This window comes from Macrotis lagotis, chromosome 8, assembly GCF_037893015.1.
Source record: "Macrotis lagotis isolate mMagLag1 chromosome 8, bilby.v1.9.chrom.fasta, whole genome shotgun sequence".
Lineage (NCBI taxonomy): Eukaryota > Metazoa > Chordata > Mammalia > Peramelemorphia > Peramelidae > Macrotis > Macrotis lagotis.
The window spans coordinates 190,946,360-191,090,538 of record NC_133665.1 but is presented as its reverse complement, the minus strand read 5'-3'; the positions used below and the strand labels follow the sequence as shown (position 1 = coordinate 191,090,538).

General features: G+C 40.4%; 2 long non-coding RNA genes across 2 annotated transcripts; one reads left to right on the top strand and one right to left on the bottom strand.

Moving 5' to 3' along the window:
- Nucleotides 1–36,600: 36,600 nt before the first annotated feature.
- On the bottom strand, nucleotides 36,601–109,841 carry LOC141495103 (uncharacterized). Its single transcript, XR_012470659.1, has 3 exons — nucleotides 108,379–109,841; nucleotides 43,809–44,028; nucleotides 36,601–36,728 (listed from the first exon to the last, which is right to left on the bottom strand). It is a non-coding gene; the product is annotated as an uncharacterized LOC141495103 (long non-coding RNA).
- Nucleotides 109,842–119,473: 9,632 nt separating this feature from the next.
- Nucleotides 119,474–125,432, top strand: LOC141495102 (uncharacterized). The gene is made up of 3 exons (XR_012470658.1): nucleotides 119,474–119,695; nucleotides 124,220–124,432; nucleotides 125,049–125,432. It is a non-coding gene; the product is annotated as an uncharacterized LOC141495102 (long non-coding RNA).
- Nucleotides 125,433–144,179: the final 18,747 nt, after the last annotated feature.

The following is a 144,179-nucleotide window of genomic DNA, read 5'->3' as shown; positions in this document are numbered from 1 at the left end:
CCTCTAACTCCAACTTTCTGATGTGGCAGTAGCCCAGTTTACTTTGGGAGTGTTCTTATCCAGAAGCTTGTTGAGTTATTGGATCTCCCTGACCCTAACATTGAGTTTAAATCTGCACGCTTGGTTGGGACCATGGGTACTTGTTCCTTCTTCCTCATGTTGGCTCTTCAAATAGCTGGGATCACTCATAATAACCTCCTTGAGTCTTTTCTTCCCCATGTTAATAATTTCTCTTTCCTTCAACAAGTTGTCATAGGACATGAACTAAAGACCTTTCACCATCCTCGTTACTTTGAACTCTTGCCATATCTCTAAGTTATCAGTATTTGTCTTAAACCATGGTACCTACAATGGAATACAATGCCCCAGATATGGTCCAATGAATGCAAAAAATGAAGGACTTGCTACTTTCTCATTTCTTGAGGCCCTTCCCTCCTATAGTAGAGTAGAATGACCAGATGACATTTACTTTATAGCTGCCATATGGCACAGCTCACTTGCATACCACAAACCCTTCATATATGTGATTCCTAGAAACAAGACACTGTCTTTGATGATCCTCTGCTCATTAATATTCCATGAATATCATATGAAGCATAAAAAAGATGTCTGCTTGGTCACTGTCATCCTAAAGTTCCAGCACAGAGTCTTTCTATAGATGGTGAGACATTTATTTTCCCTTTTGACATTGGCCGCTGAACTGTGGTCAGCTCTGGACTGGGAGGCTCTGGGACTCGGGGTAGGCAGAAAGAAGACCAAAATAGATATCTGAAGGTTTAACTCTGGTCTACAATGGAACTTCACCCCTTGCTTTCCAAGGTCAAGTACCAGGTAATGGGAATAGAGTCCGATTGGTTTAAAAGAAAAATTTGTAGAATTAAAAATATACAAATCGATAATTTAAAAAATAAATTTAGTTGCTTTCATTTCTTTACTTTTTAATGAGCAAAATATGACCTTCATGACTATTAAATAACTGTCATTTTAAAAAAATTCCTGAGTGAACATTATTTTATGTCTACTAGGGCTGATTCCATCAAACCTAGGTACAGGGTGGTACCTCCTGGGAAAAGACTGGATTGGAACCCAGGTCATTTTTTTTTCATTTGTTTTTGCAAGGTAATATCCTTAAGTGACTTGCCCTAAATCACACAGCTAATTAAGTGTTAAGTGCCTGAGACTGATTTGGATTCAGATCCTCCTAACTGCATGGAAGGCTCTCTAATCACTGCACCACCTAGTTGCCCCAGAACCCAGGACTTCTTGACTACAGCTCCCAGCAGGCTATGGTCTATTCACTAGACCACATTGGCTCTCCCTCCTATTGTAGATACATTCCATCATTTTTTGGCCATTCCTGAGTCTTCGGGAACTTTGCAGATTTTTGCAATTACACAAAGTTCTACCATGAATATTTATTTGTAGATATTTGTATTTTGTTTTGTTTTAGGGTTAAAGAAGCAGTGTTAGTTTAAATTGTCAGTGGCAAAAAGAGAGCTTTAATCAGTCAACACCCACCTGTCTCCAGTTGGGCTTTCCCCAGGCAAGTATTCTTTTCTGAGGCTTCTTTTATTCAATGCAACTCCAAGGATCGGTCTTGCTTTTTTCAGTTTGGGGATAAGAGCAAGTCTCCTTAGACTTACATCTGTATTAAGTCCAAACCATCTGCTGGATGGAAAAGATAGCAGGAGTGCTTATTCATCTAATTAGAGTCATATGTCTCAATGGCCAGAAGGCATCTCTTGACACTGGAGTTAATGTCTGACCTTCTCAGACTTCACCAGTACATTTTCATGTCAAAAATCTTTCATGAAGTGTGGGAGATAATGTATGGAAAGACATTTGCCCATCTTCATGAAAAACGTAAGAATTATTTTTTAATATTGTTATCATCATCATAATGATTAACCTTGTTCTCTATAGCTTTTTCAACAAGGTTCAGATAAGATTGGCCCTGAATTAAGTCATTCTTCTGCCATTGTCCTGCTACATTTAGTATTTGGTGGACTTTATATCATACAGGAGGAGAAAATTACACTTTCTATAACTAAGTAAAACCTGTTGAAGGTAACATTGTCTTTCAAAGAATCACTTGCTGAATTTTTGGACATCTCCAGTATTAGGTTAGACAATGGAGATGTGGTATTCTCTTTTCTTTCATGGGGCTTGCCCATCCTAGAATCAATTGTATAAAATTATATGTTGAAATCCAATGTTCCTATAGGCTACAGGCCTATCAGAAATTAGTACAAGGGGCAGTAAAATATGCAATGTAAATAGTATTTAAGGTTTGTAAAATACTTTCCTCACAGTGACCCCTGGAGGTACATAGTTTGTTAGTTTAGGGTCTGAGATTTCATCTGTCTAATCTACAATTTTAGGATGTATGTCCAGGAACTGAGAGCTTTTGACTTACCCAAGGTCACACAGACAATGTGTCAGAAACAAGAGTTTTCCCTAGGTTTTCTTTCCAAATTCCAATTCCAACTTCTGTGTGAAGCCTTTCTTCATCTTGGATACTGGTGTCTGTCCTTCCTATCGCTACCTCCCAATTACTTAATATGTATTATGTTTATACATTACTTAAGATAATTTTTCATGTGAATGTGTTGTCTCTGCTGATAGAAGTCAAACTCCTTGAGGAAAGAAATTATTCTCTTTTCATTTTTGTCTCTTCAACACCTAGCATACAACCTGTAACCCAGAATTGACATTAAATTCTGACTATTTCACTTACTGCTCCCTCTAAGGTGAGCTCTTTAATTACTAGGGCATACATCCTCTTGCTCTGCACATGGTAGGCACTTGACGGTTTAGGTTAATTTTCTGGCTCATACTGTCAATGTAATGGTCCAGGAACCAAACATTTCAGAATAGAAAAAGGAATAAAAATGGGAATCCCTCTGAAAAAAGGGAAAGGGAATGGACTGCCTCATCAAGACCTACTCATAGGTTGATAAAATGAAGGTCTGTTCTGCAAACATAGGTGAAGATTGAAAACTTAGGGTTGCCACTGCTCCACATTCCCTTCAACACTAGCCCCAGTAATGCCGCTCTCCCCCCACCCTTTTGAATAGCAGCAAGCAAAGAGGGTCCCTTTGCCCTTTTGACAAAGAGGTTCCACCTGTGGGACCCAGACATTCATCTTTCTCCTGCAAACATTTTTATTTAGAGGAAAGCTAGTTAGTTGTACAAATCCCCTTCCCCCCACCCCCAGAGAAATATTGTCAAAAAGCAAAGAATAGGAAAAACAGGAGTTGGGAGGAGAAAGATTACCTAGTCAAAAGTCATGTAGTCTTGGGTTCTCTGAATTACCTTCCTGTACTGTTCTCCTTAACCAGGAGCAGATGTTGAATGAAGACCACTGGTCCATTCAATCTTGGCTAAAGTGGGTGGGAAAGAGGGTGATGGAAAGGAGGCCGTAAAAAGGTCAAAGACTAAGAAGTTGGGACAAGACACATTTTTAAAAATCCCATTTCATACTTTTTTTCAGCTGAAGTCTTTCCCTCCCACTTCTTCTTTCCCCCTTTCCTCCCTTTGAGACAACAAGAAAAACAAACTCCATCACAAATTTGTGCAGTCAAGAAAATCAAACTCCCACATTGGCCATGTCCAAATACCCAAATTCCCAACTCTTTCATAGTTGTTTACATTTAAATACTGTTGCTGTTAATATATAATTTATTTTCTTGGGGCTATTCACTTCCCTTCTCCTCAATTTGTATTTTCCCAGAAAGCTCCAAAACCATGTTCTTATAGCACATGGTATCACCTGCTTCATTTATATACTATAACATGTTAAGCCATTTTTCAGTTGATGGGCATAACATTAATTTCCAATTCCTTGCCACCCCAAAGAGAAGCTATAAATATCTTTGTAGAAATAAGAGCTTTGCTTCTTTCTTTGATCTTCGAGTAATATCCCTAATAATGATATTGCTGGGTCAAGGGATATGCCCAGTTTAAGAAGTTTCTAAGCACATTTTCGAATTTGCCAAAAGGTTGGTCAGATGACAGAACCAACAGTTCATTAATGTTGCAAATTTCCACATTCCCTCCAGCAAATATCATTTTCATTTTTCACCAATTTTATCATCCAGTGGCCTCAAGGCAGCATCTCAGAGTTGTTTTTAATTTGCATCCCTCTAATTATTAATGACTAATAGCATTATATATGACAATTGATATTTAAATGTCTTTCTCTGAATGCTTTCTTTTCTTATTCCTTTGATAATCAATTGAAGAATGACTCAGCTTATACATTTGAATCAATGTTCTCTATAGATCTTTGAAATGATATCTTTATCTAAGAGTTGCTGCAAAGACTTTCCCACAGTTCCCTACTTCTAATTCTATTTGAATTGGTCTTACTTATACAAAAAAGTTAAAATTTCATGTAATCAAAATTATCTATTTTATCTCTGACCAGTATAGATTGTGGGAAAACTTGGAAATTATAAAAATCAGAAGGTCCACTTAAAGCCAGGAGAACAAAAGAAGAGCTCATCAGATACAAGAATCCAGTGAAAATCCAATTCCCCACAAAGAAGTTTTACATTAAAGGGTAAATGAATAGATTTCTCTCTGTCCCCACTACCAGGGCTGAAAAGGGGAAAGGAGGAGAAAGGAATCATCTACACAAAGAAGCTACAATGCCTAAGCTTCCTACTCCTAAGCTATCAGACTAAGGCTTAATGGTGTGGGGCATCAGGCAGATAGGTGCAGCTGGCTGAGGTTATCATCCTTTTGCAGTATCGAGGTTAGGCTTGTCTTCAAGTCATTTACCTTCAGATTCATTCAGGATCCCTAAGGTATCTCTTTCCTATCTGAAAAGGCTCCATTGACCATGAGGGGAGAGTGAGCTTTGAGATCATCTATTCTAGGATTTTTGGGTCACAACACATACAAGATTAAGAAACACTACTATACTGTGACCATTCCTTTGTAGGATCATAAACTGGTCCCAGAAAAGGAAAATGACTTACAGACAATGGATGGGAAAGGCAGCTTGGGAATCCAGGCAGACTGAATTTAAACCCCAGGCCCATGGTTCCTTGCTATACTTTTGTATATTTTGATGCTACTTGAGCTTAGGTCTCCCTGGCAAGGAAAGACTGATCTCTCCTTTATAGAAATTCCAAATATCAGAGACCAATAGAATCGCAAGTCATGGATCTTCAGACCCAGAATGGACCTTGCAGCTTTCTAAATTGGACTCCCTCATTTACTGAGGCTCAAGGAAGCAAAGCAGTTTTTGAAGGCCAGACATCTGGTTCATAGTAGGTGCAAGGAGTTTAGCTCTCCATCCTGGAATCTGATTAGGAAGGTATTTTGTGACCCAGGGCCCTTACTCTTACTGAGTATCTTATCACCAATGAGACCATGATACTAGGGCAGACAAAATTCCTGAACATACTTTGGGAGTAGAAGAGGTTATTCCTCAATTGGCTTTTGAAGTAGTAAAAATAAAGTATTGTCTTGATTTCCTACTGTTAAGATTTTGAGCAATAAAGTCCTTGTTTTCTATTAAGAAAAATGTCAGGCTGGCCTCAATGATGAATCCAGCCAGGGGAACGTAACTAAGATCATCATGGCCTGAGTACAAAAACTCATCAATGCTCTGGGATCTGTATTTAAGCAACTAATGACATTTGATCATTTATTTAAAAAATTATAATGTAGATCTACTTTGAACTATACCACGATATAATTGCATCTTTAATTTAAAGAATCAAGTATCTAACACACCCCCTTATAATTGATGGGTATTTAGATTTGCCACCATTGACTCTCCCCATCTTCCTTGTCTTTCTGCTGCCTCTGTGCTGGAATGCCCAGATCTTATCCATCTACAGGGCTAGAATACTTGCTACTGCAGGAGTATTTTTCTCATCTCATGCTCTAGTGGACATGGGCAAAGCAGTTAGGAAGAACCGCATGATGTCATACCAGTTGGATGAAATAGGAGTCCACAATTCTTATCTTTCCAATAAGATGGAAGGTCCCAGGCAGGTCTTATCAAGTTTCTTCCTAGAACTTTCTGGCTTTTCCATCCACCCTGAAGTTGAAGTTTCTTTAAAGTGCTGTCTCTTTCGATTAGAAGAATAACACCAACAATTCTCATCATCATCTACTATTTTAAGAACCAGACTACAGCCTAAGTTCCTTACAATTACTATTTCATGATCTCCACAACAACTGTGGGAGGTAAATGATATAAGGATAATATCCTATTTTAAAGATGAGGAAACTAAGGCAAACTTGGGCAGAACTCACACAATTCATAAGTGTCTGAGGTCAGATTTGAACTCAGGTCTTCCTGACTCCAGGGCCAATGTTCTATCCACTACACCATACAGTTTGTCCCCTACAATTGCTTACTTAATTCAAAATTAAGTGTGGGTTAGGCTTTTTGAGAGTTGTGCTTATGAGCCATGTTAAAGACAAAGTTCTTAATATTTAGAATGCTTTGAAATCAGAATGGAGAACTTGGTGGAGGGTGGGTTACTTTTACTGAGACTTCATTCACCAACTCTCAACAATATCATAAAGGCATAGCAATGGGTTTTTCTAGATGAATCCAAGACGGTTTCTCACTCTGAAACAATCCAGACAAAATATCCTATAACAGCTCATGGCCATTAGCTTGGAAGGACTTCAACCCTGCCACAGTCTGCAAGAAGTCATCACTGGGGCGGCTGGGTGGCACAGTGGATAGAGCACCGGCCCTGGAGTCAGGAGGACCTGAGTTCAAATGCAACCTCAGACACCTAGCTGTGTGATCTTGGGCAAGTCACTTAACCCCCATTGCCTTGCAAAAATCCAAAAAAAAAACCCCCAACAAAACAAGAAGTCATCATTTACTAAACCTTAATTTAATAAATCATAATCTAATGGCTTAAAAGAATGGACAGTGATTCAGAAGAGTCTTTCTTGGTGAAGAGTCCATGGACACATATTTGTGGTAGAAGTCATACAGATACATTTCAAAGATTGAAAACAAAGTAAGGGTCCATTGATTGAACAGTGACTGAGCAGATGGGAGAAGAGGAGAGTGATGGGAAAGGAAAGGAAGTATAAGAAATGAGGAATAAGAAGTATAAGGGAAAACTTGGGGAGACTTTAACAGTGATGTTTGTCCTTCATTCATGGCTTTGATAACATGACAAGCACACAAATTGGATTTGAGTAAGGGCTGTGCTATGTCACCAGTTTCTCTTTCTCCTCCAGAACCATCTGGATCCAAGTGCCCTGAAATGGAGTGTGAAGATGGTCCTGGATGTGAGATAATCAGGGTTAAATGATTTGCCCTTAGTCATACAGCTAGTAAGTGTCAAATGTCTGAGGCAGAATTTGAACTCCTATCCACTGGATTCCAAGGTCTGTGCTCTATTCATGGAGCCCAGGAAAGACTTATAAGAAGGCATGTGTAATGAAAGAAGAATTTACATAATGACCACAAAAACAAAAAGGGAAGAAACCTTGTAGGAGTTTGGAACTGATTGATGTTATGATCAATTTTGAATGCAGGGGACTGATAGCGAAATAGGTCTTCTTCCACTTGGCAAAAGTTGTAGACTTTAGGGGTGGCAGGCAGTATACAATATCATTTGGGGATTTTCACACACACACACATATTTATGATATACATGTATATTTACACACATCTAATATAGATCTATTTACTGAGCTATTTTTTGCTGGGGAGTGAAATTTTTGTTGTAGTGTATTCCAGAAATAATTGTTCAGTTTAAAAAAAAAAAAGGAAGAATCAATAAATATTTCAAAAATAAAAAAGTTCTCCTTAGAGAATCAAACTTCATCAAAATATAACTTTCTCTAATGAAGATGTGCTTTGTATAAAATTGATGTTGAAAAACTTGGTGGTTGGCTATTTCTAGTGTAAATGAATGCATATTACCATATTTGAGAATTTCTGAAAAATACACGCCAACATGCAAACCCTCCCAGGGCAATGGCTCGTGTTCCTTGTTGAAATCTATAGCCTACTCCATAGCATAAAGAGCAGGAATGCTAACCACAGGCTAGGGTCATTGCCAAGCCCAATTCCTGCCAGGCCATCTTGAAATTTCCAATGTGAAACTGAGTACTTGAGAAGAGCCCAAAGCAAAGCAGCTGCTTGTGGCATGGTACTTGCTTATATAAAGTCATCCAATATCAGAGATGGAAAAAGGGGGCCTTGAATTTCTCTAAGCCCATCTACCTAGCTAGGCCTAGCTAGCCAGTCCTAGAATCCCTTCTGAATTTTAGTCCCTTATCTCCAGTGGCCAACTGGATGGCAATCAAACAAGAGACATTTTATCATATCCCTACTAAGGGCTCAGAACTGCGCTAAATACTGAAGATACAAAGCAAAAGTCCCAAGCATCCTTTCATGGAGCTAACATTCTAACAAGGGAGAGAACCTATGGGCATGTCGGTCCACATACACATCACAGTGAGTGTCCCATGAGCATCTCAAATGCTCCATGTCCAAAACAGAACTCCTTCTCTTTCTCCTCCAACTCACTAGTGATAGAAACTTCTCTATTTCTATTGAGGACTCAGTATTAGCTCCCCCCTACCAAGCACCCAGTTTTATACCATTGGAATATTCCTAATATTAACCCTCTGCCTCACCCCACCATCAGGTGCCACATTTTTTCTTTTCTGTCATTACTATATCTCAAGGCACTATCCCTTTTTTCCTCCATGTACAGGGCCACCCCCTTAGCTGTGATCACCATCATCTTGGGCCTGGACTATAGTAAAAGCTATATCTCCTGCCTCAAATTGCTCCTTTCTCCAATTCATTCCTCAAAGATGGACTGAAGAGTTAACTCTAAGAACTGATCTAATCATGACACAACCCAGATTGATAAAATTCAAGTGACTCTGTCTTGACTCTTGGATGAAATGGAATCTCGTCTATTTGTCTTTTACAACTTGGCTGTATCTTATTTTGGTTCTATTGGACATTGCTCCCCTTCATTGTCATCAGGTTCAGTCCCATTGACACAAGGAATTCCATCTCTCCCCTCCAGGTGGATTGGACCTGAAGCACACCTTCTCTTCCCTTCTGCACTTTAGAATCCCCAATTTTCATCAGCATGATGCTCCAGTCATTAAAAGACTTTTACTGACTGCTCTCCTTCCCATCCCCAAACCTTAATTATTTCTTTTTTCCTCCATATTGGGGAGGGGGGAAGAAAAAAAAACTTTGTAATTAGTTTCACATTGTTTTGAGAGTTGTAGAAAGTGTTCTGGAAAGAAGTCAGAGGACCTGGGCTCGAATCTTAGCTCCTCCACTTATTACCAGGTCATCCATCATTCATTCAATAAGGATTATTCACTTCTCAAGACCCATCGAGTCTACAGTTGATCCTGTAGTAAGTGTACTATTACCTCTCTGGAAGGAATGAAAGAAAAAAATATTTATAAAGCACTTACTTTGTGTCAATATATAACGAAAAGCTGGGCAATGCAAAATACAAAAATGATTCCTGCCACAAGAGCTGACATTTTAATGGGGAAGACAAGATGAAATGCCAAGAGTCGTGGGCCCTAGGAAGGGGCTTTTGGGTCAAGAAAGATCCTGAGTGGGACCCTGGGGAAGTAGATTAGTAGTAGGCTGACCCACTCCATGCAGGAACAAAGAGAATTTGGAATTCAATTCCTTGGACCACAACAGGTGGGGAGGAAGGAGGAGAGAGGAGAAAGGATGGGGGTGAGTCAAGGCAATTTATGAGAATTTGGAGAAAACCTGGAGTGTTTGCATTGAAGTAAAGTTCAACTGGGACTTTTTCTGCAATTAGTCTGGGAGAAGCAGTCACTGCCAGTGTGGTGAAGGAGACTCATGGCTTCATCTTTTCTTTGTATTCCCATTGCAGTACTTGGCCCCTAGAAAGTGATTGATAAATGTGTGTTGATTGACTGAATAGGAAACATGCCTGATGAAGGCATTGGATCATAACTCTACAAGTTGGAAAGCATCTCAGAGACCGCCTGCTCCAATCTCCCCATTTAGTGGACAAGGACACGGAGGGTCATGGCAGTTTCCCGATCTGCCACACTTTACACTAGGTTGGTCTGCCTCTTGGTGTCATCCAGCTCAAGGTATCCAGTCCTAAGGACTTCATTGTCTTCTAAGGTGGTCCCTTCCCACTCTTGAACTCCTTTAATTATAAACAAAAATTATATAGCTTTCCCTTAGATCCAACTAAAGTCTCTCCCATCTCTGCCCTCTGGGGTCATATGCCCCTTGCACCATTTTCTACCTGATTGTTTTTTTAAATTCTTTCTTATCCATTTCATTCATTTTATGGGACATAGGAAATTCCCTCAACTCTATGGGTAAAAAATTAAAATAATCCTTTTTAATTTAGATAAAAATATAAAAAAAATTAGTTTTTATTAACAAATAGTTAATTGATTTTTCCTTCCAGAAATAGGCTACCAGATAATCCCTTCCTCCCCCCACATTCCAGAACTGCTAGATACTTTAAATAACACCTTTGGAGACTTTCTTTTCTCTCTTTCATATTAAATTTTCTGTAGTCAAGAGGAACCATTCCCCTGAGGGAGAGGTTGACAATAGCTTTCCTGCTCAAAGAGCAATTAGTCCAGGAATGAGTCATCAATAGCCTCTTCCCCTTCCTCAAACAATCAGTATTCATGAGTGACTGTGAAGCAAAGAATCCAAGCACTTGGAAATCTTTGGACTGGGATATTTGTCCCTAGAGTATGTCTTTGTGTGTGTGTGTGTGTGTGTGTGTGTGTGTGTGTGTGTGTGTGTGTGTGTGTGTGTGTGTGTGTGTGTAAGTAATTTCCATTTGACTGAGTTGCCTTTGACTTTTGTTGAAAGATGCCAGAGTGAATTCCACCTTCCCTTTCTCACATTTCTAGCTAGAGGAAAAAAACAGAAATACCACACTCATTTTGTTGGTTTTATTTTTCTGGTTAAAGAGTTTTTCCTTGACTTCTGGTTCTCCTAGACTAAAGGACACAAGCTGACTCCTGTTACTAGAAGACCAGAGAGGAGGACGGAATGGAGAGTGTTCCTATGGGAGCTTCTGGTGATGGGTAGCTTGCGGGTTGGGTCAACTGAGGGACATTTCTGTTAAGGAGGATCAGTTAACAAGAATTTCTTATTAACATACTAGTTGGGGGGAGGGGAGATAACCAAACCAAACCAAAAAGATCCAATTGCTATTTCAAAGAACTTGCATTTCTTCCAGAAGACAAAGAAGGTGCTGGTGGCGATGAGGATGAGGATGATGATGATGGTACTTGTTTTTCATTCTTTGAGAAATCCATGACTTAGGGAGGTGATGCCATGATAGTCCATGAATTGGATTTGAGTAAGAGGGGCCGTGCTAAATCAGGAACTTTACTTTTTCCTCCAGAGTCATCTGGGTCCATTGGTCAGGAATGAGGATGTTTGGAGATGGCCCTGGATCAGGGTTGAGTCACTTGCCCAAGGTCACACAGCTACTTAAGTATCTGAAGCTGTTTATAAATTCAGGTCTTTTTGACTCTAGGGGTAGTGGTCTCCCCACTGTGCCAGATAATTGTCCTAATAGGAGGCAATAGGTCCATATAAAGAAAACACCTCATCCATTCACCCATTTGGCGGTGGGACCAATGTAGGAGTAGACAGTCCATCAAGCCATTCTAGTTGAAAAGATCAACACCTAGGGAAGATAGGAACTGTCTTCTGGCCTGCATTGGAGATTTAGGAAAGAGACATCTAGGTGGCTCAGTGGATAGACCCCAGAGCTTTGGAGTCAGGAGGACCTCAGTTCAAATCCTGCCTCAGATTGCTTCCTAGATACATGATCCTGGGCAAATCTTGGCAAACCAATCCATTATCTTTGCCAAGAAACCCCCAAATAGGCTCACAGAGAGCTGGACACACTGGGTACCAACAATCAGCTGGTTGACCACACCCTAAAATATCCTTCCAAAAACAGAACATCGGATTTAGAAACTTTGTGCAGGGGCTACCCCTCATTGTCTGCTACAGCTCCTGACCTGCAGTAAAAATGATCATTTAGAGATCATTCACTTCTAAGGGCTGGGAGGAAGGGACAGAGAGCTGGGTCTCCCATCTCACTGCACTAGAGAGCTGGGCCACCCATTTCACACTGCACCTTCCCTTCCTCCAATCTTAATTCAGGCTTCAGAGAATGAAAAGGACTCTTTCCAATTTTCCCTTTATATGAGAGCCAACTAGTCCTCAACTCATCCCTGCTGCAGGGTAAGAGGTCAGAGTCCCTTGACCTATCAGTGTTCAGAACTCCCTTTTATGGCAACTCTCCAAATGATCAATACCCTTCTGCAAACATGATGCCATTCTGATAGAGTCTACCTTGGACAGAGGAAAAAACAACCTGAACCTCCACTGTTCAGTATACCCCAGAGCAGCCCAAGTTTGCAGTAGTTTCACTGGCTCCCATGTCATGATGATGGTGATTCATATTGAGCTGAGAAGACACTGGTTCTCCTATCTTTTTCCACAGAAACTGTTGTCCGGGTATTATCAGACAGCCCTGTTTGGTGGACAGACTTTTGGATCAGAAAGTTGGCTCTGTTCCATCCTTCAGACAAGAAGAACAGAGAAGGTGATTAGACTATCCTGTTCCAAAAGAGAAAGACGTTTTGTCTGAAGGACCTGGTATGCCATGTCCCTAGGCTCATGAACAACCATAACAGCAAATGACAATAAAAATGGGAGAGACATGAGAGGTTATTTAGCACAACCTGTACTTCCATATGCTAGTATTATGACACTATTGCCAAAAAATTTATTTTGTTATATCATTATACTATTGATACATATTTAAGCCTGTGGTTCCCTGTACTGCCTTCTTTTTTTTTCCTTTAAGAATTGTCGTCTAGGGGGCAGTTGGGTGGTTCAGTGGATAGAGCACCAGCCCTGAAGCCAGGAAGACCTGAGTTCAAATCCAGCCTCAGTCATGTAAATAATTACCTAGGTGTGTGACCTTGGGCAAGTCACTTAACCCCATTGCCTTTCCAAAAAAAAAAAAGAATTGTTATCTAGTCAGGGACTCTATCAAATAATAGCCTGCTATATTTTAAAAAAAGCTGTCTGTGTCTTTCTCTAATTATATAAGAAGCTTTATGAGGGCAAGGACTGCTATTTTATTGTCTTATTATTTTGGTGGGGGCTGCAAGGCAATGGGATTAAGTGACTTGCCCAAGGTCACACAACTAAGTAAATCTTAAGTGTCTGAGGCTGGATTTGAACTCAGGGCCTCCTGACTCCAGAGCTGGTGCTCTATATACTGTGCCACCTAGCTGCCCCCAAGGGCTGTTATTTTTTATCAAAAGTTTCTGATCTGTCTCAGTACCTAGCATAAAGTGCCATCCATAGTACATTTAGGAAATGTTCATCTGATTGGGTTGAAATCTACAGTATGGCAGCTATCACAGACCAGAAAATGACAATTTCCATTCCATTAGGTGAAAAAAGAATTCCTTTTTCATCATAATTTTTTTTTTAGGGTTTTCCAAGGCAATGGGGTTAAGTGGCTTGCCCAAGGCCACACAGGTAATTATGAAGTGTCCAATGCTGGATTTGAACTCAGGCACTCCTGACTCCAGGGCTGGTGCTCTATCCACTGAGCCACCTAGCCACCCCCATCATAATTTCTTAAGCATCTTTCTTTTTAAAAATTGATTTGGAGCCGGAAGGGACTTCTCATCCATACAGTCCAACACTTTTATTTTTTAAATGAGAAAACTGGGGCCAGGGGTCTTGTGTAAGACTTGGCCAAGAGTTGGCTAAGGTAACACACAGGCCACCATAGCTCTACATCTGGAAAAGCTAGAGAACATCCAGTCCAACCCCTTCATTTTTATAGATGAAGAAATTGAGGTCAAGGAGGTTGAGTGACCTGTGTAAAGTTAATCACAAGAGATGGATCAGAAGCAGCATCTGAACTAGGGTCTTCAAGCCCCAGTTAGCACTATTTCTGTCCCACCTCTAAGTACCATAGCCTGAGCTTAGACCCAAAATATAGAGATTGAAAATGAAAACATATACAGTTTCAGGTTTCAGAATGGTGGGATGGTTTGACTAGAACTTCCGAGTCTTAGGGCCTAAGAGGAAAGCATGGACACCATCTTCTATCCCATATCTGGAGTTGGGCACTACCTTCCTTCAGGCCAGACTGGTCTAATGCAGAGCTCAAAAGAAGGATTTGGGTTGATATATTACAAAAAGCCTGGAGCAGAAGAAAACCGATCTCTCCACAAACAACTGCAACTAACCAGACCCCTTTTCCCCAGATCTATGTGGGAAAAATGAGAGGCTGTTTGGAGGGAGAATAAAGAGAGTGAGCCTGGTTCCAAGATCCTGTGAATTTGTCCAGCCTCCGTCTCAGCCCACCCCAATCACACTCTGCATGGCAATGGAACCTCAACTATGTCTTTTGATTGGGAAGGAAAAGCTCATGAGCTTCTGGTTATCCTAGGCTCCCCACGAAGGCTTCAGCTCTTCACAAGGCCTGCTACTCTGAACAGGAGCACCTCTCCAATACATATCTCACCCATGAAGAAAGTATCCAGCAAGAATGTCCTAGTCCCCACCCATTCATCCCCAGCCTCTTATGTTCAAAATGCAAGAATGACCACATCTGTAGATGTCATCCAAGGACCAAGGAATTTGATTTGAGAAAAGGGGAGGGAATGCTTTATGAAAATGCCATAGCTTGGCCAAGTCAAATGCTTTCATTCAAGGAGAGATTCTCTAAGTTGGATCCAGGGAAATTATGTTGTGCTACTAGAAATAGCAGAAAAAGGGACACAAATAAAATGGGACCCCTAAAAATGCATAAGAATGTGTGTGTGGGGGCAGCTAGGTGGCCCAGTGGATAGAGCACCAGTCTTGGAGTCAGGAGGACCTGAATTCAAATCTGACCTCAGACACTTAATAATGACCTAGCTGTGTGACCTTGAACAAATTACAATCTCATTGCCTTGGAAAAAGTTAAAAAAAAGAATATATGTGGGGTGGGGGCAGAAACTAAACTGTTGTGATTAATTGCTTTTGGAATCTTGCTGCAATGTAGATGGAGCTTCTCAAGGGGATAAAATGATATTTAATTCAGTTTTGGTCTCGACTTAATAAGCTCCCCGGTTATGGCATTAGAATGGCCAAACATCTGCACTTCTTGGGACCCGATAATTGTCTCTTAACTAGTCTTCCTGACTTGAGGCTGTGTTCACGTGAATGAAGTCTGCACACTCTTGTCAGGTAATTATGGCTTAAATACCACTTCTTACCATGTCATTACTCCTGCCCAGAAACCTTGAATGGCTGCCTATTTCTAATCACATCAATCTAGACTCATCTGCTTTCAGAATTCTCCTCTTTCACATTCCAATCATACTTCCTCTTCCTCCTCACCCCACACCTTGCACTAGGGTCAGGCTGGTTGTCTCATTTTCCATAATCTTGCCCTGCCCACTTCTGCCTTCATAACTTTGCTGATATTTTCTTTCAGAGCTCAGCTCAAATACCACCCACCAGTGCTGGTGGATATCCTGTAGTAATTCTCTTTTCTTATGGTGAATATGGATCATCTATTTTAATATGCAGGTGTGTTATGTTCCCTGGTAGACCAGAAGCCCCTCAAGGTCAAAGATCATTTCATTTTTCTCTCTCTCTCTTCCTGATGCCCTTTATAATGCTTGGTTCTAGCATTTAATAAATGCTTATGAAGTTATTTGTCACTCTTTTTTTTTTTTTGGCTAGGCAATGGGGTTAAGTGATTTGCCCAAGGCCACACAGCTAGGTCATTATTAAGTGTCTGAGGCTGGATTTGAACTCAGGTCCTCCTCACTCCAGGGCTGGTGCTCTATCCACTGTGCCACCTAGCTTCCCCAATTGGTCACTCTTTTTACAACATCTAAAATTCATTCCCATTTATGGCTGTATGGGGTTGTTTGTATTCACCTTTCCAGAACCCTGATTATGGCTTGGTTTGTTCCAAGAGCACACTCTCATTCCCAACTTTTCTCCCTAATAATAATAATAATATTAACAATGGCATGGACTGTGTATACACTTGGAGGTTTGCAAAGCTCTTCAAAAATATCATCCTATTCAATCCTTACAACGACCCTGGGAGGTAGGTGATTTTATTATCTTCATTTTACTATTGAGGAAACTGAGGTAGATAGAGATTGTCACTTGCCTAAGATTACACATCTAATAAGCGTTTGAAGCAAGATTTGAAATCTTTCTGATTTGAGGTTCAGAGCCCTATCCATTCCTCCTTTCCTGTTGCAAACTCCTCTCTCAGTCAAAAAAGATTCACAGCCCTTGAAGTCATTGTTATACAAGAGTACCTACTTTTTTGCATGCATCTGGAAGGGTTTCTCCTGTCATTAGTCACTGCTGTTACTTCCAGTCACCGATAAAAATTCTGATGGATTTTCTAAAGTCACATAGTCACCTGCAAAGTATCCTCTTGAAATAATAATTCACTTGAGATCAGGAAAGAAAAAAAAAGAAAGAGATGCCAGATGTCCATGGACACAGGGGAGATGAGGCAGGGACCCATCCTTCTCCCAAATGGATTGTCTCCAGTAGCTTAGGCCTCCCTGACTAGTAGAAAAATAAACCCAGAGAATTGGAAGGTAAACTGTCCTTCTGGCTCCATGGCCAATTAGAAAAGTTCCATTCTCATCTGGTTCCAGCCCCTCTGTCACACATGATTGAAAATAGTCTTTTAAAGACTCACTTGCTAGACTGACCTGGGTTTGCTTTTTTTTTAACCCACTAAGAAGGGAGGGCAAATCATAGCTGCTCTAAGGATGGAGCCCTCCTTGGCCAGTCCCCTTCCCACCATTATATATAGATGAGGAAATGTGATTTTCTTTTCTTTTTTTTTTAAGTTTTTTACAAGGCAGTGGGGTTAAGTGGCTTGCCTAAGGCCACACAGCTAGGTCATTATGAAGTGTCTGAGGCTGGATTTGAACTCAGGTCCTCCTGCTTCCAGGGCCAGTGCTCTATCCACCGCGCCACCTAGCCACCCTGAAATGTGATTTTCTGAAGGTCACACTGAAAGTGAATAGTAGAGCAGGGATTTGAACCTAAATCTCTCCAACTAAGCCCAATAAATTTGCATTAAGTCACAGTGCCAAGTAACAATATGAATATTACGACTAGATATTATTTTGGAAACTTCCAAGCCCTTCAAAGTTTTTTGTTGTACAGTAGTGCGTGTGGTGATCTCTCTGTGACTCAGTACATGGCCAGAGTACCCATGGCCAAACATTTCCAGGAACTCTGGTCAATTTGGTTGAGTGTATCCACAGTTCTTTAGTTAGTTCTTGACCACCATCAAGACTTCTTCTGTCATCGGAGCCCTCCCAACTTGACCAGATCTGTTAGATCTAGCCCTCTCCATTGAATGACTGACACACTGACTATATTGGCACAGGCAATGGGAACCCTGGGTCACCTCCAGGTTGAGGCCAAGATGAGATTTCATAGGATGATGCTGGGTGGGAGTCTCATTTCATTCACTTCCTACATACCTTCATAGAGCGTTGCTTAGAAACTGTCTTGATCGGTTTTTCCCAATTCGAGAGAAAGCCTGGTATCAGAGAACGTTTTAGAATGAGCAAGGCCTGAGTCCAAGTAGTGCCCCCACCCCCACCCCATCCCAACTCCTCCTGGCTACATGACCATGGGCAAATCACTCAACTCCTCAGTTTCTGGGCAAGGTTTCAGATTCCAGAATTCAGAAAAAGGGCCAGCCTGCACTCTCAGGAGCATCCTCACCTTCCTCGATACCAATAGCATTTATAGGCTCATTTCCTCACCCGATCCTCTTTCAATTTCATTATCTTTCATTTATAGCTTAATTCATCATCATCATATACTCTCACATTTCACTATTTCTTTGTAGTTTACAAGGTGTTCCAACCAAAAGCTCAGAAAGGCCGGACCTAACCGTTATTTCCAGTGTCCATTTTTAAAATACACAGTGAAACTATCTTATCCAACATTACTTAGACAATAAGATGAGGAATCAGAGAAGGTAAGAATGTCAGAATTCCAATCTCAGTAGATGGTGAGTCCAACTTCTCTCCTGGCAAAGTGGTGTTTGAAGATATCCTAGGATGAGGAGCTCACCACCCCTCAAATGAGCCCTTTCCACATGGGGAAAGCTCTAACTCTTAAGATGATTTACTTTTCTTCCCTCCCCTGAAGTCCCAAGTTGCCTTTCTGTGTGTTCTCTGCATTGTTCTTAGTTCTATTCTTTGGGGTCAAATCTAATGCTGCTTCCAGGTGGAAGTCTCAACCACACTTGTGGTTAGCTCTCATTCCACTTCTCTTACTAGTCTTCCTCATTTCATACTAACAAGGTGGCACAAAGCATTAACCTTGGATTCAGGAGGACAGGAGTTTGAATCTGGCCTCAGACCCTTGACTCTTACCAGCTGTGTGACCTTGGGCAAGTCATTTCACCCCAATTGTCTTGCATGCAGGGCCATCTCCAGTCATCCTGATTCCTATCTGGCCACTGGACCCAGGTGGCTCTGGAGGAGAAAGTGAGGCTGGGGACTTAGCATAGCCCCCCAATCCAATCCAATTCATCTGCTTGTCGTGGCCTCACCTACCTGATGTTGTCCCTGGTCAGCAAGGCCAACAATCACTCAAGAAGCCTTTAATTAAGTGTCCAAAGAAGATAATGATCCTGCCTTGGATGGGGATACACTCTACTGGGCAGGTCAAGGAGGACATAGTGGCAGAATAAATACAAAGCGAAAAGGATGGGGTAGTGGGAGTCTCTGATCATTGCCAAGGCCAAATCCATTCCACAGGCACAGGGTCACAGCCCCTCTGCCCTTCTCTGACAAATAGCATCCCCACTTACTTCTAGGGATCCTTAGGTGACATGGCACCCAGGCCTGTCAGAAGTCCCGTGTATGTGTGCATGTGTGTGTGTGTATATATAAATAGAGTTTCTTAATGCATACGATTTGCACTCCTAATTGGTTGAGTGGGTGTGCCCCTTCTATGACAGTTCCTGAGAATGGTGGAGAGGAGTCTTATAGTCTCACTCTGCCATCAAAGTTAAGTTGTGTTTTCCATCTGTTTTTAGTCTTTGAAAAGAAAGCCTACAAACTTTCCAGGACCCAAAAGGCTATGATTTGGTTCCTGGCTAACTCTTTTTTTCTCAGATGTTGCTGCACAGCAACATTTTTCCGGGCTGACCACTACCCTTCTGCTCATCTGACTCGACCACCTCCTTGCAATCCTATCTCGCCTTCCCCCATCATGGTATGAAGGGAATCCTAGTCTCTCAAAGATCATATCTGAGTCAATCCTGTGATGCTGAACTGAACTGGTCAGTGATGGGCTCCAGGTTTTCTGGTCTAGGACCAGCCTGGCTAGGTTTGGAGAGATCCTTCTTATGTTGGCGGTAGAGGAATGAACTTTGCAACTGCGAGAACCAACTACTTATTTAGTGCTTTTACTATTTATTTCATCCTAGAAGATAAGTTTAATATCGAGATTTAAGTACCTAATACTGGAAAAAGAGACCTTTTCATATTCAACATAAAATTTGATCAAAAGCAACTACTATGACGTGGAGGGGTCATGATGTGTCTTGGTGAAGGGAATGGCCATATGGTGCAAGCTGCCAATTCTGGAAGTACTGAGGAGAACATAGGCATAATTGCTTGATCACTATAATGACATCCCTTAGTCATGGGCCCTCAGTTTTTCCAAAGGCAGCAAGTCATAATCATAAAAATATAGTCTCAATGCCCATTTGTTGCCTGCTTCTCCTCCTCTCTGCCATCCCTCATGCAGGCCTGGGAAAGGCTCTGGAAGCATTTGCCTCGGCAAGGATGGCGCCAGCAAAGGGTGGCATGGTCTGGTTAATTTCAGAATGTTGAACTGTCAGAATTACAATGTGAAGACAAGAGTCATCAGAAGGATTTAGCTCCTTGGGCCTAGGGCCTAATGAGTCGGAAAATATTTGGCCATATCATCTGCTCTGGCTCTAAATTACAGTGACATGTTTTATTAAAAAAGCGTCATTTTTACATATTAATGTGTGAGTTATGGTATAGCCCATATGACAATCCAGTCATCTGGCCGAAACATTCTAGAGCTCGTTCCAGGAGAATGTTAATTTGACTGCAAATGGAGACCACGCGATAGAGGCAAATCGATGGAAAGTTTTATGAAGTTCATGTGCTTTAAACATGTATCCGTTCAGTGCACATGGATTTTTATGTGATGACATGTTTGCTGATGCAAACATGTATCCACATGTATGTGTATTTATATTTATATTTGTGCAGCTACAGAGACCCCAGGGTTAGCCACACAATCAAAGGATCAGGTGGTGTTCTTTAGAGGGGAGGGGCCAAAGACACATTCTAGTTCTCTAGGTCGGAGCAATGACAAAGTCAGAACTCCATGACTGCCCATTTCATGAGCCTGCCTAGGATGACTGTGAGTCAGAGGATTGACCTGGGAGTGAGTTAATATCTCCAGTGGAAAAAAGAGGGACATCAGGATGCCTTGGATGCCCCATTCCCTGGGACCCTGGGGAACAACAGCCCAGGTCAGATGTAGCCCACAGTGTCACAGTGACTTTGATGCAGCCCGTGCCTACTCACAATGGGAATTACCAGATAGTGTCAATAGTATGAGTCACCCTCCTTCAACTCACAGAGAGAGAAATGGGGGAGCAAAAACTGAATTGCAAGTTACCTTGTGAGTGCCCATGGTTTGGTAGGAAATAAGCAAAAAAGAAAATGGTAGAAAGCAAAATCTCCTTAGGGTTTGGCAAAAGCATCGATTGGGTGAAGTGCATCCAGTGAACTCTCCTGCCTGTGGCAGAGACAGTGTGGTGGGCTGGATCCAAAAGACCTTCTTCAGAGTCATGAAGACTCAGACTTAACTCCTGTCTCTGACCCACTCTGGCTGCAGATTCTTTAACCCTTCTGTGTCTAAGCCTGTGGGGCACAATTGAGTTAAATATTTTCCCCTCACCTGGACTATGGCTCTGGAAAATAACAATAAAAGATGCACTTCAGTTCTATATTGTCTGAGGACTGGCTGATAGTAGAGATGCTGTTGGACAGCTGATGAGAGAATCATCCGGAAGCCTGGTCCCCAGAGCACTTATTAGCAGCAACAACCACAACCACAACAACCTTCTGGCTTCTTCCCTATCCATTGATCATATTTAATACACTGGATGATAGTATCTGGATCCAAAAGCATCTCAACTGGCTAAGATGTCTGGAAGCTGCAAAGATGAAATTTAATTGGAATTCATGTAAAACTATGTTTGGAAGGCACAGAAACATAAAACACCAAAATGCTCAGGAACAGGCTGGGGAAAGGACGGAGTAAGACACCAGTTCATTTCATGGGGAAAACAGGAAGGTAGAAGGGTTTGAGTGGACATCAAGATCAATAGTAGTAGCTTAGCAACCCTGAATTAAAACTGCCAAAGTCTACATGGGCTCCATCTAGATTGGAAGAAGGACGGCTGGCCCTGGTCCAACTTCCCATGTAGTATTTTGCTCAGTTCTGGGTAGCAGAGTTTAAGGAGGAAGTTAAATGAGTTGGAGAATGGCCAAGGTAGGGCAGCCAGGATGACCAAGACTAGAGACCATGCATAATGAGGATCATACAAAGGGACTGGGGAGTGTCTACCCTGGAGAAGAGAAGATAGCGGGCAAGTGGCATGCCAGTTTTCTTCAAATACTTCAAGGACTAGCAAGGTAAAGAACTCTTACATCTCTTCTTTTTTAGTTTTCAGAAGGCAAAACTCTGTAGAAATAAGGAGTGAAGGGGCAGCTAGGTGGCACAGTGAATAGAGCACTGGCCCCTGAGTCAGGAGGACCTGAGTTCAAATCTGACCTCAGACACTTAATAATTGCCTAGCTGTGTGGCCTTGGGCAAGTCACTTAACCTCACTGTCTTACAAGAAAAACAAACCAAAAAAGAGAAATAAGGAGTGGAATCTAAAAATAGTGAATTCAGCCTGATCCAAAATCCAAGGAGTAAGCTGCATGTCTCTATGCAAATATATCAATATGAGGAATGAGCAAGGTCAGTTAGAGGATCCTGACAAGAGGAAGCAATGTCATCTTATAGAGCTACACCAACCCCAGAATGGAATTGTCCTTGCTGATTCCTTCACTTTGGAAGGATATCATTATCTTTAATGATATCATGACATTATTAGACATTTGGAACCAAAACTTCCAGCTGATGTCTAGATAATAATTCCCTTCCTCATCATGTCTCAATTCCAGATTTGTGAATTCATATATTTTCCCCTCCCCTCATTCCCACCCCGTGAAAGGATTCCTATTCAGAATTAGGTTGAACTGGTAGGCCTCCAGGGTCCCTATGTCAGAGTCTATGCCAGAGCTAGGCATGAGGTCTTGCCCTCTTTTGTATGTAATCCAATATGTGCTGGTCATGAACTAGATGGAAGGTTCTGAAGGTTGTGAAAACAGTATTAGAATGAGTATTCCACCAAGATTGCATCCTCTAAGTCTACCTCCTCCACAGCCTCCACTTCAAATCATGCTCTGGAGGAACCTCCATCAGTGGGGAGTGGAGGGCATGCTCCTAATTAGTGATTATTTTTCTCTTAATACAAGAAAGGTGTGTGTGTATGTGTGTGTGTGTGTGTGTGTGTGTGTGTATGTGTGTGTGTGTGCAAACATGTGTGCAGGTGAGTATGAGTGTATTTGTGGGGGGTGACTGGGTGCAACTGTGTGTTTGAAGAGTTTAGGGAGGGGACCTGTAGTTCTGCCACCGATGATCAGATGTGTCAAGTCACCACCCAGTAGGACATTTTGTTTAACACCAGTGAATCCATTTGTTTTGATCTCCAAATGGGCCACTTCCAATTCCTTCATTACTAATGAAATGTGATATTCCCTAGACTTTGAAGAGATAAGAACTCATAATCTAATGCTGTGTGTATGTTCCACCTGGGACCCTACTACCCAGAGCACCAAGAGCCTCATCCAGTAAAGCTCCCCTGTAGAGGGGGTTTATCCCTAGAGAAACAAGCCTTGGAGGAGTCAAAGTCTCTTCCTGGGAGATCAAGGACCAGAATTGACTGATTGGATCAGAGGCCATGCTAGGCACCGGAACCCAGAGCCAGGGAATTCCAATTCAGAATCCATTATCTAATGCTTCTGCATTAGAACCAGGTAGAAGTTTCTTAAACCCATGAACAGAGAGTGACTCCTGATCATTTCTTTTTCATCATCTCATGCCCAAGGTTTTTGGAGGCAAAGCACCCAAATACAGTGCTCTGTACCTTGGGGAAGGATGGAGACTTTCAAAGAGAAATGCCACGGGGAGGAGCTTCTTTTGGGTACAAAGTGAAAGTATTATTGCAAGAGAATTTCATCTCATTTTCACAACAACCTTAGGAGTTGGGCGTTGTTATTATTCCCAATTTACACATGAGCAAACTGAGACTGTGTGAGGCTAAGTACCCTGCTGTGGATCCTCCAGAATCAGATCTTCCTGAAACCCCATACCACAATCTAGCTATTATGCCACTCACATGCATTAAAGAGATGGTCCTGTCTTAACCACCAAGAGGATGATATCGTCTCTTTAACTTGCAGTACTTCTGTACTTGCTGTCTTGGTCCATTTTCCCTGCCCACATATCTTGCCTTTCTTTCCTATTGATTCTGCCATTGGGGTGATCTGACTCCTTAGTAGGACAAGCCTTTCCTCTTTGGTCACTCCTTGATTTATGAAAGCTTCACTCTGCTCCCCTACAGGATCCCTCCTTCTCATCTTTAACCCCAGGGGTTTGGATAGTTCCTTCCCCTAGGAGTTTGTGAAGCATCCGGGCATTGATGTAGTTTGAATATTCAAACTGGGTTCCCATCCTAACACTGGCACTTATGAACTATATGACTATGGCTCATGACATGGGGGGAAATTGTTGCTTGTTCCCTTTGTATCTCAGTTTACTCATCTACAAACTGGGAATCACAATTTTTATGAGTCAATATAATATAATGGATAAACAATTGGCATCAGTTTCAGAAAAATCTGAGTTCAAATTTTGTCCTTAACAGACTCTTACTGTGCAACCTTGGGCAAGTCCCTTCACTTTCTGCATTCCTGATATTTTTCAATTTCAGGGAAGATGCAAATCTCTGTTTGCAGGGAAAGTTTCTTGTGGGTCATATCTTCCAACCTGAAGCATATCAGAGAAGTAGGAAAAAACCCAGCAGGTATTGGAATAACCTCACAGGGTTATTGAGAGGGGCAGATGGGATGGTATATCTCAACTATGTAGCACATCATAAAACATATGCTAAGGAATTGGGTGGGGTATTACAAATTCATATAATAATATTGATGAGGGCAAAGGAAATCCAATGTTGTAGGTATTATCGGTACTTAGTAATGAGCTTTCGTCTACTTGTATTGGAGTGTTCATCTTGGGGGTAATAAGAAATTGGGGGTCTACTTGAGATTCAGACTCAGGAGAGGGCACTTCTTGGTCCTTTCTCTCTGTAACCTAGATTCTGAAGCCAAACTCCTTGCTTTATCATGTCATCTCTTCCTACTCTACCCTGCCTGGTATAGCCACCCAAGTCCTTGATCCTACTTCCTTGATGGTAGTTAATGCCCAACCCTTCGTGACATCCTGATTTCATCCAAACCATTTACTTCCATTAAACAGGAAGTTTAATGAATTTATATCAACTAAATCTCTGAAAATATTCTCCCATGCAGTAAGCTAGGCTAATGAGTAAAAATGAAAGAGGGTTAAATAAAAAGTAACAGTCTTGAAGAACTGACCAATGCCCAAACTGAGTTTAAGAGAACATCCCATGTTCCATATCCATTGTACCCAATCTCTGCAAAGAAGGAAATACATTTTCTCTTTTCTTTGTGGTCAAGGGTGGTCATTACAGTCACACAGCACTGAGTCTTGTTTTATTGTTCTTTTCCATTCCCTTGGGGGTTCTCATTGTAGATCTCATTTCTGCAGCTCTGCTTCTTCATCTGCCTCAGTTCACATACCCTTTGGTTTTTCTTAGCAGTTTTCATATTCATGGCTATAGCACAACTCTTCTAGAACCATTCTGAATCACCTACTCTGACATGCATGTACCAGAATAGGTTTGATCCATTCCCAATTGCTGGCCTTCTACTTGGTTTCCAGTCATTACAACAAAAAGCAACATTAGGAATATTTCGGTGGATGGTTCCATTTCATTTGGGAAAGATTAATTCCCTGGGGCCTCCTTGATTCATCCAATGAACTTATTACTCAAGTGTATTTATTCTCCTTGGCATAAATCTATGAGACAATGGAAAGAAAATGGGTTTGAATTTAAAAGAAATGGCTATTTTCTCAGATTTTGTGTTTATGTTTTTGGATAATTGTTCTTCATTGAGCCAATATCGAATCTTTTCTTAGATTTGACTCTATTTCCTAAATCCTGCTCTGGGCATAAAAAAAAACCCCATATTGTTTAAGGGACTCAGAAACTGCTACTAAAATGTTGAGATGATGATTTTGAGGAAGGCCAGGTGTTTAGAGCCTGGCTTTTGGGAATTTAGAGAGCACTGATTCAAGTTTCATATATTGATTCAGATGGCAGAAACAATTTAGACTAAGGCTAGTCAGTATTCAGTAAGTGCTTCCTGTGTGCATTGAATTAATCACTAGTTCATGGTTGATTGTTGTCCTTTGTTCTCAAAAACGATGACAACAAGAAAAATGACAAAACTCTCAAAGTCAAGTTACAGTTTGTCAGATACAAGCAGGGGAAGGAAACACTTTAAATAGGAAGATATCATCTTATACCTTTTTTAAAACTAATTTTTCTTGCCCCACCTCTGTCACTCACTAGGTGGGTGACCTTGGTGAAGAGATGTAGTTCAATGTGCCTAAGCCCCAAGATCATACAGATAAACAATGTCCAAGCCAAGGTTCATATACAGGCATCTTGATGCCAAATACAGTGCTCCTTCTTGCTCTGAAATTCATTTCACATCCCCCATTTTGCCAGAAGTCTCCCCTAAAGTCACAGTCTCCTTGGAATGATGGCTTTCTCTCCTGTTCTTTTAGCTTGGTCCAAACAACCTAATCCAAGAATTTTCTATACTTTCTTATGTGGCCCTCCTTTCTAAGCCTTGGTTCTCCGGTGGGATAACTCAGCCCTAGTCCTCTAGGGATCAATCATGCTTTAACCATTTTTGGAATCTTCCTTGTTAGTCAACAGCAGACCAAGTTCATTATGGATGTTTGGAAAATAGTGGATGCTTGAAAACCAGCGACATCAAAAATCCTGGTGTTCTTATAGAAGGTATAATTTATGGAGAAGATAGCTCTGTTTTGGGACTAGAAAGCTTCAACGGCAACAGTTTAGTGTGTAGGGAAGGGGAATGAACTAAGGAAATAAGGAAGGAATCGAGAGACCTACATCCTAGGATCCTCTCTGCCATAATCCATCTTTAGTGCCATGGACCCGTCATAGAAGTTTTCTGACCTTAGGCATTTCACTTGCAAATTGAAGGATTTTTCTCTGTAAGGCCACTTTGAATTCCAAAGTTTCTAAATGGGGACCGGTTGGCAATAGGCCCTTAAATCCAGTTTCTTAGAAGAGAAAATACTGGCATGGAGAGGCAGCTATCGAAACTTTGCAAGAGAGTCTCTGGGTTAGAGGAAGAAATGAGGAGTAACTCTTAAAGGGGCAGTGACTCTTCACCAAAGGATTTTTGCTTTGCATATCTTAATTCTACCACCACTTCAAACTCTTGTCTTGTATATTTCTCTACCTCCACCCATCTTTTATAGCCAAATTTCTTGAAAAACATGACTAGTCTTTGTCTCCATTTTTCACTCCTACTCATTTCTCAGCCCTTCTTCCTCTGGCTTCTGTCCCCACCACTTTGCTGAAATTGCTCTCTCCAAAGTTACCAGTGATCTCTGACTTGCTGAATCCAATGACTTTACTCCAACTTCAACTGCCTTGACTTCTCCCCGCAGTGTTTGATTACCTTCCTTTATCCCTAAAGTTTGATGACATTCCCTTAGCAAGTCTTCATTAAACACCTACTATGTGTTCAGTCCCAACCTAAGTGGTAGGAATATAGATAAAGCCAAAAGACAGTCTCTGGATTTCAGGTAGTCACATTTTAATGGGAGACACAACATGCAAATAACTATGTAAATGCAAGTAGCATACAAGGTCACTCCAAAGTAGAAGTAACATTAATTAGGAAGAGAGGTATGGTGAAAAGAAAATTTTTACTATGATCAGAGAACTCAGGTTTACATATTTGCCCTGACAGTATGTATATGACTGTATGAAAGTAATTTAGCTTCCCTGTGTCAGGGAAGGCTCTTTATTTGGAAAATGGAGAAGTTGAAGTAGATGGCCTTTTTGCTCTCTTTCAGTTGTAGGTCCAAGATGCAATGGCTTTGCCCAAACCCTCTCCCCAAACACTATAATCCACTATATGCCTTCGTGGTGTCTCCTTTTCCATGTCTATATGATGGTCTTTTACAGTCCTGTCCCTTCTCTCTTTACTTCCTATGTTCAGGGCCAGGGTATCCTCCTTCAATAAGCTTTTCCTGATTTTACCATTCATGAATATGCCTGCTTCACATCCCAGCTCTGTTATTTACCACTTAAATTACAAGTCACTTCTCCACACTAGGGCTCAGTACCCAAAGAATCTGGAATAACAAATACCTCAGGTCCCTTTCCACTCTCTTTTCCTCTAAATGAAAGGTGTCGTGTAACCCAGGCACTGCTTGGACAAAGACCAACAGGTCAGGAACTTTTGACTAACCTCAGGTCACATCTATAGATTGACAGACAAGAGATCACTTTAAAAGCTGGGGTTTGGACTCCTCTTTCCAGGTGCAGGTTAGCACCAAAAACAGATTATATTTGTATATCTCAGAATATAGCAACCCCTTCCCCCCAAGCAAAAGTTCAATAACATATCCTGGTATAAACATCCAATGATTTATTTTAGAGTTTAGATTATAAACCCATACCTTTCTCTCTAAATATAAATGCAATACCAATCTTCCAATATGCCCATTACCCTGTGATCTCATCAAAATTTTCTCCATGATCCAAATCATAAAGCATTCCAAAATGCCCCTCTTCAGCTGCCCTAATTTATGTCCTCCCCAGCCTTCCATTGATGTACAACCTGTTGAATTCTCTTGAAATCTTTTGGATTCCACTGTGGCCCTTTAGGTACCATTAAGCTACTGCTCATGGGCACTCTTTTGTGGAGAGTTGTTTATTTGTATCCCTACATCCATTTTTTGTAATTATTTTTGCATGATATATGGGGTCTATTGTGACTCCCCATATACCTCTTCACTGCAGAGATATGGTCCATATTGTTTCAAGAATATAAGCAGAATCTGCAGTCAAATTGTCTTCAAAAGAAAGAAAAAAAAAAATTGAAAAACAGGTGAGGGCACTTTTGTTGAAAGAACTCTGGGGGCAGCTAGGTGGCACAGTGGAGAGAGCACTGGCCCTGGAGTCAGGAGGATCTGAGTTCAAATATGGCCTCAGACACTTAATAATGACCTAGCTATGTGGTCTTGGGCAAGTCACTTAACCCCATTGCCTTGCAAAAACCTAAAAAAAAACACCTCCATAGTCTTCTGATAGTAGTAAAGACCATAAAGCAAGTCAATGTCCATTGGCTAAGGAATGTCTAAACTATCGGTAGCCTGCAAATATGGTTTAAATTTATAACATTGTAAGACAAAATGAATATGGAGAATTCTGAGAAACATGGGAAAACTGGTACTGAAGAACATGAACAGAAAACAGCCCAGATAATAATTACAAGTAATTAAACAATGGAACATTTATTAAATACCTACTGTGTACCAGTCCATTTGCTAAGCATTGGATCTAAGCTGGTACCAGTGACAAACTGAAGAGAAGAGAGCTGGAAGGGACCTTAGAAACCAGCTTATCCAGAGTCCTCCCTTTATAATTAAAGAACCTGAGGCACCCAAGTGACTTCTCAAAGGCATATAACAAGTAAGCAGCATAGCCAAGGGGCCATGGATGAGAAGAGAGAGCAAACAAATTCTCTGACATCAAATGCATGGAGACTAGATAAGTCCTTGCACCCTTATTAAAAAGAATTTCCTTGGGGTGGAGGAAGGAGATATAGTTTACAAAACCAAGTCAGCAAACATTTCTGAAGCATCTCCAGTTTCTGGGAATAGAGGGAGCCTCAGTGTTTAAATAAGATACAGTCTCTTGCATTCTTAGAACTTAGGGCTTAATGGATAACAACTAAGGGGTTATGAATTCCATGCTAGGAGGCTGCTGCTAGTAATCAAGGTATAGGGTCAAGGGACCAGTGTCTGGGATCCATTCCTAGTTCTTAAGCTCTTGAACCCGAGTCCATCTTATCTGCTTTGTCCCTGCATTTAGAAACAACAGAATAAACACATTTTCATGATTTTGAGAAAAAAATAAAATAGTTAAAATGCACCAAATAAAATCAGACAATAGCATGAATAACTTGTTAATAAGAATTATTATCCCTTACTTTAGCCCATCTTCCCTCCCTCTTCCCCCAAACACACACACATGTATAATGCTCTGGGATTTGAAGAACAAATAACAATGATGGCCCACTATGTATTGTTTCAAATGAGGTATTTGTAATGGGTTTAGCATTGTGACTAGGATATAGGTACTTAATAAGCGCTTGATTGCTTCCTTCTTTCCTGTGTTTTCAACTGCAGTGGGATATTCCTCTTCTCAGAGTTAGACAATGAAAAAATAATTCCCAACATAGGACCCACTTGGAGTTTATGAGCTGAGTTTCCAACAGCACTCCAAGCCTTTGAAGTTAGCCTTTGTTTGTTCCTAGCCAATTTCTTGTTCCAAGAGAAGGGAAGAAAATACCAAAGGATTAATAAAAAAAAGGAAAGCATAAAAAACAGAATAGGCTTCTTGGACATCAAATCTATCTTGCAAAAGAGTATTTGGATAAATTTGTAAATGAATCAGAAGCATAAGGATCACAGCTCTATTGAACTGCACATGACTCTAAGAATCAAGGGGAAATTCAGCTGGCTTTGCTGAACCAAGTTTGGTGAATGAGTTGGAGAGACCTAGATACTTCCTGGAGAGTTTCTGGGACCATCTATATCTTGTGGCATCCTGGGCATGGGGTGGGGTGGCACCTAAGCCAGGTCTAAAGACTGTAGCTTGTTTATGAGGAGCATACCAGGACACCCCTGCCCATCTTCTCAAGGACTGTGCCAACAGATGAGTCAGCTTTCCAATTTCTGGGCAAATTATCTGCACTGTCTCAATCTAACCCCCAACAACAAGTCGTCCTCTTGGTAGCTGTTTAAAGTGGAACTGAAAAAGCAATAGAAAATGTTTTTCTTCTACCAGAGCCAAATCTTCAATAAATCATATCTTCCCCAAAGTTAAATAAACATGCAGAAGGCAGATGACATTTGGTATCATTTTCACTTCCAAGGCAGGGGGGTGTGATCCTTGTTAAAATGTTGGCCGCTCTAGCAGATGCTACCAGGGAGTAGCACTGCACTCATTACTTGGGCTTCTCATTATTCCACCAACCCTTCAGTCTTCTTGGTCATGAGTACCCTTCTGACTAGTAACCAAGCAGCTTACCTTAGAGTCTTGAGCCTTTGTTTTATGTCCTAGGAATGATATAGCGATGAGTGAACTCTGAAGGGTGTAGAAGTTGTAATAGAGCACCACATGGGCTGGTAATGGAGAGAAGATTTAAATTTCTGTTTGGAATATGAACACAATAGAATGGCATTTTAGGTTACAAGGCCATGTTGGTACAATCATTAATTTTTTAAATTTTTTTTAGGTTTTTGTAAGGCAAATGGGTTTGAGTGGCTTGCCCAAGGCCACACAGCTAGGTCATTATTAAGTGTCTGAGACCAGTTTTGAACCCAGGGACTCCTGACTCCAGGGCCGGTGCTTTATCCACTGCACCACCTGGCTGCCCCCAATTATTTTTTTTAAAAAGTGGAAATGAAAGAGAAGACGATGACAGAAACCCTTCAAATAGAACTACCCCTTTCTTGTCACAAGGCGACCTTCTCCATTACTCACTCAGTATCGCTTTGGTGTTTAGCACCTCATTTATTGTTGTTCGGTCATCCCAGTCCTATCTGACTCTCTGTGACCCCATTTGGGGTTTTCTTGGCAAAGCCATTTGAATGGTTTGGCATTTCCTTCTCCAGCTCATGTTACAGATGAGGAACTGAAACAAACAAGGTAAGCAACTTCCCAGGATTATACACTTAATGTCTGAGGCCAAATCTGAACTCATGTCCTGACTCCAGAACTGGCACTATATGGACTGTTCCATCTAGTTGATCTTGGAACATCATGGGTGCTCATGAGTGATTGTCCCAGTGAATTGAGAAAGGATGCCAAAGGTCTACTTAGGGGAATAATCTTGACTTTGACTCTAGGTTCTCTTATTTCCCTTCTCTCACAAATCATTCATGAAGCATCTAAAGTCACTTTTTTGTTTGCTCTTTCTGTTTCTTTCTATTTCAACCCCAGTTTCCTTCCTTATCCACTTCATTTCCCAGACTTTTTGAGAGATTTTCCATCAGTTTTATTTTTTTTTCTTTTCACAGTTCAGACACAGAGAACTGCAATCACATTGCTCCAGTCATAGGAACTTTTGAGAAGAAAAGTTTAGTGTGAACATTACCCAACTAACTCAACAAATTAAGTGCCAGAAGCATTTATTAAGCACTGTCCTTGGTGCTAGATACTGAAAGACCAAAAAAAGAAAAAAAAGAAAAAAGAAAAGAAAAAGCACTTGCCCTCAAGGAGCTTCCAGTGAGGTGTAAGTATTAGGAGGAATATATTAAGTATTCATCTGTCAGGGACTGTGCTATAAGCATGTGAGCTCCACTTGTGTCTACAGGTTTGAGTTCACATATATGATTTAACATGATTACAGGCAATGAAATCACTAAAACCTGGTATATGAAAAACTGCTGCACTTGGAAAAGAAATGAATTTCAAGCATTTGGTAGCTGAGACTAGCTAACTTTCAAGCATTTTCTAACTGAGACTTTGAGAGATTAAGTGATTTCTCTGTGTGATTATAGAGAAAGCCTTAATCTTTCAACGTCTCAGTTTGCTCTCTGGAAAATAGGGAAAATTGCACTTCATGCTGTTCTGTATGCAATTGTTAGGAAAGAAATGTATTAATTTTTTTAAAGAGATTTAGTTTGCCTGGATGCACTGCATAGTATGGAAAACCAAATCCACTGTGACCTAAGGATAGGGGCATACAAGATAAACACATTCACCTGAATTAGAAGGTCAGTTGAGTTAAACATCCAAGAAATCTCATCCCACAAATGACTTGGATACCTGATATTTTCCTTGAATTGATCTGACGTTGAACTCAATTGGTGGAATGGGTTCAGTTCTTTCCAGTTCCTCTCAGATAGAGACAGATTTTCCACAGAGTATTGTACGTCATGGTTTCTTTTCTGCACTTGACTACATTATCCTTATCATTATCAGGGGCAGTGGACATCTACAGTAGCTTTGCGATGTTGGTGTAAAGAAGGAAATATGAAGAAGGAATCTTTAAGTGAGAGTGCTTCAGGTCAGGTGGCAAGTGCAAAATGAGGGGATCCACAGAATTCTAGATCTGGAGTGGAAATGAATCTCAGCTAGAAGTTTGTTTACGATTCTTGGTTTATCATCACCCAGACACTGATGCCAGTGGAAGTGAAATTATTTGTTAGTCATCTTACAAAGGCAGCTAGGTGGCACAGTGGATAGAGCATTGGCCTTGGAGTCAGGAGGACGGGAGTTCGAATCCAGTTTCAGACACTTGCTTCTTGCTAGCTATGTAACTTTGGGCAAATCACTTAACTCTGATTGTCTCACATCCAGGGCCATCACCAGTCATTCTGATCACATCTGGCCACTGGATCCAGATGGCTCTGGAGGAGAAAGTGAGGCTGGGGACTTAGCACAACCTCCCTGACTCAAATCTAGTTTATACGCTTGACTTGGCATCACCTCCTGATGTTGTGATCTTCTGCAAAAATGAAGGATGAAACATGATTATTATTATTATCATCTTGCAGACTGAAATTAGCAGAGTTCAAATTTGAACTCAGACATTTTGATAAAATCAAGAGTTCTTTCCACAGGATTCTCCAAAATCACTCATTTTCCATTTGCCAGCTGACCTGAAGCACTGTCACTTAAAGATTCCTTCTTCATATTTCCTTCTTTGCACCAACACCCCAAAGCTACTGTAGATCTCCACTGCCCCTGATAATGATAAGGATAATGCAAGTGCTGAAAAGAAAAATCTGACGTACAATATTCCATCTCTTGACTTCAGGTGCTTTCCCTCATACCTGAATCACTCTCTTCTCTCTTCCATCTTTCAGAATTTCTAGCTTCCATCTAATTCAGGTGATAGATAAATAGAGAGGTAGATAGGGTTGAGTAATCCAGGCTACCTCAATCTCCCCTCTTCTGTATGTACTTTATATTTTCCTTCACTCTCTATCTGTGTTTCCTCCTAGTATGAACTTCTTGAAGACCAGAAATGATTCTTCCTGGTTTGTTCCTGTAGGCAGTCCTTAATAAAAATTTCTTTAAATTAAATTCCCCTTCTTCCTTCCTTCCTTCCTTCTTCCTTCCTTCCTTTTTTGGCAAGGCAATGGAGTTAGGTGACTTGCACAAGGTCACACAGCTAAGCAATTATTAAGTGGCTGAGGCCAGACATCAACTCAGGTCCTCCTGACTCCAGGGCTATCCAACCAGCTGCCCTTATTCCTTTCTTCATGTGGTGGCTCCTCCTGCCCTACCATACCCTTTCTTTCCCTTGGGTCACACAAGATAGAAGTTTGGTGAAGAGCATACAGTAAAATTCAGAATTGTGAGCTAGAGATCATGAAACACTGTCTTTCTTTTGCCCACCTAAATTAGCAGTATCCTTTTCTGAAATAGCCAACCCTGTCTCTAAATTAGCCAGCATCACACAGAAAGTTGCCCAACTTCTTCAGGAAAAGGCAGGATGCACATTTCTCTTGGACCAGCTCCCAAATTCAATAATTTGAAATATATTTAGATGTTGTCTGCTTAAGTCTTATCTCCATTCAATACTAAGAATTTGATTGCAACATTTCAATGTAACATACTGGGACTGTTATTTGCTTCCCATTTAAAATATGTTGGGGGGGGAGTTTAATAGGTATAGCCAGGTGATAGAGAGAATAGAATATTGACCTTGGGATTTGGAAGACCTGAGTTTGAGTTTTGCCTTAGACTCTTGATAGCTCATGTAGTCTCAAGCAAATCTCTCACCTCAATTTCCTCATATGAAAAATGGGAATAATCATGAATCCTATCTCTTTGGATTGTTGTGAAGATTACATCAAATGAGATGCTATATACATACATACATACATACATACATACATATATATATACATGCATATATAAAAATATGCATGTGAAATGTCTGTTGTTGTTACTGATGCTACCGAGCCTGAGGCATCAAAAAGGACACCCTTTTGAAAGGCTTTGAGAACTGAAGCAATTTCATTGTCCAGATGAAAACTCAAATATCCCAAAGCAGCAGCTGCTGTATCATCACTTATCTACAGTGTCAAAGGTATGATCAGATACTTTTGGTCCAAGCAAAGTTTGAGGTATTTGGTTAGGATGGGATGGGGGACGGCAAGGAAGAGAGCATCTGTGTCTAGAGAGCTTCAGTGGAGAGAAGGAAGGGACTCTAGGAAGCTGGCTGATCTTGTTGACCTGACCTAGGCTGGCAGATTGATAGCATATTACTTAATGCTATGTGTCAATAAATTAATTATACAGGGACTTGAAACCCCCAAACCTACATCCTAAATGGATCTATGTGTTTTGGTTTTTTTGTTTTTGCAAGGCAATGGGGTTTAATGACTTGCCCAGCCACCCAGCAGGGTAATTATTAAGGGTCTGAGACAGCACAGGTCCTCCAGACTCCAGGGCTGCTACCATTGCACCACTTAGCTGTCCTATAAGTGGACCTATGTGACAAGGAAACAGCTGTATGAATATGCATGTACCTGTATACATGGACGTGTATATTGGCAGCTAGGTAGTACAATGAATAGAGCATTTGGTCTGGAGGCAGTACTATCTGAGTTCAAATCCAGCTGTACGCACTTACTAGTTGGCCCTGTGGAGAGAATCTGAGGAATAATGTGAGGATAGTGACTTCATGTGCCTTTGGAAGTCCATGGTGCACATGAAGAGGGTTGCTATCTCTGTCTGATCCAGGCCTTGAGTACTGGATGTGTATGTGTGGGGTGTGGAGGGGCAGCTTTACCTAGGCATGAATAGAAAGGGGACATTTAGGCAGAGGAATATCAAGCATAGTTCCTGGGCAAAGACTGGAAGAATCTAGTCCCAACTATTCAGACAGAGAAGAAAGACCCAATGGGTAAACTCTCCAGGTCTCCCAAAGAAGAGAGAGAGATAGCTCTTTTCTTCTGGAGTCCTATGACTAAACAGGATCTTACCTCTGCTACTTACTGCATATGGGACCTCAGATTAGTCACATTGTATCTCAATGGCCTCAGTTTACTTTTCTGTAAAATGAGAACTTGGGAGGAAAGTCAGACATGCCTGATGGGTCTTGTCATTTGGATAGCTGTAAAGAATGAAGTAGTTGGTATGAAAAAGTTGGCTTTAAATCAAGGACCCATGTCAAAAAGAGAATGTCCTGTGGCTTGGATGGATGCAAATAGTGTGGGCTTCAGGCAGACTGAGAAAAAGACTGGTATAAAGGATGGCATGTGAGGATGCCGCTCTGACCTGCCACCCACTTTTTGGATGACTTGGGCTAAGTGATGAAATATCTTTAGATCTCAATTTCCTCCTTTAAAAGGAGAGGGCTAGATTAGACAGGACTCAGTTCCTTCCATTTCTAGAATTTATAATTCCATGATCTAATTGGGAAATGAATGAACACAAATGTAACTCTTAAGCATTTTCTAGGCACTGCCTCCTGTTTTAAGTATTAGGGAGGAGATAATACAGTTGCTGTTCTCAAGGATTTTAAGGGTTCAGCCTCAGGATGAATGCAATAGGCTGGCTCTCCCAAGTAGACTGTGTAGCTCAGATGGCTGTAATGTCAGGTCAGATGGTAAGGGTTGGGGGGAGCAGGGTTCTAATGTTATATAGACAAGGGTATTCCATTCTACAGCAAAGAGCCATCATAGAGAATGCAATGCTTTCAGAAATTATTTGGATGGGAGTTGTCATGAGAGACTGAAAGAGGAAAGAGACTGGTGAGAAGATCTGGAGGATACTAAGATGAAAGAAAGAACATCTGGCTCTCAGGTCAAGTCCATTCTTCGAGATGTGTTGGAAGTCGTCCCCTGCCAGACCTACTTGTCTTGGACTCAGAGACCAAGAATTGCAGAGGTGTCAATCTAATTAATTAGGGGAAGTTGCTTACCTCCAGTTCCCCAAGTTGAAGAAATAGCAATCCATCCCCCACCGCTACCAATTCTACTGACATGGTGTCAAAGATTTAAAGGTGGGAGAATCTTCTGAGGTCAATGGGTCCAATTCTTTTACTTTATAGATGCAGCAACTGAGCTGTAAATGTAGAAGGAATCAGAAATGGGGTCCCCTGAGCTCATAGTAAGAGCTCTTTCCATGATATGGAAGTATGAATGGCTACATGTGTACTTGGATATTCATAAGGTGTATGTTATACACATGCTTAGAAGGGAGTTTTGTCTATATTAATACATATGCCTTATCTATCTAATCTCTATTCAGCTATCATTTATCTATCACCTCTCTCCCATCTCCCACCTATTTTATCATCCATTCAACTTTCTTTCTCCCTCTGCCTCTTTCCCTGTTTCTCTATCTATCCCTGCTGAAAAGGGCACAGAATTGCTCTTAGGGAAATTCTCACTCTTGCCACATATTGATGCTCCAAAGGCATCATGACAAAGACTGTGTAATTCACTTATATCTGGAGGAGGGAAACTTCATAGTGAAGTAATAGCAAAGCCTCTCCTAGCTCTACTCAAGATTGTCTTTTCTGGGTTTTTTCCCCTCCCTCAGTTGTGGGAGGAAATGCTGCTAGAGTAAGGGAGCTGATTTCAAAAACCAGAACAGTTAAATGCTACTTCCTTCCTCCATCCTTTCTACCTGCATTCTTTTGTCCTCTGGCAACCGATGCCTTGAACCTCCAGCATGTGAAGGCTTGGAAGAGCTCCTGCGGAATCTGATTCCATATGTTTCTAATGCTCACATGGCAAGTGAACCAAGAGATCTCTCTCTAGGTCTTCCAGGAGCTATGCAATTTTCAGTGTCCCTACTTTCTTTCCTGGCAATGCAAATGACTTAGTTTAAAACCATCCTGGTTCCTATAGAGGAAACAGAGCATGACAACCATTGGTCTTACATAATGGAGACCATTGCCTGGAGATTTCAATAAAGTTCATCTTAGTAAGAATGGAATTAATTGACCCAACTTTGACTCTAAATGCAAAGTGGCTTCAGGAATTCCTTCAATTCCCTGCCTAGGTCTTCTGGATAGAGTCACCACCACCCAGCTCCTCCGCGAGGCTGATAATAGCTAACTGAGCAGAACATGATGACTACTGGTAACTGAATCATACAAAAGACTATTTTAAAAAGGGATTATAATAATAAGCTAAGTATTGCAAACTTCCTTCCAAATCTAAAATAAAAATGTGTCCTTGAATTCGGTGCTTCAACTTGCCCCACCTCCCCCCATTACTGGCCTTTTCTCAACTCCATTTGGGTTTAGAGATATAATATCATTTATGACTCAGCCTCCAAGAGTTCCCAACTAGCTGCATGATGATTATTTTTTAAAAGGAAAAAAGAAGAGGAAAAATATATCAGAGGCTTCTGAACTACTTGTGCACTCTTAGGACAAGATACCCTGGAAGTCAGTCCATTAGGGGGTTAGTCACCAGGAGATGAACTACTGATTAGTCGTCAGTGAATCAGAGAGGATTTTTAAAAGACTCAATACCAATATTAGTCAAAATGGGAACTCAAAAACCAATGGCAAAATTGTTCCCTATGGGTTTTTGTTTTTCAAATGATAGTTAGACTTTGTTCTCTAGAAAGTCCTGTCCAGTTTTTACATTATAGGATTCCATGATTCTAAATCTTGATTCAACTTAATTTTTTTTAGGAACCTCATGAAAATCAGTTAATTTGAAAGAATAATATAAGCATAGTTCAAGACTCATAGAATCTCAGAATATTACAATTGGTAAGGATTTCCAAAGAGGTTCATTTGAACCCATGACTAAAACGCAAATCACTAGTACTATATTCCAAAGAGTTGGCCATCCAGGTTTCCTTGAAGTAGCCCTTTGACTCACCAAGTCAGTCCATTGCTGACTGTGATAATCTGTTTGCTGGGAATAGAGAACTATGGAAAGGCTGAAAAATTCCCACTTCACATCTATTTATAGTTGTCTTTCTATTTTGATCTAAGATCCACTCCCTCATCACCTCCACCTTTTAGAATCTCTACCTTCCCATAAAGACTCAGCACTACAGAGGCCTTTCCTGATCTGCTCCTTCCTCCTCTTGCCCTCTTCTTCAGCACCACCTTGTACTGAACTTGGCTCTTTTAGAGATGGAATTTTCTCCTTTATAATGTAACCTCCTTTGAGGGTTGGAGGATTTCTCACTTTTTGTCTCTGTACCTAGAAAAGGATCTGGTGTGAAGCAAGAAATGTCTGGGAAACTGAATTTAAAAGAGGGAGGTAGCATCCTAACAGTGGACTCAATTGGGCATCTCTATTTGTACAACATTTATAAATTTTAGGTGCATCATTTCCCCTTCACTTGTCTGTGTCTGGATTTTTCTATCAGGATCCTTCAGTCTGGAGAATCAATTCAATCCTGAAACTCCCATGACATCAGTGCCCTCTTCTCATCCTTCTGTTTGGGCTGTTGAGGATTCCTCCCAAACCTTCATGCAAGAAGAGTGCCCAGACACTCCTCTAGTCTTCTCTACACTGGATAAATATTCTTTTCATCACCACTGCCATTTTATGGGCTGTCTTCCCCCCCCCCCCATTAGAATGGAAATTTCTGCCTTCCTCTCTCCTTGAATTTCGAGTGCCTAGAAAATAGAAATGCTCCATGACTAATTGACAAGTAGTAACTGATTTTGCAGTTTAATTTCAATCAATTTTTAGCTATATCTGACTCTTTGTGACCCATTTGGGGGTTTTCCTGGCAAAGATACTAAAGTGGTTTGCCCCAGCTCATTTTACAGGTGAGGAAACTGAGGCAAACAGGGTTAAATGACTTTCCCAGAATGCCACAGCTGATAAGTGTCTAAGGCTAAATATGAATTTTGAAAGATGAGCCTTGTTGACTCTAGGCCTGGCCCTCTGGCCACTGTGCTACCTAGCTAAGTCATTTTAGATGGTAGCAAATTATGTTGTACTTATAGTCCTATTCCAGATCCTAATTTTATAGCTGAGAAAAATGGTACTCAGTGTTGGTCAAAGACAAACATTTAGTGTCAGACCTAAAACTAGAACCAACAATCCTCAGTCATTGTATGTTGTTCTTTGGACTCTACCAGGTTGCCTCACTCAACTCGCCCAAGATTTATAGCTATAATTAATTATATGCATCATCTCATCAATGACCCCTCCAGGTCAAAATTCATAAAATCCGATTTTGTGGGGGGTTTTTGTGCCTAGGCTTTTCCATCTTTTCCTCTCTTTTTCCTTTCCTTCTTCTAAAAAGTTCATTCTATTGTTCAAAGCCTTATCTCCCCATCCATCTAGCTTCATGTCATCTGCAGATTGTATAAGCATTTATGCTATTGACTTTTAAAAAATAAATAATCAAAGTTGAACATTGTAGGATTAATATGAATCCCAGAAATTTTTTGATGGAGATCTCTTCCTTCCAACCTGACATGGGTCCATAAGAGCATGACCACTCTGGTCTTGTGGTGACTTGTGAAACCCTGGAGGTCCACCCCCAAGACATTTTTGAGGAATTTTTGAGGGTTAAACCATTTTCATAGCAATAATAAGACATTTTAATTCATAATATAGTAAACATAGATAGGTGTCCAAGTAAATAAAACTTGATAATTTCTTAAAAATATAAAGTGATCCTGAGAGCAAAGAGTTTGAGAACTTCTCTTCTAGCCAATATCTCTCAAATGTATCCAAACTTTAGCTCAAAAGACTCTGTGAAATACTTTACTAAAACTGAGATATACTATACTTTACAAGTCCAACCCTGATCTTTCAGTCTCTTATTTTTATTCTGAAATTTGCAAATGTATCATTTTAATAATATGCTCTATCTATGCCCAATGGCCAATTGCTCTGTTTTCTGTTATCCTAGAGGGTCTTCTAGAGTTGTTATCAATAAAATCTAGAATGTGCTCCAACAGTATGATATGAAAGTTCTGCTTTCAGAGCTATAGTGGAATGCCCCATCATGTGACCTGCTCCCCAAACTTTCCCAGTTTGGTATTTCTTTTATAGCTTGAAGATTACTAGGTTTACTTTGGAGACTCTGACAATACCTCCTGAATTCTGGTGCCTTAACTCTGTTGATTGCTTCCTATTTATCTGGTATAGTTCAATTGTAGAAAATTGTTGATATGTCCCCCTCCATTAATTCATGAGCTCCTTGAAAATAGAGACTCTAGCCTTTCTTTGTGGTCATAGTACTTAATATAGTGCCCAGCCCTTCACAGGTGATTAATAAATGATTTTTGACATTAATAAATGAGGAAGATTGGGGGTGGATTGTAGTCATCCTATTAGGAAAGGATTATGAATGAGGAAACTAAGGGGAAAAAAAGTAGGTTCTATCAAATCAAATCCAATTTAATGAAATCCAATGCAAAGAGGAATTCAGATTCTAGCTAGTGGGAAGCTATAGACAAAGGAACCCAATCCTTGTTTTCTATTTGGGTAGAGGGATACTATATGACTTTCCTAGATTCCTGTCATCTCTCGCCTTGATTCATAAACAGCTGAGTAAATAAATAATTAATTAATCAGATACATTGATTCATAAATAGATAGAACACAGGTGTTCTGGTTGAGAGGAGAAAGGGAAAGAGATTTAAGGTTGGATACTGCCAACAATCCCCTCCCCTCCCCCGACTCCCTTATTTTCTGTTTGAGGAAACTGAGGCACAGACAAGAGAAGGGACTTGACAAAAAAATCACACTACTAGTAAGACTCTCAAGAAACATTTGAATCCAGGTCTTCATGATTTCAAGTTTACTGCTTCAGATGATTTCTTTCTGAAATTCTTCCTCTGTAGGCATCATCAATTTCTAGTCAAAGAGAAAGCCTAAACCTTTGGCCTTCCTACACCTTCCCCTTTTCCAATATTCATCTCGTGCAGAGAAAAATGAAATTCTAATGCTAATTATAGTTAATTGTTTTTGGCTGGAAGGGAGAACACAGAGAGATTCATAATCCCTAAGCTGCTACTAGAATGACCCAGAAGACTATGTATATCCCAGCAGGTCAGTTACCAGGAATGGTTTTATCTGTTCCTTCCCATCCCTTTGACCCTAACCTCTCCAAGTGAAGTAAAACTCTGTCTGGCACAAAGCATCCCTTTACCCTTTCATTCTTTCTAGGTTCTTGTTTGTTCTCTTATAATTTTAGGTATTGAAGCCAAGCTGGCTCACCACTTGGGCAGGAAATAATAGATCTCATCAGAAAATGGACCAGACCACAGAGCCTTATCAGTCTTTTCTGACTCTAAACTTGCATTATTTCAGAATTCGCTTAAATCAAGATGTGGAGATCGACCTCCTTGACTTCTTGACCTGCCAATTCCCCACTGGATTCCCAAGGGTTCAAATGAGGCTCTCTTTCTCAGTCCCTTCAATGAGTCAGGGCCCTGGGAGCTAGGCTATCATTAGCTATCTCTCATGCCAGGGAGAAAATGTCTGAAGATGAAAGGTTTTAAATGCATCAAATTAAATAAGTGGAATTATATGGAAATATAGTATTTATATATGCATACTATATATATGTATTATAAACAAATGTACAGATACATTTACATACATATATTTATATCTTTATATATATTTATATACACACACATATTTGCTCATCAGCCATCTTAGTTGTGTCTGACTCTTTGTGAACCCATCTGGGGTTTTCTGAGTAAAGATTCTAGAGTGGTTGCCAAGGTTTTCCAGTTCATCTCACAGATGAGCTAACTGGGCAAACAGGGTGAAGTGACTTGCCCAGGGTCACATTGCTAGTAAATAATAGACATATATACATTTAGGTAAACATATATGTGCACACAATATCCACAATAATACACCCATGAACACAGACACACACACACACACACACACACACACACACACACACAAATTAAAGACTATTGATTTCACCTTTGCAACATTTCTTGAATCAGCTCCCTTCTCTCTTATGACAAGGACACCCTCCTGGCACAGACCCTCATCACCTCTTGCCTCACCTATTGCAATCACCTGCTGGTGTGTATGCCTGCCTCAAGTTTCTTCCCACTTCAACACATCCTCCATTCAGACACCAAAGTAATTTTCCTCAAGTGCAGAGCCAACCCTGTCACCTTCCTTCTTAATCAACTCCAGTGGCTCCCTATTGCCTCTAGGAGCAATGTTTGGCATTCAAAGCCCTTTAGAACCTAACCCCTTTCACCTTTCCACTCTTCTTACACCTTACTCCCTGCCACATTCTTTCTGATCCAGTGACACTGCCTCCTAGCTCTTCCATGACTCTCCATATCTCTTTCTCTGCTTCTAGGCTTTCTTGGCTTCCTTTCATTCTTAACTCAGTCCCCCTCTTCTGAAGGAAGCCTTCCCTACTCCTCTAAATTCTAATGCTTTCCTTCTGTGAATGATTTTCTATTGATCCTTATAGAGTTGGTATAAATTGGTTTGTTATCTCGGCCATTACAGTGAGACCCTTGAGGGCAGAGACTTTCTTTGGTCTCTTTTTGTATCTTCAGTATTCTGCTCATCAACTGGCATATAGTAGGGACTTAATAAAGATTTATTTATAGATAATGATATGTAAAGTACAAAACTTGAAGACCCCCTGTCCTATATTATGCATTAAAATATATAAAGATATGTCAAGTCAGCATGATAGGGTAGATAGGATACTGGACTGGAAGTCAGAAAGATATGAATTTGAATCTAAACAATTCTTAGCTCTATAAAACTGGGCACATCAGGTCATCATATCTGTAAAATGAGGTTTTATGGGCTCTCTGGTTTTCAAAGTGGCTTCCCTCACAGCTCTAAATCAATGATTAAATATGAATATGCCTATGTACGTGACTGGTCCTAGAACAAGTAAACATTGGAACTACTCTCCAAATCCCTCTGCATTAGAACTCTGTAGAGGTTATATAAAATTTCTCCTCAGAATCTCAGAGTAATCTTGAGAGATTTCCAGTTATTATTTCTAGTGTAATATAGCTCATGAGCCCCCACTGGTGTGCATCCCAATATAATTATCAGTTAATATAAATTAGTTAGACAATTTTTAGAAAGAGTTATTTTTAACAGTCTGTGACATGCTCTCCTATCAAAGCAATAAATGTCCAGAGAAAATTACACTTGAACTTAGGAAGAAGAATGGGGAGAAAAGGTAACTCACAGCTATGGGAAGTTCTTTGAAGTCATCAAGATGTTTCCTTTAAGTAGTTTTTCTTCATGGACTCTTGATGGAACCTTAAATCAATTTTCCCCCATCTTGACCAGGCTAGTCATGGTTCCTAATAGAGACCTGATTATTTGACGTTCTGGAACCACTGCTGAGATGGCAATGGGAAAGGTGGGAAGTCCAAAATCTTCCATGACGTTCTTGAGGTCTTCTTCTAGTCAAAGGGTATAAGGTTAGGGAAGACACAGGTCAAAGCAGAGTCTCTTCCTCCCAAGGAATTCCTTCTCAAAAGTGAGACTCTTCAATTGACTTGAAGGTTTTATATTGACCCATATGGCTTGACCATGTCATTAAGAAATTCCAACAGGCTTCCTGTCTTATCTCAGAAGGTTTCTTGGATCAAGTGAAAAACTGAGATATGCTCTCACCTGATAAATATAGCAGCCTACAGTAAATACCTTGTTACTGACTTATGGGGGGTGTAGGAATTATCTAGAATGCCCCTCTTGAATGTGTATTTATTAACATACACATATATGAATTATATACACATATCTCAATTTACAAGACTAATTTTGCGGGTCTATCAGCTTGGAGTATTCTTACCCTCATCTATACAAGAGACAAAAACTTTCCTTTCGCATCCGACTTTCTTACAAAATGTTCAGTTGAGATCTGAGGCAATTCTAAGTAGGAGAAAAATAGCTCAGACAGGGAATGGGACTCCCCACCCCCCCACCCCTCACTTCCAAGCACCTCCCCCTCCCTCCCGGGAGGAGGCTTTCCCCTCAGTTCCCTTCCTGAAGCCTGCATGGCTAAGGAGGGAAGTGGGGGGGGGCACTATACTTAGACAAGGCCTCACATTTACTCAAAACCAATAGTTTCCAGTAACGAACTTGCAGGATAAGTGCAGGCTTAACTGGTAAATATTGGTTTAATCTCCAGAGCAAATTAAAAGCTTGTGGTTTAGGGTTGCCAGTAGAAGACAGATGCAGGAAGAAAAGGGACAGAGAGGCTGGTAAAGTCCTCAAATAATGCCCTCTTTTCTAGCTTCAGGCAAAAGCGCAGGACTTACCCCCTAATTTTCTCTTAAAGGAAAGAATTGTCCCAAACCTAGAAGCCTGGAATAAAATTCAATTAACTACTCCTCCCCACCTCCCACTCCCCCCTGCCCCCCACTTGCCTCAAACAGACTCTCAGTCCTATATATTAAGCTATCTCCATAACTTATCTACCCAAGGGCCTGGTAGAAATAGAACTGCTGGTCATTTGGACTACTCTTAGTGGAGACTGCCTCTTATAAACACAGTATAATAACATGTTGTGTGACCCCTTTTATTGCAGAATTACAGCTCACTGGGGCATGGTTAGTTGAGCCGTGTTAACTTGCTTTCATCCTCAGAGAGATTTGCAGAAACCTTGAAAAGCACCAGGGCTCCCCTCTTAGAAGGCATTGGCTCCAATTCCCTTCATCCTTTCCCTCCCAAGAAAAAGATGCCCCAGTTCCCAGAAGCCTCTGGTGTCTTCCATTCGACCTTTTCACTTCTTTATCTGCCTCTTTCCAGAACTTTGACACCATCCCAGAATTCCACTGAGATCCCCCCCCCCCACCTGAGGAGTCCAGTGGGAAGGAGGAGTGATTGGAAACTACAGGGGTTGGGATTTAGATCTGTGGACCATTCTTCACTACCCCTGTGACCTTGGGCAGATTGCTCAACTTCTCTGAGCCTTGGTTTCACTCTATACAAAATAAGGGCCTTTGCAAAGCTGACCTGTAAGGTCTCTCCAAGCTCTAAAACTAGAATATCATAATTCTAAAAATACCCTTTTGCAACATTCCCAAGAACTGGTCACCTAGAATACGTCTATCAAGGGACCTCTCATTACTTCCCAAACCTGTCTATTTGAAAATCATTCAGTTTGGGGGTTTTTAACTCTATGAGGGAGGCAAACCCAGTTGACCCGCAAAAGAAACACCACAAAACCTCTTCTTTATCCTGCCCTTCCCCCCAACATACACCATCCTGTGTTTTTACTCATATAAGTTCCCCAGATAGGGAACTCCCACCACCCAGCCAGGAGTAATGGGTGACTGACTATTGTTCTCAGACTGTCTCATCCTGCCTCTATCTCTTTAATGCTATAGAGTTGGAAGGGGGTACACCTCCCTGAAGTTGAGAAGTCCTAGGCAGCAACTCTGAGAAGTGGGCATTGTTCCATTAACCACACTCCCAAGGGATGCTATTCTCTCATATTTGGCAAAGTGTTCTGTGGTCAGTAAAATGTGTGAGACAACAAAATTTCACAGGGAAGGATCTCATTATCCTGGTTGGTGGCTCCATCTCAATTCAATTCTCATTCTGTGGAAAACTTGGCAAATAAAAGGAATTATCACTCACGCCCAGAAATAGGTAACAAAGTACCAAACCCTGGTACATCATGGCCAGGGGTATATTAGTCCAGGCAAACAGCCACATTAGTCAAGTCATTGATTGCTTGATATGGATTCATGCTTGTCTACACCAATAGATAAAGACAGACAGAGAGAGAGAGAGAGAGAGAGAGAGAGAGAGAGAGAGAGAGAGAGAGAGAAGAGAGGAAATGTGATAATGATGACCTGAGAAAAGAATGTCCTTTGGCTTGCCCCTGTGATTTTTTTATAACATGAACTCCATCAGGGTTGGCTAATCAAACTCTTGAATTCTCCTCACTGGAGGCAGAGTTCCCCCCAAGAAGACTTGGTTTAGACCCACCTATCTGTTGAGATCCAGAAACCTTTACTGGTTCTGCATGACTTTCTTGGCTCAACCCAGAAGCTATGTGGGCAGCCATATGAGTTCCTGACCACCCCAGAGCCTCGAGTTTGGGTTCCATCCAGAAAGGCATCTATGGAAGCTCAGACTCATGAGATAGAATGGGAGAGAGAATTGAAAAAGGTGGACAGGTAGGGTCCTGAGAGAGGCAAAAGACTATTGATGTGATCATTGGTTTAGAGATGCAGAGACCAACTCACCGTGCCTCATCATTTTTCAGAGGAGGAAAACGAGACTATACGGGGCAGCTAGTGAACTCTAGACCTGAGTTCAAATCCAGTCTCAGACATCTAATAATTGCCTAATTGTGTGGCCTTGGCCAAGTTACTTAACCCCACTGCCTTGTAAAAAATTTTTAAAAAACTTTTTTAAAAAAAGACTATATGAGGCCAATTGGATTAAGCAAAGATCACAGAGGGATTAAGTAATAAAGCCGGGATTCAAGCTTGAATCTTCTTGTTCCAATTGTTCCAGTGAACCCCCCCAGTGAAGGGGGTCTTCCCAGACTCCATAAACATTCATTCTTCTACACACAGATGCAGACTTCCTGCCAGGTACTGGGGGGGAGTTGCAAAGATTAGATGTCATATGATTCCTGGAGCAACAAGGTTAGGAGTGTGATATTTGTTCCTATGGTTCAGTCATTCTTCAGTTATGTGTGACTCTTTGTGAGCCCATTTGGGATTTTCTTGGTAGAGATATGAGTGTGCTTTACAATATATTTCTCCAGCTTATTTTATAGATGAGGAAACTGAGGCAAACAAGGTTAAGTTATTTGTCCAGGATTATACATCTTATAAGTGTCTGAGGTCAGATTTGATTTTCCTAAATTGAAGCCCAGTGCTCCATCCACTGTACCAAATAACTGTGGCTACCAACCACAACTGATTGGTGGGAAAGAGGTATTAATAAGTTGTCTGTGAGATCTGAGGAGTAGGGGTGGGACTTATAAGGCTAGAATGGATTTCAACAGGCAGCATATAGAGTGGAGAATATTCTGTTTAAATAGGGACAAAAGCTTGGAGGTGGGAGAGTATGGGAACATATGTTCATAAATGGGCCATTATGGTCTTGATGTGTCCTTAGTTGCAGGGTAGGAAAGATTGTTTATTGTGGTTCCATGGAGGAATAATTTCACAAAAATAGAAAAGTAAAATGCAGGCACAAAGTTAGAGTGTAAGTCTTTCGGATCTTGGGTTCTTTAGGGTTAGGTTGCCACCAAAGCTCTATAAGAGACAATTTCAAGAACCCTTCTACCCACAAACTAGGGGGTTGTGGAACTTGATGAAGACAATTCTCTCTCTTCTCCCCATTAATAAGGATGACTTACATGGGCAGTCCTGCATCTTCCAAAGCACTGCTGGTTGTCATGGTGCTAGAAGGACCCCTTCCAGATCACTGAGGGGGGGGGGGAGAATATTGGGACTTGGCTGGAAAGACAGGAGTGCTGACATCACCATCCCCAAGTATACAGAAATTGAATTATCCAATACATTCATTCTTGAAGGCAACAGAGCCCAAGTTCTGGGGGTGGTTAACAAATTATTGTACTTCTGTTTTTGTTTTTTTCTCTATATTATTTTTGCTTTCTTTTCTTGAGCTAGTATCGGAGCCAAATCTAGTCATTTTGACAGCTAGGGCAAAGCAACATGGAATGAGCTCTCACAATTATGAAGTGAAAAGAATATATAATCAAGTAAATTTAGAGAATCATTGATTCTCAGAGTTGGAGATATCTCCTTTCTGCCTATTTCTGAACATGTTACCTTGATGGTAGACCCCGGCAAGTGGTCCTCTAGCTTGTGTTTTATGAACTCCAAAGACAAGAAAGCCAAGCCCTTCCACAGCAGCTGATTTTACTTCTGGAGGCCTTTGTTGGGAAGTTCTTTCTCCCAGTAAGTATGAATTAGATTTGCAAAGTACAATAACTGTCTTTATTTCTACACTCTGGAAGTAAAGAGAGTAAGGCTAGGGGAGAACTAAGGAAACCATCTCTTGATATTCCAGTGGTTTCCACTGGAGGAGGACATGAGTTAAATATCCATCGTCACTATATCTCCCTATAATAAGCACTGGCTGTCTCATCCTAGCGATGGCTCTGTTCAAGGAATCTTCTTAGGCTCAAACACAAGAACAAAACAAATTGCGCCAACAATTAGAAGGGAGGAGGCAAGAGATAGATAACAACCAGGGTTGAGTTTTAAATTGTCATTTTTAAAAGGATAATAATTTTTTTACCAAAAATAAATGCCCATATTTTAATACCAGTCCTCTCCTGGTGTTGTTTTTAGGTTTCCAGACATGGAGCATGAAAGTGTCTAGAGATTTGAAAAAAAAACACCACCCCCTCCCAAAAGGATGATGCAAACAGACTTGATGGCAGGTATCAAACTGTCCCACCCCATGGGAAACCCAAGGTGACCTGCAGTGAGCCCACCTAAGAGAAGACTGGACACAAGAATCATATGAGGCAAATACATCTGGCAGTCTTAAAATAGGTATTTGCATTTTATTTAACTTTGGTAGCTGATACTGGTATCAGAGAATCAATGATCAAAGATACCAACCTTTCCTTGGGAAAGAAGTGGCTGACTATGGCTGTAGGATAAAGAATATTTTGTCAGTAATTTTTTTCTTAACTGCTTTGCATTGTTGTCAGATTGGATTCAATGGGAGGGAGCCAAGGGAAGCAGAAATAAAGTCAAATCAACGGGGTTTCTTCATGCCTTTACTAAGCAGGAGGAATAGAGACAACAAGGAAACAACTCCTGCCCTCAAGGTGCTTCTCATCTACCACAAGTAACTTGAAAATGTGAGCACATCAACTGGATCTAACTTCTTGGTTAACGTGTCAGAAGAAACCTTCAATCTCTTGCAGCTGTGTGGCACCTGCAGGGTTAAAGATCTCCTGGGCTATGAATAATCTCCATGTAATGGGTGCTGTCTCTAAGCTGCTCTGACTACATTGCCAGCCTTGTTTCTCTATACTGTCCTCCTTTGTTCTTTTGACATGGTTATTATTGCATACGAATATAATTTGGTATTTACATTACTGTTTCAGAGACCATGGGGTAGGAAAGGGGATAATTTTCTTAAGTTGGTCCACCCTCAAATCACACAGTGGTTAGACAGCTAGGATGTGGAGAGTGGGGTGGCCCACTGTGTCCTCAATGATTCTAGCAACAACTGAAAAAGGAGAGTGTGGGGGCAGGAGCTGAAATCTTCATAAAACCCTCATATCCAGAGATTTGGGCTCTAGCAAAGGCTCTATCAGTGGGAGCCGATGTGGATTTCAAAGCACGGAAATGGGAAAGAACCAGGATGTTTTTTTCCTATTCTGGGAACTTTGGAGTTGTCCAACTGAATTTGATTTAGCAAATTTTTAATTAAATCCTTATTTGCATTTTTACTTTGGGGAGGGAAGGGAAGAGAAGAAAGACCTACTATGTGCAAAAACTGTGCTAAGCACTTCTAACTATAGATTATCTCATTTGATCCTCACAGAGCCTTCTATAGTAGGAACTATGTTTATCCTTATTTTATATTTGAGGAAACTAAGGCAAACAGAAATCAAGTGACTGTGGATTCTAGGAGAGCCATGCTGGTGCTCTCTGTTGCCAGGATATTAAATTTCATGAAGTATGCTATCTCTATATTCCATCGAGATACTGTTAAAAATGTTGAACTTTACAAACCAAGAACATATCCCTGAGGCACTCCACTAGAGACTTACCTTCAACTTAGTTTAGACCTGGTACTGCCTTTTGAAGGCAGTAAATCAATCAATTCCTAACAGAACAGTCATCGAGCTCATATCTCTTCATCCTATCCACAAAGTAGGCATTAGATAGCATCAACTCCTTGACTGACATCTAGGGGGACTAATCTATATAGCATTTCTCTCTCTCTCTCTCCATAGTGTATATATACATATACATATACATATACATATACATATACATATACATTACATATACATATACATATACACATACACATACATATGCATATGCATATATATGTATGTATATATGTATATACATATATATATATATATATATATATATATATATATATATGTAACAGTTTAGAAACCCCTGTCATTAACAGAAGTTATGGTCAATCTGCCATGATTAAGGAAGTCATGCTAGCTCTTAGGGAATGTCACTACTTCCTTTCTAGATGTCAAGAAACAGTCTAATTTTTATTTTATCAGGAATGTTATTGATAGCAGTAATAAAAATATATCTAGGGCTTCAACATTTTCCTGGGACTAGAGATGTTAATTCATTTGATCAAAAATGAGGAATGAAAAACATAGTTTGGTATACCAGCAGGATGGCTAAAAGATTGGATATAAAAAGACCTCAAAAGGTGAGTGTGATAGGACAAACATAATGATAAGAGAGAATTTAAAAGTAAAAAGTCAAAATTCTATACCTGGACTCAGAGAATCATCTCAAATAAAACATGGAGGAGTAAAGGCCAGCCAACAGATATTATAAAAACCATCTGGGAATGTTGCTGACCTATAATTTGTGAGACTCTTTTCTTTTTTCCTTTTTAGAAAATAGGGACATTTTCTCCTCTTCAGTCCTATAGTATCTCTCCTGTTCATCATCTTATAAAGATGATTGTAACTCAACAAATAAATTTGTTAATTATTTTAGATTCTATTAATCCAGGCCAGGCAACATGAACTCATTGATACAACAGAGATTCTGACAATTTATCTCCCTACTTTCTTGGGTTTCTGACTTATTTCTTTCCTTTTTTAGGTCAATCATTATTCTCCACAGTGAAGAAACAGAAGTATCATAAGCATTGGATTTTTCTTCCTTTGTTTATTTACATTTCTTTTCCCTTTCTTGTAGAATTGTCCCCCCTCTGCCTCCATCCCTCAATATGATAGTACAGGAAAGTTAGATAAATCTTTTTACTGTAAAGGGAAATATGGATCTAGATTAGGAAAGGTTTTACACACCAAATGGAGAAAAATACTTGGCATTAAAGATAACAGAGTCATGTGATGCTTTTTCATAAATAACCTTGAAGGTCTGTTTCCTCCCTCTGGTTCAATGAGAGTTGATAGTATTCTAGTCAGACTAGCCATAGGTGTGGTCAGCCATCCTTTCTTTTATCAGTATCTCTAGCTTCCTGCATTTCTTATAATGGATTCATTGATGTTCAGCTTTAAAAAAATAAAAGAAAGGGCTCTGGTGAAAAAGAAAGAAAAAAACTACATTGCAGGTAGAATTGTAACTATTTTTCAATCCTTCCAATTCCACCCCCAAGAGCCTTCTATTTGCCAATTATCTAAGGTTCTGAGGAGACTTCCCCACTACAGCCATTAGCCCAGCTGGTCAGCCTTGTCGGCTAATCCAAAACTGCCCAGAAGACCCCAGCATATAGACCAGAGCATCTCTGTAGGCTTGGCAGCAAACGAATGGCCATGGGATCCTTTCCCTCTTAAAGCACTGGGATCCATGTCCTAAATCAATGGACCACCTGAGCAAGCATGGAGTTGATGTGATTGAGAGACAGGAACTTGGTGGAGTTAGACTCCAATGCTTTTGTCCATTCTGGGAACAAGAACGTTGGGAACCCAGATAGCAGTTGGGAACTAGAATCTTTGGGATCGCTATGCTAGGTTGAGGGTCCAATGGCATGGATTCCAAAGACTCCAAATTCAGAATCATTCTGTGATTGGAAGTGTAGCAAAGTAACATCTGTAAGGTTTGTGATGTTTACGTCAGCAGGAGCACCTCCCTCATCCAAGAGCAGGACAGAACTAGAAATTGTAAAGGTAAACCTCTATCAGTTCCATTTGATGCTCTTCACTCCAGTGAGTCTTAGATTGTGGAATGTCTATTGGGCAGGCAGCCTAATCCTCAATGATCTTTTCCATTGGAAAAGGCAGATTGGTCAGGCCTCCTTGCCTGAATCTCTAAAAAGATCTGCTTGGGACACAAATGAGGCATTTTTGTTACTACCTTATTAAATGTAATAAACATTTTTAAATAAACCAGAATACTTAACAGAAATTCATGGTTCCACATATAGTCAATCCTCTTTTTGTTCTTTTTTAGATATTTAACTGCTCATGATGTTTGTTGATTATGGTTTTTAATCATTAAAAATATCTAAATGAATGAATAAATGAATAAAATGCCTCTTACAGAGGTTGTTCCGACCCTTTTAATGTCTCCTCAAATTGCTGCCAAGCCCCTGGCTCAAAGCATAGAGCCTAAGCCTGGCTTTCTAGTTTACTGAGAAAACTAAGGCCATCTGCCATTAGTTCATTCAGTCCTCCTTCATGCCTCAAAGCAACTCTGTGTTTACCCACTTATTCCTCTTTTTCTCTGACTTCAACCTGAACCTCTTTCCTGCCTACCTGTGTTGGTTTCAATGTCCTTATTTGGAAAATGACAGTCTAGATGGATTCTAAGATCTTTTGCATATCTTAATTTATGGCTCTTCTTTCGAAAGATTCTCTCTCTCTCTCTCTCTCTCTCTCTCTCTCTCTCTCTCTCTCTCTCCTCCTCCTCCTCATCATCATCATCATCATCATCCTCATCATCTTCCATGGGTTCACTTATCACTTCTTTATAAAAGGTTCCCAAATCTGTATCTCCAGTGTTAATCTCCATCTAGAACTCTATTTCCACATCACCAATGACCTGCAGAACATTGACCCTGACCTGCCCAGACAATACCTTTAACTCAGTATAGGATCCATAACCCAGCTATAAGACCAGGGATCTGAATTCAAATCTTATTTTGTTTATTATGGGAAAGTTTTGGAAAGGCAGCAGAGCAGATTGGATTGAGTACGGAATCTGAAATTGCAGAAGCCTGGATTCAAATACTAACTCAGACATTTATTAAATAGGCAGGATACTTACACTCTCTCATCCTCATTCGGAATTCATTGACATTTTGCTAAAACTGATTTACCCTTTGGTCAATGAAGGCTCAATATCAAGGAAATATGGTTTGATTTCAAGGCCTGGGATGGGCAACTTGGCCTGTCACTGAGGTTCATTTTGAGTCTGATTCATTAGAATCTGAAATTCAATGAGAAATGGCTTCACCCACGTCCCAAAGAGCTTAGTATGATTTCCTGACCCACCCAATCAACGGCATGTCAAGAGTGCCATTTCAAAGCTAAGATTCATCACATCTCAGGGAAAGCAATTGGAAGCATTTCAGTGTGAAACAACTCAAGTGATAGGGCAGCAAATCAAGAGAAATTCCAATATTTCACTGAACTGATGGATGCAGCATCACCATAGCCAATGCAGTGCAGATGAGGCAGAATCCTTGGCTGGCTATCACCTGTCCACAGTGATATTGCTCATCCTATTCTCTGCCTAATTCATGGGCTTCATCCAGTTACAAAGTGACCATGGATGCTAAATGAAAGACTGGGAAGCTATCAGGAGAATGAGCTCATTAGCCAAATTCTCCTGGCTGCTGGAGGTGAGCAGCTGGCTGACTGGAGGCACTGTCAAATATCTCTCTCTATGTTCTGCCTTTTGGGCCACTTTGCTTGGCATCTGGCAAGAGGAACCTTCCAAAGCTGATCTGGGGATGGGAGGGAAGAGTTTGGACTTTGCATCAGAGGCCTCTACTCTGGAGTCCCCGTGTTGCTACCTGATACTTGTGTGAATTTGACCTCAATCTCTCTGAAACCTGATTGTTCCAGCTGATCTATCAGTTAAGGAACATTTATTAATCATCCATGAGGCACTGTGCTAGGAATTAACCCGATTGGCTCCGTTGTAAGAGGAGAGTGAGTTTGAGGAGTTTCTAGGTCACTTCTGATTTTAATTATTTTTCACCATTCCATCCACCACCAAGAACTTTTCTTGGGAAAGATACACTTTACTTTTCTGGTTACTCTAATTGAGAAGTGGCTGTCCCTACCCTTGCCTAGAAAGCTTTCTTCATTGGACAGATCTATAGAAATGAAAGTAGTAATTCCTTATTACCATGGAGATGGCTTCAAACTCAATTTTTTGTTTGAACAACTTAATGGATATGAGTTAGCTGCCTCCATAGAACCAAGGAGGAAGCTTACAAAAAGGATAACAAAAGCAAAAGGTGCCATCTGGGAAATAAAAGAATGGAATAGAAGGTAGAATGGTCATGCAAAGAACAGCAGGTGAAGAGCCAAGGTGACCTACTGGTGCAAAAAGTATGATGAGGTAGTAAAGATGCCAATGCTAACCTCCCTTCAGATAATTACTAATGGCATGAGCCTGGAAAGGTCACTTAATGATTACTGGCCTCAGTTTCCTCATCTGCAAAAGAAGATGGTCTGACTTGTTGAACAATAACGTCTCTTTCAGCCCTAAGCTATTCCAGAATGGGAAGTCAGTTTCTCTTTTCCCTGGGTCTCCATGGGGAGAGAGAAAGAAACTAATAAAAAAAAAACTAAGAATGGAGAGCTGCTAAGTGATCTTCACAGCACTGAGCAGAGATCTTATAGTCAGTTCAATTCAACTCAAAACCCTTTTATCAAGGCATCTTCTGCTTGCTACTCCTCTCTAGCCTAGGCATTATGAAATTAAAGACAAAAAAGATGACCTTCTGGTCAGAGGAAGGTGTAGCCTGTCCAGAAGCAGAGTGGTTACCCTTGAGTCAAAGTCAGTGTAGGACTATGATTTCATTGGTCTAGGGATCTCCCAGATGAGGGAATTCCTTCCAAATTTGTATATCAATACCTTTCCTACCCCTTCCTGGAGCACTAAAAAGTCCATTCAGTGGCTTGTCCAAGATAAATGCCAGGCAATGCAAGTGGCACAGTATCAAAAGTAGAACTGGGGCCCTGCACCCCTTATTTGCACTACCCTATACTGTTTCTCATATATAAGGAAATTTTAAGATGGAGAGAATCTTAGAATATCTAGGTTGGGAAAAGTGAAGATAGATCTCAAAATTTCAAAAGGGAAATGGTACCTGGGCCATTCTCTGCAGGAAACTGGGGGTCCTGGGAGTGTAAAGGAAGAGGGAGGGGAGTACTATCTTTTCAAATGACTCTGTCAGGGGAAGCTAGGTGGCATAGTGGATAGAGCACAGGCCCTGGAGTCAGGAGGACCTGAGTTCAAATCTGACCTCAGATACTTAATAATTACCCAGCTGTATGGTCTTGGGCAAGTCATTTAACTCCATTGCCTTGCAAAAACAAACCACCTAAAAATGAAACTAAATAAAATGAATCTGTCAGAGTGACCAGATGAAAACCCCTCCCTCTAACTTTCACACTCAAGACTTGAATATTCTTCCTGGGTTCCAGATTTCAAAGAAGAGGGTTTTAAACTCCTCCAGGCTCCCTATAATCCTTCACACAGCTAGCTCCAAATACAGCTTCAGGAACCAGTGTCTATTGAGTTGAAAACCCAAGGGACCAGAAGCAGAGGCTTGGCAGAAGGAAATGTGCCCAAAGACAATTCAGGAAAATGATGAGAAATGAATGGATTCAGCAACAGGGACAACAGCAGCAACAAAGGAGAGAGGACATTCCATGAGACCCAAGACATCTTCAGGAACCAGAGGCCATTGGGATGAAAGCCCAAGGGACCAGAGGCAGAGACTTGGCAGAAGAAGATGTGGCCAAAGACAAAGAGGTCAAAAACAAGAGTCAAAAGAATGGGGAGAAGTTAGTGGCTATAGGCGATTGGGCCAACAGGAGCTACAAACGAGGGAGGACATTCCATGGGCTCAAAGAAAAAGCCTTGGACTGAAATGCACTCATGTCATGCCCACATTTCAGGGAGACAGCCGGAGGCCATGAGTCATCCCAGCATTTAAATCAACACCCCCTTAAAGCAAGTTGTGTTCAGCTTCTATGTGGGAAAAAGCTAACTCTGCTGCTTTGAGGGCTCTTCCAGTTCTGATTAGGAGTCCACAGGTTACTCAGGAGGCAAGTCTGGGTCCAGGCATCTGGACTGTGTTGAGTCACCTAAACTCCGTTGTTTCCCTTTATGGGCAAAGAACCAAACTGGGGGTGGACTCTACTTAGATCTGAGGGAGATGTAGTTCTCAAGTGTTGAGGGTACAAATGATCTTGTCTCAGCTTTATGAACCTCAAGTTAAAAGGAATCCAAGTCCATCATCATGGTGCTGATGAGAAACCAGTTTCCAGAGAGGTTAAACTAGGGTCACCTAGCTAGTCAAGTCTAAGACTTGTTTCAAAGCCTGGTCTTCCTTATTCCAAATGGAATGCTCTATCCATTATGCCACACTACCCTTATTCCCTTTATGCATTATTTTACAGATGTGAAAACTGAGACCCAGGGGAATAGCTTGGCCAAGGCTCTCCTGCCTTCCAACCAGGGTGTATTCAAACATACCACTGCCTAATCTAAGCCTTGGAAACACAATACTGACTTTGCTCTCCATCCTTCCTAGAAGAAAGTACCACAAGGGAGACAAAGGGAGAAAGGCCAAGATGTGGCCCATAAACTTGAAATGGGCAGATGTGCCACTTTCCTTTCTAGAAAAGGGGTTGAAGAAAGATGAGGAAGGAGGGGAGATGAAGAGAGAGGGGGAAGAGAGAAGGGGGAGGAGGAGCAGGAGCAAGAGCAGGAGAAGGAGAACAAGGAAGATGAGCAGGAGAAGAAGAAGAAGAAGAAGAAGAAGAAGAAGAAGAAGAAGAAGAAGAAGAAGAAGAAGAAGAAGAAGAGGGAGGAGAAGGAGAAGGAACAGGAGAAGGAGAAGGAGAAGGAGGAGGAGGAGGAGGAAGGAGAAAAAGGAGGAGGAAGAAAGAAAAGAAGAAAGAATAGAAGGAAAGAAAGAAGGAAAAAGATAAGAAAGAAATAATAGAATCAGAGAAAGGAGGAAAAGAGAGAAAGAGGAGGGAAAGGGGGTAGGAGATCAAGAGAGAGGGAGGGAGGGAGAGAGAGAGGGAGAGAGAGAGAGAGAGAGAGAGAGAGAGAGAGCGAGAGCTGATACCCAGTGTTGGGAAACAGCTGGACCCAGCAGTGAGCTGGAGGCAGAAGCCAAGCAGCAAGGCAGTGGTATTTTTTGACTAGTCTTGTTTTCCCACTTTCTGAAAAAGGAAAAGGAAAATCCAGGGTGACCCCTGGCAGAGTGATGAATCAAATTATCTAAAATTCCTGAGGAATAAATTGTCAGCAACAATGCCCTTGTAATTCCTTCTCAGGCAGAGAAGAAGTGGATGATTACTATGGAAACAGCAGATTATAGATTTTTTTTTTCCAAAAGGGAAATTAGCCAGGCTTCAAGAGAACTCAATCCCCCTTTTAATCAGATGGGGCAAATAGAGACTGAGAGTGTTGATAGTGCCCCTTCTGTGTTTATAGTTCAACACAGCACTGATGAGGGGGAGGAGAACAAGAGAGTCCAGAAGATTCTAAGGGGACAAAAGCCCCACCCCCAACCCAACCTGATTCCAATCAGCAGCAGGGGCCTGGCCCATAGCATCATGGAGAGCTCTACCATTCTAGTGAGTGGGCAGCAGGAATGCCCAAGCCCTTCCAAGCCACCACTTGGAGACACAAAAGGGTTTTGACACTGATTTGGGTTTGAGTCAAAAGTACCAGGACCCCAGGACTTGGGGAAGAGGCCTGACTGTGCAGCCCTGAGGGGCCCCTTTCCTGGAGCTGTGATCATCAACTTTCCCACTTCCTTCCATCTAGACCTGTAACCCAGTCAGCTCTGCCACCAGCTGCATCTGAGGGAAATGTGATGCTCTTCTGTTATTAGCCACCCATTCCTTCTCGGGGACAGGAATGTCTTGGATGGGTCAGTACATGCTACCCTCAGCTGACTAGGGCTCAGACACAAATTCCACATTATTCCAGTCTGGAACACTCAGGACTCATCACTGGGAATTGGCAATGGCTTTTTCTGTTCCTCTTGCAGGGGCCAACCCTGGTGAGGCTCAGATGCAAATGGTCCTACAGTTTTTGTGTACTTTGAATGCGAAATGAGGCCTGTTTTGGTGGAGAAGCTGCTCATATTCCAGAGTCTGGTGATCTTGGGTGAGAAAGGTTCAGATTGAAAGGCTAGGTAGATGATGGCTATTGAGAATAAATCACTGATGGGGAAGTGAACCTTTTGCTGTTAGTTGGCTTGTAAAAGACTGTCCATAGAAAATAAAATCTCAGAATTAGAGGGGACCACATCCCTTCCCAGAGCTACAACTGACATGGGCCAGGGGTCTTTTGTGCCAAAACACTCACTAGCCATGTTCCAAATATTTTGTCTCATGGTCCTTTGTTGGTTGCTAGCCAACAGCTTGGAGCCTCCACCTGCAGATTATAGCTAGCCTGGGGTTGTCTTCTAATGTTTGTGGTCCCCCCCCCACAACCAATATGGAGTCAGTTAGTCTTTGTCTCCTGGCTATTCCCTTGGTGAGATGCTCCTGTCTATAGCTACTGTTTTACTCACTCTTGAATGCCTTTTTATCTTTAGGGGAAGAAATACTGACTACTTATAGTTCTGACCCTGACTGATAGGACAAGGCTGTTCTGGGGGAACATTAGCAGGTAGAAAATTCTTTATATTGACTCCTTATAACTCCCAAATATCTATCCAATAGTCTACTGGACAAATGATCGTAGGAATCCCACCATGATCTCAAATTCAACTTATCCACATTTGATAGCCCCGGTCTTATTCTGAATCATGTGCCTTTGTTGGGGCTGTCAACCCTCTTCACCCCCATTCTAGAATGTTCTTTCCACTCTCTTCCTTCTCTAAATCTTACTCATATTTCAAGACCCAGATCAAAAGGGGAAACTCCTACTTCCATCATGAAATCTCATTCCAGTCCAAATTGCCCAATTACCTCCTCTGAGGTATACTGAGTCTACCAAACATTTTGGCACATATTAGTACCTTCTAGTTCATGTGTTCTACACCTCCCTCAATGTGACTTTAACCTTATAGAACTGTCTGAATCCTCAGATCTTGGAGTTTTAAAGGATTTCAAAGATGATCCATGCTAAGAATATCCTCTATAATGTTCCTTTAACATTGTATTCAAACAGAAACTACTTTCCAAGGTAGCCTATCTCAGTTTAGAGAAGTCCTCATTGGAAGGAGGTTATTTCTCATGTCAAGCCCAAATCTGCCTCCTTGCAACTTCCTCCCAGGACTCAGGGGCTAGGCAGAAGCAGTCTAATTGCTCTTCTACAACAATAGTCTTTCAAAGTCCTGAGCAAAACTGTTATGTTCCACCTAAATCTCCTTCTCCCCAGACTAAACATCTCCAATTCCTTCAAATGATCCACCCATGGCATGAACTCAAAGTCCTTCACCATCTTGGCTCCCCTCTCCTGGATTTTCTCCAATGCATCGCTGTCCCTGTTAAATGTGGAATCCAGAACTGAAGGCCATTCTCCAGATGTGGACTGACCCAGGCAGAGGACATAGGGATTATCGCCTCCTGCCTTTTGGACAGTATGCCATCCTCTTAGAGTCAACTTGAATGGCATGAATGTGGGCTGCCACATCACACTGCTCACTTCACTTGAGCTTAGAGTCCACTAACAGTCCTCAGGCCATTTGCCAGAAATTTCTGGCTAGTCATTCATTCCCCTCTATCTTTATACTGACCGGTTAAGTTCATCAGTTTAGCCTCTAGAGACTACTACTACTACTATTATTATGATCATTACTCTTCTCATCATCTTATTGTTTGAATTTTTTTCTAATTTATTTCAGTGTTACTTTATTTTATTTTTTCAATTACATGCAAGCCAGTGTTCAACATTCATCTTTTTGTAAGCTTTTGAGATCTACATTTTTTTTACCTCCCTCACTTCCTTCCCCCTTCACATGACAGTGGATAATCTGATAGAAGTTATATAGGTACAATCATGTGTAACGGATTTCCACATTAGTGATGTTGTGAAAGAAGAATCAGAACTAAAGCGGAAAACCATAAGAAAATAAAAAATGAAACAAGTTTTTAAAATAGTGTGCTTTGGTTTGCATTCAGACTCCATAGTTTTTTCCTCTGGATATGGATGGCATTTTCCATTGGATCCTGTTTTATGTCACCCATATGTTAGGCATTTCCTCCTAGATTCATCAGCAAATGTGATTACTCTGCCATCTATGCCTCAAATCCCAGATCATTGGTAAACTTACCTTGAGGGATGCATTCCTTGGATTCCAGTGCCCCACCAAGGTGTCTAGCACAACCTGGAGAAATAGCCTAGCTCATTGCTCATTTGATGTTATTTCCTAGGCATCTCCACAAAGGGTTCTATGCCTATTCTTTATTTTGGCATAGCAGTGACTGGGATTCTTGAAGGCTCTGTGGTCAAAGGACAAGCTGTCATTACTTTCTAAAGTCGGAGAGACTTTGCTTCAGCCCTAATGAAGAATTACACGCCTATTGACTGCAAAGAAGCTTCACCAAGTTTAGAGAGGCTTATGTCCAGCATGGCAGCACAGGGATGCTTGTTTAGGTACTCAAAGACTTTTGAAGACTATCTGTTATAGTAGAGATATTGGTTTCTGCATCAGTAAATGGAGAACCCGACAGATTTATCACTGAATTGATGCATAGCCAACCTACAGGACACCTTTGGACCTTTGAGACTTAGGCCAATTCTTCAGGGGTTAGTGAGCTCATCATTATGGCCACACCCTCTGATGATGCTAATTTTTAGTTACATAAATCAGTTAGAATTCCCTCACTGTGTGGAACAACCTGCTTTCCCTAGCAAAAAAGCAAGTACCTGACTCCAAGTGAGCTTGTCCCATTAAGTCTTTCCTCCTCCCCAGACCCATTTACCTGGTGCTTTCTCCAGGGAGATGTCATGATGATTAGAGGCTCATCATTGATATGCCCATGCAAATGATAATTACAGTCCCATCCAAGTGACCCCTAGCCCATGGAGGTTCTGCCCTGGAGCTAAGTTTCCTCTAGATTCTATCTGATTTTTATTCTGACAGATGTCTGGAAATGGCCTTGTCAGCAAATTCCAACCTGAACCAGTGACTTAAATTATAGGGATGTTGTGTTGACATTCTCCCAGCAGGACTCTTTTCTCTTGGAAATCATATACTATTTTTTCATTGGCTGTTTTAGCACCCCTTTCCATCTGGTCAAAGGATTGGTGTAATGGAGCTTAGAACACCTTCCAACAATATGGAAGTCTCCTAGAGAAGGAATGATGGGAACTAGAGCAAAAAAGGATTGTGTTCAGAGAATTCTCCCTGCCCTGGTTGGCTAAAGAACAGCTGGAATAACCATAATGATCTTTCAATAAATTAATAAACCAACTAATCTTAATAAATATTTATTAAGCACCTACTAAGAGGTACTATGGTGGGTAATGGGGAGATGAAGAGAAAAAGGGAGCAATCCTTACCCTCAAGGAGCTTACATTCTCTTCAGAAGAAATGTCACATGCCTAGAGAAAGGTGCCTCATAAAGAAATTGGGGGAGCTAGCTCTAGAAGCTGCAGGATGAGATTTTAGCAGATGTCATGTAGGAGGAATATCTGAGGGAATCTTGGAAGGAAACTCAGGATTCCAGGAGAAAGCAAACTCTTTGAAAGCAGACTTGCTCCTTGTACTCCCAGCATCCTTGCTTATAAGAAGGACTTAATAAGGCCTTGATGAATTAAATTATAATTAATAAGTGGTTACATTTCTATCACATTATTTTTCAAAATGTTTTCATATATTAATTCAATGGAATCCTTATGTTGGAAAAATGACTGGATAACTCTTATTAGTTGTAATTTTCTCCTCTGATTTTCAATTTTCATAAGTATGTACCAAGGGCCAACTCTGAGCAAAGTCAGGGAGGTGGTGGGAGGAGGAGGGAGGTCAGAAGATCACCTAGCATAGACCTGAGAGGCCATCGAGTCCAACTGAAAATGTGAGTCACTTGTGGCCCCTGCCCTCCGGACAATTGGAAGAAGCTGTGCTCTTTGTCCTCATGCAGCTGACATGTTGGTTGGACGATACAGCATGCCGGAGGACTATAATTTGAAAACAGGAAAAATAACAAATGCATTTTTTAAAACCCCTTTCCAAGGATTATAGTTGGATTTCTCTGAGTTTTCCATTTAATTCCCAACAAAGGTAAAGAATGGAAAGGAGTACATGAGATTTCCTCATTGCTGTCCAGGACAATGCCCTTCTGTCATCACTTAACTTGGACATTTTACTCTCCTTCCCCGCCTCCATTCAATCAGTTATCAAATCTTGTTATTTGTACTTCCGTGACTTTTCTCAAACCCATCCCCTTAGTCTCCCCCCATAAAAAAAATCTACTTTTGTTTTTTGCAAGATAATAGGGTTAAGTGACTTGTCCAAGGTCACACAGCTAAGGATAACCACCACTCCAGATTAAATCTTTAAAAACTGTGCCTCCTGGATTATGACCAGGGTTTTCTAATCGGTTTCCCTGTTTCACTTTGCCCTACTCATAATTCATTGTTCAATCAGCTCACAAATTGATATTACTAAAGTGCAGTCCAGACTACTTGACAAATTCCAGGGTCATTTATTTATGTTACCTCAAAGGGTTCATGAAAAATATTCCACACTGTTTCCATGTGAACACTAGAAGCTGCCTTTAGTGGACACATACTGGCCATACCTAGTTTCCTGAACCAATTCCAATGTAAAATGGGAAGGCAGGACCAGTTGACTGCTGAGATTCCATTCCTGTTAGTTATAGACCTTTGATCCTAAGAAATTCCTCCAGCCAACTGCCATCTTTTCCTACTCTTTGCTTTTTCTCATCTCCCTTCTTCTGCTGCTAACCCCAATTTATTCAGTCTATAGCTTGTAGCTATGATGCCATCTCCCCTATTAGATCGGGTGGGGATATTTTTGGCCTTTATTTGAATCCACAGGTCACAAGGTTGGCACATACTAGGCTTGTTGACTTAGTTGTTCTAGCATTCTGTTCAGCCCTTCTTGCAGTACTTTTACATTCTAACATTCATTTGTACATGGCTGCTCTCATCTATTGGACTGCCAACTCCATGAGAAAAAGATGCTTTGCATAGCTGCTTTTTATATAGCACTGGGCATGGGGCCCTGGCCGGTGAAGGTTTTCCACGAAAGTATGACTGCGCAGGAGCAGAACTATACCAGGCCTAGGGCTGGAGGAGCCTGTAGAGGTCATCCCATCCTAGCCCTTCATTTCTCAGAGGAAGAAACTGAAACCAAGGGAGGGGAAGTGAATTTACCAGGTCACCTAGCCAGGCAATGAAGATGTCACACATCAAGGGAAAGTCCTCTGCTTCCAAATCCTCTGTCTGGCACTCTCTCCTTTTTGTTAATACAGGTAGTATCTGTATGATGTGACCAGTTTGCAATTCCATCTTTTGGAATAGAAGACTAATGGAAGAATAGGAATCTGGGAGCAGCTAGCCTGGTCATTAGGAGCAACTAGAGTCTGGAGAAATAGAAAGTGATTTCTCATCTGGAAACTAGAAGCTTCTGGAGCACTCCTGTCTTAGGACTAGTCATGGGACTTGTCATTCATGCATGAGTGCACTGACTTCTGGTCCATCCGGTCTGCAGTTTGACTGGGCCCATGGCTCTCGCCTTGATTCCAATGCCTCAATGGGAATCAATTAAGGCCCAACCCATGGTTCACCAGAGATGGAAATCTGGCCAGGGGACTCATCCCTGGACACTTCTCTAAGAGTTCAGAGTTGAACCTTCTTTTGTTGCATCAAACTCCCATCAGAATTTCTTTGTGAGGAAACCACTTTTTGGTGAGAGCTAAAAGCATGGGGTTATCATAGGAACAGAAATAGGAGGAACAAATAAAGAGAGGAAAGAGGCTACTACCAGATAATAAGGGGCTGGGTTAGTAAGGTCCCAGTGTGATCTTAGATGAGAAGGAGGGGCTCTAGATTCAAATAACTCAGACTGGGGCAGATAGAGCTAGGGAGTTCTCTAATGACAGCAATGTTCCCCACCGATTCATTAAGATAGTTAGGCATTGAGCTTCATCCACACCATACCTAGAACTTAGAAGCTGAACATTTCAGCTGAAGGAATGGGAATTGGAATTTCCCAGATAAGACCTTTTAACCATTCTTGTTCTAGACTAGGTACAAATGGTCAGGAAAAATAGTTCTGTAAATTGCTGAGATATAAGGATATATAAGGATTGCATGGGACAGCTTCTATATAATTAATGTGCATGTACAAGTTTGCATATATGAAATGTAAATATCATTTTCATATGTAGATATTAATATGTAGAGATAAAAAGATAGTCAATAAATGTGCATCAAATAATACTATGAATCAAGTATTTATATTTATGTCTTTGGATAGATAGGAAAATAGATAGATTAAAAAGACGTGCAGATAGAGAGATAGATCAATAGATAGATGATACATCGAGAGAGAGGATTACGTTATTGAAGCGTGTGCAGTGGCCAGTAGAGATGTGTATATTGGGATTTGCATTTTGCAGCCAACATGGCTTGATTCTTCCAGGAGGAAGCCAAATGTGAATGGCTTTTTCATGACCACCATATTTTCCTTGCAACGGAAGCCCATCCTCTTACCTCTGGCATAACTATGATGCTGTTTCGGGGCTGTACCAAAAGTTATATAATGCTACATTCTAAAGAATAAGTGTTGAGGGTCACCCCAACAGCAGTGGAGAGGCCTATACTGGGCATAACCAAGAAGTAGACCATTGCAAATAATGAATAATTAACCTGAAGAGATACAGTAAACATCATCAATGAAACATATCACTCAATAAAAAGTGAGCCAGTGAACTGAAAGCAAGACCATCCCATATGAGCAGTGGTATCCACATGATATTAAAGAGAACTCAAAGAAAGAATGGCCTCATTTTGTTGGGTTTTCCACCTGTGCTGGACTGATGGAAGAGTCTTTTTTTTTTAGGTTTTTGCAAGGCAATGGGGTTAAGTGGCTTGCCCAAGGCCACACAGCTAGGTAATTATTAAGTGTCTGAGACCAGATTTGAACCCAGGTCCTCCTGACTCCAGGGCCAGTACTCTATCCACTGTGCCACCTAGCTGCCCCTGATGGGAGAGTCTTGAAAGGGTGGAGGGATAAGGCTATGAAAGCTAGAGGGAACATTCATATTGAGATAACAAATCCCATGGATTACTGGAGCATAGGAGTAATTGAATCAGCATTCATATTTTTTTCAGGTAACTATAGATTAGAGTGTAGGAGACAATTTGGAATCTCTGAGTGATATTGGACTTTAAAGTTTCTAAGTCTCATTTTTCTCATCAGAAAATTCAGGAAGTATCATTCACTAATAGCTAATTGGTTGAAGATATTGACAACCTTGAAAAATTGTCCAAAGAAAAATTTTACTGTGACTATATGAAAATGTGTTCCTCTAACAATACTATAGAAATTAATTATAATTAATAGTATTAGAGGTAGCTAGAGCACCAGTCCTGGAGTCAGGAGGACCTGTGTTCAAATCTGCCCTCAGACACTTAATAATTGCCTAGCTGTGTGGCCTTGGGCAAGCCACTTAACCCCATTGCCTTAATAAATTAAGAAATGTAATTGGGAAATAGTACCTTGTGTTTTACCATTTTGTACTCTGCATTTATCATGGTGCCTGGCAAATAGAAGATACTTGAATATTTATTGATTTATTGATAATTTAATGTTGAATGACACAGAAAGCAACTAAACTGTCTCATACTCTTTATCCCGGCAATCCTACTACCAGTCATATGCTTCAGAAAACTCAAGGACAGGAACAAAGGTCCAAAAATATTCCAAAATTTTCATAGTGGCACTTTGTGATATCAAAGAATTGGAAACAACCCTGTGGATTGGGGAGTGTCTGGAAAAAATATGTTATATAGGAATGTAAAATAAGCTCCCTCAGAGTAGACATTATTTTTTATCTCTGTTTCCAGCACTCAAATTATAAGGGCTAATTAATTGAATTTTGAATTGAGTTAATTGGATGACTGAATGATTTCAGAGTAAAATGAGAAAACTAAGCTGGAAAATATGTAATGCCAAAGAGGCAGGACAAAGACCATGCTACCCAATGACTGCAACAATAAATATGAAAAGATAAAAGGAAGTAAAGAGGCAGCTGGGTAGAACAGTGGATAGAACTGGAGTCAGTACGAAGATGTAAGTTCAAATCTGACCTCAGACACTTGGCACTTGTTAGATGTATGACCCTGGGCAAGTACTTAAATCCAATTGTCTCGTAAAATAAATAAAATAGAACTCTGAGCAATTGTAAAAACCAATGAAGATCCCTGAGAACAGATTCCCCTCAAGACAGAGAAGTGGAGCTCTGTCTGGTCAAATATGTTGTTAAATGTAGTTACTGTATTGGCTGTTTAGAAGAGAAGGATTATGGCATGACTGAAATCAAGACAAAAAGAAATAAAGACAAATACAAACAAAGACAAAAAATAAAATCAATGAAGCATCTTTTTAAGGTAATTATTGGCTTAGAAGAAGGATTTCTTAAACTGGGATCCCCATGGAGTTGACATGGATAGAAAAAAAATCCATCTTTATTTCCTTAAAATTAGTTGCTTTTGTCATCCCATGCCCTTTGCTTTTGGATTAAAAAGATGCTTCCCAAGGAGTCCAAGACATGACTTAAATAATTTCTAAGATACATTCTAGTTCAAAATTCTCTGATCTTATTTTCTTCTTTGAGGGAATGAAGGGAAGTAGGTGGTCTAAGGTCATAGAAAACTGGGCTGAGGATCCAGGCCCTCTGACATCACGTTGGGCTTTCTTTTTCCCCCCTGCCCCATGATGTCTTTCCCAGTGACAAACTTGAAATTTGGAAGCTTGACTTCTCCATTTTCTTTAGAATCAATTTCTAGGACTTTAACACTTCAAAGAATTCTTTCAAGATTGTTAACTTGCATATGAGTGAAAAATTCACCCACAATCTTCTTGTCTGCCCCCTTTCTCCTAATGTCACCCCAGATGCCATTACTTTCCTAACACTGACTCCATTGTCAGTTCTAATATGACCAGAGGAGCGAACCTTGGGAGGTAGCCATATATTTATGGACCCTTAGGTTTTATTGGCTTTTTTTTACCTAGCTATGACCTGGGACCCATGAAATATTTAAAAAGTTCCAGCGCAAAGCTATATGAGAAGAGACATAAGAACATCCTAGGATGTCAAGCTATGGACAAGTCAAGGTTTGTTTCCACCATTAGTGGGAGGGACATCATGGATGAATCTCGTAAAGGATGAACACAAACTCTCTCAGCATCCTAGCTACTCGGTAATGAGCTTTGGGCAACTAAAAATCTCAAAGGGTGACTTTTTTTTGTTCCCTGAAAAATTACCAGCCCTTGTCAGAGACATGTCAGGAAACAGAGACATATTTCCATAAAGTCTCTTAAAGATCTGTCTTCAGATGGCATCTCAGAGGTCATGTCAGGAGGCAGCTGGAATGCTCTATTACGTGGCTAAAACAAAATGCTGTGGAGAACTGGTGCTTGGAGAAAAGAGGAGGATTCTCAGCATGCAGCAATCATTCTCACAAGGTTTTGATTGGGAGGCTTTGTTAGGTCCCAACAAACAGAGCCTGTCACCACCAACAACCCGTGTTTTTGTTTGTGGCTGCAACAGGCTTCTGAGGGGTGCAAAGCATCTCCTTCTGTTCCCTGGCCATCTATTTTATGGCTTAAATTAATGACCCTCTTGGTTTGGCCACAGGGGCAGAATTCTTCAGAGAAGAGTCACTTTTCCATAGTGAGACAGCAGTCTTCTGCAGCCGGTCTTCACTCCTTCATTGGCAAGGCCCATGGCAAAGCATCTGAAAGGCAGAGCCTGGGAGGAGGTTGTGGTGACTCAAGGGGTCAGCTGCTAGGAGATGTGCTACATGCCGGTAAGTGAGAAACCATTAGGTCTCCCTCTGATCTGGATGATGAGAGGACACCAGGGTGCAAATGTGACAAAATGGCCTGAACCTAAGCCTGCCATTTCCCTTCCTTCCACTTAATACAGTTAATAGCTTCATGAGGCTATCCCACTGACATTGCTTGGGCCACTCATCATCTCAGATTTCATGGAGTGGGCCCTCCACCTCTCACTAGGGAATTAATTATTCAGCCATGCTTTGGGGCTTTTATTTGTCTGCCCCATTTGAATGTTCCCTATCACTTCCCGTTCTCACATTTGTCTTCTCTTCCCCACACAAACCCGGAGTTCTTTTCTGCCTCCATCTCAGATACTCTAATTAGTTCAGATTAATACAACCTGCTGTGGGCTTTACTTGACCTTTCCAGGGAGCCAAGGCAGCAGCTTTCCAATCTCATGTGGTTGTTGGACTGTTGTTGTTGGGTTTTTTTTCCCACTCCCTATTTGTGGATCCTAAAAGTTAGTCTCTTCTATTGTCTTCTTTCTGTCTGTGTCCAAATAGGTTGAAGAGATGTTGAAGCTTTTTTCTTTTTCCATACTGAACCTGAGAGGCGATAGTATTGGTCTGAGAGCCAGAAGGCTTGAATTCAAATCCAGGTGCATCATTAGACCAGATGCTTAATCTCCTTGACTCCATTTTCAAGAACTACATGTCCCTCCTTGAACAATACCTCCCAAAGTGTCTGTTAACCTTATGGTTGAAAATCAGTGGGCATCAAGGTCCAATATTCTGCCCATAGTTGGAGCTTAAGAGGATTAAGAATCTTGTAAAAGAATCTATAGATCTCTATTGTTTTTTGCAATTTGTCTGAGGCTGGATTTGACCTCAGGTACTCCTGACTCCAGGGCCGGTGCTCTAGCCACACCCTCAGGGACCTAGTTACAGAATTAAAAAAGGAATATAAATAAATTGTCATTTTATTCAGCCAGTAAAATTCCTGTCATTGTAACTGGAATGCCAGTGTCCTTGGGCTTTGTTTCTCCAGCATCTAGCATGGTGCTTGGTGAAGAGTAGGTGCCTTATAGATAGACTGACTGATTGACTGATGGGTGGAAAACTCTCTCATGACAGAAACCTTCTCTGCCTGTCTCACATTTCCCTCTGTCTTGTCATTCTTATGATTTGGGGAGATTCATCTGTTTCCCATTCTTAGTACATAGCATCATAATGCCAACCCTGAAGGCTGAACAATGACATTAATAATAATAAGCTAGAAATAAAGATTAGCTCATGAATGGCCAGAAGGGGAAGAAGAGGGGCAGGTCAGTGTGTTTTCTGTACTATGTGGTGTTCAAGAAGCAGCTGAGGTACAAGGAGGGAAATGGACTTGCCCAGCAATCCCCAAACAGGAGGAGTCATGGGTAGGACTTGGATTCAGACTTTCTTGTCCAATTCTATGGCCACCAGGTCATCCTAACTTGGTCACAACAGCAGCAACAGCTACATGGACAACCAAAAACTTCCATTTCTCTTTGCAGTCATTTCAGTTCCGACTCTTTGAAGTCCCATTTAGGGGCTTCTTGGCCAAGATACTAGAATTGTTTGCTATGCCCCTTTCCAGCTCATTTTACAGATGAGAAGACTGAGGTAAACAGGGTTAAGTGACTTGTCCAGGATCATATAGTAGTAAGTGTCTGAGGCCAAATTTGAACTCAGAAAGATAGGTCTTCTTGACTTGAAGGCTATACCACCTATCTATTCTGTTTCTCTAGAGCTATAATTAATGCTATATTTCTGATTCTGCACTATTACTTATCTTGATATCTCAATACAAACCAGCAAAAATTTCTACATTAAAGATGCTTGCATTTTAATGAGGAAGATAAGACAGAAAGGGGGACTCTAAGGAATACAGGGAGAAAAGTCCCACATGGCAGACAAAGAGAAGGAAGAAGCAACCAGAGAGAGAGTCTGGACAGGAGAGAGACAAAACATATCTGGACTTTTTTTCCTAAAATGATCCTAAGGAGGCCGTCACCCATCCAAATAGGGGATCCTGTGGTTGGAGGATTCAAATGCATCAGGTGATAAAAAGGAAGAGTCTAGAGGGATTATTGCAGGAAAAAAAAGATAAGGAATAAGATGAAATTGAGAATCCCAAATCCTACCTATAGAGTCTCAGATCTGCAAAAGGACATGGAATTAATTGCCAATGGCAATTTTCTGATTAGGACTGAGAAGCAAAGGTGACCCCAATACTCCTTCCAGCCTTTCCTAATCCTCACGGGCAGCCAGCAGAGGTCCAATTTTTTCTTCTTCCTCACCCTGCTGCAGGATCCAGTTCACACCCTTTGGAGTACCATGACCATTGTGAACTTCCCATTGCCATTATAGTGATTCATAAATTCCTTGCTGCTAAATTTGAAGGTGGTTGCTCAGTTTCATCATAACTTCTCTTGGGCACAGGAGAACTGCTGAAAAGATCTGTCAAACCAAAGTCACATTGTTGTGTCTCTTCCTTACATTAGTTTTTTCAGGTCTTTCCACCCTGGTGATTGGTAGTATTCTGTACTTCTTGAAATGACTCATCTGGGCATCTCCCCTGGGTATCTCATCTATTCATGAAGACTAGAGGATGCTTTGTTATTGTTTTTGGTTCCCCAACAGGCAGCACAGGTTCTAGTCTACCATAGCAGGAAATATATAAAGGCTTGGTGATTGATTCTCAATACTGCACCATGTTCTTTCATTCAGTATTAAGTAAAATCAAGAATGATCAATCTTCTTTTTTATTTTTCTAAATTAAATTGAAAGGGAAACAAGAAGGAAGAACAAGACCAAGTGAAAGAAGAGATTGGCCTGGAGAGAAGAGAATGGAGGGGTATACTAGAGAAGAAACATGAGAAATATGCTGTTGGGGGAGAGACAGAAGGGAATTAAGTAGGACTGAATATCTAGATGTGTGTATGTGTTGAGAAAAAGGGAAGAGCAGATTGCATGTAGGAGATACTCCAGGACATCCAAAGAATGGCAAGCCATTAGCACACTGACATCCATAATCCCAGTCCCAAAGCCTTTCCTAATGGTTGGTTCTTGTCCTTCATTAGTGAAAAGACAAAAATGACATCACTACATTAAAGAAAAGTTGAAATGTGTCTGACTATGACTGATTAGACCAATATGAGCTTGGAACCCTCTGCCACAGGTGGGGCACAAATAGTCCAAGGGAATACCTGGATAAACTTATGAGCATCTCACATTTCATTTGAGCTGTTTCAATTCTGCCTTGCTCCTAGAGTGCAGTCCCCTCTCTGATGAGGGCCTGCCATACTGGACAGTCCTATGGAAGTGTCTCCCATGCTGTATAACCAATTCCAAAGTTCTTTAGAGAGACCTTCAAAGTGTCCCAGTATCACTCTTTCTGACCCTCTTGTGGGTGCCTGCCTTCTATGTGTTCTCCATGAAATTGTCTTTTTGGCAAATATACATTTGGCATTCTAAAAACCAGACCATGGGAGTTGCATTTTCTGTAATAAAGTTGGAGTGCTTGGCAGCTAACTTGAGAAAGGACCTCAGTGTCTGGGATGTTCTCCTGCCAGATGATCTTCAGAATCTTCCTAACCACAATTTCAATGGAAACGATTCAGTTCCCTGGCAAGGGGCTGGTAGACTGTCCTAGTTCCACAGGCATACAGAAATGAGGCCAGCACAAGCACTCTGTAGATCCTCAGTCTGGTAGTCAGTCTAATACCACTTTTCTTCCACAGTTTCTTTCTGAACCTCCCAAATACTGAGCTAGCTCTGCCGATGCATGATTCAACCTCATTATTAATGTGTACCTACCTGGAAAGGACACTGCCAAGGGAAGCGAGCTTGTCCACAATCCCCAAAACTTCTCCATTTGTTGTAATTAACAGTTCGGTATTTGGATGGTGTGGTGCTGGCTAATGGAGCACCTGGGTTTTCTTGGTGTTCATTGTTAAGCCAAAGTTAACACAGACAGCAGAGAATCCATCCATACTTTGTTGCATCTCAGCTTCAGAGGCTGCATTGCAGTACCATCATCTGCAAACAGAAGACTTTGCATCATTTTGGTCTTGGCTTGTAGACTTTTCAAGTTGAAAAATTTCCTATCAGACCTTAATACCAAGTTCATCCCTAGTGAAGTCATTTGTTAACATGGCTGACAACATCATGCTTTCAGAAATTTGGAGTATAGCTCTGCATTTGCTCACCTGGGTCATTATATTCACAAATATCAAGACAGGTTTGAGGAAAATAATGGAAAATACAGAAGCAAGGGCACAGCCTTGTTTCACTCCATTGGTGACTGGGAAATCACAAGAGCATCATCCACTATCCAGAATGAGGGCAAGCATACTGCCGTGGAACTGACATACAATACTTATGAACTTCTCTAGGAAAACAAATTTTGGCATAACTTTCCATAAACCCTCATGACTGACAGTATCAAAGGTCTTGGTCAGATTCACAAATGTACCCAGGCCTCTGTTCTGCTCCTGGTATTTTTCCTGGAGTTGTCAGGCAACAAATACCATATTGACTGTTCCTTAACCCTTTCTGAAGCCACACTGGTGTTCATGAAGGTGACCATCTTCTAATATCAGCATACTGAGGAGGATTCTGGTAAAATAGAAATACCCCTGTGATCGTCTTTATAGAGATAGACAAGGGAGACATCCTTGAATTCTTGGGGAAATAATCTCTTCATGCCATATAACCTGGAAAATTTCAGTCAGTTTTTGGAGGAATTGGGCCCATCACCTTGTAGATCTCAGCTGGAACAGAATCAGCATCAGGTGTTTTGCCATATGAAAGGAGTCCAATGGCATGCAAAACCTCTTCTTCAGGTGAAACGTCATCTAGGAATGAATTGACACCAACTTGAGGTAGTCAATGGCTTCTGCATTGATGATGGTCTGTTAAGAACTATGGAAGTGTTAAGTCCATCTCTCTAGGATCTTGTCCCCATCATTTATCAATGTGACTATCAGAACTAAGTCATTGAGATTCATTATATGTCTTTACCCTTCAAGGCATCATAAAAGCACTGTGGATTGTTACTATCTTTATATAGAGCACCAGCCCTGGGATCAGGAGGACCTGAGTTCAAACCCAACCTCAGACACTTGATAAGTACCTAGCTGTGTGACCTTCAGCAAGTCACTTAATTCTATTGCATTGCAAAAACTAAAAAAAAGTGGTTGAAATAGCCTGCTGTTAAACCTTATGGAGTTCTCATTTTTCCTTTATCAGCGTCTGTATTTCCCATTATTTTCATCAAAACTTTCTTGATGTTTGTGTGTATTCTGACCCAGGTGAGCAAATGTGTACTCCAAATTTCTGAAAGTTGCCACTCCTTTCTGCTCAGTTGCTGTGTGTTGACTCAACTTTCCTTCCAAGCTAGCCATAAACTGTTCTTTCTCAGAGATGTACTCTAATCTCTTGACCTTAATTTTTCTAGTAGTCATTTTGTCTGGGGTATGCTATTTCACTTGAATGTAAAGATGAGTCTGTTATCAGTCCAGCACACTCCATCCCACATCACCTATGTCATTCTTCCATCCTGTCTGTCTCTTCTCTTTGCAATCACATAATCTATTAGATGCCAATATTTTTGAGAAGGTGTATCCAGGAAGCTTTTTTGAATTTATGTAAAAAGAAGACAGTGTTTATGATGAGGTCATGAGATACAAATTCTTCAGTAGTAGTAATCAAGTGCTCTAGCTATTGCCATTTCCAACTCCATTTCTCCCAAGGACTCCCTACTATGTCTGTTAGTCTGAGTCTACACTAGCAATTATCTAGAATTATAAGCTTGTCCTTTTTGGTACATTGAGGATGAGGATGTCCAGGTCATCATAAAATTTTTCTTTGACTTTATCAGGGTTCATCATGATGGGAACATAGGTACTGATGATGATGGTGTAGCATTTTTCTGCAAGAGGGTATCTCATTATCATGAAGTCTATCATTTATTCTTTTTATTAGCCATTCAAATTTGCTGACTAGATTAATTTTGGTTGCAAAACCTATCCCAGTTTCATGGCACCCCCCCTCATTAAGGGAAAAACAAGAAAAATATGTTTCCAGCTCCAACTTTAGTAAGCTGACCTTCATTTGCCAGTCTTGTTTCACTCAAGGCAGCTATTTGGATATGTTACCTGAATTTCCTCACAAGAACTGATCATCTTCCAGTTCTATTGGATCTTGTGGTATCTATGAGTGTACACCAATGGTGAGTGGAATCTTCTTTGAAAACGTTTTTGTACATTTCTCAACTGCAGGGTGGGATCCTGACCCACCACAGTAATCAGGGATGGGGGCATTGACAATTTTTAGGGTAAATTTTCTAGCCCCTTCTTCATACCAAGAAGTGAGCAGTGCATTCATTAATACTATTCAGATACCCATGGGGCTACTGAATCCCACAGCTGCTTCCAGTGAGGAGACATAAGTATCCTGGGCTACTTATATGCAGGATTCTGACTATAGCTCCCAGTATATCCAAACCTGCTGCTTTGTCACTTGCTTGTCACCACAGGACTTTGAGATAGGAATGGTTAAATAGTAAGGGTGATGTTTTTGGATTTGTGCATAAATTTAAGGGAGATAGAGTTGCATGAAGTCATTGGCCTCACTCTGTCTTCCAAAGTCACCATCGTCCAGAGGCAAGATAGAGTCAAGTGAGGATTCCAGTTATAGTTGAGGATCTTGGCATATTTGATGTCTAACCAAGCTCTCTAAGTAATCCACAGTACCTTCTTCATTTGGATTTAACTATTTTCACCCACCCATTCCACCAGTAGAAGACTTCACATGCTCAGGGAAGGCATCCCACCCCTCCATTCACCCTCAGTTTGAGGGTTTGGGACCCTCAACCTGGTTTAGCCCATCTGCCAAAATGGTTTACTGGGGTGTGACTGCTGTGCAAGCTATAGTTTCTTGGAGCCACAAGTGATAGTAAGTGGCTCAGGTGGACATCAAAGGTGGGAAGAAGTCCTACAAAAGGACTCAGCAGTCCTCACATCAGAGGTACTAGTCTTCTTTAACTCACCTTCTACTGTAACATAGGCCTGTGTGAGGGGCAGACAAAGTGAGTGATAGAAGAGATGTCTTCCATCTGTAGAGTTCTCTCTTCAAGCTTCCATTCATTTCAGACTTTGCAGTCCCTTCTGAAACTTCTAGATTTCAGGTTTGAGAGGAAAGATGGGGAGGCCACACTCTACCAATTGATTTCTACTACTTAAGAGAGAGTCTCAAATGAGTGGAATTTGAGACGAGAATTAAAAATCTATTATTAATTTAGGCCCATCAACCCACATAGGACATGGAGAACTTTCAGTTGTGATAATAAATAATAATACCAACAATGACGTTTATATGTTGTCTTCTATCTGCTACACACTGTGCTAAACTCTTTACAAATTTAAGGTCTGCAAATCACTTTACAAATATTATCTCATTTTATCCTCACAACAACCCTGAGAGATAGGTCTATTATTATCTCACTTTTACAGATGAGAAGACCAAAGTTAAATGACTCACCCAAGCAGGTGTCTGAGGCTGGATTTAAACTCAAGTCTTCTCGATTTCAGGCCCAGGGTTTATCCACTGTAACACCTAGCTACCACCTCATGATCCCCCTGCTGAGATTCTGCCTCTTCTATAAGAGTGCGCTTTATTTCTATGAGGGTGTTGGAAGGAAGTAGGACTTAGGGGCTCAATCTGTTCCTGCAGCCAGAGGTTCCTCCTGTCATTTTGGCATCTTGGTTGGAAGCATAGATAATATGATGGTTAAATATAAAGATTGAACCTAGTTGGGAGGGGAAGCTAACAGACTCCAAAGGAATTTTAATGGACAATCAAGGATATTAGACACAATAGAATGTCAAGAAAATTAATAGGGAAAGGGGAGGTTAGGTGGCACAGTGGATAGAGCACCAGCCCTGGAGTCAGGAGGACCTGAGTTCAAATACGGCCTCAGACACTTAATAATTACCTAGCTGTGTGGCCTTGGGTAAGCCACTTAACCCTGTTGCCTTGCAAAAACTAAAAAAAAAAAAATTAATAGGAGAAAAATGTAGAGCTCTGAGTGTGTAATTAAAAAAGTCAGATGTGAAAAATCAGACTAGGATCAACTTGCCTAGAGAATAGTTTCTCTGAAGAAGGTTCAAAGCTTCAAATGCAGTCTAGCTTAGCAATAGACACAAAACCCCCTCCAAATATGACTGTTTGGGGGGTCTCCATTTCCTCTGCTTTAGTTGAATTACACCTGGAGGATTGGACTCAGTTTTGTGTGCTGGAATTTAGAAATAAAAACAAGAAGTTAAATAGCTTGAGGATGACAAAAGGACGGAGCCCAGGCCGAGGGACTTTTAACCAAGGGGCAAGGGGCAGGTTTGCTAAGAACAACAGATATCACTTGGAGAACTCTTTAACTTTTACTATGTACCTTTGAAACACTGCTTACCTCTGTTGCTTAGTTTCAATGAAATATCTGGTTCTTCAGCAAGCATATTTCTGCCTTGGACATGTAGATGAGACTATGGTCCTTCCAAAATTCAGGCACTGATGTTGGATAAAGTATATAGCTATATATATTGAACATATATCTATATAAATATATAGTATATGCATATTGAAAAATAGTTTATATTTTATCATCTTTATAAAAGGTCCATTATGTTCACCTATTTCATTTTTTTTTTCCTATAGGGTTTTGGTAAAAAATCAAGGAAAAGAACTGGTAAAAGTAGATCACCCTCTGAATACAGGTATTTTAAGTATACTCCAGTGCTACCTACACCTTACACAGAATCTTTCTTTGTTACCTTAATAAATTAGAGTGGGGGTGTTTAGACTTGTGATTTTTTTTTTGGAAGAGAACTTCAAATGTGAAAATTCTCTTCTTTATTGTTTATCTATCCTTCATCAAATTTTAGAGAATTACCTAGAAGTAATAAGTGAGTAAAGGATTTGCCCATGGTCATATAAATAGAGTTTGAAATCAGAATTCAAAGAGATCTTTCCATCTATCTTGATCAGTCAGTTCATCAATCAATAGGCATTTTTGCTAGTCCCTTCTAAAGCTCAGGGTGTGGTTCTGGGCCCGGGAGCTAGGAAGACAAGTTAGTCAGACCCTGCCCTCAAGGAGCTTACATTCAATAATACATAGATTTATAAGCATATGCAAAATGGAAGCAGTGTCCTAGCTGTTGTCAGAAGCATAAGTTATTTATGTAGAAAAAATAGTCCTTGACATGATGAAGGAAACCAGGGACTCTAAGAGACTGAGGTGGTCCTTGAACATACGGTTCTCCATTTTCTATGCTGTCACATATCCTAGCCATCCTGTTTAATGGAGGAGTTACATGAAAGACAAAGAATAGTTATCACATAACCAAAGGCCAAACAGATAGTAAGTAGCTGGTTTCAAGTCCGTGTGCTCTGGCTTCAAAGCCATCCAGTGGTCTTCCCACTGTATTACACTGTCTCCCATCTTTCACATCTCAAAAACAAACATTATAGAAGAGAATATATAGAATGATTTTGAAATCATTTTTCAGGTTTTATTAATTCATTTAAGAGAAGACACTAGGCAAGACCAAATGGGTTGATTTATTCTTTCATTTCAGTGAGTTGCCAGTAAACATGCCCAAACATTCTAGTGATGACACCAAGAGACCTCACCCATGCTGGCTTGCCTTCTTGTATATTTACACATTTGGTCCATAACCATAGCATACTTTCTCCCTTTCCATTCTAGCTCCACATTTCTGCATTTGTGAATTCTATCCATGAAACATGATTACAAATTCTTTTGCAAAAAAAGGCAAAAGCAAGAGGGTTTGCAGAAATTTAGTGGTAATTGAATGAGAGAGGGGGAGTGAGAAAAGATTTCATTAATATTGCATTATGTCCTTTCCATTGTGGCTCTTTAGCTATACCCCTCCAACTCCATCCAGTCATGGGAGGGCTAGTATGGAGCACTGGGCTTAAGGAGCAATAGGGGGAATATCATGATATAGAGCAGCACTGGCCAGAGATGAAGGTCAGGGTCAAAGGTCGACTTGCTAACAGCAGGGCTTATTGCTGGGGCTGACTCACACCTTCAGTCACCCTGGTCTAGGATGGACTAGATAGAATAGCAATGGGTTAGGGTTAGGTCAATGATTTCAGCCAATGACCAAACAACCATAATCTTCCTGAATTAAGAGTTTACACCAGATTTTGTATCCCATTCTCCCATGTTGCAAGTGAGTTGAGACCCTGAATTCATAGTATCTGTGTCTGTATCCAATGATATGACAAAGGAAAGTGGGGAATTGAGTCATTACATTCCTTTGCCAGCTAAAAATCGGACCTGTATATTATGTAAATGTGTTGGATCCCATGATGGTAGTGAGGTGAGTGGAAAAGAAGTTTGGAAATTTAGAAGAGTAGTAAATTCTCAGACATTCAATAGATAGCTGTATTTTATTTTATGTCTTTGATATTTAAGTGCCATTATTTATTTACTGATTCTATGCTAAGATGAAGTTGATATAAGCAGAACTGGAGCATATGTATCTGTCTTGATATAGTCCATCTTCCATGTCTGTGATATGACTAGCACCTATTGAAATGCTCTATCTTCAAAAAGACATATGTTATTATAACATAGGTGGGGGCTCAGAGTTAAGTTATTCAGATAACTTTAGATAACTAAGGGTATTATTATTTGGAGAGAGGTAGAGTGAAAGGTAATGGTTATTGATTCTCTAGTCACCAGAATATACACAGAATGGTAATTTCATACCAGGAGGACATAAGGAACCATTTGGGATTGACCAACAAGAAGTCATCAAAGCCACTCAAAAGTTAAAGACAGAAGAGGAACATGTTTTACCAAATATGACTAGAACCAACCAAGAAGTCTCTTTTCTGTTACCTTGTGACTTAGTACATCATTTCTCCTCTTTGGGCTTCAGTATCTTTAATCTAGAAAATGAGGGTTATGGATTAGGCCCCCTTTAAGGTTTCCTTCAGTTCTAAATCTAAGAAATAAACAAATGCTATAAATACAATAAGAAAATGATCACTGGCTCTAGAATTGATGATTCAATTTCTCAGTTCAAATACCACCCCTGATATAGTATCAGTATAGGTCTCAGTTTCTTCATCTGTAAAATAAGACACTTAGATGATAAGGTCTCTGACCCCATTCAGCTCTAGAACTATGATCTAGGAAATTATTTCAAAAGCCAAAGCATCCACATTGATATTCTATCAAGGTGAAGAGTTCTTTCTTGGAATCTCTAAATCAGAGGCTGACTGTCAGTCTTATCTTAACTCTGTTTCCTACCCTGTTAACTTTATTAACAAATGCAAGACTAATTTTCAGGTGACTGTGAATTTTAGCACCCTAATATCTACATAGAGATAACAAAATGAGTGGGACCAACACTAGCTACACCTAAGATTATAGCATTACCTAAAACAAAACAACTTCCTAAAAGGGTGGGAGGTGACCTTCTATGCCCCTTAAAGGAGATTCTATAAGGTCCTTGAGTAAGAGTCAAGTGGAAATGAATTAGGAATTTGTGCATTGTTTCCCCTCAAATATACAGGCACATAAAAATGAAAGGGAGATTACAACCTGGACCAGGATCTTACCAGTTTTTGCCAAATGTAACAAAGATATTTGAAGCATACAAGGACTCAGAAGGCCTCACCCCTCCTTCAGTAACAATATGGGAGAGTCTGACCCATGGAGCTGACTAATCTCCAGCTAAAAATGTCACCTTTCTTCCTCATAGTCTACAAGTGAGACTGCCCAAGTTTTTCAGAATAAAACCCTATAAACAGTATTGAGTGGCACTTGGGGTTCTCTGAAGATTCAACAACCAAGTTCAAGATGTTCTCAAACAGTGGAACTGGCTGACAGCTGGAGACAAATCAGGCCTCAATGGAACAAAGAGACCCTCTTCAAGAGTGACTAAATTATAGTTTTGTGTCTAGAGTCCATCCAGGAAACATGGGTGTCATAAGCCAACAATCCAAGAAAACAAACTGTGGAACCCATTATGAGAATCACTCCTGTGATTTCCATAGTGATGGCCACTCCTACACAATCCTTGTTCCTGTAGTCCATGTTGTAGCATTTAAATTTCTTTCTTTTTCTCTCTCCCCCCTCCCCCCTCTCCCCCTCTTTTGTTCCATCCTCCATTTGTACATGCATATTTCCAAGTTACAAAATTTCCCCCCACCCCCCTCCCCCAGCAGAGAATGGGCAGGTTGGCATTTTACATACATATTTTGTTAAACATTTTACAAATTGGTCATTTTTGGCATGAGGAATTAGGATTAAGGGAAAGAGATATAAAAGATAATTTTTTATAAAGTATTCATCAGATTCAGAAGGGTATTTTTTTCCATGTGTTTTGTTTTGTTTTGTTTTTGTTCCTCTGATTGGGAATAATATAGTCCATAACCAGTTAAATACAGTTGCTCTAGCTCTCTGGATTGTTGAGAGGATTTACTTCCACCAAAGTTGTTCATCTCATGTTGCTGATGTCTACATTGTTCTCTTGGTTCTGCTCCCTTCACTCAGCATCAGATCCCTTAAGTCATTCCATGCTTCTCTAGAGTCCAGACATTTATGGTTTCTTATAGAACAATAATATTCCATAGTGTTCATGTACCATAACTTTACCCATCCTAAGGCATCCTTAGGGCATCCCCTCAATTTCCAATTCTTTGCCACTACAAAAAGGACTGCTATGAATATTTTGGAACATGGGGGACTTTCCCTGTTTTTGCAATTTCTTCTGGATATAGACCTAGAATTAGAATTGCTGGGTCAAAGGGTATGAACAGTTTTATTGCTCTTTGGGCATAGTTCCATATCGCTCACCAGAAAGGTGGGATCTATTCACAACTCCACCAGCAATGCATCAATGTCCCAATCCTCCCACAACCTCTCCAACATTGATCATTTTCCCTTTTTCTCATCTGGGCTAATCTAATAGGTATGAGATGATACCTTGTTGTTGTTTTAATTTGTATTTCTCTAATCAATAATGATTTAGAGCATTTTTTCATATGATTATATATAACTTTTAATTTCTTCATTTGAAAACTGTCTGTTCATATCCTTTGACCATTTATCATTTGGGGAATGACTTGTGATCTTCTAAATTTGTTGCAATTCTCTACATATTGTAGAAATGAGGGGGGAGGGAAGCAAGATTAGGGGAAAACTGTAAAACTCAAATAACATCTTTAATAAACATTCTATTGCTAAAAAAATAAAAGAAATGAGACCTTTATCAGAACTCCTGGTTGTGAAGATTGTTTCTCAGATTTCTGTTTTTCTTTTAATTTTGGCAGCATTGATTTTATTAGTGCTTTTAATTTAATATAGTCAAATCATCCATTTTGCAGTTTATAATGTGCTCTAATTCTTATTTGGTTATAAATTTATCCCTTTTGCATAGATCAGATAGAGTAATTTTTGGTCTATTAATTTATCTATGGTATCACTCTTTATGTCTAAATCCTGTACCCATTCTGACCTTATTTTGGTATAGGGTATGGCATTTGAATTTGCAAGATGCCTGTAAATTCCTTCCCTGGTTTCTAACCTGGCCTCACTGAAGTCTGGAGGGACAATCTGTCCATTTGCTTGGCTCCCCATTAGAACCACATATCGCTTACTCTAGGAGAATATTTCACTCTGGCTTGTTAATAGCAAAATGATATTGCTGATGATGAGAAAACCAAGGTGGCATCATGGGTAGAGAATTAAACATGGAATCCAGAAGACAAAAGTTCAAGTCTTTCATCTGTAAATAGTAGCTGTATATCACAAAGGCTGAGAAATACAGCCAGGCAAGGGAAGGCAAGTGGCATTAGGGAATTAAAGGAGTACAACAGAACAAGAAATAAAGTGATGCCTGTCCTGGGAGTTCTCTTGATTTGAAGGCTCTAGCATGAGAATCAGAAAGGCAAAGATTATTGATGTGGGTAGGGGACAAAAGCAGAGGCTCATGAGTCAGTTTCCTAATGATGAGGTTCCTGGGAGAAGATGGAATCCAGTTCAAATAATATACCCATGTGGGAAATGAAGTGGCCATTCAGGTCTATATGTGTGATCTAACAATACATAGAGTGGAGCAATTCATTCCCATGATCTTGACATGCTTTTTACTCTACACAATATCATTTTCTAAATAAAAGGATCCATAGAACATGGAATCTTAAGCAGGAAAGAACCTCAGAAATCCCCCAGGCCAACCCACATTCCAATAAAAACCCAGTCTACATATATCATTTCCCAAAGAGACACTCAAAGACATAAGTGAAGACTCAAAGACATAGGGGATATTGTGGCCAATGTGGAAGCAATTGATGATGCCATCTTGCCCTGTTTAACACCAGGAGTATTTATTTTGGCATATAGCATTATTGAGTATCAGAAACTGAACTGTGCTTTTCAGGTATGAAGTCAACCTATTCTCTGACCTTTGTCATGTATCCACTCCACTTTTCCTTGAGTTTTTCCTTTTCCTCATTCCTCTTTCCTTCCTACCACATTTGAGTGTTGGGGCTACTGCTGATTATATTTATCTAAGTGTCATTTAAAGGGCTTAAGCTCTGTTTCCCTCTCTCTAAGGAAAACTCATTTTAATCTCCAGACATAGTCACTCTTCCACCTGGGGGACTGAAATATGAATGTGTGGTAATCATCGTCATCATAGCTCATACTTCTCTGAGGTTTGTTAAATGTTTTATATGCATTATTTCCTTTGAGCCTCCCCCAGACCCTGTGAAGAAAGTGCTCTTACATTCTGATTTTAAAATAAAGAAACTGAGACTCAGGAAGGTTAACAGAGAACTACGCCATAGTTAGTCAACAACCATTTATTAAGAATTTACAATGAGCCAAGGATTGTGTCAAGTGCTAGGAAGGGGGAAAAAAGTGAAAACATGGACATTAGCCTCAAGGAGCTCCCAGTCTTTACATAAGCTGTGATTTACTATGTGACAAACAAGTTATTGCCAGGATACATGGGAGACGATCTCAAAGAAGAAGGGATTTGCAGCAGAGAGAAAGGAAAACGGCTTTAGATGGAAGGTAGATTGGGAGGCACAGATGAGGAAGAGAGGTACATTCGGAAGTACTGGACATGAGGATGAAGGCAACAGACTTGAAAGTTGGAGTGGGTTGTAAAGGGATTTAAAAGTCAAACAAGATTCTATATTTGATCCTGGGGGTCATAAGAAGCCACTGGAATTTATTGAGCAGTGACATAATCAGAAAAATCACTTTGGCAGTAAATTGAGGATGGAATGAAGCAGGCAAAAATTTGAGGCAGAGAGACCAACCATCAGATTATGGCAATATTCTGGGAGGGAGGTAATAGGGACCTGAGTCATGGTGGTCACTGTAGAGAGAAAGGGATGTATAGGAAAGGAGATGATGGTATATGAGTTTGTGAAGGTAGGAAAGATAGGGCTCCCATGCTATGGGGTGTTCTTTTTAGACTCTAAAGCTGGTGCTTTGGCTGAGGATTGTTCTGAACCCTACACTTGTTTAGAAAAACTGGCAAGTCACCAAGCTCCAAGGCGGGACCAGAAAGGAATTTGTGGGAGATGGATTCAGAGGGATGCTGAGCTTCCCAAATGGAGACTTCTGTCTTTCAAGCTCTCATGGCCTTTTCACACCCTGAGTGGAGATATTTTGACCTAATCAGACTTTGGAAGGACATGAAAGAGTTTGAGGAGAAGCCTTGAGCACAGTAGCAGCTGAGCCGTGTCTGGGAGGGATTTTTCCCCCCCCAAAGATCCACATGTGTAAAAATATTCACTCCCATGTTCAACATTCTTTCCTGAGTCTCGGTGGAATTTGTTAGTTTTGAGACACAAAGGAAGGAAAGGAGGATCCAGAAACAGTTTCTTCTATATTTCAAAATCTTCCAATCATTCTGGGACAGCAGCTGGGGATGTTTTTTGTTTTGATTTTTTTTTGGGGGGGGTGTTTATTTTCCAAGTGTCCCAACTGAAATCTCTTACAAGAAGGCTTAATGCGTGAAAGAACAGCATAACTATCCTTGTTTTGCAAGGACTTCTCTTTTGTTTGTTGGTCACCAATTGTGGTGATTTCAAAGGTCTCATGACATTGAATGCCCTCTCTTTCTCTAATTTTTTTCTAAGTGAGCAAAGGTGTCTATGGGAGGTCATCTCTCTGATTCTCACAATCATTATAAGTCAACAATAACACTATTGACAGACTTCCTGACAGTGGCAGCTGGGATGATTGGAAGTGAGATAGGAATCCCCAATCTCCTTTGATAACTTATCTGGCCAGCTTCTTACCACCCCCACCCCAAATAAAGGAATAATTCCTTAAAAATTCATTGGAAAGAATGGCAGATTCAGAGAGAGGAAACCAATGCGATCTTGGGAAAGTTGCTCTCCCCCCACCCCCCGCTAGAACTTCAGTTCCCTCCTCTGTAAAATGAAGGGGTGGTCTTGTATGATCCCCCAAACCCCATCTGACTCTCATCTCTGACTCATATTGTTGTAGCCTTAGAAGACAGTCACATGAGGGGCCTTCAAATTGCACACATAGTTTTCAACATACCCAGTTCAGCCCAATGACAATAACAATGCTATAAATCAGCAGAAACTATATCAGTGAAGAACCGACTTGGGGAAGCAATTAGTGAGAAACGCTCTGAAGTGATGTTGAAATATAGTTTTTTATGTGATCGATTATCAACAGACAGCTGCATGTCTTGGCTAATTCAACCAAAACCAACTGGTGCTTGGGTAAAAATCACCATTTCCTGTTATTTTGGGTTCATCTAGGAGGGCCTCCACTCCACAAATGGCCTGTTGCCCATTGTCCCCCTCAGTTCAAAAACCTGAGGGGCAGACTCCTTCCTGGTCAAAGTCCAGGCTGATGGCAAGTGATGCTCTCAGGAGACAGAATTGGGGTGGGGTGGGGGGGACACCACCTCATCCAAAGTTGAGAATTGAAGCTTCTGAAGGGAGAGAATATTGAAACCATGCCATTCAGGGTGACTGCACCCCATATTCTGACCTTAGCCTACTTTCCCCCACAGTTCTTGCCAAATTCTTTTCTAAAGATAACTGCTTTAGGACACAGCTTCTGGGAATTGTTTGTATCACCACTGTGATGTGCTTTAAAGTTTAATGAATTGACTCTAATAATTTATTCAAAAGAATACTGTTTCTCAACCAGGAGAGGACTTTGTTTATATTTTGTTTTTCCTATGTCTGTGATTTAATGTGTGAAGGAAACTCCCACTGAAGTAATTCCCTTCCTAAGAGCAGGTCAACACTTCCTTTTCCCTGATCCCTTGATTTGTACCATTCAGAAGATCATCAACAGTGGCCCATTGGTGGCAAAACATCCAGGTAGAGATCAGAGATGAGGAACGAGAGGCTAGGAGGCATAACATGTTTCTTTTTGTATGGCTAGGGCTCAACATAGTGTCTGATCTATAAGAAATACTCAATAATTTCTGACTGGCTTGACTTGACTCAGAGTCAGAGAGATCAGTGGTGAGGCTATTCCACCAGTAACCTTGTCTTTATTGGCAACTGGATGTACTGCTGTAGACAAAACTTAGCTCATCTCTGATATCATGGAGTGGCCAATAGCAAGGGCAAATAGACAGACATATCCTACTGTCTCCTAACCCGTAGTTATGAAGACATTTCAAGGAGAGAGGGCCAGCAACTGAAAGGACTGGGAAAATTCTCACGGTGAAGTAGATTCTTGAAGTGAATAAGGATTTCTAGAAGTAGGGGTGAAGAGGGAATGAATTCCAGGTGGAGAGACAGTCAGGGTCAAAGCGGGAGATGGAAGGTTCAAAGTACAGAAAGAAGGTTAGGCAAATTGAGTTGTGTGAGAAGGGTAGAAAAACAATAACCTGAGAAGCTAGGTTTGACTTAGCCTCTGAAGTGCTTTCCAGTACGAAAGAGAATCTATTTCATTTTAGAAGTTATAGGGAGGCGGTAGGGCTGTTTGAGCAGGGGAATAATGTCTCAGACACGGCTTTCAGCAAAATCAGTTCAGAAGCTTATGTGAAGAATAGATTGGAAAGGAAAAAAGAAACAAGAGGTTACAGCAACAGTTCAGGTGAGAGCTGATGAGAGCCTTGCCTAGGGTGGGAGCAATGAGAGTGGAGAGGAAGGAATGGGTTCAAGATTAGCTTGTGAAGTTTGAATTGTCAAGAACTGGCAACTGATTGGTTGGAAAGGGGAATAGTTGAAGTTGAGGATGATTCTTGGGTTCACTTGTTCACTCAATGGACCAAGCAACCCCCCATGGGCTCATTTACATGCATTGTCCTTGTTGGGCACCAGCCTGTCCCTGGCGCTCTTTCACAGACTGGCAGACGCCCTAGTCTCTCAATTACCTGCAATGCTGTGGCTTTCCATCTGTCAGTTAGCTTGTATTTTCGGGTGACACCGAGATCGTGTAGCAAGCCTCTAGCTCCTAGCCAAGTTCCTGACAGTTAACTTAACAAGGTTTGCTGCACTTGGAGTTTTTAATCCTAAACCCATAGAGCCAAGTGGTTATCCTCTGGGAGTTTTACTCACAATTGTGGGCCACAATGTTTATAAGTTTCTAGATCTTATCCATCCTTCAACACACCAAAACATAAGTCAAGGGGGGAGGCACAATGGCTTTGTCCAGACTTCATCAAATACAGGGCAAACACATTCCTGATGGCATTGTGAGCAGATGTGAAATGGCAGGCATGAGGATCACAGAGCCTTCTGTTCTTTTCTCAGCATTCTCAGGCAATTTAGTGAGTTATGATGGAGGGGTCCTATCAGAGAACCTATTGCAATCTGGCATCCCATCTCTCCTCTAACAATATTCAATGGCCATTTTCTCAAGTCCTCAATCTCTGATGACTCTGACACAGATGACTGCTCCCCCTACAATTCTACCCCTAAGTACATTTTTTAGATATTCTAATTTATTTCCATTTTCAGTTTTGATTGTACTTGTGATTGTTCCTTTCAGCATTTATCTTTTGGTTCCTTCTGTGATGTCCATTTCCAAAAATCACAGGTTTCTGAGGCATTTGTGTTTGTCTTAAGTGACCCATTATCCTCACTACTTTGACCTTGCCCTAAGGATTTTGTGCCATTTCTCAATGGCATTGCCAAAGGGTCAGTTCAAATTCCTTTGGAATCCCATTCCAGCCTTCTAAGCCCAATCACCATCATGCAAGCCCAAGAAGTCATTTGTTGGAGGAAATTCTCTTCATTTGTCCATGACTCCTTGTCTCCTGGATGACTAGAATCAACTAGGATCATGGGCCTAAAGTAGAAAGGGGTCTCTCAGGTCATCTAGACCGATCTTTTCTCCTTGTGGACCCAGTCTGCTCTCATGAGATTTCTATGTTTATATTATAACAAGTGTTTAACTTTGGGCTGGGAATTATTCATGTATCAGATTCCCACAGTGGCATCTCATAGAAAGCAACATTAATTTCCCCATTCATCCTCACTAAAAAGTATAAAGGAGACAGGGAGATTGGGGTTGTTGTCAAGGATATGAAATACAAATGGTGCCCAGCTGTCTTTCAGCTACTTCCTCACATGCATTACCCACCCCCAACAAATCCCCAAAAGGCAGTAGTAGCAGTTCTGTCATGGGGGAAGCTTCCTTCTCTTCCTATCCCTTCCAGAGGAAGTAATAGTGATCTGAGATTAATTATTGTGCATTTTCCTACCCATCCATCCCACCAGGGATGTCTTAAGCCATTGAACCCTAGATGAGCTCACTCTCCCTCTCTACTTCCCACAAAAACTACTAGTTATTAATTGGATTCTGATCAAGGAGCAAGTGACAAGGACTAAGAAATAACTCAGCATCTTCAGGGGGTGAAAATGGACTAAAAATGAAACATATTAGAATTCAGGTCTAAGAAGACACAGGTAGTAAACATGGGCTGCCTTATTGGGCTACTTTACTTACTATTGAAAGAGATAAAATCTGTGAATTAGTTTGTAAAAACCATAATCCATCAAAGACCTGGGCTTTGGGTACTATGGATTTCCCCTTCCCCAGGGAACAATGCTCTGGGATTCAAATAATTGCTCTCCAAACTTTTTTGATCTTATTTCTTATTAATTCAATAGGTTTTTGCTTTCAATTTTATTAATTTCTCCTTTAATTTTTAAAATTTCTAATTTGGTATTTGATTGGGGATTTTTGATTTGTTCTTTCTCTAATTTTTTTAGTTGCATGTTTAGTTCATTGATTTCCTCATTCTCCAATTTATTCATATAAGCATTTAGAGCTATAATATATCCCCTGAGAGTTGCTTTGAATGAATCCCATAGGTTTTGGTATGTCGTTTCATTATTATCATTATCTAGGATAAAATGGTTAGTTCTTTCTATAATTTGTTTTTTGGACCACTCATTTTTTAAAATGAGGTTATTCAGTTTCCAATTTGCTCTGAGTCTATATCTCCTTGGCCCAGTATTGCATATGACTTTTATTGCATTGTGATCTGAGAAAGATGTATTGATCTTATTTCTTATCGGTAAAATCAAATCAAGCATGTACCCCAATAACTTCATGATTGCTTATTTTAAATAATAATGTTTGTCTTTCCTTCATTTTCAAAGAAGATCATGACATCAGGGAGGTGATGCCATGGCAAGCACATGACTTGAATTTGAGTGAGAGGGGACTATGCTAAGTCACCAGCCCCACTTTCTCCTCCAGAGCCACCTGGGTCCTGTGGCCAGATGAATCAGAACCACTGGAGATGGCCCTGGATGAAAGGTAATCAGGGTTAAGTGATTTGTGGAGGGTCACACAGATAGTAGGAATCAAGTGTCTGAAGCTGGATTCAAACTCCTGTCCTCCTGACTCCAAAGCCAGAGCTCTATCCACTGTGCCACCTAGCTGCCCTATTCTAAATATAATATATATATATGTATATATATATATATGTATGTATATAGGTATGATCATATCTGTATGTATATACCATTGTACTAATGGTTATTTACATTATAAAATTTTTACACATAGAACTATTAAAAGGATGACAGGAAGAGGAATATGATTTGATCTTTAAGTCAATTGGGAACCATTAGATTTTGTTGGGGGCATCTAGGTGGCACAGGGGATAGGGTTCTGGGTTTGTGTAAGTGAGTAAGGAAGACTCATTTTCCTGAGTTCATATCCAACCTCAGATACTTACCAACTGTGTAACCTTGGGCAAGTCTTTAATAATGTTTCCTCAATGGTGAAATGAACTGGAGAAGTAAATGGCAAACCACTCCATTCTCTTTTGCAAGAAAATCCCAAATGGATCATAAAGAGTTAGAGATGACTGAAATTGAAATATTGCACAGATTTTGTTGAGTAGGGGAAGGATATCATCAACTCTGAGCTTTAGGAAAATCATTTTGGTGACTGAAAGGAGAATAGAATGCGGTGGGAAGAGACTGAAGGCAAGAGAATTGGAGTATTGGCTTATGAGAAGAGAGATGGGAAAGAATGTAAAAGAAGTAATAAAGGCAAAAATGATAGAATTTGGCAATTGATTGTTTATATGGGATAATATGAGGGGAGAATTGGATAAAGTTCTAAAATTATGAACCTGGGATACTGGAAGGATGGTGGTGGCAATAGGCAGTTTCAAAGAAGGGGTGAGTATAGAAACATAAATCATTTCATATCTCATGAGACCACAACCCATCTGTATCTGCTCAATTTATGTGATTCACTCTTCTAGAAGTGAAAAGCAAAGGTTAAGGGCGGGGGGATGATGAGGTGCTACTCTTACTTGAAAGTCACTGCCCAAGAACATAGAGCCCACTTCTAGAAGGCTTCTGAAAACAGAATTGGGGGCTAGACTCTTGGGGAAGGAAGGAAGGAGGCATATTGTCTCTGCAGCTGTGGGTACCTGTGAGATAGCATAATTTCTCTGAGGGTTGGGGGCTATTGTTTAAAAAGTGACTACAGCAAAGAATTTGGAGGAGAGGACTTGGCATAGAATCCTAATTCTATCAATTAGCACCTATGTGACCTGGAACATACCACTTAAACTACCATGAACTTCAGTATTCTCATCCATAACATGAAAAGTTTGGACTAAATGCTTATGTCATAGATTTTGAGTTGTAAGGGACATATATGCGTCGGGGATCCAGAAAAATATTAAAACAATGAAGAGAATTTCCCCAAATAAATAAGAAATTGGGTTTGAGAATTCACAGGGCTTCAGAGGCAAGTATTTTCCTGCAGGGGAATGGGCAGTGTCATTGATTAAGGGGTAAAGCCTTCAGAATAAAGTCTAAGATAGGAAGAGGAAAAAATATTTAAGACAAAGAAATATTTCTATGAAGAATCCCTCAAGAAGCTGAAAACACAGAAGGGTAACAGAGAAGTGCTGAAAAGTATGATAAAAGATAAAACGGAATAGAAAAGAGAACCAAGAAATAAAGGGAAATTAGAGTGTGATCAACTGGATTAAAAAAAAAAGGCTTGAGAAGGAAGTTATGGGTATGGTCCATGAGGCCTCAACATACCTCTAGCTAACTTTTTTCTGGATGACTTCCAGTCCATTCTTGGTGCTCCTTAATCATGGAGGGAACAATACTGGCCTGACCTCACAGTTAAAATTCCATTGTCTGACTTTGTTATTTCAGTCCAGTAATTATTTTACTTCCTTGCAACAATAGAACAGTAAATGGAAACGATGTCCAGTTTGGATTTTGGAGGATAGGCTCTGCTCCTATAACTGTACATGATGCTAAAATAATTCTCCTTTCTCCAGCAGGAGTGGGGTAGGAAGTAAGTGTTTGGAGCATGTGAGAGACCCTCCAGTAGGAGAAGAATCCCTCACTCCTCTCAATGAGGCCCTTGCAGACAGGCCATGGAAAGAGAGCAGTCATTGGCATCCATTGGTATTTCATTATTTTCTTTTGAACTTCCAAAATGGTATCCTTGATTGTTCCCCTCTGGCTGCTGAAATGAAGAGGCCTGTTAAAACATCAGGCAGGCCTCTGTTCCCATTGGCCAGAAGGCTGGGAGTTATTAGAAAGACCAGGTTTCCAGGACAACATGTGGAACTTTATAAAAACAAAACCTCATTTCTATTGTTTCCTACTTAAGTACGGGCAATCATGCTGGCAACAAAGCTGGGAGTTGTGCTCTTGATGACTTTGCAGGTCCCCTGAATTTCATCCTCCTTTCCCTGATGGCAGCAGAAAGCTTCAGGAATATAAACAGTGCCAACTTTGAGCTGATCCTTGTCGATCTCATTTCTCCAGTGGCCAGAACCAATACATTCATCATCCTAAAGAAGACAGGCCTGGGCTAGGCCAGGCTCTAGGGGATTCTCTCCCTGACTCTGAGCGACCCTCAACCAAATGGACCAGACATCACAACTTACGATTCTCAGCAGAAGAGAATGGGCATATGTAGTCTGAGGAAGAGAAGACTATGGGAATGTGATAGCCATCTTCAAGTAGTGAAACAAGGTTGAAAAATTTGCATGATGGAGGAGCCATTAGATTTGATTTGTTGGCTCTAAAGGATGAAACTAAGAACAAGGGATTGACTTCATAAATACTATTCAAGATGGAGAAGATATTTTTTTAGGCAGGAATTTGTCTAAAAATTATCTGCAGGTTTTAGTGGATTGCAATGTGTCACTAATCTAGTATGGTGGCAAAAACCCAACAAAGAAAATCCAATAAAGAGAATCCCCTATACTACACTAGCATCCATCGGTAATGCTGTAACCCATCTTTAATCTGACCTGATCAGACCAAACCTGTCCTGGTAGGAATACATTAGAGGCCAGTTATATTTTTAATTTCTGCTGGAAACTTCATTATAGGAAAGCCATTAATAAGTTAGAGATTGTTCAAGGGGAAAGCCACCAGAACAGGGAAGAGCCTTGACTCCATGCGATATGAAGATTGTATATAGAAACTAAAGCCATTTAGCCAAGGGGAGAGAAGTCTCAGAGTTCACAGTTGAACTTGAAAGGAGTGGAAGAGGGATTCATCTTCTCCTGGATGGCCCAGGAGAGCAGAGCCAGGGGCAAGGAGGAAAATGTAGGCCTGATATCAGATGAGAGAAATGACTTCCTAACAATTAATAGTATCTTTAAGGGGAATAAGCTGACAGTTGGTAATAGTCTCCACCCTTCAGATACAGGACTGGAGCTTGGTTGGAAGTGTTTCATACTAATGGTGTCATTATTATCTATTTTTTTCAGTTGCCACTTATGTCAGTCCTGTTATGGCCTATTCTACCCTCATCCCTAGCTGGAGTGCCTTCTCCTGTCAGAGTCCTCTCCCTTGATTCTGTATGTTGTATCTAACAGTTTACACATCCATCCATCCACATACACACATATCCATATAGTCTCCCACATGAAACATCATGTTTTTTAATGCTCTTTAGATTCCCATTGCTTGGCAGAGTATCAGTTTCTTGAATGTTAGTTGATTGATTGAATTGGTTAGAAAGCAACTTTGCAGATATTGACATCCAAATTAGAACAGCAGAGACTCAAGGACTTGTCCCTAGGACATCCCACTGGAGATTTCCATCCAAGTTGACATTAATTTATTAAAGATGCATTTTTTTCAGGGACCATTCTTTGATTACTCCATGTAGGACTCCAGAATGAAAAGTCAAACTCACAGGTCTATTGTTTTCAGACTCTTTCCTGAAATAGATGGGAGCTTTTACCCTTGTTTACTCCTAGGGAATCGCTCTTCCTGTACATATAATTTGAGAGATAAGCATCAAGAATTCAGTAATTCCATCTGTACATTTCTCCTCTATCTTGGGTTAGATTCTTTCCAGGCTCAATTATTTTGGCATCCCGAGGATAGTCAGGTAATCTTTCTCACCCAATCCTTACTGACCTTGGAGTTCGCATCCGTGTTAATAACTTAGTTTCTCTCCTTCCTGTTCCACACTTTCCTTGGAAAATAAAATCAGCATAAAATTTGGAGATCAGTTCCCTGCCCCCGTTCTGTTTTCATCATCCCTGAACAATGGTTCCATCCCGTCTTCATATGTTGTTTTGATCCTCACATACACATGCACAATTCTAGTTGTTATTCTTAGAATCTTCAGTTTCTAACAATCTGGAGCCTTGGGATTCCTGAAATGATTTGTACAGTGCTCTGTTCTACTTTGGTCTTCATCCTCACAGACTCTCCCTTGATTCCATCATTTTTGCATGTCTTTTAAAACTGTGAGTTGATATAAGAGTTCCCTGTGTAGTCATATTGGTATCTTTAGGCAACACTCTCCCTTTTTGTTTCATCCTCACTGGAAAACTTTCAATTTTTGTCTCCAAAATTTCCTTGTGAGTTTCTTATCCTCCCTGGGCTGGTAGTCCCTGTAGAATTTTAATCTATGGATTCCTTACCAGTCTTTCTCTGAGTGCTTGAAAGTATTATTGTATCAAATTCAGTGATGAAGGATTTCATTGTTGTGAAGATGACCCCTCCACTGTGACTTTGAAAGTCTCCTGAAATCTGTTTTTTCCAGATCTCGTATGCATATCAAGGACTCACTGAGAATTCAACAAGCATTTCCTATTTGTGTGTCAGATTATGTCTGGTTTTTGTTCTCTATCATTAGGTTAGTGTTTAAAGTGGTCATTTGTCCTCAATGTTCCATTTCAACCTTAAGCACCCGTTCACAGAATCAGTTTCAATTTCTCTGGGTTGGTCAAAATTAATTATTGGATAATATTTCTTCTTTTCCTTTCCTATATCTTTAAAAAAGTTTTTTTATTTACTTAAGGCAATGGGGTTAAGTGACTTGCCCAAGGTCACACAACTAGGCAACTATTAAATGTCTGATGCTGAATTTGAACTCAGGTCTTCCTGACTCCAGAGCTAGTGCTCTATCCACTGCACTACCTAGTTACTCCTTCCTTATCTTTTTAATACCAAAACTATCATAATGAAAGAAATGAATTGCTCGTTGGTTCTGGGAAAGAGTACTCAAGTAGATGTCTCAAGACTTTCAGATGCCTTAGCCCAGTATCAGACTTAGCACAGATTTATAAGCCAGTTCCAGAATCCTCTAGATCTTCCTTCTGTCCCTGTCTCTGTTCCCTGTCTCTCTCTGTTACTGTGTCTATGTCTCTCCCTCTGTATTTCTCTGTCTCTGTCTCTCACTCTCTCATCTCTAGCAAATGACACAAATCTTTTCTGTAGTCTAAATCCCCTTAAAGTTCTAATTCTGACCTCTTTTACATTTTAAGTTAGACCTTTGAACATTGCAGGAGACTCTTTATTCTCCAAGATAGAGAGCTTTGGGAGCAGTTGATCTGGGATTCTTTTGCTAAGGGCCATGGTCTCCATCCATGGAAGCCAGGCAGCTGTAGACCATTCGGTGTTCCTGCCAGTGGTCCTGACCACTCTCCCATGATTAACACCTGGAACTTATTATTCCTTCTAAATGGTGCTGGGATCCATAGTGGGCAATATGTAGTGCCCTCCCTGAAGTAAGGAAGACACCCTGACCCAGGGGTGGGGGCTGTCTTTCAAAGAGAGCCCTAAAAGACCAACCCCTGAACCTATAGCAACTTTTCAATGGTGGCTGCCTAAAAGACAAAGATTCCAGAAACCTAAGAGATAGAAACACTTCTTTCTGGGACCTAGAAAACTGACAAAAAGCTGAGGATAGAAAAGGTCAGATGGAAGAAGTGCAGAAGCAAGAAGAGACCATTTTCCAGGATGAAATTAGCTGTCACCTCGGCATATTATCTAAGACCCAAGAATTAATCTTCCCTTTGAGGAGAGCTATAATATATCCATTTGCTACCCGGGATTCACACTTTGAGATAGTACCAGAAGGCTAAACCCAAAGAGTTCCTCCTTCTCTGCACCCAAATTCTCAGAATGGTACCCTTCTTTTTCATTGGGTAGAAAAGGAATATTCTGATGTATTCTATCAAAGAAAGAAGATGATTTCCTCATGGAATGACCTACAACCAATATCAAAGACAGCCTCAGGAAGCCAGACAAGTCTATTCCACGATTCTGCATTAGTATTGTCATTATGAACAATAATTTTACATTTTTAAAATCAATTTTCTCGTTCAATGAACAAACCTTTGGGGTTTTTTTTTGTCCCTTCCACTCTCCCCCACTGGAAAAAGAAGAAAGAAAAACCAAATCCTTGTAATAAGTGTGCATAACTAATCAAAGTTCTATATTGCTTATGTTAAAATTTGTTTCTTATTCTCCCCCTCGAGTCCCTCTTTCATCAGTGTTCTTCAGGAGTCAAAATTGAGAATGAAATAGAGAAGAGCTCTTTTCTACCATTAATATGCAAAAAAGCTGCATTTTGGTGAGGACATAGTATTAGTACCTCTGGTCACAGTTTTAATTGTACTAAAATTAGAATAGAGATAAGCAGAGGGATTAAAGCTGAAATTTCATTCATCTCTGGCCCTCTCAGATAGGAACTTTCCTCCACCAATGCAGGTCAGGACCATCTCTGTGATTTATAGATGTCAAGGGCTGGGTGAGGTGCTGATAGATAACAGGATTCACCTGGGCCCCTCTAGCTCATCTACCTCAGGAGCCCCTATCCTTGATTCTGAAACCATCTCTTGCTTCCCAAGCATTGCAACCTGTTTTACAAATTCAGAATTCATTTCTGTATAACACATGAGATGGACAAATTAGGGGTTGAGTTCAGCATTTTCTAGAGATCTCACATTCTCTAGTCAGCAAGGGAGACTCCAAGAGAGGGCTCCCCTATGGAAAAAGTCTACAAAACAGTAGAACCTGGATGGCATCTCTGGTTACCTAGATTGACCAACTCAGTCATCCTCCTATGTTCATTCTCTCTCCCTGCCACCTCCATCCAGCCAATGTACAAATTTGTCAAATACACAGGTCCATGCAATCATCATACTTGACGCCTTTCACTCCATGAGGCCAACTCACATTCTCTATTTGCATTTAAAATTGATTTGCTTTCTTGATTCTGCCTCCCCAAATTGTTCAACATCTTTTGATGCTCTTCACTACTCAGCTAGGAAACCTGATGCAGGTTCTAATCATCTCTTGCCCGGACTACTGCAAATTCCACTTATTATTAGTTATCAGACTTTCCACCTTCAGACTCTATCCTCCACAGTCCATCCCTTCAATCAGGCGCTCAAGGGATTTTCCTCTTTTTTAAATTTAATTTTTATTTATTTAAGGGGAGGGGATTAAGAGAGACTTGCCCAGCCAGGCAATTATGAAGTGTCTAAAGTTGGATTTGAACTCAGATCCTCCTGACTCCAGGGCCAGAGATCTGTCCACTGTACCACCTAACTGCCCCCCAGGATTTTCCCAATGCACAGGTCTGACCATGTTACCTCAGCCATAGAAGCTCCATTGGTCTCTTACTGCTTCTAGGAGCAAATGCCAATTCATCTGGGATTGAAAACTTCACCATCTGGCTCCAAACTATCTTTCTAGGTTTAGAAGACTGGTTCTCCTTGATATATTCTGTGTTTTGGTTATACAGTCTGACTTACTGTTCCTCCCAAATAATATTTCACCTTCCGTCTCCATGAGTTTGTGCAGGCTATTTGTTCTCTATACCTGGATTCATTCCCCCCTTCACTCACCACCACCTTCCAGAATCTCTAGTTTTCTTTAAAACTCAATTCAAATCCTAAAGTCAAACTAGGACATTTCCTAAGACTTCCTTCATTAGTACTTTCTCAATAGTATTTTTGCATTTATCAAAAATTATTAAAGAGATCATACATGCATTTACCAAATAAATATGAAATATCATGTGTGCATATGCAGATAAATGTAAATGCATATTTACATGGGTTCCATCAGAAATAGAAATAGTAAATATATGTGAGTATAGAGTTATAGAGTATATACTTCTCTATATAGGAGTATAGAGCATGGGACTTGATAGATGTAGGCATATATATGTTTATATGTGTCTTGGACATATAGTTATAAAAGTAGATATATGTAGATATATAAAAACATTTGTGAGTGTGCATGTCTCTCTACACATATGTGTTTGTCTAGGTGGGTAGGTAGATAGAAAGAGACAGAGATGGATAATTGGATAGTTAGATGGATAGGTGGATGAATAGATGTTCAGACATGTTTACCTGTGCAAATTTTGATTCCTCAAATTTTGATTTGAGAGATATTTTCATTTGTGCCTCTATATAATCAGCTCCCAGAATCCAGTAGCTGCAGAGTAAATAATGTTGAAAGAAGCTTCAATTTTCCTCTTTGCAACTTTCCCTGTTTACTCATAGTTCTGCCTCCTGCCGCCTGCAAGCCAAAGCCTGACCAGTACTCCAGGCAGCTGCTCTTCAAGAATCTCAAGATGGTCCCCACAGTCCCCCAAAGTGAAGGCTTCTGTTCTCTAGGGTAAGCGCCCCTAGTTCATCCAACTGATTATACAGCCTGAACTCAAGGCCCTTGGCAATCCCAATCATCTTCCTCTGGACGCTCTCCAAGGTTCTTAATCTGTGGTGCCATCTAAGACTGAACGCCCTTTCCATATGTGACTTGACGAAAGAAGATTCCAGCAGGATGGTAGCCTGCCTCATCCTGGGACTGTCACCTTCTGAAATCAGGCAGAGAGCTCCTTCACTATTTTGACTGGATTCATATCGAATTTTTCTTGAGATTTTTCTCTCTGTGGTCTCATGCCTCTTCCATCTTGTATTCTTGAACTCCATTTTTCTAAACCCAGCCAAAGGACTTTCCTTGCTCTCAATTTGAGATGGGATGAGGATGTCCATCAGTCAAGTATTTAACCATGTGGTTAAATCAAATCAAATCAAATCAAAATTAAATCAAATTGAATCATGTCCCATCATTGCTGTCCAGCAGCCCCAAGCCTTGGAGTTGGGAAGGACCAGTTGGCATTCACTGTAACTTAGTTGAAGATTTAGTGTGCATGCCCACAAATTTCTCCCTCATCACTGTCTCAAGATGCTTCTGTCCAGCCCTTCCCCAGGACTGGATCTGTGCATGAAAGTGGTCACTAATCCCATTAAAGCTGCTGTGGATCTAATTTTTTTAGACACATATTTTTCCCTCCTTCCAGTAGATTAAGGGTCTATATTGTGTGAAGACCCTCCATATCTGTAATATACTGCCATAATGGCTGGCATATATCAGTCAACACTTGTTTAGCTGATTCCATTCCCGCACCTCTTAGTGTGCACTCCATCCTCAAAGACACATTGACCATTCGGGGAGGACATTTCCTTCATCTTCCACAACTTCATGCCTTGTGTCTGTTTTGGAGAACTCACAATCCTTGAGAGAAGCATGGTAGCTTTTGTGGAACAGTTTCAATCTTATCCTTATAGCAATTTTTTCCCCTGAATTTCATTTCCAGCACCGTCATCAATATACCTAACTCCAAGTCTTCTATACAATTATTAAACTGTTCAAGATGGAGAACAGAACTCTGGGATGGCATATTAAAAACTTTCTTCCAAACTGATATCATTCAGGTTAGAATCATTATAACAATCTATATGCTATATTTGTATTTGCTACTATTTTACCTAATAATTTCCATTGACACTGATTAATGATGTTAATCTAGAATTGTCTTTTTCTGTCTTAGCTTTCTTTGGATGGAGGCTTGTGAATAGAACTACATTTTCATGGGAAGAATGTGCTGAGTTTCTTGTGTATTCAAATGCAGATCCCCATGGAGATTGGGAGGACAATATGTGGAATTTCTTAGTAAAGACATTTATGTATAAATAAATATTAGTGAAAAATTCATCAAATAAATAAATCTCACTTATTAATTCACCTGTTTACATAGCCATTTCCATGTAACAGCAGCAAAATTATTGCATGTGATTTCTTTTCCTGAAAATTCTTGATTAAATCCATTTTAGTGTTATTGATTTACAGATTTAATTTTTAAAATAAAGATTTATTCACTTTTTATGTTGTTTTGTTGCCAAGTGTAACCCCGCTTTCAGGATGAAAGCAGTTTTGAAAGGACAAACCCTTGGTAAATGCCTCTTACAGGAAGGGAAAGATGATTTCTTAATGGCTGAGGGGATGGTGAACATGATACTACATCACTGGTCATTCTTTGATTGTGACTGAGACATGAGGACCTACTTCAGGGACATGCATGGAAGGAAGAATGTCTAAAGAGATGGTAAAGAAGGAAGACTGGTGCATAACAAGCCTTGGACGCACTTGGGAGCCAGTCCCATCATGTTTCTTGACTTCCAAGTCCTGCGATTTTAAAGACTATTGAGAGTGGACTTTGTCCTGGTGAGATCCTTTTTATTCTCCACCTATGTTCCCAGAACATTAAAACTCAGAAAGATTAAATTCCTTATTCTTATACCTATTGTCATATTCAGTCTTCTCTAACCAATCAGTATTCACATTTCCCTCCATGCAAATTGAATACTGGATTAATGAGATATCATATAGAAAATGTAAAGAAAAAAGAAGTAAACATCTATGAGCCTGGTGGTCTATGGTTCTCATCTCCTCTTTCATATTTTTTTTAAATCTTGGAAACTCAATTTTCTTCTCTGCTTTAATTCTTTAATTTTTAATTTTTTGTTCTTTCCCCCAAAATAGCTCTCCATATTTTTTTATTTATTAATGAACCTGTTCTCTTATTTTCTATTCTGCTGAGTACTACTTTTGTTTTAAAATTTCCTTTTTGGTGTTTCCTCTTAGTATGCTTACTTATTCATTTTCACCTTTATTCTCTCATGGGTACAAAAATTCAGAAAGATGTTCAGTTGCCTCTGCATACTACTTCGGTTGCCTCCCATAAATCTATTCTTTATTCCAGAGTGGAAAATAAAGGTGATAGATTATTGTTTAGGCTTTAAATATGAATTAATGCATACCCATGAGATTTATGCCTATGTAGATAGGCACATTAATCTGTTTTAGCAATAGGTTATGAATGGCTGCCTAATACCTAATTTTTATTACTTTAGAAATAGAGTTTTTCTAGAAGGAAGCTTATCTGTCCCTGTTGGGAAGAACCAACATATCAGACTAATCTAAACTTCATGTGGGAGATTTTCTCTGGGATTCCATGGAGGTGGACAAAGGGAACCAGAGAATCTGAAAACAGATGATCTCTTTTATTGCTGTTCAGTTATTTTGGTCATATATAACTCTTCATATCCCCATTTGAGGTTTTCTTGACAAAGGTACTGAAGTAATTTGCTATTTCTTCTTTCAGCTCATTTTACATAGGAACTAACTAAGGCAAATAGGGTTAAGTGACTTGCCCAAAGTCACACAGCTAGTAAGTGTATGAGGCCAGACTTCAACTCAAAAAGATAGTCTTCACAGAAAGACTTGGACTTTATTCATCCAAGTCAGCAATCTATTCACTGGGTCACTAAATTGCCCAATTCTCCATATTATTTCCATCAAAAAAAAGCTTCCAGTTTAATAATTTTCTGATTTTCCCCCTATTTTCATTATTTTTTATATTATTCTGTTCTTGTAAAAAAAATACTTGCCATTGAATTCTTTTTTCATTGTTTTGTGAATTTTACAATTTTCGTCCAGTTTTACTTCCTTCCCCCCACCCCCCACAGAAGGCAGTCTGATGTCTTTACATTGTTTCCATGCTATATGCTGATCTAAATTGAATGTGTTGAGAGAGAAATCATATCCTTAAGGAAAAAATAAAATATAAGAGAGCAAAATGACATAATAAGATACTTTTTTGCTTTGAATTTCTATCATTTTCTTTTTCTTAGTAATATTTCTTTTTCATTTTACCTGATAAAATATTTGATAATTTTATTTCCCTTTAATTTCTTCAGTGTAATTGTTATTTATTTATGCATTTATTTTATAAGAGAAAATTCTTACATAGTTTCTTATGCCATAAATGTTTTTGGCTCTATGAGTACATTTTCCCTTCTCACATTAAAAAAAAAAATCCAATTCCTTTTATTCTTACTTATTTCCTGATGTTTGAAGGCTTTCTTAATTCATTCATTTTTAATGATTTTTAAATGATTTTTATGATTATTTTGGGTAGTTTTACTTTTGTATATTTTCTTTGTGGGTTATAAAAGGAATTTTAGGTGGAGTTTCTTTTGTGTCCCTTCATTCTGCAGTCTTACCTGAAGTCCTCTAACAGGTTTTAATAATTTAAATTCTACCAGAAGCAGTGCCATGTAGAGGAGACAGAATTGCCAGTAGAGTCAAAAAGACTTGGGTTCAAGTCTGACCTCTGGTATATATTTACCATGCGACTCATCATGTGACCCCAAACCACTCACTCTTTCAGTAACCCAAGACAAACTTGAATACTGTTCTGGAATGAGAAAAACCTGAGTTCATATCCAGTCCTAGATACTTGCTAGCTGTGTGACCTTGTTTAGGTCACTTCACCCCTGACTGCCTCAGTTTCCTCAACTGTAAAATGGGGATAATATTTGACTTTTATTCTCAAAGAAGACCATGACATCAGGGAGGTGATGCTATGACATGTACTGGAAATGGATTTGAGTGAGGGGGAGCTAAGTCTCCAGCCTCACTTTCTCCTCTGGAGTGGTCAGATATAAATCAGGAGATACTACTAAAATGCAAGGCAATCACATTTAAATGACTTGCAAAAGGTCACACAGCTAGTTAAGTGTCTGAGGCTGGATTTGAACTTGAGAATTCCTGACTTCAGGATTGGCACTTTATTGTCTTCACCACCTAGTTGCCCCTCCATATAGCTTACAAATAACAAATAAGTTGTGTATATCACATACATACATGCATGCATGCATATGTGTGTCTGTGTGTAAATATATCCATAACAAATAGGACTCTCTATCTATAAAATACAAGACAATTAATGGGGAGGGAAGATGCTGGCAGTGGTGGAGGCTGGGAGGGAATGTTTCATGCAGGAGTGGGTGCTGGAGCTAAGTCTTGAAGGAAATCAGATTCCAGGAAGTGGAGGAGAGGATGGTTATGAGATGGTATGATGGGATAAAAAAGGAGGAACTGATCTTCCTTGGTGACCAAGTTTTAGCCTATCAGAAATCTGTATGGTTACCTTGGAGCATGAGATGATCTTCAGAGAAAGGGAAGCTCCTAAGCAGGGCCTCCAAAAAGGCAGCTGATCAGGGAGAAAGGTAGGCGAAAGAAGCTGAAAACACCTGGGTGGAATGTTTTAATCACTGTTTTTTTTTCCTTCCTCCCTCCCTCCATCCTTGAGGGATAAAAATGCCCTCATTCTAAACATTGAAGTTTTGTGATTTCTTTTCCCCTCCAACATGTTTTCCATGCTCATTTAACCTCATTTCACCAATAGAGAACGATGGTGTGCAGGAGCTTTGAAAACTCCACTGAGCAGACCTGTCAATATGTTTGTGGCCCAGCATTTCACTGCTTTCATTCCTAATCTTGAAGGCCAAGACATGTCATCGCCTACTCAACTTGCCTCCGTATTCAGGACCTTCTGGGACAAAGGTACCTCAGGATGACAGGTAATTTGTCTAGAGGAAGCAGGGAGGGCTGGTAGGACCACAGAACTGGGCAATGGTTTCCATTTGCCTCCTAATACCACTATGGTGATACAAACCACAGCTGGGCAATAACCATAAATCAACCTGAAAGGGGTCAACTTCTGTGACTTAAATAATGATTTTTAGGAACTTCTAATGTCCCACTGACAGGAAATGCAATCTAGTACACTGATAGAAAGGTTCAAGATTTATCTGTGCTATATAGTGGCTATGAGATCCTAGGCAACATCCTGAGACTCAACATTATTGAGAAGTTTTCTCACCTCAGATTTTCCTTTATCATTGATAATCAGAGATTCAGACCTTAATCCTGTCTCATATGTACAGAGACCTCAGATGCTAGACTAGAAACAAAGCAATTTGGAACTTTCCCTTTCTTTCATAAAGGAATGTTATAGGTTTTGGGGGGAAAGTCTATTCTCACAAAGTTTTCTTATGAGTGTGCTTTAGATTTTCTAGATTCGTTTTGTAAAACTTGACCTCACTTTAGGTCCTTTGAAAAGGAGGTTGGCTCTATTTTAATCCATTTCCCTTTGAAGGTCATAATTTTGGATTCCTGGGAGTATAATGGTCTTGATATAAGCATTCAGGGAGAGGAGGAAAACTAAGAAAATGTGACAGTCAGTCACTCAGACTCCAGAGTGCCAATAGTGTCTGAAGACAGACCTGCTTGAGACTAGAAATTAGAATCATTCTGAATCCTTGTGACTGTCCTCGTCATGATCTCCTGAAAAGAAGGGAAAAGCTGCTTTGTTTGCTTGCTGAAGGCCACCCCTCTTCCTGCTCTGCTGGAAAATTCTCAGGTTCCCTATTTGTTCTACTGACTGGACACTTCTGAAATAGAAGCACTATCAAGTAGATCAGATTGTTGGGAAAATCGTTGGGACCAAAGTGACTCAACAAACAAATTTCATCATTGACCTTGTACCAATGGCCACCTGATATGGATAACACCTTGGGGATGTCAATTGGGAAAGAGTCCCTTCAAGGTTGCTCGTGATTTCAGTTCTGTTGTAGCTCCGCTTCTAATGCAGACTGGCCACTTTGTTCTCAAGACTTTAACAAGTCAGGGATGTGGATTGTTTGAGATGAGAAGGTAGAATAAAGAATGAACAAGGGGCATCCCATGGAAACTTACCTAAGTTCCAAAGAGTATGAGGATGGAAGGCCAGGGTACACTATTTAATTCAACAACAAAAAACAAAAAGAAAGGTAGAAATAACAATAAAGAAAAGAGGAAAGGTTTCAGAAAACAAAGAAAAAAGGAGAGAAGGGGAAAAAAGAAAGGGAGAAGAGGATAAAGGGGAAAATAAAGAGGAGAGGGAAGAGAGGAAGACATTCATATGGGAATAAAAATTAACTTTTATTTGAAAAGCTAACCCTTGAATTCCAGTTTAGGAAAATTAATATAACCCAGGACAAACTCAAAGGCTCTAGAGATATTTCTAAAATATGTATGTGTGGGAATATTTTTTCTGTGAATGTATAATTTATGTCCAATATTCATATTATATATATATATATATACACATTTGTATAATTCTACCTGAACAGTGAACTCATAAATATGTGCATATGTTGATATTCATCCTTTTCATATAATCTGCAGTCCCCTTAATAAAGCCTGAAGAATGAATAATATAAATTCTAGAAAAGTGATGAATACATATGTTTTGAAACAGCCCAAATGAGGTAACAGAAATTTCAGGAGGTCTCCAGCTCTTTCAGAGATAGGATTGAAACTAAGATCTAGGCTTGCCAGGGCTTGGAAGACTGGAGAGAATCCAACTGTTATTTCCAAAGTTAATGGACTGTCTCCCTATACTACACAATCCCACTTTAACCAGTTGGATATATTACTAGGCATAAGTAACAGCTCTTTTACTAATTCCCAATATGATCTCATGCAAGTTCATTAAATATCCCTGAATTTCAGCTGCAAAATGACATTAGAATTATTTTTTAATCTTTAGATATAAGGGTGCTATATACCTGCTATAATGGGTATGTGCAATAGTCCATCAAAAAATTCAAAAGAATTAAAAATAGAAGAAAATGTAAAATACCTTGTGAAAAAAAAAAAAAAACAACCTGGAAAATAGATCCAGAACAGACAATCATTGTACTATTTGATAGTTATGGTCAAAAGGAGAACCTGGACATCATCTATATCAAGAAATTATCAAGGAAAATTGCCTTGATATCCTGAAACAACAGTACAAATAGTCATTGAAAGAATTCACTGATCACCTTGGGCAAAAAATTTCAAGTTTTTGTTATGGTTACATTTCCCAACTATCAAGACAAGGAAAAAATTTTAAAGTGGCCAGAAAGAAACAATTCAAATATTAGGAAGCCACGATCAGGATTACAATAGCTTAATAGGATCAGAGGTCATGGAACATGATATTCTAGAAAGTAAAGAAACTAGGACTACAAGAAGAATCACCTACCAGATGAAATTAAGCATAATACTTCGAGGGGAACAATGATCATTGAATGAAATAAAAGGGTTTCAAACTTTCATAAGGAGAAGATCCTAATTGAACAAGAAAAACTGAATTCCAAAATCAAGACCCAAGAGAGGCATAAAAAGATAAAAAGGAGGAAAAATCATAAGAAATTCAATGGAATTGAACTGTATACAACCATACATAGGAAGATGATACTTGTAATTCTTTAAAAACATATCACTAATAGTATAGCTAGAAGGATATGATTGAAGATGATATATAGGATATGATTATAAGATGAATTTGAGGGAATGATGTAAAATAACAGCCAAGGGATGAGAAAGAGGTATACACTGGGTGTAGCTGGAAGAGAGAGGTAGAATATGGCAAATTATTTCAAAAGAAGTACAAAAATCTACTGCAATGGAGGAAAAGATGGGAGGGTAGGCATCAGTCAGTTCTTGAACTTTACTCTCCTCAGCACTGGCTCAAAGAATAATATACACAAGCAGTTGAATATATGAATCAATCTAACCACACAAGGAATCAGGAGGGGAGGAGATTAAGAAAAGGGATGGGGGAGGGTGGAGACTGAGAGAAAAGAGGACAGATTGGAGGAGATGGTGGACAGAAACATAACACTGGTGAGAAGGAAGGGGTGAAAGGAGAGAGAGGAAAAACAGGAGGAAAAGGACAATAATAGACTTGAATGCATGTCAGTAATCATAGCTGTGAATGTGAATGGAAGGAATTCTATTAAATGAAAGCAGATAGCAGAGTTAGATCCAAAATTGAAATCCTTCAATATATTGTTTACAAGAAACATATTTGAAACAGAAAGGTTCACACGGAATAAAGGTAAAAGGCAGAATCAGAATATAGTCTACTTCATTTGAAGGATTAAACAGGGTAGCATAGTTTTGTTTTTTCGCAAGGCAAAAGAGTTAAGTGACTTGCCCAAGGTCACACAACTAAATAAGTATTAAGTGTCTGAGGCCAGATTTGAACTTAGGACATCCTGACTCCAGCACCAGTGTTCTATCCACTGTGCCACCTAACTGGCCCTCAAAGAGATAAATAAACTACATCTTACTGAAAAACGAAGTAGTATCAGTGCATACTGACATATATGTGCTCCAAGTGACAGAGCATCCAAATTCTAAAAGGAGAAATTGAATGAGTTACAGTTTCATGACTAAACGAGATAGAGAGCATTATAAAATAAAAAATACTTAATTTTATGTTAAATTTTTTTTATAATAAATGTTATATTAAATTTAAAAACCTTTGCACAAACAGAACCAATTCAATCACAATTAGAAAGAAATCAGGAAGTTGGGAAACTCTTTATGGCAATTATCTGATAAAAGCCCCATTTCTCAAATAGAAAACCCAGGGCCATCTCCAGTTGCGCTGATTCATATCTGACCACTGGATCCAGATGACTATGGAGGACAAAGTGAGACTGGTGACTTTGCATAGCCCCCCCACCCCCAATCCAATTCATGTGCTTATCATGGCATCACCTCCTTGATGGAATGGTCTTCTTTGAGAACAAAGGACAAACATCATTAGAGAACTGAATTTATAAGAATAAAAGCCATTCCCAATCAATGAATGGCCCAAGGATGTGAAGAGGCAATTACTCTTTATGAGCATATGAAGAAGTGTTCTAAATTGTTTTTGATTATGGAAATGCAAATTAAAATAGCTCTGAGGTACCACTTCATACTTATTGGACAGAAAAGGAAAATGATGACTACTGGTACAGATGTGGAAAAAATTGAGACACTATCATCCTGTTGTGGAGTTGTGAACTTAATCAACCATCTTGGAAACTGTGCATACCCTTTGATTTGGCAATACCAGTACTAGATCTATATCCCCAAACGATCATTAAAAAGGGAAAGGAACCTACAAGTACAAAACTATCTATTGTAGCCCTTTTGTCAAGGCAAATATTAGAAATTGAAGAGCTGCCCATCAATTAGGGAATGGCTGAACAAACTGTGGCAATTGAATGTAATAGAATATTATTGTACAATAAGAAATGATTGGGCGGCTAGGTGGTGCAGTGGATAGAGCACTGGCCCTGGAGTCAGGAGTACCTGAGTTCAAATCCAAACTCAGACACTTAATAATTACTTAGCTGTGTGTCCTTGGGCAAGCCACTTAACCCCATTGCCTAGCAAAAACCAAAAAAAAAAAAAGAAAGAAAGATGAAAGAAAAAGAAAGAAAGAAAGAAAGAAAGATGAAAGAAAGAAAGAAAGAAAGATGAAAGAAAGAAAGAAAGAAAGAAAGAAAGAAAGAAAGAAAGAAAGAAAGAAAGAAAGAAAGAAAGAAAGAAAGAAAGAAAGAAATGATTAACTGGAAGATTTCAGAAAAATTTGAAAGATTTTTATGAGCTGATACAAAGTGATACAACTATGAATGACTCAACTCTTTTAGGTAAAACAATGATGTAAGACCAGTTCAAAGTCTCAAGAGGGAATATATTCTCCACATCCACTTAAAGAACTGATAGCTTCTGAATGAAGACTGAAGCAGACTTATTTCACTTAATTCTTTTTAGCATTTTTTTTCCTTCTGATCTGTTTCTTCTTTCACAACTGTGACTAATATGGAAATATGTTCTATATAATAGCAAACACATAATCTAAATCAAATTGCCTCCCATTTCAGAAACAGAGGGAGGGAAAGGAGGAAGAAAAATTTGGAATTCAATACCTTGTACAAATGAAAAAAATTGTCTTGTCATATAATTGCTAAAAAAATACTATTAAAAACATATCTTAATTCCCTTTCCATATGATGATGCTTCAAATAATTGAAGGTATCTATATCATGCCCTTACCTGTAGTTCTTGCCTCTTGGATTCTTCAACTCAAATTTGTAGATCCTAGTGTCAAACCTCCCACCAAACTAGGTGCCATCTACTGACAAACTTCCGGAGAAATTCCAGGATGTATCTAGTTCATCTAATACATGACTGGACTTTCACTGGATGAAGTGATGTTTCACTGGGTGAAATGACTCTCAGAGATCTTGCCAAATGGAAGGGATCCTCTGAGTATGCTATATTAGCATCATAATTAGCTTTATGTTATTTTCAGTGCCCCCCCCCCAAGAAATATTGTCCTCAGAGGTGACCAAATGAGGTCTGAACAGACTTGATATTCCCATAGGTCCTTGAAAGCTATATAGAGTGATGATGTTTTAAGGCCTCTGGTTCAATGCTACCCGCTTTTGTTCTCCCCTCTCCTAGGCCCCTTTCTGCTGCCCCCTCTCTAAGGCCTCATGATTGTTCTAAGGCAATGGGATAGCAAACTGTCTCCAGAAAGTATTGGGAAAGAAGATGTACATCCCTATGCCCTGTTAATCATTACCAAAGGAGGACCCTCAGCACGCGGTTTAAGCCCTTGTGGTAGCTTTGTTATGTCTATACAGTGGGTTTCCAAACCTATTGAATGAGCTTTTTTTTTGTTTTTGTTGTTATTGTGATTTGTTTGTGTTCCTTAATTGAAACAAAATGGTACAGACTTCTGTAGTGATGGTACCAAGCCGAACAGTCCCATGACAAGAAGCAGTCTTTTCTTTTTTTATGGGGCCCAAAAGAACCCACTTCTTAGCTTGGCCTTGTTATCTCCAGCAGGATTCAATCACCAGGTGGTAGTTTGGTCCATGCTTTGATTTGTAGCCTTGAGATCCTCTGGAAGTGAAAAGCGACCTTTTCTGATTCCCTTTCCCCTTAAATCCACGGTTGTGTCTTCTGGTTTCTAAGACGAGTTAAAGAGAAACAGAGTGAGGAACAATGAACTTCTGCCTGGCTATTCGGAGCCACTTTCCGGTTTCAACCCAGAGGAACAGTAGTTGGGCCCCATTTAGGGATATACTGCTCAGGGAAACAATAGTTGCAAAGTCCGAGGATTAGGAAGATATTAATGTAATCATAAACAGGAGGCTGAGTAATTGTTTCAATTGTGTTGTCTTCAGGGGCTCTAAAGCATAGGAGGGAAAAGTGGATGACTCCTAGGCCCAAACCTAAATCTGGAAAGCAAGAATTCCATGCTTTCAAAGGCCCTGCTGGCAAAACAATGCATCTTTTCATCCCGGCTCCTGGAAGCTCTGCAGCCATATATCTCAAGGTGAAGCTCAAGATGAACGTTTCAATGACCTTGGGAGGGGAGATCAAGTAATCCTATAAAAGGAAGCTTTCTTGATGGGGACTCCTTCACCCTTTGATCAGGGCCCGTCAGAGAGGAGCCTTCTCACTTCCACCGGCCCAGGCTGGGGTTGAAAAATACCTCCCCAAGTCAGGTGTCCATGGTTAGGGTATACAGGATGCTAAACCAGATACCCAATCCAAACTGAGGAAAGACAAAGGATGATTGTGACCAAATCAATGCTGCCTTCTCTGCTCTTCTTTGCAGTTCCTCTTTCTCTTTGTCTCCTGGATCCTTGCTCTGCTAAACCCTCCACAAGTTGACAAACAAGGCCTAAAACTGAAGACAATCTGCAAAGGTCAAGCATCATTTTACTGGAACTCTTCCTGAAAGAAGAGCCTAGGTATCTTGCCTGGAAGAATGGGAGGGGGGAATGGAGGGAAACAAAGCCCCCGGGGAGGAGGGAACATTTTTCTTTACCTGAATTATTTTGTATCCTCTGGGACACGCTTGCAAAGGGGCCTTCCAGCCACTTTGTCAATGGATTGGCTCTGGCAATCACCTCAATGGTGTTTCTTAAAAAACAAACCTACTGAATAGGACAGAACAGACTTCACACTTTCTTATGTAATACTCTTATTCTATGAAATTTTATTTTTTATGCATAATTAAAAAAATTTTTTAAAAAGCATCTTCCAGTGACTTGACATTCAAGACCTGGAGTTGTGATAAAGTAAAATATGTGAAATCCAAAGAGGAACAAAAGAAGGTGAAGAATATCAACAGTGAAAGGGCAGCAATCCAAACAAGGAAGAGAAGTAAAGAGGAGAGCTAACAAAGAGGGCAAACATGATACATCTTTGCTAAGCCAACTTCTAAATGTGAGGCTCTCAGTTTATTTCCAAGCCTAATTGGAAGCTAGAGCTATTGTGATCACTATAGAGAAATCCAATAAAGCTGTCAAAGGCCTTCATTATAAAAAGGCTTCGTGGTTGGAGGGATTTCTTCTCGTTTGTTTGTGGCTGTGCTGCCTTTGGTCATTGGAATCAGAGTGTTTAAAGGATTGTTTCTCCGGCTACTGCAGCTCCTGGCATCAACTACAACCATTTTTCAGCATCCTGAGAGGAAGGGACCTGGTTCTATCGACCCTCCCCATTCCTGAAGATAGAGATCTACAGAGAAGAGAACACCTATTATCCACCCCCTCATTTCTCTATTTGGTGAGTAACCAGATCCTTACAATTCCCCCCCAAAACTTTTTCAGGTTGGGCATATGTGATCCAGTCTCTCTCTTTTTTTGTGGCTAGCAAGGGATACTTCTTAAAATAAGATAGTTTCTTTCTTTTTTTGTTAATCCTCTGAATTTCAGTCCCATCATTCACATAGCATTATGTTAATTGGCATGATGTAGCTGGCATGTCAGGATTGGGGGAGGTGCCAGATCAGAGGAATGAACATCTAATCCCATGACCCAGGGATGGAAACAATACTGCATCACAGCCATTTTATTTGGAAACAGAGAGAAAAATGGAAGTGTGTTACTGTGGAACTATGCACAGGAAATGCCCATATTGTTTTCCTCCATCCATAGATTGTTTTGTTTCTCCCCCCCCCCTTTAAGGAGAATGACCTTGACACTGCAGAGGATAGGACAGGAGGGATTAAGCAGCAGTTGATACCCAAGATAAGGTACTAGCAAGAGAACACCTGGCTGCCCTTGATGAATCCAAATCACATGACCCAGCTGGACTATACTCTTAGTCCTAAAAAAACTGACGGCAGTGATGGTGAACTCATTGACTGTTGGAAAATGGGGAGTCATGAGAATGAGAAGGCTACATACCTTACCTCTCACCTCAACCTCATCCACTTCCATTCAGATACTAAAGTGAGAATCTTAAATTGCAGGTCTGATCAGGTCTCACTTTCCATCTTTCTGTCTCTATCTCTCTTTGTCTCTGTCTCTTACTGTCTCTCTTATCCCCTCCATCTCTGTCTGTCTCTGTGTCTCTGTCTCTGTCATTCCCTCTCTGTCTGTTTCTCTCTATGTCTTTCTCTCTCAGACACACACACACACACACACACACACACACACACACACACAGTCACTCAATAAAGTCCAGTGGTTCCAGATCAGTTAGGCATTCAGAGCCCTTCTCCCATCAACCCCCATCCTTGGCTTCTTCTTCCACCTTCCATCTCTCAGTTGTGGGCATTCTCCCTGGGGCCCTTGACTTGGAATGTTCTCCCTCCTCTCTTGATGCTTCCTCCAAGTCCAACCCAAATGCCGCCTTTTACTGTAACCATCCATCTGCCTTTGAGCCCCTTTCCTAGGCTACTGATCCCTGGATCCTGGCCTTAGCTCACTTAGCACCTATTTGTTTGGAACCTGTCTTTAGTCTCCCCAGTTAGATTGAAAGCTCCCTGAGGGCAGGGATTATCTTTACTCCCTTTCTGTACCACAGTCTTTTAACACTTTGCCTGCTAGAATATGCACTTAAATGTTTACTAAGTGAATGAATGCTTCAGACACTCTGCTCAATGATTTATAAATAGTTTCTCATTTGATTCTCATAACAACCCTGGTGGATAGGTATTATTATTATTATTAATACACTCATTTTACAGATAAGGAAAATGAGGCAAAAAAGAGATTAAGGGCTTGCCAAGGTCATTCCTCATAAATGTGTGAAGGCAGATTTGATGGAATTTAGGTGTTTCTGCTTGCAGGTTCAGCTCTAATCATCCCACCATCTAGTTGGCAAAGATCTAGGAAGGAAAGGCAGGATTTTAAAAGGCAGAGGACTTTCATCAAGAACAGGCAATTGATGTCTTACCTAAGCCAGGCAGCAGCATCAGGATAAGAGCCCAGCAAGACAGTTATTAGTGAAAATGTTCTAGCTATAGAGGAAAGTCTATAATAGGGTCATTTCAAAATAAATATATCAGGCTAAAACTGGCTTCCCCACTATACCAAATCTCTTCCCTTCTCCTGGACTCCTGCTTTTCAGCTTCCTTTTGTCTGCAGGGACTCTCTTTTGCCTCTTTCTGTATCTCCAATGCTTAGCCTGAGTCTGACACACAGTAGGCTTTTAATATTTATTGAATGAAATGCTTAATTTTGATATCTTCCTTTCATTCATCATGTTGGAAATGACTCCCACTTTTGGGTGATCAGCAAATCTTCTAAGCCTCCTATCCACCTCTGTCCGGGTCATTGATAAAAAGATTTTTCTCTAGACTCTCTAAGAAACCTACTCTACTCCCTATGTAGACAACTAATTTTGTGAGTATATATTCATGTGTATATGAAATTATTTGTGTCTATTTCTATTTTCTATTCCTATTTCTTATATTGATATGTATGCTTATGCTCATATAGACATGTATGTGTGAGCACAATACTATATATATATATACATATATGTATATATATATATATATATATAGTATGTGTGTTCACCAGCAGTCCGGGATATAGACCCACATATGCATATATTTATATGCTTGCATGTTCATAAATATATTTTCACATATACACATCCACATCCATGTGTGCTTATTTTTTCCATTAAGCTTCAGTCTCCCATTACTAATTGCCTTGGAAATGATCTCTCAAAGTGGATGCTCCAGAGACATCTTGAACTCAACATACCCCAAAATAATTTGATATCTTTGCCTCCCAAATCCTCCCCTTTCAAAAACTCCCTATTTGCATTGAAGGTACTACCATTATTCTGGACATTTAGGTTCAAAATCTCTGCCTTATCCCCAAATTCTCACTCTCCTTTATGTTTCCAGGTGTTAAATCTTGCCATTCTATATTGACAATGTCTCTTACATCATCACCATACTATCTTTCCACTCCCCAAACCATTGGACAAAGCAAAAGGATTTATTGGAAGAGCATTGTACTAGAAGTGACAACAGAATGGTCATTACTTTAATGGGGCAAGTGAATGTTATAGAAGTCATGCCTATATGGCGCACATATGTCCAGTCAATTCACTTGAAAAGGCCACAGCCAAAGAACATTTGTGGTCATGGAACATGACTATAGTAACTCACTCTTCCAGAGATACCCACCTATCAATGTTTTCTGGTGATGTCATAGTGGTGTTGTCTTCTGGGACTGCTCCCAGACAGGCTCATATCCCTATTGGCTCATAAATAGTTATTGTTCTCCAGAATCTCTTCACATCTTCAAGATGCTCCTTTGAAACTATATTCTGCTTTTTTTACTGTTCTTCCATTGCTCCAATATCTTCCAGGCTATTTTGTACTTTGTTCATCTTTTTGGGGTTGCTGCAATTGGCAAGGATCTCCCTCTCAGGCAGTGGGCATAGATCCACATGTCCACTAGTTCAGGTATCTCCACTGGGGATTAAAAAATGGACTCCCTCTTCCAGGGAGACCTAAAGTATGTTCTGGTGCATCTTTCATGTCAGACCTGTTATAATATTTCTTGAGGATTAGCCTTTTATTTTCATCTGCCTCTGCTGTGGGATTCTTTCTTCAAAAGCATGTGCTACCTTTTCCTTCATACACTAGAGGAACATTAAGAAGTGTTCAAGGAAGACTCATTCTTCTGGTATGAAGGATACTGAGCCCTTTGCAGGGCTGCTTTCCACTTTTGGTGTCCACCTGAGCCACCTAACTCACCTGTAGCTACAAGAAGCTATGGAATGCACAGCTGTCATGCCCTGGTAAACTGCTTTGACAGGCAGACTAAACTAAATTAAGGGTCATGGAGAGGGTCTCAAGCCCATTAGTGAGTTGGAGGGTGGTATCTATTCCAAACATGTGAAGTCTTCCATTGGTGGAATGGGTAAATGAGAACAATTTGTTCCAACTGCTTTGCAGACAACTGAAGCAGATACTTAAACATTGAAGACAGCAAGGTCATCCATGCATCTAGAGTCATCACCAGTTGTCTTGATTCTATGTTGCCATGGACCACAATGACTTTGCAAGAGAGAGGGAGGTCACAACTTCATGCAACTCTGCCTCATTCAAATCCAATTTACATATGAAGCAAAAGACACCACTGATAGCATTCTATCATTCCTATTGTTCTCTGATCAAAGTAGAATTGAAGTAGCCAAAGAAAGGAGATGTTTAAGTTTAGAGTAATGCTCTGGATGTTCACATGTCGGATTCGATGCCCCACCTGGGGCAGAATATTCTGAGCTCATAGTCATCTGACTAGGCATCTAATCGGACACTGCAACTTGACTTTAATCTTTTTGCTCTTCTACAATAATTGACAAGAACCAACTGTTTTGGCTAGCGAGTCTCTCCCTAATAATGGAGTACAATAACCCTTGTCACCCAATACATATCTCAACCAAAGCTATATATTCCCACTAGATTGTACCAAAGTATTATAGATGCCCAGGCTAAGATTACAACTCCTCTCTAAACTTGGGTCTCTTCTAACTCACTCAGTTTAATTCTTTTCTGGCTTATGAACAAGAAACCAAGTTTTGTTCTTAATTCTTAGCATATCTAATCCTTAGCACAATGTTTGGTACATTGTGATACTGTATAAGTGTTTATTCCTTCTTTCCTTCCTCCCCTTCCTTCCCCTTCACATAAATTTAAGTAGTTTGAGAGTTTTGGAAGCTCTCTATCCTCTTGTTATAATGTCTCATTTGATTGTCCCAAGATCTTTCGAGGGGAGATAGAACAGGAAATCATCATTACCACCTCCACCAGAAGCACTATCACCAAGTGGTAGTAGTAGTAGCAGCAGTAACAGCAGCAGCAGCAGTAGTAGTAATAGTAGTAGTAGTAGTGGTAGTACTGGTAGTAGTAGTAGTAAGTAGTGGTAGTAGTAGTAGTAGTGATAGCAGTAGTAGTAGTAGTAGTAATGGTCCTGATTTTAATGAGGAGAAAACTGACTGCCTGCCCCAAAATATATTCTGGGATTATTAGAAAACAGGATAGAATTAACCTTTCTTTACACTTCATTTAGAGGAGTTCTGTTTTTTCAACACCCCACATTGGACACTTTAAAAGAGATAATACAATAAATAATTTCTTTTTTGTGAGTTCTGCATGAGGAAAAACAACTGAACAATATTTCCATGTTATGCTACTGTTCTCTTTGTTGGGATATTAGGTTGCTTTGAGCTCAGTGCTGTAAGAGAAACCATCTGAAAAGTTTGGGCTTGATATTTCTTGGCCTCGAAAGCAATCTCTGTGGATTGGAGCCTTTAGTATTGTATTTGCATACCATTATTCTGTAATTTAGATGTGTCTTGTTTAAGAGAAATCCCATTCCTGTCTTTATTTTTTTTTTAATTGAAATGTTGAACTCAGAGACTAGCCAAGTTTCTTTCATCTAGGACTTAGATTCTTGTGTGGAACAGAGGGTAATGGAGCCGACTCAGTCAAAGCTCATTGTCCCTGCAGAAAGAGGGTGGCCAGAGGTTCTTGATTGCCCAGGATAAGCCTGGAATGAGAACTCCTCATCTTGGTTGCATACACATGTCCCAGTTTCTAGAATATGCCTTTCATGAACCTAGTTCTTGGATGGCTCTGAAGGGCAGCCCACCCTTCCTCCAGTCCTAGCTACCATTTTGGTTCCTGCAGGATAGTGAATCTCTCTCCTTCCAACCCTGCAACTCACTTGATTGGCTTTTGTCTGAAGGGAAATGTTGTTCCCAGTTCCATGGAAAGCCTGCCTTTGTCTCTAAGAACAAAAGGGAGATAGAAGCTTACAGAATTTGTAAGAATCCTTAAGGGGGGCATTCCTGAAAGTTTGCCACCTCCTCAGATCAATTACGAGTGATTCCAGGAAGGGGGAACAGGAGGGGGCCAGGACAATAGGCACTGACCCCAGAGAAACAATGACTCTTGTACATTATCAGCTGGGAAACCAGTCTCAGAGAGCCAGGCCTGGGATTCAGGGTTTCCCTCGAAATTCCAGTTGTACCACTCCAACACCATCTAGATTTACTGGATTTCTCTACAGAACAGAAGACACCCTTGAAGGCTTCATTAATCACAGTTCTTCTTCATGTTTTCAATAAACCTGTTCCTATGAATAGTGTTGATTACAAGGCTATAAATGTCAGAAGAGAATTAGTGTGCCCACTGCTCTCTCCCCCCTCCCCAAGATCTGCAACACAATTCCGGGGCAGACAGTCTTAAAGGACTTTAGAAACTGGAAAATCCAACTTCTTCTGTGAAAGGGCTTCATTTAGAAATACGAAAAGTTAATCCAAGGGTTTACTAGGATCCTTTGGTATTGACTGATTTGTGAAAAAAATAAAATCTGAATTTGGTCTATGACAAGAGAGGAAAGGGGAGAGAAGACAGGAAAGATAGAAGGCAATATAAAAAAAAAGACCAGAGAAGTGAGACTTCAATAGCAACTTTTTCTCTTGAAGGGGAGATAAGATGGAGCCCATTCCTCATTTTTCAGAGCCTTGTAATGATAGGTTTGGCCAGTGGCCCAAGTAGAAAGTTTATCAGCATGTAGAACTTTGTGTGTTGTGGAGGAAGGGTATACATTCATTTAATTGAGGTTCTGAGAATGAGTTTTTGTTCCTAAGAAAATAATACAAATCCATCAGTATTAAACAACTACTGTGTCCAAGGAGCTATGTTAGGGATGCAAAGGCAAGTGAAAAGGGTTACTTCCCTCAGGGAACTTACATTTCATTCAAAGATACAATGACATAAATAGACCAACTGGAAGGATCAGGAAAGATTTCCTGTGGGAGGTGGCACATAAAATGAACCTTGAAGACAACTAAAAACTTCCTTGGAAAAGGAAATACATTCAAGGTCTATAAGAAAATCATTGCTAAAGCCTGGATGTGGAAGGCAATAGGCTAATTTCAAGGACTAGCAAGTACACCATTTTGAGCTAAGGTCACTGAGTTCAGAGCACTGGCCAAGAACCTATAGCTGGAAGAAAAGATATGGGAAAGAAGGTCAAGGATCTGTCCTCAAGACTCTAAAGTTTAATATCACCAGGGAACCAAAACCTATCTCCCAAATAGTAGAAATAATGCAAACATAACAAGAGAGGCATGGCCATGGGACTCAAGCTCTCCAGAGGGTCTAGAAGGAAATGGATGTTGTATCAATCATGTCCACTCTCCATGATCCCATTTGGAAGTCAGAGACATACTGTTGAGTGGCAGAGACATATTTGAATTCTGAGAGATGAGTCTCCTAGACTTCAGGCTGGTACTCTTTATCTATTGTTCTATATCTAGCTCCTTCACCAAAAGTAAAAGAAAAAAAGGAAATGGATAGATCATTGCAGTGGGTACAAAAGATGAATTATGGAATCCTCCTTGCTCAGTTGGAAGGTCTGAGCAAGGATAGGACACTTGTGCAAAGACTTAACTCAGAGCCTTTCATTAAACTGAACCTTAAGTTTTACCTTGGTCAAACCCTCCATATTTTCTGAAGTCTTTCATCTGAACACCAGTTACATGAATATCTCGATTTCCAAGCATTGCTTCCTGTGATTTTTCTTTACTTAGAGAAATTGCAAAGGTAGTGGGGGGAAACAAGCAGTATCCTGTGTAATACAGACAGCTCTTGATAGATCTCTCTCTCTCTCTCTCTCTCTCTCTCTCTCTCTCTCTCTCTCTCATGTTGTCTCTGTCTCATCTCCATTTCTCCGTAGATTAACCTCTTTCTGAAGCTAACAAAAGATGAATCTTTTACTCTCCAATTGCTAGCTAAGCTCTGAATCTATTGGTAGTGACAGTTGCCATTAGGGCAGAGAGTAAATCAGAGAACTTAACAAAGCTTGGACTGGATTTTGAGGGACCCATTATGTCCCCAAGTCAGGGCTTGTTCATTCTTCTGAAGGGCTGAGGGAGGAAGGAATGGCATCAGTCTAGAGGCTGCAGGGACAGAGATTTCCCCATTGCTTTCCTTCAATATTGAATTTTCAGTCATTCTTTAACTATATGCTAGTAATTGAACTGGGTGCTGAGCGGGGAGGGGCAAAACAGTTCCAGCCCTCCAGGAGTTTCCATTCTCCTCTGGGGAAGACACAAAGAAAAGTAAATAGACAGGATAAGGAGAGTAAATTGTAAGGAAGGATAGACCACTCTCAACTTAGAGGATCAGGAAAGAAACATCAGGGCAGCTAGGTGGTGCAGTGGATAGAGCACCAGCCCTGGAGTCAGGAGGACCTGAGTTCAAATCTAGCCTCAAACACTTCATAATTACCTAGCTGTGTGACCTTGGACAAATCACTTAACCCCATTGCCTTAAATAAATTTTTAAAAAAAGAAATTTTTTTTTAAAAAGGAAAGCTTCGTCAGAGGAGGCAAATCCTGAGCTGTGAGCCTTGAAGTCTAGTCTGGGGAAGAGTTTTAATTAGGAATTTTATAAGAGAAATAATGAATTATGACTCCTCCTGCCCTGACATGTTCATCTCATCCATTCCAAATGATTGATTATCAAAACCTTCCTCTAGGAGCCAGCAAGCTCTATTTGCAGAGCAAAACTTAAAGGACAAATAATCATTCATGGTCACTATCAAGGGTTTCCAGTAGAAATCTGACCTACTTTGAACTTGGACTTGCAGAGTTTCTTTGAAGAGCAACAAACCTCCAAAAGGAAGAAAAAGAAAAGAAAGAAGGCTAAATCACAAGGCATGTTTGACAAGAGTGACTGTTGAGTACTTGGTGTCCTCAGCCAGATCCAATTGGCATCTTGGCTGGCACTATGTTGTTCTCTTCAGTGTCCTGCAAAGTTTAATTTGGATAAAGTGTTAACTTCCGGCCTAGAATTATGGCATGTTAAGGCATTCAACTCCAGAGTGAGCTAAGGTCTATCCCAAATCAGCTCGGGAATTCGTGAAACAAAAATCGACAGGGTCCAAAGGGCTTGTCATGGGAGCAATCCAAGATTGACTTCTGTTCAATTCCTTTCCTTCTCCCTTACCCTAAACCAGCCCAGAAGAGTTAGGTGCCTGGAGTAGATTGGCTGACTTTCTCCCTTTACCCAGCAGATGTGATTCACTAGGTATGTGCGAAAAGTCACCGACTTGAGGGGAGGGGAAGTTGCCTTATCACTGAAAAGTAGAAAGTGCCAGTGCCGTCTTCCTTTGCAGACCCTCTTTAGCTCTCTAAGCTATCTGCCTACAGATAGGACCCTGAGCTCACTCTCTGGGCATGAAGCCAATGGTTTTCATTATTATTTTTCTTGGCTTTCTGCCCAGACCCTTCAGATTATCAATTTAACCTGTACATAAGCCTCTCTAGCATCTTGGAAAGTAATCCAAGTTAACCTGTGTGCTGTTGGTCTTGTGTAGCGATGAGTTGCCAATGGGATCTATAGTGGCTTATGTGAAGACTTGGCTTCACCAAAAGGCCCCTTGCTTCACCTTTCTAACAATGCTGCCCCTTCTTAGGGAGGTAGCAAATATCAAGGAAGCAACTCAAGAGGGAATATATGAATTCCCACACAAAGTCAGAGTAACTTCCCCTTTTGTTTTCAGCAAGGCTGGCTAATATACTCTCCTGGATGGGAAAGGGAAGAAGACTCCCTCTTAGGAGGAATACCAACTAGATCAGTCAAGGAATAAAACTAAAGAGAATACTTAGTCCTAGCTTATTCATCTGTAGTTAAAAAAAAAATAGGAACACTGTCCAGGAAGGAAAGAAGCCAAGTAATTATTCCATAACAAGGATAATGGCCTATCCTCTGCTTCCAATGCATACAAAACAAACTGGAAGTGAATGAGGGATGAGGAAACCTTGATGTGAGTATTCTCTCAGTGAATGATTCGAGACTGAAATGGATTGCCAAGGCAAGCCATGGAATATCCCTTCATAGAAATCTTTCCAAAAATATCTAAATCCCAGCTGTCTAAATTTCCGTGTGACAGGGAAGGGATCAGCCCACCTTCCTAAGGTTCTTTCTAGCATTATCTTTCTACAGATTTGTGAAGAAACTACACTTATCTAAGATAATTTCACGTTGACGGCTGCCTACTTCTCAGGAAACCTTGACAACTTTCAAATAATAGTTCCTTAAATTCGGCTGAAACTTTAAAGAAGGTTTGAAGGTGGTTAGGTCTTGAACATCTAGGGGGCTACTCACTGACCACTGGAATGGAAAAAGATGAAGATTTTTTAAAATTTAATATAGCACACAATCTGGCTTTAGACTCCCAATATCCTACTTGAATTTGAATTAGCTGGTTGAGTCCCTAGAATTCAGTTCACAAGTTTCCCCTTAGAAATCTAGAAACAGAGGACTGAGGTTGCTATTACTTCCTTTCACAAACCCTTATCTGATGTTCTCCATCTCTATTATCAGCCTGGCAGATTCAGTTAGGTTTTAGAAAGGGATATTTACTAATATGTTATAGTATGGACAATTGGCATGAAATCATCTCAAAATGTCTGGGGTATATTCTTTTTTGTTTTGCATACATCATGGAGACAGGGCCTTAAAGTGTGTGAATGAGGGTAACTCACAATTCTTGGCTACTAGAAGTCCTTATCTTACTGTAGGTAATCCATGAAATCCCTATTCAGTGTGAATATATCTATGCTGGCTTCCAAAGGTCAGTGGCCTTTGTAGGGACTTGTAGATGTCTATTCATAGGGCCTATTTATTGTACTTAATTTAGATGCAATCACTGTCATCATCTTCTGCAGTTATTGGGACACTTCTATGAACCATGACAGGAAATTTATACTTCCTCCTCCCTTTAAACTCCACAAGATAATCCTCCGGTTCAGTTGGGACCCTTCCCTTACTCTCCATAAGATGATTCTTTCTCAAAGGCTTGGCTGGAACAATGCCACCACTAGGCTTGCCTGCTACTGGAATACAGATGCGAAACTGAAATACATTTTGACCTAAGACCCAAAGGACTTGATTGACTCTCTTCAGTCAATCACCAGTTGTATTTTGTATACCACCATCTGCTTCCATTCAATGGTCCCAAGTCCTACCCATCCTCCAAAGTGATGAAAGACTTGTTCCAACCCAGCTGATGCCTTTGAGGGATTGTTCCTAGGCTTAACCAAAGAAGCAATTTCACCTGACAAAGGTATCATGGGAGAGCGCATCTTGTCAGGGATATTAGTTGGGGCAGATGGCTATGGTCTCAGAGTCAAGACTACCATTATAACCAGCTCCTTACATATTCTTCTACCATGTACTGGATGGGAGACTGTATAAAGAATGGCGGGTAGTGTCTATGTTTCTTGCCTCTTTGTGGATGGTCTTTAGTGCAAGTCTATCCCAGTCATTTCCTCCCTGCATATTTACCACAGAATCCCGTGAGTTAGTGGTCAGGGGCTGTTTCAGTGCACAATGAGTCAACTTTCAAATCATTTCCCCTTGAAAAGTGATGCTGCTAATCCAGCCTCAGATTCCTTCTGTTGCCTAAATTAGTGTGAGAAACAACTCATGGGAAGACTAAGCATGGAAAACCAAAAATTCTGGCTCCAGTCCTTGGAGGTTTTCCTCCTTATCCTGGGCACTTAGCTCAGCTAGTGTGTGTTGGAAGCTGCTTGGGCTCTTTGATTCCGTGGTAGTTTATGCTGACATATTATTTTTACTGTTTTCATGAGTTTTAAATATCAAAATAGATTCGTATGGTGGTAATAGAAAGCAGACTAGAGATACACACATACATGTGTATGTGTTTGATTGGATAATGCTGACTAACCAAATGACACAACAGAATTGTCATATTGTAAACAATATTCTAAATAATATTTTATTGCTTTAAATAATTTAAAATAATGTTTATAGACTGACTAATGCTAAGTTTAATGTCAGAGAGCCTTGGCCGAAATTCCGGCTCTGCAGTTTGCTACCTAGATAAAACCTTAGGCAAAATGCTTGACCTGTCTAGACTTAACTTTTTTCTCTGCACAGTGAGAGAGTTGAGTTAGAGGGCCTCCTATATTCCTTGTAGCAGTGCATCTCTGATCCTATGGACAAAGTGGAATGGGATACTGATTCAGGTGATGGCTTCTTCTTCATTGGAGGTATTCAAGCAGTGACTGAACAACCACTTGTCATGTGATTCCTTTAGGTTTTTTTTGTGGGACTTGTAGGTCACTGCCATTCTTTCCATCTCTCTCTGAATAGTGATCCTAGGAAATAATGCTGAAGATAGCAGCAACAGGACCAAAATGGGGCTCTGAAAAGTAGGTTTGGGGGAACATGTCCAAAAATACCCTTCAGCTTCATCTCTATGATGTCCCATTTACTTTCCAAATTCCAAGCCCTGTATATGTGCCCCCTCCCCCCATGAGATATTTCCACCAAAGGGTTTGCCCATTGTTTACATTTTAAGGACAGTTTGATTTCTTGGCCCCATGGAACATGCTTTATGAGGATCTCACGAGGTTTTAATCTCAGCGATTTCAACCACAAATTGGTGCCTGAGGAACAAGATACACTGGGAGACTCTCCAGCCTGGAGTGACAAAACCTTCTTAAAGGAACCCGTATCAGTATTCTGAAGGCCTGATGGTGCATGCAAAGAGAAATGGCAAAATTAAGAACTATCCACTAGGAAAAAAAATTTCAAGAAAACAGCAATACAATAAGCAGTTTCCTTTCATCTCCTTACTCTTGTTCCCCAGATCCTTCAGCTTCCAAGGTAGCAGAGGAAGAAGGCATTGTGGAGAGAGCAATGTCTTCTTGTAGTTATCCAAAAATCTAAATGATATTTCTTATTCTATCAGGATGACTATAGGAACATGGTGAATTTGTTGAGGCTTCACCATTTCTGAGTTAGGGACTCTGCATTTGCTAGGGAGACTCTATAGTATTTTCAGGATTATCATAGATTCTCAGAGATGTGTACATAATTTTATGGGTTTTTTTCTAAACTAAGCATAATTAGTTCTACGTGGGTCGTCTTGGATGATTTCGGAGATTGCTATCCCCAAGGATGTCATTAATAATGGATTTTTGTTCCTTGTTGGATCTCCAGCAGCTTGTCAGAAGATGATTGGAGGACAAGAGAACTCTAGGGCATAATGAGTCACTCCAAAATGAGTCTCAAGTGGCTAATGGATACACTGCGTCACAATATAGCAGGACTGCTTGAAATCATCCTAGAATCTCAGTCATCTAGTCAAAGCCATACATGAAAAAGAATACTGGATATAGTACACTTAAAAAATCAGTGTCATTATTGCTTAAGGACTCAGTTGGGATGGGGGGATGGGGGGAACTTGTGGTGAACTCATGTCACTTTGGGAATAATTCCAAAATTTAGGCCTTTTCCCTCATTAACACTGACTCTCCATTCACCTCATTGTGACTTCTCTTACCTATTGTTCCTAGGTCTGTCCTTTGAGGCCAAACCAAACCACTCCATTCTGTCCTCTTCCATTTTGCATTATTGACTATTGTATTTGCATACTGAATTTTTCATATACTTGAAGAAAACTAACATGTCTCCCCTAATTCTTTTCTTTGCCAGGCTTCCTCTTCTGAAACAAACTAGAGGACTTTCCATACTGGGTTCCTTTTTCAGTTACTGTCCAATTAATTAATGTCTTTTTAGTTCTAGAAATAAAGTCATCGTCTGACCATATTCTAATGAAGACCTCAATAGGAACCTATAACTCAAGAAACCAAATAAATCTCTTAGGTCAAGGAATAATTCTTCCTTTGTCTGTGATTAGTCTTCTCTAATACTAGTCACTGAATAAAACAAGAGTCACCGCCTTCATTCAAAGGAGATGGATGTGGCAACCTGTGGGGACAGATCTAGAGAGTGAGTAGAGTTGGGAATAAAATGATCCCCACTGATGACTTGATCATCCAAAGTTTGTCACACAGCTTTGCTCTTGTCCTTCTTTCTTTTCTTCTTCACTTTTTGTCGGCTTTTCCAAGCTCTCTAGGCATGACAAGCCATGGTTCCCCAAACTACTCCCCTGCAATTCGTCCAGGTTACCCTTCTGAAAGCATAATTTCAAGCATATCGATAATCCCCTTCTCTACAACCTCAAGTGATGTTCTAAAATGGACTGAATCAAGTCCATCCTTCCTCCTGATGCCCACACCCTTCAGATCTTTATATTCTGACCCCACAATCTATTCCATTTCAAGGTTAACATTTGCCCAACGGAGACCTTCTGCTCCATAGATTTACCCCACCCCCACAGTGTTCCTTCTGGTTAGGCCTTCCTCTGAACATTAATTAGCATTGCTCTGGGTTTTCAATATCCTAACCCATACACATCACTTGTCCAAATTTTCCCATCTTTCAAGATCAAGTCTAGCTCTCACCCCAACAGGAAGCCTTTCTCATATGAAAGGATAATCTCTCTTAGGTTATACATCACCTGTTGAAAATGCAATAATATTGTGTTTGCCTGACATTAATCTAGGCACCTGAGATACTCAAGCAAGTCCTGATATTCCCAAGAAGACTGATGTCTGACATCCTTCTCCAACCTTAGAAATCAGATGAAGAAGTTTATAACCTTCAGCTTCTGAAAGAACTGGAGAAGCCTGGAAGGCAAGTAAACCCTTTTACATCCAGGAGAAAGTCTAAAACTTTTCAGCTTAACATTCAAGGCCTTCCCAATTCTAATTCTGATCTCAGTTTTCTACATCTCCCTTTCTACATCTCAAATGATTCATACATCAGGAATCAGAACAGGTGTTTTACTTTCCCATCTTTTGTTCACACTGTTCCTTCTGTTTGAAATAGTCTCAGTGGAGCCCCAGAATGGCTTCTGTTCCATGGAATCCAAAAACAGAAGGAAAAATAACCCCCAGTTCTGTCCAGTGAGGGCAAGGGAGAAGAAAGTAATGCACAAGTGAAATGTAAAATCAGTCACTGACCATTCACCCAGTGATTGGTACACTTAGATCAGACTGCATGGTCAGTGGTCATCAATGGAAAATTTTCATTCATTATTGTCTCCATATAACTAAGTCAAGCATTTGGGTTCACTTGGAGGATATAATGGAAAAATGGGTGCAGCTGACAGCTTCTTTGCAGGTCCACTGAAAGTATTACAAATATAGAAAACAGAACATTTAGGGGTAAAGAAGAAGTGGGAATGGGGTGTACCTTATAGCATGTAAAAGGGAATAATAGGAACAGTACTGAAGAGGTAGGGTGACCAGTAGGAATGGACAAGCCACTTTAGACTTCCAGTAGTTTCAGAAGAAATGGGATACAGACCTTTCTTTTTCATCTGCCTTCTGAGAGCTAACTTGGTAATTACTAATCAATTGAGAAGAATTGGTTAAGCACCTATATGTGTGCCAGTCTTTGGAGTACAAAGACAAACATGAAATAATTCCTCCTCTCAAGGAGTTTCCATTCTAGGAATCTGCTGAGTGACTGTATATTAGTATTTAAGTTCCATTCTTCACCTCCGTCTACATCCCCTACTTGAAATAATCTCTCCAAGAGCAGAGATTCATTCAAATTACCCCTTTGAGGGGTAACATCTGGGGAAAAGATCATACCTTAAAACAATTAAGTTGACTAGATTGCTTTCCTAACTTACATGCAATGAAAGATGCAACTATATGACTCTGACCAAGTCATTGGACCTCTCTAGGTCTGACTTTATTGATCTGTAAAAGAGAGAATTGAATGGAATGAGCTTTGTAGTCTCTGCTCATTCTGAGGTATTTTAAGTATATGAATTAAAGTCATGACTGTACCATGCATGGTCAAGTGTCTATTTGAGCTGGGCACATGTGTGAGTTACATGTGTGATGGTTAAAGTACAGGAGCGACTGACACAATTCCTACTCCTCACACTGAGAAGCTGTCCATGCCCTTTTGTGATCTCATCACCCTGTTCCTTGACAGGCTTTATATCACCTCTGTTCAACATCAGGTCTCTGATTTCTGATGGCTCCTCAGCATGGTCACCATGCTGGTTTTTGCTGTTGTCTATTGACTTCAGTTCTCCAGGGTTGTGTATTCTCTGCTGTTGGGGTGCCCTAGAGCTTCTCCTTGTTACTCTTTCAGTAAGTAGCTCAGGCTATAAGGCACCACACCCTCATCAGAAACAGTCGACAAAAGAAGACATGAAAGTTCCCAAAGAGAATTATGGTTCCAGCCCTGGAGGGAATCTATTGCCATAATAGATTTGATCTTCAGTGAGCTATGTGGGAGATAACCTCAAAACAACAACAAAGCTGGCAGATTTAGTACACAAACTGGTATAGTGAAAAGAGGCCTATTTTAGATGTCAGAAGACTTGGGTTCAAATCTTGATTCTCCCATTTATTAGTTTCAGGATCTTGGGCAATTCACTTAACTTTTCTGGTCCTTAGTTTCCCCAGCTATATGGCATGAAAGCATTGGAACATATGGCCTTGAACATTTCCTTCATCTCTAAATGTATAAATCTATAAACTACTTCATTGTTTGTATAGTTTATTTTATTATTTATTATTTTTTTACTGAATACAGAAATTTGAAAGTCAAAACAGATTTGGTTGGTGCAATGTGCAATTTTTGTTTATATGAGAAACCATATTTACATAAAAATCCCATAATAGCTCTTACTAAACAACATTGTGATGAATTGTATAAATGATTTGAGGGGCACATGGCTTAAATTTCCCCTTATATATGCAGGGTTTAGAAACTGAGGGGCAATAGTTCTTGGGAAAACATGTTTTGGGTTTCTCTGAACCTGAAACGTTTAGAAAAAAATAGTTTCAGGCATTTGACAAACCCCAAATTTGCTCTCTTATAAATCTAAGTGTAGGTTTGCGGAATGTTGGGAAACTCTGGTGGTGGATTTTGGGATAAGTCAGAAGTTCCTTGACCACCTACAATTCAGCAGAGCACACCAACCTTGAGATCTGGGGGGCAGGAGTCCCATCATTCCTGGTCTACTGATGCATAGTGACGATGATTCTTTTCCAGTCCCATTCTTGATGTCCTTGGATCCTTTTACCATGCATTATAGTCATCTTCACTTCCTGCTCTGAAATGAAATTAATCAAAGGACATAATAAAAGGACAAATCAAGAAAAGGACATATAAATCAATTTTCCTCTTACTATACCAAGATGCTAGTGACTTCGGCCATCAAAACACTCCCTGGTCACCACTCCCCTGTTGTCTCAGAATGTGAGTTTCTATGATCGATGTAGTGACTCTCTACAATTTCAGACATATACCTACTTCCTGAAAGAGGAGATGAATTTGGGAAGCAGAATTTGTATACAATCATTGGTTGCTGTTGTTTACATTTTTTCTTTTACATGTACATTTGTTACATGGAATTTGTTTTTCTTTGATCTTTCACTGGGGGAAAGGAATAGAGCAGAGAAAAATTAGATTTCTGTTTATTAAAAACATTTAAAATTAGAAAGTCTGTAAAAGTGATAAAGTTTTAAAATGTTGCATGACCTTTCAGAAGAGGTCACATCTTTAGTCTTTGCTTATTTATATTACTTTGTTATAAGAAACTCCTCTGGGTGTGGGGGTAATTGGTATTTGTAATTTAAAAAACAAATCTCAGTAAAATGTTTAACAAAAGAAAAAAAATGTACGTTTCTTGAAGCTAGGGATTGTCTTGCTTTTTGTATTTTGTTTTTGTTTATATTTAGTCCTCTTCAACTCTTTGTGACTCATTTGGGTTCTTCTTGCCAAAGACATTAGAGTGGTTGGCCATTTTCTTCTCCTGATCACTTTACAGATGATGAAACTGAGGCAAATGAGGTTAAGTGTTATGCCCAGGTTCAGATAGCTTACTGCTACTACTACTGCTACTATTGCTACTGCTGCTACTTCTACTGCTGCTACTACCACTACTACCACCACTACCACTACTACTGCTACCACTACTACTACTACTACTACTACTACTACTACTACCACCACCGCTACCATTACCACATGACTACTGTTTGAGACAGATCTGAACTCAGGAAGAGGAGTCTTCCTGTTTCTATCTCAGTGCCACCTAGCTGTGTATATTGTTTCATTTTTTTTCCACCTTTAACTAGCTAGCCCAGGGTTGTCCAACCTTACTTTTAAAAGTTTTTATTGAAACAGTAAACAGGGGTGGAGCCAAGATGGCTACAAGAAGGGATCAAGTCTTAGGCACTCTCTGATAAAAACGTGAAACTAAGGACTCTAACTAAACTTTCGAGAGACAGAACCCACAAAGGGACGCAATGAGGCAGTTCTCCTACTCAAGGTAACCTGGAAAAGAGCAGAAAGGCTCTGCTCCCAGGGGTTGGCCTGCCGGAGGGGTGGCCCGCCAGAGGGAAAGAACGTCAGCCTCCTGGAGGCAGCCCCAGGGCACTGGGAGCCACAGCTCACAGCAGCGGGGGAGTCTCCTGAGCTGCACCCTGGGGAGCACCGGGCACAAAGTGGGGGAACAGCAGGGGACCTCTGCCAGAGCGAGCACATGGAGCCCAGCCCTCAGGGCACACAGCCAGAAGTGGTCTTTCCCCAGCCCAGATCCAGAAACAGAAGCAGGCAGAGCTGGTAAGCAGGAGCCTCCAGGGCATGAGCCCATTGAGCTGAGGGAGGGCAGTGAAGAGAGAGACTGCAGAGCTCTGTCCTCTGCCCCTGGAACAGGACTCTGGGGCTCTGACCACATTCAGATCCTGATCCCAGTCTAGGCCCCCCATAGAACAACAGGGCCCCCCACACCTCAGCCCTGTGGCAGAGCGGGGAGCTTATGGTCATTCACAGACCAGGAAGGAGGACAGAGCCTCACACACTGAGACCCTTGTGGGAGTGTCCCAAAAGCTCAGGAAGCACCCCAAAACCAGGCCCAGTCTGGGAAAATGAACAAGCAGAGAAATAAGAGGAAGACCATTGAGAAATATTTTGCTCATGAGCCCAAGAAGGATCAAAATACTCAGTCTGAAGATGAGGAGGTACAAGCTCCTGCATCTAAAGTCTCCAAGCAAAACAGAAATTGGGCTCAGGCTATGACAGAGCTCAAAAAAGACTTTGAAAATCAAATGAAGGAGTTGGAAGAAAAACTGGGAAAAGAAAGGAGAGAGATGCAGGAAAAACATGAAAATGAAGTCAACAGCTTAGTCAAAGAAATCCAAAGAAATGCTGAAGAAAATAACATGCTAAAAACCAGCTTAGGTCAAATGGATAAAACAGTTCAAAAAAGTTATTGAGGAGAAGAAAGCCTTAAAAAGCAAAATTGGCCAGATGGGAAAAGAGATAAGAAAACTCTCTGAGGAGAACAAATCCTTCAGACAAAGAATAGAATTCAGGGAGATTGATGAATTTACCAGAAATCAGGAATCAATACTTCAAAACAAAAAAAAAATGAAAAATTAGAAGAAAATGTGAAATATCTCATTGAAAAAACAACTGATATGGAAAACAGACTTAGGAAAGATAATTTAAAAATTATTGGAATACCTGAAAGTCATGATCAGGAAAAGAACCTTGACATCATTTTCAAAGAATTACTACAGGAAAATTGCACTGATATTCTAGAAGCAGAGGGCAAAATAGAAATGGAGAGAATCCACCGATCCCCCCGAGAAAGAGATCCCAAAAAACCAACCCCTAGGAATATTATAGCCAAGTTCCAGAACTCCCAAGTCAAAGAGAAAATATTACAAGCAGCCAGAAGGATACAGTTCAAATATTGTGGAGCTGCAGTCAGGATCACACAGGACTTAGCAGCAACTACATTGGAAGCTCGTAGGGCTTGGAATACAATATACCAGAAGGCAAAAGAGCTTAGAATGCAGCCCAGAATGAACTACCCAGCAAGGCTGAATGTCCTCTTCCAGGGAAAAAGATGGACTTTCAGTGAACCAGGGGAATTTCAAATGTTCCTTTTGGAAAGGCCAGAGCTGAACAGAAGGTTTGATCTTCAGATACAGGACTCAGGTGAAGCATGGAGATTGGAGGAGAAGGGGGAAATATGAGGACTTAATGAGGCTGAACTGCATGTATTCCTGCATAGAAAAATGAGACTGATAATACTCATATGAACCTTCTCAGTTAATAGAGCAGGTAGAGGGAGCTTTTATAGTTGAAGCACAGGAGAAAGCTGAATTCAAAGATAAAATATGGTGTAAAAATGGAGTCAATAGAAAAAAAGGGAAATGTAATGGGAGAAAGAAAAAGGAGAGGGGGGATAGGCCAAGATATTTCATATAAGTTTTTTTTTTATTATTACAATGAGCTATTGCAATGATATGGAAAGGGGGAGGCAAGGGGGAATGAGGGAACCTTTGCTCTCATCAGAGGTGGCTAGGAGAGGAAACAGCATATATACTCAATGGGGTATAGACATCTGGAGTAAGAAGGAGGGGGGAGCAGGGGGAAGGGGTGGGGATGTGAATAAAGGAGGAGAGGATGGACCATGGGGGGAGACTGGTCAGATATAACACATTTTCTTTTTTATTTCTTGCAGGGGGCTGGGATTGGAAGGCCTGTCCGGGACCATAGGGCCAGGTGCATTCTGGGCCTAAGGGGTGGTATGGGGGCTCAGGGCTTCTTGGTCCCAGGACCAGGGATCTGTCTGCTGTGTCACTCAGCGGCCCTACAGCAGAGTCAGAGTGAAAGAAGAGAGAAAATAGAGTACATGGTAGTGGAGAAATAAGAAAGGAGGGAGTTGCGATCAGCAATGGCAAAGCTGGAAAAATATGGAAGTAACTTTTGCGATGGACTTATCATAAAGAATGAGATCCACCCATGACAGAGTTGTTGGTGTTGGAACAAAGACTGAAGCACATTTTTTATTATTATTATTTGGGGGAGGGTGCAGGGCAAGTGGGGCTGGATGGCCTGCCTGGGGCCACATAGCAGGGTGATCTTTGGGTGTCTGAGGCTGGATTTGGATCCGGGTGCTCCTGACTCAAGGGCCAATGCTCTGTCTGCCACCCAGCCACCCCTACTATTATTACTATTTTATTTTATTTGGGGTCTTTTTTTTTCTTCTTTTAGGTTTTTGCAGGGCAGTGGGGATCCGGTGGCTTGCATGTCACATGGCTGGGTGATTGTTGGGTCTATGGGGCTTGATGTGGGATCGGGTGCTCATGGCTCCAGGGCTGGTGCTTTGTCCCTTGCACCACCTGGCCATGCCTACAATTATTACTATTATTCTTTTTTTTAATTTTATTTTTTTTTCTCTCCCCTTTATCGCCCAAGCAAATCTATATTCATGGGGGAGGGGTATTTTGTTTACTCTTAAACAAGAATATTTTATTAATGTAAAAAAATTGTATAAAATGAGAATTAAAAATAAAATTAAGAGATCAATAAAAAAAGAAAAAGAAAGAAAAAGAAACAGTAGACAATATTTTTTGATTTGCCATTTCAGTGAGAGCTCTTTGGTAAACTCAGAGGTGGGAAGCGTTTTGGACAGCCCTGATCTAGCCTTTACTGTAATACCTAGCACATGATGATTCCTTAATCAGTGTTATATCTAACTGAATTAAATTGCCATTAGACATTTACTATGTGCTCTGTACTAAGGATACAGACACAAAGATCAAGAAAGTCCCTGGTCTCCAGTTTATATTCTAACAAAACAACCCACCTAAGGATGATTGGAAGTCATTAAAGAGACTGATCATGGCATTTGAGGACATTGAATTAAATGGAATTGAATCTCTGTTGCTCTGACTACAGATAAAATGTGAAATAAGCATTCTCTAATGCATCCTCCTGCTATGGACTTTAATAAAGTCTTTTCACCTCCACCTGGGAATAAGCTTGTGATCATTCCAGGCGCAGGCATTGTAAGAGGCAGTGCGGTGTAATGGTTGGAGGATGGGGTTTGGATTCTATGAGGTTGGGCTTCAAATACCATTTATGAGACTTGTTTTCTGTGAACCACTCAGACAATTCCCTGAGACTTATCCATGGTCAAAGACTGGATGTTATCTCCATGGGTAAGGACCAATCCCCACTCTGAAGTTTCCCCAAGCTAAGGACAGCACAAAATCTTTACTTTTTTTTAAAATTTAAGACAATGGGGTTAAGTGACTTGCCCAAGGTCACAAGCTAGTTAATTATTAAGTGTCTGAGGCCAGATTTGAACTCAAGTCCTCCTGACTCCAGGGCTGGTGATCTATCCACTGGCCACCTAGTTGCCCCCATTTTTACATTTTTACCTGAATACAAAGTAGTGTGTTAGGCACTAGGGACCAGTTACCCCCCCAAATGGACATGCTATCTTCTCTTAAAGAGTATAAAAAGCAGTATATAGGTGGAGATCCATAGAGGGCCAGTCTGATCCATACAGTAGCTATATCTTTACTTGTATTGTTCTTTGGCTAAGATATTGGCATACCCTGGTCTCTCTAGTGCACATTTCAAGTAGATATACTTGGAGAAAAGCTGCTGCCATATAGGTTGGCAGGTATGCTCCCAGTTAGTTCTTCTGCCCACATGGGAGTTCAAGATGATTTGGTCCATATGTTCCTGCCTCATTTTTCTCAAGCTCATTAGTAATTGCTGGGGAAGAACTAACACCTTTCAGGAAGGTTTTCCTGAGATGCTCTCCTGCTTCTTTGCCCTTCTCCCTACTTGAATTGCCTCTTTAGCCAAGGGTGAATAGAGCCCACCATGGAGGTAGCCAAGTGCTGAACCCCTGAATCCTTGAAATTGAATGAAAATGCACTAGTCCAAGGCTCACACTCCAGTCATGTGCTCCTTCTCCGGGTTATGACCTTTCAACAAAATTTCCCAAGGAAAATATTTGCATTATAAATGCTCCAAATCCAAATGGCCCTGTGCTCACAAATATGGTGCAATAGTCCAAAGGCCCAGGAAGCTAGAAGGCTAGAGTAACCCAGAATCAGGGTGTAGGCCTTCTTTGGGGGGAATTTCTGGAAGAAGCAATTAGGGTTATTTGAGGTAGCAACGTTAGATGCTTGCCGCTTGTCCTTGCCAGAGGGGTATTGCATAGGGGCCTTTGGCAAAGAGACAATTTTGTGTGGATGGAAGAATATTGACTGTAAAATCAGAAAATAATGGTACAGTGCCCAGCTGGCTCTACCTCATGAATCACCACCCTTCCCAGCTCCCCATCCAATCTTGGGGAAGTCACTTCACAATTCCCTCATTTGACAGGGAATGGGGTTGTGATAGATGGAGCCTCTTAAAGTTTCCTTCCAGCTCTCTTATTTTATAATTCTATGGCTTGGGAAGGATTCCTCGGACTCCATGTCAATGTGGCAAGGTAATAAGGCATAGTGAAGACAGTATTGGCCATGGAGGGTGGTCTGGAGTCAAATCTTTTCTTTGATGAGTTATATTGGATTTCACCAGTATATGCTTTATGGCCCGTAGGTTCTATTTTTATATGTCTTCCCCATTAGAATGTAAGCTCCTTTCAGTAAGGAGTGTATTATGCTTTACTCTTTCATATCTAGCTCTTAGCATGTGGTGAAGCAGCCTAATGTTTAATAATTGATTGAGGGTTATTATGAGGCCCAATATGCCTGTCACAGGCAAGTATTTTGCCATCTTTAAAGTGATCTTTATGCCAGTTATTAATATCATATTAAAATTGAACTCAATCAAAAAAACATGTGTTGAACTCTTCATGTCAGCCATTCTATTCATGAGAATACAAATACAAATGAGCCACTTTTGTCCACAAAGAGCTTCAAATCTATCAGAAAATATATATTGTGTATGATCTTCTGTTAGATGCTAGAGATCCACAGACAGAAGGGGACAATAATCCCCATCCCCAAGGAGCCCACATTCTGACTGGTGGTAGAGAGTGATCCATGATGAACTCAAAATGGTGCATTACAAAGTTGACTGTGTCAAGGACAGAGGAATCTTTGAGACTAAGTGGTTTAAAAAAAAGTGAGAAAGACTTATTGATTATTGGGAAAGAACTCAGGAGAATAAGGGAAATCTTCATGAAGAATGTAACACTTGGGCTAGGTCTGGATTTTCCCTACAGGAATTATCTCTCTTGGCTGGCAAGCCATGGGTAGCCAACCTAGTGAAGCTGATGGATTCTTTTTTTTTAAGGTTTTTGCAAGGCAAATGGAGTTAAGTGGCCTGCCCAAGGCCACACAGCTAGGTAATGATTAAGTATCTGAGACCAGACTTGAACCCAGGTACTCCTGACTCCAGGGCCAGTGCTTTATCCACTGCGCCACCTAGATGCCCAAGCTGATGGATTCTTATTTAGAGGAATGCTTTAAAAGGTACAAAATATAACAGGACTGAAAAGGAAAGTACATCAAAATAGTTATCTGTTATCTATCTATTGATCTATCCAACTAGGTTAAGAATTACTGATTTGGAACTATGGGGTGATTTAAAAACCTACTCATTTGATTGGCTGAGGACAATGACTCCCAAGAAGATACCTTGATTTGCCCAAGTCACATGAGTAGGAAATATAAAAGCAGGATTTGAACCTATTTCTGGTGTAGCATACCTCTTCTCCTTTAATGAAAGAAATCTTGGTTCAGGGACGGTTGAACCTCAAGTTGCCTCTGGTCCTAACTTATACCTGAATAGGCAACTCCTCTCTCACCGCCCCCCCCCCCAATAGATGCCATCCCCAATCACTTCAAGACTGAGAGGAAAGCAACTGCTGCCTCTTTAAATAGAAGGGTTTACTTCATTGCCCTCAAAACTTCCTCTGGGAACTAGTGACTCATTGCTTAGAGTTCTACCCTAGAGGGCCAAGAAGAAGTCGGACTCTTACCACAAGAAAGTCCTTCAAATACATAAAGAAACATCCTGCACCCTCCAAGTTTTCTTTTCTTTCGTCTAAACATACCCAGTGATTTCAAATGCAGTTATTCCTTCCACTTTGTGACTTAAATCATTGTGGTTTCCATATATTGTAGGGCGCATTAGAAATTAAATAGGAAAATTAGAGGAGTTTTGTGGAAGCAGCAGATGACACCAAAAGGCCCACAGACGACACCAAAAAAAATCAACCCAAATTTTACAATAATGTCTTGTAAATACCCCATAAAAAAGAACTAAAAAATTCAGATTTCTCTGGTATGAAGGGAGGACCAAAAAATTTTACACTGATTTTCCAGATCTTGGGAATACCATGCCCCTGAGTCCTGCAATGTGGAAGGATAAGAATATCCTTATATGACAGGACCTCCAAGACTCTTTCATGCTTGCTATCCTCCAATAAACACCCTCAAGGTTGCCAAAGAATTTGCTTAATCTCAGTGCCCCCTATTCCAGATGTGTCTTAATCAGTGCATGGTAGCGTGTTACCTTCATTTCCCTATTCCAGGATAACTATGTTAATAGCTCATTATGTCTTGGGATTACCAAATGCCACTATTGATATACATTCAGGTCTAGTCACCCAGGTCCTTTTTTTTTTTTCTGGATGGATTATTTTCTAGTTGCACCTCAGTTTTCTGTATTTGGGATGTTGATTTTTTTTAACCAATATGTAGGATAAAATAAATTATCTAAAATATTTTTACATAGATCCCATTATTTTTACTTGCCAATCCCTTTTAAGATCTTGAATCTGTCATCCACTGTGTTCCAAATGATTACAAGCTTAATATCATCCTCATATTTAATAAGCTGGTCAGATATACCTTCATTCAAGTCACTGATAAAATATTAAACAGATAAAACAAGGCTAGGTTTCTAGGACTCTGCACAAGTGACCTTTCTCCAAGCTGGCTCCAAGCCATTAATGACTAATCTAATTCAACCAATTCTTAATCTACTCATAATGATCACTTTTTATATTAAACATAGGCCTTAACCTGTATTTTACAAGGGAATAGTATTAGAAAATTTATTAAATATTTTGCTAAAATATAGCTATATATTAAATCAATTTGATAATCTTGTCCGAAAAATAGTCTTGTTGAGAGATCTATTATATAGTAGGAGCTTAATAAATGTTGTTGAATAGAACTTATTTTTAAGTGTTATTTGTTTTTTCAATTACATGCAAAGATAGATTTCAACGTTCATATTTTTGTAATCTTTTGAGTTCCACAATTTTTCCTTCTCCCCTGCAAGGATAGTGAGTAATCTAATAAAGGTTTTTATATGTATAAGTGGTATAAAAAAAGATAGGGAAGAATCAATGATTATTGGGAGAGAACTAGGGAGAAGAAAGGAAAGCTTCTTGAAGAAAGTAACCCTTGGGTACCCTCATGTTTAATATATTTCCATATAAATAGTGCTGTTACAGAAAAATCAGAACTAAAGAGAGCCATAAAAAAAAGAAAAAAGAAAACAAGTTTTTAAAAAGTGAAAAGCATATGCCTTGATGTGTATTCAGATTCCAATATTTTCTTTCTGGATATGGATAGCATTTTCCTTCACAAGTCTTTTGGAATTATCCTTGATCACTGAACTACTAAGAAGAGCTCAATTCATCAGAACTGATCATCACATAATGTTGCTGTTAATGTATACTATGTCCTCCTGGTTCTGCTCCTTTCAATCAGCATCAGTTCATGCAAGTCTTTTCTGGTTTTTCTGAAGTCTGCTCACTTAATGATTTCTTCCAGAACAAAAGTATTCCATCACAGAATTGATTTTTCTAATGAGGTTATTCTGAAATTACCTATGTATGATGACGCCATGATTGTTTCCCTTTCTAAATGTGCACAGACTGATCTTTTAATAATATACACTCAGATTTTGCTAAGGCTTTAAAGTCAAGATGATCAGCCTAAATATTTGTGGGATGAAAGAGACCCTGATCCCTGATTCTAATGCCATTATTAGCGTGGTCTCCTTTCAAACCTCAAATAGCACTCTTCTATTATATTTAGCAGGTAATGCTATGTATGATGGTCAGTTGAGTTTTTGCAATTCCCCAATAGCTTGAAAACCTGACTCTGATGGCAAGGACCAACTGGATTGGAACTTGATACCTCCTCCAGTGTAGCAGTCAACTCATAGTGGACATATATTATGTTTTTTGAATGAATGAATGAATGAAGAGGGTTGTGGGAACATCTCAGAAGTTAGTGAATGGATCCATCCCTAGAACAATGTTGGTTCATTCTATGAAATGACTTATCCATCCTGTATTTCTACTCTACTGTTGATGCTCCTGTGACATTTTGAATAAACCAAACTCCATGATGATGTTCCCTCACTCTATGTGATTCTCTGTAACAGATGGCTAGGTATTCTACTCCCTGGGGACAAAGAAACCTGGTGAGGAAGGGGAATATTTGGGGACCAAAAGTCACAGTGCATTGTGGGAGTTTGTGCTTCACCTTAGGGTGACTGTGAGGTACACAGTTGTGGGACCCATTCTCCCAAGAGATGCATCTCCCATTCACCTCTCCACAGTTCTTTTATTAAGTTCTGCAAATGTTTGGAATAGCATTGATCTTTGCCCTCTGTTCACCATGAGTTTGTTGCCTCTCCGTTTATGTAATTTCCACTGTACCTTATCAGCAAAGTTGGCAAGATTTATTATACAATGAAAATGTTCTCAGAATCAGGTGAGGGTTTGGGGGCGGGAAGGGGAGAAGGAGAACCACCTTCCTCTTTTCCAGCCTCTGATGATTAGAAAAGCACTTGGAAATGGAAGTGATATTTTTTTTCCTGTTACCTACAAAGTAATTTCTTTAAGTCTGCACCTCCTTGGGTGCTGATTTTCCACTGAGGTGGGATAATAAAGTATCAGGTACCAAAACTGCCACTTGGAAGCTTTCAATCTAAAGTGATCTAACAGTGAAAATCTGATGCCTCTACAAACAAAGACGCTGGAGCCCCTATGCAACACATCTATTATGTTTTGCTATCACCTGCAGCAACTTTCTCTCTCTTGCCAAATTTCTTTGGTAACCAGCGGCCTATATTTGGAAAGATAACTGGCCAGAACAAGAAACACACTTATTGATCATGGTGCCGGAAGAGGGAATTGCCTCATAAAATGAATTTATACTGTGACCTTGGATTCTAGGCTTAAACTAATGAGCTAATCATCCACAAATAAACTGCTCCATCGCTGAGTTAAGATCAATCAAAAGCTATTTTTGAGTTGCAGGACTTGGGTTTAAATCCTATCTCTGTCATTTATCACTTATGTCACCTTGGGTGAGTCACTTCATCTCTTTAGTTTTCAGTCAACATTAAACAAGGGATTTTGACTGAATGACTTTCAGGACCTTTTCTAGCTCCCAGACTACCAATCCTAAGAACCCATGTTGATACAGACAGATGTCCATAATCCTTTTAACTGACACCATATTGCTTTCAGGGGTAAACTTTTATATGGTGAGGTCTTCTAGATTTCCCATCTCTGTATGTTCACTAATCAATATCCTTTCCTAAAAAGTGATGTCCAAAGCTGAAGATGATATGTCTACCAGTTATGGTCTGGAGAGCAGAACAGGACTTCTGCCTCCCTTTTCCTATTCATTGTATTCATCTACACGCACAGTGAGCTCTCACCCACTGCCACATCACAATATTGATCCATATTGATCCCTAGTGAGCTACGTGCATTTTGACCCAAGCCCTCTAACTGCAGGGTTCTTTCTCAAAGAGCGAGCTAATGCAGGAGGGCAGAACTCCAGTTTATATCTAATGATACTGTTGTCCTCCCTTCCGAGGATGAAGCATTACTAGGTACTGCTTGTAATCCCAGTGGAAGAGTGGTCTAATGCCTGTCCACGGGTGGGGCTAGAGTGGGGAGGTTCTCTGTTACCACATTTAATAATTTGCCAAAAGCAGAGTTAGCCTTAAATGTTTCATTAGAAAATTTCTCAAGCATAAAAACAGGGGTTGAGCTCATCCCATTGGAAAGCTCTTCTTTCTGGCTTGACCAGGTCCCAGCATGCTTTGATCCAATTCTTCCCATTTCTCCAGGCAAGGACCAGTGCTAGGCTGTCCTGAGCCCCAGAATAGCTCGCTTCAGATCTGGACACAGAAGGCTGCCCTTGTATCTTCCTGGGGAAACAATTGTAGCAAAGAATCACCTCATTTCATTTGTACAAAAACATCAATGACAAATTCCTTTCTTTGGCACATAGTCCGGAGTGAGCTTCCAGAAATAATTCTTACTCCTACTCCCTAATTCTTTCGATGCCCATCACCAAGTCTTCTCCTGTCTCAGAGATATCACCCAAGCTGACCAATGTGCCATTGGCCAACATATCTCAAGAGCTTTTCTACTGACCAACATAATCTCATTTGAGTCCCACACCAGTCCTGGGGTTGGGCATTGCAGATATCTTGATTTTCCTGAGGAGGGAGTTGAGATTGAGACAGGTTGAGGAACTTGTCTCTAGGCCCAGAGCTAGCAAAGACCTGAGTCATGGTTTGGGGCCAATCTTTGCTGAGTCCTCTCCACAGCTCTTTGTTGGATTTCCCACTCCCCTCCTACCATAGCAGAAGACAGACACACTCTAAGAGACAATCTTGAGCTCTGAAGATTGTTATTCTGCCAATCTTGGGCTCTTAGGAAAGCCAGCTCAGGCAGATGCTATCTGACTGAGGGTGGAAGGGGAGGGTGGCTCCCACAGAACAGATGCACAGGGAGAGGTGAGTAGGGAATTAAGCACATGCCTTTTCTATAATAGCTATTGAGGACCGTGGGGGATCTCAAACAATGGAGGGAATAGCTCAGAGCAGGCCAATGAGGGTTTGCAATGCCCGATTCCCAGGAACCTTAATGAGAAGCGTGTGGTGGAATCAGGGCACATCTGCTGAAAAGTTTGCCCCAAGTGTTTTCATTATGCAAACTTTGTGAGCCCCCAAACAGCCGGGGAAGATGACATCGTCTGGCTACATGGAACTCTATGTTTTCCCTGGTTTTGTGTGGTGTCGATTGTGGGTTTTCTGGTCTTTGCTCCTGCTGTTCTCCCTTGGGTTATCCCTGCTGAGGGGAAGTGGTGGAACAGGGGGAATGAGTTGCATGGTTACTATCTGTTTCATCAGCTTACTTTACACTTGGTGGGAGATTCCCAGGGATCAACACTGGACTGCCTTTCTGAAGGGTGTTCTTTGAAGTTATGCCACATGCTGGTATTGTAGTATTGAACAGGGGATATGGGAACATGGGGAAACTGGAGGCAGTGGGAGAAACCACTAGAGTCAATCAGACATGTGGGCATGAGGATCTGACCCAACAGACATGGACAGAAAGCACATGGGGAAAGGCATTCCAAAGGAAGACTCTTATAGGAACTGATGATCAACCTAAAAATTCTGTGACCCATGTGTATGTATATGGCAGCTATGTGACACAGTGGATAGAACACTGACCTTGGAGTCCAGAGGATAAGAGTTCAAATTCAACCTCATACACTTGGCACATACTAGCTGTGTGACCTTGATTGCCTCCCATCCAGGGCCATCTCCAGTCATCCTGATTCATATCTGGCCACCGGACTCAGGTGGCTCTGGAGAAGAAAGTGAGGCTGGTGACTTAGCATGGCATCCTATCAATCAAATTCAATTCTCATGCTTGTCATGGCATCATCTCCTTGATGTCATGGTCTTCCTTGAAAATGGAGGACAAATATCATCATATATCATATACATAAATAAATAGGATGATTATGTGTTTGTGTTTATATATTCCCATATATTATATTATATCTGGCCAATGGACATCCAGTATCTGATTAAAGACTTCCCATAAAAGGAAATTACCTCCCCTCCATGCCATTTTGATTTTACACAACTCCAGTGGTAAGGAAACATTTCCTTACATCAAATTATATCAAAATAAGAAGCACTGATGAAGTATGTGTGCCAAGCAATGTTAGGCACTAAGGATACAAACAAAGCCCCCCACCAAAAAAGTAACAAGTCCCTGTTCTCAAGGAGCTGATGCTGTCTAATAGGAGAGAAAATAAGCAAGCAAATATGGACAAGCCAACTGTAGACTATTTTGGCAGGAAGAGAGTGGCTTAGCAGGGAATCAGAAAAGGCTTCTGGAAAGCTTCTTCTTATCAACTCTACCTGGTTCTGTCCTCTAGGTCCAAGCTCTTTAAAGCTAAACCCATTAGCCCTGCAAGTATCTGAAGGCAAAGTTGGCGGGGAGGCTTTCTCAAAGAGGAAGTGAGGGGTGTGGGCAAGGCTGTCTGTTAAGGATCTAGTTTAGTCCATGTGTCACCCTGGGTCAATCAAGATCCCAGATTTAATCATCATCTGATATGGAACTCCCATTTCCTCCTCCTCATGGACCTTAGGAGAATTACTACAGAGATGCCTATAAAGCTGCCTGTTGGCATTGGAACAATGTACTTAGGAAACAAATAGTATTATTTCCATCTTTCTCCTTCTCCCAGAATCCTACTGGGTCTATGATCTCTTTGATGTCTCCACAAAGCTTTTCAGGTAGGTGACATACCTAAATATTCCACAGTAGATGGAGGTTCTCATAAGATTGCAGCCTTTTTAATCTCATCCTGAGCTCACCAGCATCCTGGACCATGTACAAGACATTAGGAAAGTGCTCCAGGGCTGTTGGAAAGTTTTCCTTGCTTGGCTTTCCTTGCCCTTCATCAAGTCCATCTCACCTTCAGAAGTTCCAGCCAATTTGTTTTTTTAAACCAAGATGGAAATGAGCATACCAGCTAGGAGATGGGATCCCTATTACTCAAAATGTCAAAACCCCTGCTGCAGCAACAAAGTCATGGTATGCTTAAAATCCATCATTTCATGTCAGAATGATGAGATTTTTCCTGAAAGAGGGGTTAATGTCCCTTACCCAGGGAATAAGTCTATTTTGTTCATACTTTCTAGATCCACTGTGGCCTTAGTGGTGACATTCCTTCAACTCACTCACAGTCATTAGTCAATTTTTATCCATATCTCTCAAGGGACCCTCTCAATGGGCTAGAACCCAACCTCTAGACTTTTTAATATTTGGGAAGTCCTAGTGCAGAACTTAGGGATTCCTTCTCTGATCCCTTCCTTTCCATGAATAATTTGTCCTCTGAAGTCTTAGATAAGATTTCATTTGTAAACTTCCCCAAGGAAATGGAAGAAGAGAAACGATCTCCTTGAGAGCTGGGGCTTTCTTCTGTTTTCTGTTTTCTCTCTGGATCATCCACACATAGGACATATCTATACACTGTGGATGTTTGATAAATGCTTTTTGGTTCCTTGATAAGCCACTAATGGAAACCACTAAGGGATGTTTTTCAAATACTCATTGGGTCTAATTATTCTGAGATCCCAGAGTTCTGTGGGTAGAGCAGAAGAAAGGATTCAAAGAATCCCAGTCTCAGGGATCTCCTGGGTCATCATAGGTGAGAGAAGATGGAGAGACAGACTTGGAAAAGAAGTCACATAGAGGAACTTCTGCTCTATTCCAAATTGCTCAATTAGAATTAGCATGTGTGTTTATGTGTGTCTGTATGTGTGTGTGTTTGTATGTGAAAGAGAGAAGCTTTCTATCTTTCTCTGCTTTTCTCCCTTTCTCTGTCTTTGTCTCTGTCTATCTCTCTTTCCCATTTCCCCTTTCCTTCCCTCAGTGAGAAAGTTCATTCACCTTGTATATTATCTGGTCTATGTGTACTTACTTCCCTGTTTACCATTTACTATTTGCTTGGATAAATGAGTTTATTCAGTGCTTAATATTCATGCTGATCTTTGCAGAATGAACATTTGATTGGAAGGGAGTCAAGTCTTCAGCTATAGCTTGGGGCATTCCTTCTCTCTTAAAAGATAGTAACCAGGGTGGCTAGGTTGCACAGTGGATAGAGCACTGGCACTGGAGTCAGGAGTACCTGAGTTCAAATCCAGCCTCAGACACTTAATAATAACCTAGCCGTATGGCCTTGGGCAAGTCACTTAACCCATTTTCCTTGCAAAAAACCTAAAAAAAAGATAGTAGCCAACAAAAATGACTTAAGCATGAAAAACATTTCCCCATAGGGGGAAAGACAGAAGTTATTCTGGTTCAGTATCCTCTCTCAGAGGAAAGCAGAGAGCAACAACCATCTACATGATTCCATCTCCTGTCCCCTCCTGGTAAAAATCAAAGTCTTCCTTGGAAGATGGTGAGCAAAATCCCAAGTCACAAACCCAAGGACATTCACATAACCTACCCATGTGATGTATATACTTCACCCTTACCTAAGGGGTTCTTGTCTCATGCATTTGATTGTAAGCTACTTGAGAGAAGAGATGATTTCATCCTTTGCCTTTGTGTTGTCAGCTCCTAGGACAGAGTCTGGCATACAGTGGTGCTAAATAAATGCTTGCTGATTGATTTTATCATCTCTTCATCTGTTAGTACTCCTCCCAAAAGATCCTTTTATAAATGCTGTAAATCTGCTTATATGTGCCATCTCCAGATTAAAGCTATGATTCTTGAAGGCAAGGCCTAGTTTATTTTTATATTTATGACCTAGCATTTAACATAGTGTGATGGGCACATTATAGGGCCTTATTAAATATACAGAGATTGTTTGGCTAGTTGATTGGTATTAAAAAAAAAGAAGATAGACTTTTTGATCAAAGGATTCCTTGGAATAATTGAAAATCACCACCATTTCCCCAATGGTACTTCAATACAATTGACCAATCTGCTTTTTTTCTCCATCTGCCTTACATTTTTAAGGAAATTTTTATT